At 36.6% G+C, this 144,179-nt stretch overlaps 10 protein-coding genes and 1 long non-coding RNA gene across 13 annotated transcripts in view; 5 read left to right on the top strand and 6 right to left on the bottom strand.

Moving 5' to 3' along the window:
* Window positions 1–21,313, top strand: part of LOC114251418 (facilitated trehalose transporter Tret1) — a 60,929-nt gene extending 39,616 nt beyond the window's left edge. For both annotated transcript variants that reach the window (XM_089728539.1, XM_028185669.2), the window contains 4 exons: window positions 985–1,141; window positions 14,640–15,029; window positions 19,547–19,833; window positions 19,965–21,313. In XM_089728539.1, coding sequence (XP_089584665.1) covers window positions 985–1,141; window positions 14,640–15,029; window positions 19,547–19,833; window positions 19,965–20,283 — 1,153 coding nt within the window. In that variant the 3' untranslated portion in view covers window positions 20,284–21,313. The remainder of the gene's footprint in view (window positions 1–984; window positions 1,142–14,639; window positions 15,030–19,546; window positions 19,834–19,964) is intronic.
* Window positions 21,314–23,176: 1,863 nt separating this feature from the next.
* LOC149502629 (uncharacterized) lies at window positions 23,177–28,223 on the bottom strand. The gene is made up of 4 exons (XM_089728575.1): window positions 28,199–28,223; window positions 27,821–27,861; window positions 24,789–24,924; window positions 23,177–23,358 (listed from the first exon to the last, which is right to left on the bottom strand). Exons 1-4 carry the CDS (start codon window positions 28,221–28,223, stop codon window positions 23,177–23,179), a joined length of 384 nt encoding a protein of 127 aa, XP_089584701.1.
* Window positions 28,224–32,240: 4,017 nt separating this feature from the next.
* LOC114251431 (facilitated trehalose transporter Tret1) lies at window positions 32,241–44,404 on the top strand. Its single transcript, XM_089728638.1, has 8 exons — window positions 32,241–32,497; window positions 37,303–37,442; window positions 38,042–38,266; window positions 38,645–38,801; window positions 39,281–39,498; window positions 40,846–41,017; window positions 41,388–41,674; window positions 42,848–44,404. Exons 1-8 carry the CDS (start codon window positions 32,426–32,428, stop codon window positions 43,131–43,133), a joined length of 1,557 nt encoding a protein of 518 aa, XP_089584764.1. The 5' UTR covers window positions 32,241–32,425; the 3' UTR covers window positions 43,134–44,404.
* Window positions 44,405–47,761: 3,357 nt separating this feature from the next.
* On the top strand, window positions 47,762–49,130 carry LOC149502628 (uncharacterized). The gene has a single exon (XM_089728637.1). It carries the CDS (start codon window positions 48,291–48,293, stop codon window positions 49,128–49,130), a length of 840 nt encoding a protein of 279 aa, XP_089584763.1. The 5' UTR covers window positions 47,762–48,290.
* Window positions 49,131–55,652: 6,522 nt separating this feature from the next.
* Window positions 55,653–68,573, top strand: LOC114251426 (facilitated trehalose transporter Tret1). Its single transcript, XM_028185677.2, has 8 exons — window positions 55,653–55,917; window positions 56,876–57,011; window positions 62,529–62,757; window positions 64,970–65,126; window positions 65,853–66,073; window positions 66,457–66,628; window positions 67,024–67,310; window positions 68,211–68,573. Exons 1-8 carry the CDS (start codon window positions 55,849–55,851, stop codon window positions 68,500–68,502), a joined length of 1,563 nt encoding a protein of 520 aa, XP_028041478.2. The 5' UTR covers window positions 55,653–55,848; the 3' UTR covers window positions 68,503–68,573.
* Window positions 68,574–68,918: 345 nt separating this feature from the next.
* serpin-12 (serine protease inhibitor 12) lies at window positions 68,919–77,542 on the bottom strand. 2 transcript variants are annotated; one of them, XM_028185679.2, is made up of 7 exons: window positions 77,370–77,542; window positions 75,275–75,696; window positions 74,548–74,724; window positions 73,516–73,729; window positions 71,693–71,907; window positions 70,719–70,901; window positions 68,919–69,296 (listed from the first exon to the last, which is right to left on the bottom strand). In XM_028185679.2, exons 1-7 carry the CDS (start codon window positions 77,383–77,385, stop codon window positions 69,015–69,017), a joined length of 1,509 nt encoding a protein of 502 aa, XP_028041480.2. In that variant the 5' UTR covers window positions 77,386–77,542; the 3' UTR covers window positions 68,919–69,014. The 2 variants fall into 2 exon arrangements, with proteins under 2 accessions (XP_028041480.2, XP_089584666.1); XM_089728540.1 differs by lacking the exon at window positions 77,370–77,542 and adding an exon at window positions 75,786–75,804.
* A 1,910-nt stretch (window positions 77,543–79,452) lies between these two features.
* Window positions 79,453–90,709, bottom strand: LOC114251429 (uncharacterized). Its single transcript, XM_028185680.2, has 5 exons — window positions 89,893–90,709; window positions 83,121–83,269; window positions 82,061–82,294; window positions 80,432–80,670; window positions 79,453–79,725 (listed from the first exon to the last, which is right to left on the bottom strand). The coding sequence occupies exons 1-5, from the start codon at window positions 90,542–90,544 to the stop codon at window positions 79,485–79,487; spliced, it is 1,515 nt and encodes a 504-aa protein (XP_028041481.2). The 5' UTR covers window positions 90,545–90,709; the 3' UTR covers window positions 79,453–79,484.
* A 1,201-nt stretch (window positions 90,710–91,910) lies between these two features.
* serpin-10 (serine protease inhibitor 10) lies at window positions 91,911–105,498 on the bottom strand. The gene is made up of 8 exons (XM_028185678.2): window positions 105,365–105,498; window positions 103,969–104,024; window positions 95,519–95,640; window positions 94,621–95,323; window positions 94,318–94,517; window positions 93,853–94,038; window positions 93,149–93,287; window positions 91,911–92,527 (listed from the first exon to the last, which is right to left on the bottom strand). The coding sequence occupies exons 2-8, from the start codon at window positions 103,985–103,987 to the stop codon at window positions 92,355–92,357; spliced, it is 1,542 nt and encodes a 513-aa protein (XP_028041479.2). The 5' UTR covers window positions 103,988–104,024; window positions 105,365–105,498; the 3' UTR covers window positions 91,911–92,354.
* Window positions 93,965–96,556, top strand: LOC149502627 (uncharacterized). The gene is made up of 2 exons (XR_016323288.1): window positions 93,965–94,084; window positions 96,469–96,556. It is a non-coding gene; the product is annotated as an uncharacterized LOC149502627 (long non-coding RNA).
* Window positions 105,499–112,124: 6,626 nt separating the features above from the next.
* On the bottom strand, window positions 112,125–123,976 carry LOC149502626 (serine protease inhibitor 42Dd-like). The gene is made up of 7 exons (XM_089728542.1): window positions 123,816–123,976; window positions 122,009–122,283; window positions 120,100–120,313; window positions 119,024–119,235; window positions 116,226–116,411; window positions 114,895–115,189; window positions 112,125–112,248 (listed from the first exon to the last, which is right to left on the bottom strand). The coding sequence occupies exons 1-7, from the start codon at window positions 123,835–123,837 to the stop codon at window positions 112,214–112,216; spliced, it is 1,239 nt and encodes a 412-aa protein (XP_089584668.1). The 5' UTR covers window positions 123,838–123,976; the 3' UTR covers window positions 112,125–112,213.
* A 4,313-nt stretch (window positions 123,977–128,289) lies between these two features.
* On the bottom strand, window positions 128,290–142,892 carry LOC114251422 (serine protease inhibitor 3). Its single transcript, XM_089728541.1, has 8 exons — window positions 142,615–142,892; window positions 138,403–138,638; window positions 137,686–137,868; window positions 132,697–132,910; window positions 131,828–132,039; window positions 130,182–130,361; window positions 129,310–129,460; window positions 128,290–128,495 (listed from the first exon to the last, which is right to left on the bottom strand). The coding sequence occupies exons 1-8, from the start codon at window positions 142,646–142,648 to the stop codon at window positions 128,329–128,331; spliced, it is 1,377 nt and encodes a 458-aa protein (XP_089584667.1). The 5' UTR covers window positions 142,649–142,892; the 3' UTR covers window positions 128,290–128,328.
* Window positions 142,893–144,179: the final 1,287 nt, after the last annotated feature.

The raw sequence follows: 144,179 nt of genomic DNA, 5'->3' as shown, positions 1-144,179 counted from the left end.
TCTAGCCATCTTAGTTGTAAAAATTATCTTGTCTGTAATTTAGAAACAGAATGACCATGAAATAGAAATAGCATATCAATAATTATCTAATTCCGAAGAATATTTTATTCACTTAATTTATTAACAAATGAAGTGAATAATAAAAGCTAGAAAAAAAATTGCTGGACTAATGTCATTCTTAAATTAATAATCAGAGTATTTCATTTCTCAACTGCTAATATACTACTTATGTTTTCTGCAATATAACCGATTTAGAAGATTATTAGTTCTCAAATCTATTAATCGGAGTTCAAATGAAGCACACCATTATCTTTTAGGGGTGACAGAAACTATCAATTCCCATAAATACTCTTCAGTTAGAGACAAATAGAGACCACTCTACTTACACCTAATGTTTATGCTTTTCTAGAGATCGTTTTTGCCTCATAGCATTCAGCTTTGGAATGAACTCCTCCACACGGTTCTTTTCGAACTCTTTTTTTTTATAAGATGAAAAAGTTTCCTCTCGTAGACATCAAACTAGCTGTCCTTTTGTCATTGCTGACATTAAAGAGCGGCAATCAACAATCTAACTATGTATAGGTTGTCAACTTACTGTCACAGTAAAAATATATATCACTAGCGACCCGCCCTCGCTTCGCTTCGGAAACATTAAAACACACATGAAACCAAAAAAAAAAATTAAAAAAGTAGCCTATGTTCATCAGGGACAATGTTGGCTTCTAATGGAAAAATAATTTTTCAAATCGGTCCAGTAGTTTCGGAGCTTATTCGAAACAAACAAACAAACAAATCTTTCCTCTTTATAATATTAGTATAGAAGTATAGATATAGATTTCGAAAGTATTCTCGAATACTACAATATAGGTAGAACCTATTCCTTATCATATACTGCTTTGAAAATTTTCTGAAGAATATTTTTTTTAAATACTTGGTTCTCTGAAACTTTTAGAAAACTAAAGGATTCCGTGTTGTAATTTCCAGTGAACCCTCGATCCGCGGAACTCTGACAACGCTGACCAATAGTTTCACATCGACCGGAATCTTCATAGCATTTCTTCTGGGCACAGTGTACCCGTGGCGTGAAGCAGCGCTGGTGTGTTTGATTGCACCCCTCGCTACTATGGTGCTCGTTCTATTCGTAAGTAGAAAAACAATTTTGAACAAAAAACATTACAAAATTTAAGTTACTAATTAGACAGGAATTAATCTTATTTCTTTAAGCGAGCAAATTTTGTATATAAATATATATACACATGAAACCAAAAAAATAAAATAATATTTTTTTTTTTTTTATTGCTTAGATGAGTGGACGAGCTCACAGCCCACCTGGTGTTAAGTGGTTACTGGAGCCCATAGACATCTACAACGTAAATGCGCCACCCACCTTGAGATATAAGTTCTAAGGTCTCAATTATAGTTACAACGGCTGCCCCACCCTTCAAACCGAAACGCATTACTGCTTCACGGCAGAAATAGGCAGGGTGGTGGTACCTACCCGTGCGGACTCACAAGAGGTCCTACCACCAGTAATTACGCAAATTATAATTTTGCGGGTTTCATTTTTATTACACGATGTTATTCCTTCACCGTGGAAATCAATCGTGAACATTTGTTGAGTACGTATTTCATTAGAAAAATTGGTACCCACCTGCGGGATTCGAACACCGGTGCATCGCTCAACACGAATGCACCGGACGACTTATCCGTTAGGCCACGACGACTTCATCAGGGACAATGTCGGCTTCTAATGGAAAAATAATTTTTCAAATCGGTCCAGTAGTTTCGGAGCCTATTCGAAACAAACAAACAAACAAATCTTTCCTCTTTATAATATTATTATTATTATTATAGTATAGATCAACTTAAACATAAACTTTTTTTATTGGAAGTAATTTTTTTTTTATTGCTTAGATGGATGGACGAGCTCACAGCCCTCCTGGTGTTAAGTGGTTACTGGAGCCCATGGACATCTACAACGTAAATGCGCCACCCACCTCGAGATACAAGTTCTAAGGTCTCAAGTATAGTTACAACGGCTACCCCATCCTTCGAACTGAAACGCATTGCTGCTTCACGGCGGAAATAGGCGGGGTGGTGGTACCTACCCGTGCGGACTCCCAAGAGGTCCTACCACCAGTAAAAATAACCAAAACCAAAATATAATAAATAATATAATATAATATCAATATGTAATTTGTATTTCAATATAATTTCTAAAAACAACAACTTAGTATCCTCTAGTTAAATTAAAACTACCAACATAAAAACGAAAATTGGAATCACACCCGAAAGTACCACCATCGTACCTATTTCTATAGTGGAACACTATTTAAATACCATTTACTTGTGCCCTATTTTCAGTCAGTCAGTCAGTCAGAGTCAGTGAAATATAAAACAGAACAAACAAAAAAATTAAAAAAATGATGCGAAATATTTTGAAGTGAATATTTCTTTAAACTTGCTTATGTGAAGCTTGATGAAGCGAAAATGACATACGAAATGTGACACTGAAAACAAAGTATGCTGCGAAAGAATGAGATAAAATACTTTTGAAAGTTTCACTTGTAGCGTGTGAGAGCGAAACAGATGTTTTTACAATTAAAAAAATCGATGTTGTAAAGAAACTTGATCCCGGACACACACACAGTCCTTGTAACATGCTATTATTTTTAAACATAATTATTAGCTGGCTATTTACGTTGTTGATTTATAGTATTTAGCTTAACTTATTCACAAATAAATATCTATGCATAAATAATTGCAAATATAACTATTTAACATTTTAAATTAATATCAAATTATAATAATATTTGGTCTTACACGGAAATATTCCTCGACGCGCCCTGTTTATCAAAAATAAAAAACCGCAAGCTGTTTTTGATTGTTTTGTATTTTATTTTAATAAATACAAGTATCAACAACATATTAATGTGGAATAAATAATACAAAAATAAAACCCGTTAACATTTTCAATTTTTATCGAAGATTTACGGTGATTGAATTTGATTGAACCGATCCTCGTGGAATTAGTAATATCATAGCCAAGCCGCTGCGTACCTACTCTTGATGATTATTTACAAACCTTTTATAAAGAAGGACATGTCATAACAGTCGGGAAAGATCGCTAAATCGCACATTCCAAAGGCGATTTACTAAAATTATGCCTTGAAACAAATGTACTAAGACACCGATTTCTGTTAAATCATTTATTTAATTATATTTATATATCTATCTTCTATCTATATATATATAAATGAATTGCTGTTCGTTAGTCTCGCTAAAACTCGAGAACGGCTGGACCGATTTGGCTAATTTTGGTCTTGAATTATTTGTGGAAGTCCAGAGAAGGTTTAAAATGTAGATAAATATGAAAATGCACGGAATTAAATAAAAATAATAATTATTTAACGGGAGAAATATACAGGGTGGTTGTACCTACCCGTACGGGCTCAAAGGACGCCCTATATACCTAGTCAGGTCATAAATTCTGTCACATGTTTAATGTAAAATAATTGAGACAAGTTTATTCATTATGTAACCATTCATATACCAAAATGAACTTAACAAAACATAGATTCTTGTGACACTAAAGTTTATTCAAAATTACCTCCGTGATTACATATACTGCCTTCAATCTGCGCGGCCAGTCGTCTATCGCAGAACGAACAAGGTCCATGTCAATATCGGCGGCTGCCTTAATCAAGGATGTCTTGAGTGACTCCAAATTGGGATGAGGCTTTGAGCACACCTTTTCCTCCAAGTGTTGCCATATCTTGTAATCTAACGAATTCAAATCTGGACTCCAGTCTTCGTGCCGTATGAAGTCGATTTCACGCGCTGCCAGCCAGGCTTGTGTGCTCTTCGCTCTATGAGCTGGCGCCGAATCTTGTTGGAATACCCAGTGCCTGTTATTGAACATGGTATGAGAAACAGGTTCCACAAGGTTCGTCAGGACTGTATTTTGATACACAACTGCATTCGTTTTTACACCTTTCTCACAAAAATGTACCTCTGTTAAGCCCCAATAAGAAACTCCCAACCATACCATGAGCGAGGATGGAAAATGACCTCGTTGGACACGCGGAATACGGTTGCTCGCTTCTTCACTACTGTGTGCGTACACCTTATCATTTTGTTTGTTGTAGCTCTCTTCTACGGTAAAAAAAAAATTATCCGAAAAAATAATTTCCCGATATTTTTTCCCGCGTACCGCTTCAACAAAGCGCGGCATCTCTTCAGTCTCAGGTCCATTAGACGAGCATTCAAACGATGTCCTGTTTTTCTTCGATATGCCCGAAGCCCTAAGTCTTCATTTAACACCCTTTTCACCGTGGTTCTGCTTAACCCCATCTGAAGGGCCAACAGTTTCTGCTTACGTTTGGGATTTCTTTGAATTCGCGCCTTCACAGCTTTTATCACTGCTGGAGTCCTAACAGACCGAGGGCGACCACTTCTTGACCTGTCATCTACACTAGAGTCTTCATTGTATCGTTTGATAGTACTATAAACGAATCTTTTGGTTATATTAAAATTTTTCAGTATGTTAAAAATTTGAATTGGCGCGTAACCGCAACGATGCAACGCAATAACTGCAACACGGTCTTCTTTAAGCGTCCACTCCATATTTAAAAATGAGTAAAATTCTAAAAGTATACATTTTTATTTTCATGAACAGTTCGAAATTCGAATTCAATAAACTTTTTTGTGGCCAGCATTCTAAAAGAAAAGTTTTTACTGTGTGACAATACTTATGACCTGACTAGTTATAGGTATAGTACACTAGTCTGAAATCATATTTAATAATACCAAGCTAGGAATTTTTGCGTCACGGATATTAAAAATACATATGTATATGTATGTACAAAAAAAACTATCACAACTTATACATAGCTGCTTAATTCCAGACATGACTTCGAGGTCAAGAAGGGTTGTCATGTGGAGGCTGTGCGATTTAATATATAAAAAAAATATATGACATTATTTTTCTTTTAAACAAAATACATTGCTGAAATTCTGATAGTTTATGTGTGTTACATTTAAAATGGCTTAGACAGGTCCGGACAACATTACACGCACTACGGATAGTCCTTAAGTGTATGTGCTTAAAAGGTACCAAATTAAACCAGTTCCACTGGTCATTATTATAATTTAATTGGTAATTCAAAATGATTTAAATGTGTATTTTACTAACTTCTTGCTAGTCATATTACGTCATTAGAAAAGTATTTCTGAAGTGGTATTCGCAGATTTAATTACATTAGATTCAAAATAATGGAACGCATTATATTTCCCTATTCTTTGTTTTGGCATCAATTACAGAAAAAAACACCTTTTTTTTTAACGCTGGGGAATCCATTTACGGATACCCGGTCGAGGACAGAAAACAAACAGAAAAAAACACCTAAAAACGAAATCCTAAAAACAATTGGTACTTTTTTGTGCCTAATTTAAGCTTTAGTTTATTTTAGTGGAGAAGTACTCAGCCCATTTTATGTTAAATGGAGCCACGACCCTCAACATTGACGACTATCGACGCAAGGAGAAACAGACGCCGTAACGCCAGAGTATAAAATGTCGGTACGTGGACAGAGTCGGGTCAGCCCACTGAGTTTCTCGCCGGGTCTTCTCAGTGGGTTGCGTTTCCAACCCGGTGGTAGATTCTGTGAAGCACCGCTCTTGCTAGGGCCAGTGTTAGCATAGGTAGGAAGAAAAAAAAAGTCGGGTCAGTCAGAACGAAGCGGTCCGTTTTAACTTTTATTTATTTATTGCTTAGATGGGTGGACGAGCTCACAGCCAACCTGATGCTAGGTGGTTACTGGAGCCCATAGACATCTACACCGTAAATGCGCCAACCACCTTGAGATATAAGTTCTGAGGTCTCAGTATAGTTACAACGGCTGCCCCACCCTTCAAACCGAAACGCATTACTGCTTCACGGCAGAAATAGGCGGGGTGGTCCTACCACCGGTAATTACCACAAGTATTTATTGAGAGTTACGAATCATGATGGATCTGCCGCTCAGCCATCCCTGGCGCCGTCATATACATATATTTAAATTTATTATTGACATATATATGTATCAATCTCTTGTTCCAATTCTAGAATTTAACCTAGTTTGGAGGCAGATAAAAATCATTTATCTCTTATCTATAGAGTTCTATTATATATTTCATGTGTCATGCTGTTTCATGTTTATCGAGGAACTGTGTATATTAAACGAAAGCTAGATGATAAATTACATAAATAAATAAATTATTCAGCGATACTCTTAATATTATGTATCTGATTATGGAAATTTCGAATTTAATTTGAGATATCTAAATAATTTGGTATAATTGTATTATTATTGGTAAAAAGTGGATGAGGTGAGCCGAAGACCGGGCTCAGTGGTGTGATGATGATGACGATGATGATATTATTCTACCTCATGATCACTAGTTCTGGAACTATGTCATGAAGTCTGAATGATACATACGCAGCTATTGAATATTCAAAATATAAATTTACCATATTTTAAAACAATTTAATTTTAGAACGAATATAGATAATATAAATAAATAAGAGCGATTTATGGTTATTAGTGAACGATTTAATCATAAATTCATAATAACCTATTGAGGTTCTCTTTTTGCGATTCTTAATTTGAATGCAGTAACCATTGCGTAACCAAAGGAGACGGAAAATCGTGGGCCAAAAATGTAATAACTTGGAATGTAGTCTAAAAAAATTGTCATATTTTTTTATTTAAGAATATAAAAAATCACCTCAGTCCTTTTTCTGGGACCGGAGAAAAATAAGAATGTGTTAGTTTTTGTCGGCTTAGCGGTGCTATCGATTTAATTAATCGATTACAGGATTCTAAAAAGAAAAACATTGCACTAGGCAATCAATGCAAAGTAATTAAATGAGCGATTTATACTTGTTGTATACAAATACGGTATACGGCGAATTTAATTGCCATTATATACATAAATAAAGAAAAAGTATATTATTACTTAACAAAGTAATATGATTATCGATTTCAAATCGATTTAAATCAATTGTATTTTTAATGACAGCTTTGACATTAAGCTGACATGACGCTTGTTCATAGATTATACACTTAATATTTGGCGCTTGTTGGTTTTTCCTGCTCTACTCTTTTTGTATTTTCGACGCGTTTTGAGTGTGTATCTATCTGGCTGTTTTTATTTATTTTCAACGATCACTGCTTTATTATTACGGATTCCAACCCTGCCTGCCTTTTACAACAATTGCTTCTACACTGGACACCGAAGATCGCTCACACGTTTCGACTTGAAATTGTTGAATTGGATACTGGTGAAATTATGGATCGCTGTGTGAATTGTGGGATAACAATTCCATAAGCCGTCGACCCTTGGACAGTGTTACAGTATGGTTGGATTATATTATATGGTTGGACCCTTGGACAGTATTATATTATGGTACCTACCTTAGCTGGGCTAGGTACATACCAAAATAATATTGTTCCCCCTGCACTCTTCCTGAATGACAATTTAATAATAATAGTTGAAGGTGAATACACTAGGTATACAATACGTTTTGTTTTATTTTTTCGACGCCTTTTAGGTAAATCCATACCTGATTTATATCATTTATATTCATTCATAATATGAGATTTAAAAGATTATCCAATGGATATAATAAACATTTAGGTACTAAATAAGTTATTATTCGGCTCTTTTATAGAAATTGTAACATAACCTAACTTTTACTAAATCTTTATTAACTCTGCTCTCAGATTGAGAAAACTTTTAGAATTTTCAGCAAGGTACTGATAAATCTGAATCTATTAATTCATACTAGTCTCATCACGTTACATTCGGGCCCAAAAGTGTATGTAGTCGTTTCAGTCTCCTTTTTGAATTTGAATTTATAAAAGTTTCGTTAATAAAAAGATGCAATTACATAATTTTTTTTAAAACGACACAAAAACGAGTTTGTGTACAGCGATTATATAAATATACTTAAATCATAAATATTGAATTAATTTGATGGCAAAAATAAATGTCATAGTTTTACATTGTAATTTACCATTAGAGTATCTTGTCGATTTTGGAGATACGAGGAGACTTAGAGCGAGGTATTTTTTATCGTAATACTTTGCGTAACGAATATTCATAAACACATTACTGTCTTAAAAAAGAAAAAAAAAAAATTATGAGACCGTATGAAAAAAATTGCAAGGTATCTACATGATATCGAAATAAGAACACACATCGTCTTTCCGCATTTAAAGTGTAAAATTTCCAAAAATATTCGAAATTGAGTTAATATGCGGAATCATTTGGTATCACCTGTATTTTTCTCATAAATACTGTCAAAAGAGCGTGGTTTAATTTTAGTTTTTTCTTTTTAGTTTACCTATGTTATGACTACTATTAACAAAATTAATACATAATTTTATCTTATTTTAAAAGACAAATAATGTAACTGGTAAAAAATAAAAAGTAAATGTTGCAAAGATGATTAATATTAAAAATATCACAATGACATGTTAAACCTTTAAAACACTCTCCTGTAAAATAAGTAAGTTTTGAGATTATACAGTTTTAATGCGAGAAGACGACATCCGTATGAAAGCGATTGTTGTAAAAAGATAATCCAGCCTCTGTGTCTATGATTTTTAGACTCATAATTTGATGTTTTTTGTAGTGAACGTGATAAAACTCAATTACCCGCCAAACAACACCGGGGTCAAAATACTTGCGCGACGTGGGAGGCTATCCACCTGGCCAGCTTTCTTAATAAGACCACAAGTAATTATACTTAGCATATGACATGAATATATTTTTTCTTTTATATTAAGATAGCTTTGGTACTGTTTCTTTGGGCCAGTGTTGAATTCATGCCATGCATAAATTAAAGTCTTTTAGTTTAAAACGTAACAGGTTTGGTTCTCGCCGATTTCTGGTAGATGTCAGAAAGATATTTAGGTAATAATAGACTATCTAAAAGGTTCCACGGACATAATATGTGTGGTTAAAATTTTATGATACATTGAATTTTGTCAATTTTGTACATTTTTTTTAAATTGAAGAAAACGAAATGACTTTATGCATTGAATGAATTTTTTTGGCGGAAAGAGAAAATAACAAATATTTTTTCGGCTAAAAGGACATAATTCGAGGGGTGAAAGGCCCCTATTTGGTTTAAGCGATGTTTCGCTTGATACGCGATATCTATCTTTGTAATTAAAGATGCGATTTATTTGTTATTAGCATCAACAGTTCCATGTTTTCAATTGAGCTTCAATCAAGTTGACCCCATTCAAATACTTGAAGAAGTTTTTTGTTATAAATTTTTTTTTTAATTTTAAATCTATAAATGGCTCTCCTGTAAATTTGAAAAAATGTCGCCAAACCATATTGTAAGTTAAATAACTTTTAAGCCCGTCGATAAATAAATAATCCACGATTAACGTCATTTAAAATGAGCGGGCATTAAAATTCACAATTCCCAAGTAGGTATTACGTGTAATTCAACAACAAATTCAAATCTTGGATACGACGCGAACGTTCCGTACAACTAATAAACGCTAATATTGAAATTACGGAAGCTCGTAACTTTTTATTGTGTTAGATACCTATTATAAACTAAAATAATCATAAACTATTAAAAACCATTACAAACAACAACTATAAACGAAACACGTTCGCCTTGTACACTTTTTTGTACCTTCCACGAAATTCGGAAGAGAACCTTGAACCGTAACAATTGTACCATCAAATATTTTAAACATTCATGTTGCCTTCAAAGTTCATGTCATCACGGATATCACGTAAAATTTTGCCGTCGCCGAAAATCCTTATTTAAAGTTAGACAAACATTAATATTATAACAAGACTTATGTGCGGAATGTAGTAAAACAGTGTCTGTTAGTATTACATTGACGATTGATTGTTTATTAGCACTGTATGTTGTTTAGTAATAGTTTAGACTAGATTATAAGTGATATATCATGATAGTACGTCCTCAGAAATAATTGATGCCTCGTACAGTCTGGCTGCGGAATGAACTTACCACCTCGATGTGTGCTGTGCGCTTTGACATGTGCTTCTTCAAACGATGTTTGAGGAATTTTTTTTATTGCTTTGATGGTTGGACGGGCTCACAGCCCATCTGGTGTTAGGTGATTACTGGGGCCCATAAACATCTACAACGTAAATGCGCCACCCACCTTGAGATATAAGTTCTAAGGTCTCAGTATAGTTACAACGGCTGCCCCACTCTGCAAACCGAAACGCATTACTGCTTCACGGCAGAAATAAGCAGGGTGATGGTACCTACTCGCGCGGACTCACAAGAGGTCCTACCACCAGTATAATAGATAGGCAATGGCTTGGCTGTCCCAGTGGCATTACTGCCGTCCGCTTTGCAAAGGAATAGAAAAGTATTTTGGTTCCCTATAATGAGACAAAGTTTTGAAACTCGAACCTCCTAGAAAACTTGCTTCCCCATCTTTCGTATCTTATTGGACTTCCTTAATTACTTCCCGTATTTTTTTAAACTACTGATAGTCGAGAGTAATGTGTTGTCTGTTTCTATCGTAAACCAATGATTGGTTCCGGTCTGAAGTACGAAATGACGGTTATTTTAATTCACTATACCACGAAGCATTGGCCTTAACGCTGTATCCCTTGGTACCACTTAGCATGGGCCGTATATAATAGACCTTTACCTGTTTCAACCAAAAAAAAAGGGTGCGTGTACTTATGTACGCGCGTAAGAAGTTATACTTTATTTTTATTAAATCTATTTCTTGTTTTTTTATGTAAATTTTAATCAATTTGAAAAAAAATCGATTAAAGGACATCCTCAAACACGCATATTGGACATCCCTTATCTTGACATCGTATAAATTCGGTAATTCTCGGTACGGTTCGGAAAGTTCACCTGCAGCTATATTCAGACTTGCCAAGTTACTTCGGTCGTATTGTAATGAGCGATTTAGTGGGCAACTTCATTCTGATAATTTTGTGTCACGGTGCGCGCGCATCGTGAAATTTCACTCTCATCAATTTTTCATAACGCCCCTAAAGAAGTATAACTTCAAAAACTAAATTTTATTCCGGACAACTAGTAAAACGTTCGAGTTAAAAACCAACTCATAAAATGGTAGCTTTCACGTATAAAATTGAAACCTTGAAGCCTTGAAAACAAAATTCATGATTAATTTGCAATAAAAAATATTCCATAGCTCACTACAGCCACACAACAAAGCTGTGGGCTTAATTTATGTGTCGATGTTAAAAGAAGATCAACAAAATCACTTCAACCATCACAAAGCTGGCTTCGTCTTTCGTTAAGAACCGGAATAATTAAAAAAACAAAAACCCATGTTTCTGTTAATACAAAACTATTTAAATTAAATTAGGTGAATCTGATAAACGTAAAACAGGAAAGTTTGTGACAACTTTCTCTGATTAAGTAAAGTAGCTCTGTTTTTAAGTGATGAAAGCCAAGTGAATAACATTTTTAATGAACGGTAGTGTTGACCATTTGCTAGCTACCAATTTATTTAACCTTGCTTATGTTTATTATATGTACTACACTCATTTAATGTACAAAATGAAACTTATTAATTTTCGCAAGAATACACCAGAACTTTGCTTACAGCCAGCTGTGTTGATTTGTTTATTTATTCAAATTATTCAAATTAGCTTCTAAACATATAATATACATAAATTATGTGACATATTTTGTTTTGAATATTTAGCAGTCGGACAATAATTTTCAATTTTATATTCAGATAGTTCTACTTAATTATTGACGTCCTTTTAGAAGGTTACAGAACTTCGTGATATGCGATTTTTATTTTCGTAATAAATTTTATTTACAACTAAAAAGGATATAATATTAAACAGCAAAACTATTTATTTATTTTATCTAGAAACATCCGAAATAACATTTTCATTCTCAAGTGAACATTAACACATTCACATTAGATTTCAAATTCCGCATTGTTTTCTTTCCGAAACAACCAACCTATCGTTTTTGGAACAACAGATATATAATCGGCTTTCCTTTAACCTTACTCGGTAAACACTTAATTTTTATTACTGCCAGTCGAGAACACGAAAATATTTAGCATAGATTCGTTGGCAGGTTGCGACTTGGACACGGCGAAGCATAAGCTCGTCGTCTGTCGCGTATGCGAGGAGTAACGTCGTGACCTCATCGCAAAAATAGCAGGCATCGATGCTGGGCGGCGACAAGTCGTGGAAGGCGATGCTCGACTTCTGCGGGTGCACCATCTCGCAGAAGGAGGTGGCGGGGCGCGTGAGAGAAGCACAAGCCTGCCGCCGTCGATTGGGGGCCAGGGAGTCGGATATCGCCCAAGCCCTGGCCCCCTATGTTTTTCGGGTCCCCCTCACATGTCGGTCTGGGGACCGGCGAGGGGACCTTAGAAGATGACGTACAAGCTGCTCTGCACGCGTTTTACGCAAGAGCATCCGGGTGATGGAAGGCTGGCTATCCTCGACCCACGATGGTTCAGACCCAGCGGGGTATTCCGTAGGCACAACCACTCTAACCGGCGCCATATAGGTGGGCTTCGGATAGCCTGCCGACCTAGAGGGCTGGTGGTCGTGGCGTCAACGACCGTCGGTCCGGCGTCCCGAGGGGGAGAATGATGAGAGAGATGTGCTCCGCACTAAGCACTTCAGTATCCCCCTTTGCCTTTTCATGAGCTCTGTGGCATGCGAGGTTCGGACGTGGGTTGTTGAGCGATAGGGGGTTTTAGTCAGTTCGACTCCGACATGCCCCGCCTTTCATCTCCAGTAGAGGGTGGAAGTCCGACGATTACCTCCTGACCCAAAAAAAAAACGATTCGCTAGCACGATCAACCTGATGACGTCATTATCGTATTCTTATATCAGTCTCTACTAGAAACACCTTATTTTAGTCTTTTTTTCTTTCGTTTGAGTCTCTTTTTTAGTCTTCGTTTTCGGTTCCAAACTGTTCTAATTACGTTCATAGATAGCACATAAAACCACGAGTATTTTTAAATATTCATGTAGCGACTCTCCAAATCACAGGTTGTCAGTCCATTTTGAATACACTATTATATTCTTAGCCATTAGTGACAATCCGTTTGTTAAAAAACACGTGTCATGATGAAAAAAAAACCCAGCTGATATTGAATAGTGTGAAGATAACATATTATTATGATTGTGTAGGCGTAGGCTTAATGAATGCTAATTTAATTACTAGACTATACCGGTTTGTTTTTGTGTCGGAAAAATTCAATGGCTTGCTAATGGATAAATAAAGCTATAAAACAAATTTTTGACATAATAAGTTGGCCATAACTCCGTTATAATTATTTCGAAAACTACAGTACGTTTGATGATTTATGATATTGTTAACCTAGGTAAGGATAAATTTGAATGGAATACGTATAATATCCAAGTTACTGGAGTTGGTACACGAATTTAAATTTTGCGTTCTGTTCGAAGGACTGAAGAGCCGCTAAACAAGTTAACTGAGACTCAAGGTGTGATGGCCTTAAGTATCTAAAGCGTGCTCACGAGTGGTCACGATTAGCAGTCCGTTAAGTTGCGTTTGGGCCTCAACCAATGTTAAACTAGTAAATTAAAAAAGTTTTGAAAATTTTATTGCCCTTGTAGGCAGACGAGCATACGGCCCGCCTGATGGTGAGTGGTTACCGTTATCCATGGACTTCAGCAATGCCAGAGGCAGAGCCAAGCCACTGCCCACCAAAAATACGAATCATCAATTGAGAATGAAAGTGCATTTCGTATCGAAAGTTCTTAAGAACTCTGTTAACTCGTTCGGTCACATTCCGTAAAGGTGTTTTTTTGTTTCATCCCACAGTCATAATATGTTTACTATAAATTAGTTTGAAGTTCGAATGCGTCTTATAATATCGTTCGAGTTTTGTGCCTTTAACTGTTAATTTCTTGACGTATCTTTTCGGAATGACGATGATTATAACTGTCATTAATGATGACTCTTTAAGGAGCTTCTTTATTTTAAGTCATGTTACGTGCTAAATTACTCCTCTTTGGAATTATCTATAATGTTATATGTACCTGAAATACACAAATGCAACAAGAACCGCTTACTGCGACTGTTCGTCGCACATGTATACTCTGTGTTACAATGGCGAGGTTCACGAGCAAATACCGAAAATCAAACAAAAATTAATTTCATTGTATTTTTTTTACATTGTATTTAATTGAAGGAAATACAATTTTTACATTACGATTGTTTGTTTCTATATTTGGAATTTGGAAAGACACCATTCCAACATAGCAGCGGTCGGGGAACTTTTTTAATTATTACCCCAACATATTTTTGTATAAGTTTATATTACCCCATGGCGAAGAACAAAAAAAAAAACGAAATCGTTTCCTTTTAGCATCTTTCATATTATAGCCCCCATGATAATTTGAAATTACCACGATTTTAAAGAAGTTTCACTTCAATATATGCTTTTTATTCACAAAAGTTTCATTTTTACCCCCCAAAATTTCATTTTACCCCATTTGGGGTAATTTACCCCGGTTCCCCGACCGCCGCAATACACATTAAAATTTATCATTCCAGTTTTCTTTCATTATAGACAAAAAAATAATCTTAATTTCAGGTACCGGAAACTCCGATATGGCTCCTTTCAAAGGGTCTACACAAGGAAGCACAAGAATCTCTTTGCCGTCTCCGAGGTTGGGCTAAGCCGGAAGACGTTAAGGAAGAATTCGAGCAATTAATTCAATACCATGACAAATTATATAAATGCGTTACTTGTACGAACGAGGAAGAAGACTTAGGCGTCTGTCAGCACAAGGCGGGTGGATTCTTTAAGAAGACTGCCTTTAAAATTAAGAACGTGTTTTTGGTCAAAGAAACGATACGCCCCTTTATGTTGGTCGTGGCGTATTTCTTGTTTCACACGTTGAGTGGACTGGCCCCAATCAGACCGAACATGGTTAACGTTTGCAAGGCTTTAGGAATGAAATACGACTCAAAGTCAATTGTTGTAAGTACAGAATTTTCACGTAAACCTCAACAACAATAGTTTGTCGATCTATCAATGGAAGAAAAGGCTTATCCGGTGGAAAATCTCACGTTTATATTAGATATCTGACAGCCACAATTCTTTTAATTCTCAAGGATTTTGGTTACTTTTTGTTATTCAAAAATATTTTTTTTAACTTTTTCCTATCTGAAAGGTAATTAGAAAGAATCAGACTATTTAATTGAACTGACATTTATACTTAAGGAAATAACAGAATAGAACATTCTTATTTCGGAAAAAAACTATCGAAAATCTACAAACAACAAATTCTATAAGTTTTTTATTTAATCCAGTCCTCCATAGGCGGGTCCAAAGTGCCATGACTTACCTTATATTCGGAATACAGTCATATCGCTGAGAAGAATTGACAATAAACTCAAAATTTGTACTTTTTCGACTAGGTATATATTTGTTACGATGCAGTAAAGTTACTTAAGTTCCCTAGAACTCGAAGAAACAGATCTACATTACTAGGCTATGTCGGAAAGTCTGTACAGTTTTGTTGCTGTACTATAGGGTACCATTGTAGCTCATAGAAGTCTTCACCATTTTTGATTAGTTCAACTTCTTCAACTTCTCACGTACTTCAAATTTGAAGATATACAAATAGTAAATTAAAAAAAAGGCGTGTGGCACTCGGGGATTGCCGCGGTAATAAAGCTATTGCAAAGCATTTTTTATCAACTTATGCAATTACAATTAGACAATAATAATTTAACATTAAAACAATAATAAAAATAAGACCACGCTATATTTATAAACATTAACAAAAGCAAAACATTAACTGTCCCCTTCACACTCATAAGCTAGACCGCGTGAGAGAGAGATGGGCAGACTTTTCATGAAGCTCATGCAGTGCGACGTCACGCCGCGCGCTTATTCGCAAACACTACACCAGCGCAACGTGTGAATGTGTTGAACGCGAGCTACATAGTAGGCGTAGTGGGGGTGTCAGGTTATTTTCGTTACGGAATTTATTGATTCAGTCGCCGTGCTCAAGGCCCGCGATAGAAGCTATGCAATAGAATAAATCAATGAAACTTGAGACGAATATCTACTTTATAACAATTCCGTGATGGATCTTAGAAAACCTATACATTTAAAAGATCGACTAGTATTTATTGGCACAAACATCGATTTTTAAATATTAGATAAGATAAAATATCGTTACATCTTCAATACTTGAACTGTTGACATGGTCAGGGACATCGTCGTTACGTACAATTAGAAAAAAAAAGTGTGTGTGTCCGCTCCGACGCACGACTGGAGTTTACTGGATATAAAAAATTAAACGAAACAATACGAGAAATAGTTCTATATTACGACAACACGATACACTACAGATTATTAACAAATTAACGAGACACAAAACAAACGACTAACAAATATATGAAAATACAATAATGAGAGAAACGCGCGATCAGTACGAGGCTTTGTGGCGGACTGCCGGCGCAGCAGCCCGGCGTCACCTGCGATAACGCGGCCGCGCGTTGGCTCCTGATTGGCGCGCGCACGCATCACGCAATCAGGAGCCAATCAGGCGCATAACGCATTTCGTGTGACATGCTAGTACGATTTTGATTGGCGCGCGCACGCATCACGCAATCAGGAGCCAATCAGGCGCATAACGCATTTCGTGTGACATGCTAGTACGATTTTGATTGGCGCGCGAACGCATCACGCAATCAGGAGCCAATCAGGCGCATAACGCATTTCGTGTGACATGCTAGTACGATTTTGGTCCCCATAATTTTCATACCCCGGGCCTATATATGTAAATCGATTCTAAAGGAGTAAACTCCAAAAAAAAAGTGTGTGTGTCCGCTCCGACGCACGACTGGAGTTTACTGGATATAAAAAATTAAACGAAACAATACGAGAAATAGTTCTATATTACGACAACACGATACACTACAGATTATTAACAAATTAACGAGACACAAAACAAACGACTAACAAATATATGAAAATACAATAATGAGAGAAACGCGCGATCAGTACGAGGCTTTGTGGCGGACTGCCGGCGCAGCAGCCCGGCGTCACCTGCGATAACGCGGCCGCGCGTTGGCTCCTGATTGGCGCGCGCACGCATCACGCAATCAGGAGCCAATCAGGCGCATAACGCATTTCGTGTGACATGCTAGTACGATTTTGATTGGCGCGCGCACGCATCACGCAATCAGGAGCCAATCAGGCGCATAACGCATTTCGTGTGACATGCTAGTACGATTTTGATTGGCGCGCGCACGCATCACGCAATCAGGAGCCAATCAGGCGCATAACGCATTTCGTGTGACATGCTAGTACGATTTTGATTGGCGCGCGCACGCATCACGCAATCAGGAGCCAATCAGGCGCATAACGCATTTCGTGTGACATGCTAGTACGATTTTGGTCCCCATAATTTTCATACCCCGGGCCTATATATGTAAATCGATTCTAAAGGAGTAAACTCCAATAAACTCCAAAAAAACATTTCCTAGTTTCGACATCATTCACATAGAGTTGAACACTTTAAAAATAAATGAATACAAATTCGGAACGACTTTTAACTCTTGAATGAAGTCGCGTTAAAAAAAGTGTGTGTGTCCGCTCCGACGCACGACTGGAGTTTACTGGATATAAAAAATTAAACGAAACAATACGAGAAATAGTTCTATATTACGACAACACGATACACAACAGATTATTAACAAATTAACGAGACACAAAACAAACGACTAACAAATATATGAAAATACAATAATGAGAGAAACGCGCGATCAGTACGAGGCTTTGTGGCGGACTGCCGGCGCAGCAGCCCGGCGTCACCTGCGATAACGCGGCCGCGCGTTGGCTCCTGATTGGCGCGCGCACGCATCACGCAATCAGGAGCCAATCAGGCGCATAACGCATTTCGTGTGACATGCTAGGCGCATAACGCATTTCGTGTGACATGCTAGTACGATTTTGGTCCCCATAATTTTCATACCCCGGGCCTATATATGTAAATCGATTCTAAAGGAGTAAACTCCAAAAAATAAACTGGTCGATCGCTGGCTAATGTTAATGATGTATTAGATCTTTATCGATGAGTAAGACTGTTAAGAAACTTGTCTAAATTTACTTAGATTTCTATCTAAATATTAAACAGATCGTAATAATGAAAAAAAAAAAAAGTAAAAATTTGAATAAACAATTATGTAGTAAAGTTTTTTCGAAGTTGCACTCTATATTTCTTAAAGATATGGAGTTATTTCTTTTTATCGATTTTGGGAGAAAAGAAATGAAGTATGATAAAAATCCATATGTTAGGAGAAAATTAATTTTGATCAAAATCAAGCGAATATTCAAGACGAGATTTGAGTTAAAGAGAAAGTGATACCATTCAATTCCAGATCACAAATGATCTATACTAATATTATAAAGAGGAAAGATTTGTTTGTTTGTTTGTTTCGAATAGGCTCCGAAACTACTGGACTGATTTGAAAAATTCTTTTTCCATTAGAAGCCGACATTGTCCCTGATGAACATAGGCTACTTTTTTTTATTTTTTTTTTTATTTTTTTTTTGGTTTCATGTGTGTTTTAATGTTTCCGAAGCGAAGCGAGGGCGGGTCGCTAGTATTGTAATAAAAATTATTCAATATTAACATGAGAATTGATTTGAAATTTATTCCAGTTATTTATTATTCTTTGATTAAACTGACTTAATAATATTGTATTATAGTTCAAAGAATATTGACCGATGTTCACCTTTTGAGCTATTTAATAAAACTGCTATTTATCAATCTGAATTGGTATAGTAACCTGAAATTCCAAACAAGTTCACAAAACACGTTACCGGTAAATGTTTAGATAAAAGATTACTTTTTACGATAGATACTAAATAATAAAAAAAAGAACTGTTACCAGTTATCGAAACAGGTTAAATAAGAATTGTAAATAAGATCGGATCAAACAACAGTTCGATGAATTAAACAGTTATTTCACTACCACGTGCCTGGAAGACGATAACTCACAAATTTATCTTTAATACGATCTAACTATAAAGCATGTTTCCAAATTTTTAATAAAAACTGGCTCCTTGTGGTATAGTATAGTATTTTTTACAGGTAATGTGTTTATACAAAATACTTCAGTCTCAGCTCTATAGAGTGTGTGTTTTAACGTTCTCCATAGCGTAAAAGTAACTCAAATTTGTATGCAGTTGAAAGAGCGCCCCTAGCGGCAAACGTAGGTGAATGTTCTAACTCCATACAAATTTGATTTAACTTTTACGTTATCAAGAATGTTAAAAAACTCGCGCTAAGCACACTGATCACAAGCATACCCTAAAAACTACGTAAAATCTTCCACCGGGAGGTTATTCGCCGGCGAGATCAGCTGTCTTAATTTTTTTTGTTTGGAACTCATATTGTTATTTGTATTATATGCGAGATTCAAGTACGTCTAAAGCACAAGGTAAATAAAGCAACTACAAATAATTTTACTTTACAGGTGGTAGTTGGCGCTATGTACATTTTACTGAGTCTGGTCTCAGCGTCGATAGTCAAGATCATCGGCAAAAGGAAGTTGATCCTCGGATCACTGTTATCAACAGGCTTCGCTAGTTTGGGCATTAGTATTTACGCGAAACTTCGGATACCCGCTGAAGTGTTCTCATACGAGGTCGAAACTTTCACGGATCATAAAGAATTGCTGCCTGTTATATTGTTTATGACGCTGGTATGCTTCAGCAGCCTTGGTATTCCGTGGGTGTTGCTATCCGAAGTGTTTCCATTTAGGTAAGACACTAAAACTACAACTACTGCCATCTATGATTTTACATATAAACTACATAAAAAAGAATTGTGTTTAGTTTTGAAATATCCCGAATGATGTCACTACGCTCGATTAATTTGATCCTTATTTCCAGGAGTCGTGGTGTAGCAATTGGAATGTCAGCGGCAGTTAGTTACGTAATTGTCTTCATTGCTACAAAAAGCAATTATAATCTAGAAAAGGCTTTCCACCTTAGCGGCGCTTTCGCAGTTTACGCCACATTTGCATTTATAGGAACAATTTACCTTTACTTCTTTTTACCGGAAACAGAACTGAAGAGCTTAGAAGAAATCGAAGCATTTTACAAGAGCGATAAAATCATATTTGCTGATGATTTTCTCATCAACGCTTTCAGACAGAAGAGGGATCTTAATAACGAATCCACCAAACCTATGCTAGTCACTAAAAGTTAAATAACATTTCACGTAAAGCTGTTAAAAATCATCGTTGCTCAATAAATTAATAAATTTGTAAATTTTATGGAATCGTGATTGATTAAATATGTTATGTTTTCGTAAATTGACATTAAATTCCATATATCTCGAGACTGGCATGTCTATGATAAACGCTCGAAATCAGAACCATAATGTCAAAAGTGTCACTTTGTAAACAGGCACATATCAGCTTTACCGCTGTTAAGTTTACTTTTCATTCATTCCTAATTCGAACCATTGACCTAATTGCTCTAATTATCACATAGACCAGAAGTTGTATTCGAAGATTTTAAAACGCAAGCGGTTGTTCTCCACAGCCTTACAGACATATATCTTCACACTCAATCGCTTTCGCAAAGGAAGTCTATTCGGAAATTCTATTCAATCTTTTTTTTTTTATTGCCTAGATGTGTGGACGAGCTCACAGCCCACCTGGTGTTAAATGGTTACTGGAACCCATAGACATCTACAACGTAAATGCGCCACACACCTTGAGATATAAGTTCTAAGGTCTCAGTATAGTTACAACGGCTGCCCCACCCTTCAGACCGAAACGCATTACTGCTTCACGGCAGAAATAGGCAGGGTGGTGGTACCTACCCGTGTGGACTCACAAGAGGTCCTACCACCAGTAAACCGATCCGGAAAGATTAGCTCGATCAAAAAATCGGATGTTTTGTTGCTTTGCTTTGTTTCATCCTGCCATATGCGAGGAAAAGATTGAAGACATTTTTCTTAAACTTAGCACCCGTAAAATTTGTTTTGAAAGTAATACATACTATTTTTTTTATGATTTTAGTAAAGATTGTATTTTAAAGTTTTGAGTCTTATCAAATTTGTGAGATTATTAGTTAGTCTATATTATAAGGATTACTTTTTAATACTTTAGACCTGATTTCATTTCTATTTTATTTTTGATTATATAAAATCAGCGTAAAGTAAAAAATAAATAAAATACTGTGTTAAGTTAAGTAATTGTTAAAAGTCAATAAGAAATTGTTTTCGAAAATATTGTTTTTATTCACTAGTTTCAAATTAAATATGACTAGAGGTCCCGCAGTAGTCGAAATTCGACTATAATTAATTGGAATTGTAAGTTTGTACACTACTGTGATTGTATTTTATACTTCTATAATCACAAATTTCGCCAAGACTACACTATAAAAATATTAACAAAGACAATCCATATTCTATTCTCAATTTGACAACAGACGTCAAGAACAAAAATTTGACAATAAATAGTATGCATGCGTGTTGCGTCAAATACATGGTATGTAGTGTGTGTAATGTTTTCTTTATTGATTTAATGTATTTTTTATGCATTATTTAAAAAAAATATTAGCCGTGTGCACTTCTTCTCTATATTCTGTATAAGTGTGGAAAATTTCATACTCCTCCGTCCACGCAATTTTCGTAAAAAGGGATGCAAAGTTTTTGCTTCACGTATTATTAAATATGATTACAGCTCTGTGAAATACGTCAGATCACAGTCAATAGGTCACGACAGAAATAGGCGGAGTCGTGGTACCTACCACTGCGGGCCATAAGAATCCGGTCACCAGCTTTGTGCCTCAAGAAAAACTAGCTTTTTTTATTGCCTTTGTAGGCAGACGAGCATACAACCCACCTGATGGTGAGTGGTCACCGTCGCTCATGGACGTCAGCAATGCCAAGGGTAGAGCCAAGCCGCTGCCTATCGTTTACTCTCCACAAGCCTCGTTTGAGGAAGGACATGTCATAGCGCTCGGGAAGCACCGTGGAGGGAATTCGTTCCAAAAGCCAGATGGTACAAGGCAAAAAAGATCTCTGGAAACACACTGTGGATGACCACAGTGGCTCCAAGTAGTACTCTACTCCGGTGGCCGGCGGTGCGATGGTAAAACGAGATGATGGTAACATCTCAAACAATTCCTTAGAGCACTCTCCATGAAACATACGGTACAAAATACAGAGGGAACCGAAGTCCCTCCGCAGACCCAGAGGCTTCAAACGATCCGTGATAATGCAACTCATATCTCAAGGTGGATGGCAGTATCCATCGCTGGATTTTCTCAGTGAGTCGCGTTTCCGATCCGATGGTAGATTCTGTGAAACACTGCTCTTGCTAGGGTTAGTGTTAGCAACGGCGTCAGGTTTGAGCCTCGTGAGCTCACCTACTACTTAAGGTCACGCTGAAATGGTTTCTCAAGACGATCAGCTTATGTAGGAAAAAAATCGGAACAATCATATTCGAGGGATGTAATAACTATTTAGTTTAACCGACATATCACTTGTTACGCGACATTTATCTTTGCAATTAATGGTGCGTTTTATTTGGTATCAACATCAACAATTCGATGTTTTTATTTGAATTTCAATTAAGTTTGCTTTATTTAAATAGCTGAATAGGTTTATGATATTTTTTACGAATTTTAACCTTTAAATGGCTCTCCTGGAAAGTAGCAAAAATGTCACTTAAAGCAAATGGCTTTTCACCTTCGATCATCACTATTGTTGATCGAAGCTTTTCACCCTTCGATATACGAGTATGTATTTGTCGGTCAAGCGGCAACGAAAGCCTAATGAATATCAATACTGAAATATATAAACTTCGATGTTTGATATCCTCGATATCCTCGATATTCGATACTCTCGAAGCCTTGGCTCAGTGAATTTAAACTATAATCTAGAAAATACCAAGTTTTAGCATTCAGGAATTTTCGCTTTATAACTCAATGCCTTCATATAACATTGGTTTTAAGTTAATATCAGCAAATTTATTAGGGAAGCTCTGCAGCTCAATAAAGGAGGTTAAGAAACAGATTCCAATATTCGCTAAATCACTCAACGGTTTTAAAAGCAATTTTACAAGCATTTCTTATTTATTACGTTTTTATTGTAGCACTCTATAAAAATCTCTGGTTTCACCTTTCTTTGTAGTCGACCAAGATTTCGGTCTTCCGCAATTCGGCTCACAGTCTGCTTCTCTATAATTTGGTTCGTCGTACGTTAATTTCATAATCTTTGGTTCAGATTTCGGGGGCTCGGGTTCTGTACACGGAGTGCTCTCAAAGTCTGAAACGATTTTTGTTTTTACACAGAATCTTATCTTATCTTATACCTTTAAACGAGCCATTCTTGTATATTAATAATCTTGTATATTATCACGGAAACGGCTCCAACGATTTTCATAAAATTTCGCATACAGGGGATTTCGGGGGCGATAAATCGATCTAGTTACGATTTATTTTCAGAAAATTTTGTTTTATTCGTATTTTCAATAATCAACTCTTCCCGACATCTATTGGCGAATAATAATACTATTTTTCTTAATTGAGATCAACTAGCCGCTTTAAAGACACAACAAGATGGCGTTATCAAAAAAAATGTCATCATCTAGTATAAAAAATATTACATTCGTTTCTTCAAGCAAATTAATAATAATTATGGTAATAATTTTAAACAGTAAAAAATTTAATAATAATTATGAAATAATATAATAACAAAAATAACAAAAATAATTAATGAAAAACCCAACACTGCCGTAGCAACACATTAAGTTGAAATAATTCGATTTGTAATCACTTTTCATTTATGATGAATATTTTAGCATATCACTACATATTTAAGATAATATTTAATTTATATGATAATACTATCAAGTTTCTCTTGATGCCAAATATTAATTTGAATTTAACCATGAATCGATTGCATCTCCTTTATTCGCGTAGATGTTTCTAAAACATTTTGGAGTGTTTTAAACAAAGTTGTATAGCATTTTTCTCGATGCCTTCAGCTTTAACACTAGGAGCAGGCTTAGGGACCCCGGTAACCGTACTCATCGAACTCGGTAAAGAGTTCGACGTGCAACCTAACCCATTCCTAAGCCCGCTGAGTTTCTCACAGGATCTTCTCAGCGGGTCGCGATTTCGATCCGGTAGTAGATTCATTCGCGAAGCAGGTGCTCTTGAGTTGTTAGGTCTCCTACGGAGGCGCTCGGGCAGCTGTTAGCAACTCCACCTAGCTGAGCCGTTAAACACACAAGATAATTAATTTTTTTATTTTAAATATTATTATTTTTTTAGTTTTTTTTAGGAAGAAACGATTACTGCTAAACCCATTGGTATTTCCAGTTTTATCAGGGCAGGTGAGCGAACACGGGCTCTGCCAGAAGGGGTGGGATTTGCTAACAGCATATCGAGCGCCTCCGAAGGAATCATAACAAGTCAAGAAAAAAGACTTCAGGCTGATTATAAAGTTCACTCGGAAAGCAGGATGATTCGCTGCCGAATTAGGCAGGATGGTTACATCTAACCATTCATACTGTCATCACATACCACCTGTACTCGTTAACTCCATAATGCCCTTTTATGCACAAACGTTCCTAAAGTTTTCTTTAAAATGTGTACCTACACTTAAAGTTTTGTGAGATCTCGCTGTAACGGCATACGCAAACCTCAAAAATGACTTATTTACACTCGAAAGATCTCGAGAGCAAAACTCACGGGCCCCATGATCACAGTTATACTCGTACAAGTCGCACTGGTCGAGGAAGCTTCTAGTGCAATTGTCGGCAGTAGAGCCGCATACAGGCTGGTTGTCATGAATGCACGTTGATGCCATATCGCAATAGTTTATTGGCTAAAAACGAAAATAAATCCTTAAAAAAGTTTGAAGTCGTCGTGGCTTAAAGGATAAGACGTCCGATGCATTCGTATCGAGCGATGCATCGGTGTTCGAATCCCGCAGGCGGGTACCAATTTTTTTAATGAAATACGTACTTAACAAATGTTCACGATTGACTTCCACGGTGAAGGAATAACATCGTGCAATAAAAATCAAACCCGCAAAATTATAATTTGCGTAATTACTGGTGGTAGGACCTCTTGTGAGTCTGCACGGGTAGGTAGCACCGCCCCGCCTATTTCTGCCGTGAAGCAGTAATGCGTTTCGGTTTGAAGGGTGGGGAAGCCGTTGTGACTATACTGAGACCTTAGAACTATATCTCAAGGTGTGTGGCACATTTTACGTTGTAGATGTCTATGGGCTCCAGTAACCACTTAACACCAGGTGGGTTGTGAGTTCGTCCACACATCTAAGCAATGAAAAAAAAAATACAAAAAAAAAATTGAAAATAGAATTTTTTTTCTGTAAACGACAGTCTAACTAATCCCTTCGCATTGTGTAATTACCGAAACCAATTGACATTATAATCATGCGATGTGGATCCTTGAGACATGAAATGGAATTCTGTATTGTATCTATCTAACACACATATACGACACTTGTATCTATACCTATTCAGGTCATAAATTCTCTCACATGCTTAATGTAAAATAATTGAAACAAGTTTATTCATTATGTAACCATTCATATACCAAAATGAACTTAACAAAACATAGATTCTTATGACACTAAAGTTTATTCAAAATGACCTCCGTGACTTTGAATACAGGCCTTCAATACGCGCGGCCAGTCGTCTATCGCAGCACGAACGAGGTCCATGTCAATATCGGCGGCTGCCTTAATCAAGGATGTCTTGAGTGACTCCAAATTGGGTTGAGGCTTTGAGCACACCTTTTCCTCCAAGTGTTGCCATATCTTGTAATCTAACGGATTCAAATCTGGATTGGATGAGGGCCAGTCTTCGTGCCGGATGAAGTCGATTTCACGCGCCGCCAGCCAGTCTTGTGTGCTCTTCGCTCTATGAGCTGGCGCCGAATCTTGTTGGAATACCCAGTGCCTGTTATTGAACATGGTATGAGAAATAGGTTCCACAAGGTTCGTCAGGACTGTATTTTGATACACAACTGCATTCGTTTTTACACCTTTCTCACAAAAATGTACCTCTGTTAATCCCCAATAAGAAACTCCCAACCATACCATGAGCGAGGATGGAAAATGACCTCGTTGGACACGCGGAATACGGTTGCTCGCTTCTTCACTACTGTGTGCGTACACCTTATCATTTTGTTTGTTGTAGCTCTCTTCTACGGTATAAATTTTTTCATCCGAAATAAGAATTTCCCGATATTTTTTTCCCGCGTACCGCTTCAACAAAGCGCGGCATCTCTTCAGTCTCAGGTCCATTAGACGAGCATTCAAACGATGTCCTGTTTTTCTTCGATATGCCCGAAGCCCTAAGTCTTCATTTAACACCCTTTTCACCGTGGTTCTGCTTAACCCCATCTGAAGGGCCAACAGTTTCTGCTTACGTTTGGGATGTCTTTGAATTCGCGCCTTCACAACTTTTATCACTGCTGGAGTCCTAACAGACCGAGGGCGACCACTTCTTGACCTGTCATCTACACTAGAGTCTTCATTGTATCGTTTGATGGTACGATAAACGAATCTTTTGGTTATATTCAAATTTTTCAGTATGTTAAAAATTTGAATTGGCGCGTAACCGCAACGATGCAACGCAATAACTGCAACACGGTCTTCTTTAAGCGTCCACTCCATATTTAAAAATGAGTAAAATTCTAAAAGTATACATTTTTATTTTCATGAACAGTTCGAAATTCGAATTCAATAAACTTTTTTGTGGCCAGCATTCTAAAAGAAAAGTTTTTACTGTGTGACAATACTTATGACCTGACTAGGTACTATCACAGATTTCTCACCCCCAAAACCGAAACTCATGATTGCTTTACGGTAGAAATAATCGAGATGAAACATTGAGGAAAAATAGAATTCGGTAGGTAAGTTTTTAAATTGTAATATTCCATTTTACAAAAAAATCTTCTCAGCGTTAGAGAAACTATTCTAAATTATTTACATAACTAGACTGAGTGAAATAGAAGCAGGCATCAGAAACGAGTCCGATAACCACATTTTAATTTTTTTCGAACATTTTTTTACTTAACACGGACGACGCACGTTTTTCGATGTTAATAACTTACTTATAGATACTTTATATCCGAGATTAAAATCCACAAACGTGATTATTTCAAATTTATTGACGTAATTATTACGTCAAAATTTACGTAAATTTAATTTTGATTACAGCAGACACTACTAGGAACGGGAATTACAGAACATAGTACACAGTACATTAATGTAGTTAATAATGTTTTTTTATTGCTTAGATGGGTTGACAAGCTTGTCACAGCCCACCTGGTTGTTAAGTGGTTACTGGAACCCATAGACATCTACATCGTAAATGCGCCACTCACCTTGAGATATAAGTCCTAAGGTCTCAGTTTAGTTACAACGGTTGCCTCTCCCTTCAAACCGAAAGGCATTACTGCTTCACGGCAGAAATAAGCAGGGTGGTGGTACCTACCTGAGCGGACTCACAAGAGGTCCTACCACCAGTAAATGTAATATATAATACACATGTAAGAAATTTTCCATGATTTATTTGGTGAGTCTCGTATGGAATATTCGTATCCAAAGATGAAACTAAGTCCGGGCTCGAATTCTGAATTCATATATGTATGTATGTAATCGAATTCGTATATGCTCACGAGCGACTTTAAAGATGAAGCATCACTTAATAAAGAATATGAATAACAAAGAATAAAATAATACATACATATGCTAAGTGGCTTAAAGTTCCACGTGCATGCGCCAGCACTGAAATTTTATAAGCATTGACTAAAAATAAAAGAAAACGACGTCAGTGACGATAAATTAAAGAAATAAAGAAAAATTAACACAAAAAAACAATAGAGTCAGCAGTCTTTGTGGATTGTTAAGAGGTTTCAACAACCAAGAAAACAAATTAAAAGAGTTATTGACCCCTTGCCTTCTTTAAAATGACATGTCTGTATAAGAAACTTCGTATAACTTAGGCTGGCCACATCGATGTTCATAATTAACTAATATCAAAGTTCAATGCCACTTTTTAACTGACTACGAAGGAAAATATCGGTGCACATAATCATAGCATACGGTTTTAAAAATGTCTTACCGATTGTAAAAATACAAAAATGCATAATAAATTATAACACTTGGAGTCATTTCCAATAAAAAATTTATCGAATCGATTTATGTATTATATTTTTTACGACAAATTTCTATCGTGTTGCGTAAGTAACAATTTGTTAGAAAAAAAAATTGAGCCAGCAAAATTTCAACTTAATTCTCAAGTTTCAATGTATATTTCTCCAAAATACAAACAAAACACAGAGGCAACTTGGTATGTTAACGCCTTATTTCATGGTTAACAACGCATGAACAATGACTTGGTACAAGACAAGCAATTTCTATAGCGTTCGCATTTTAATTTTATAACAGACATTGGCATACATTTTAAAATATTTCCTGCAACACTGGTCCGTCTATTCTTCTTATTAAACCGGTTTTTACCCACGTGACGCAGAACAGCTAATGGATTTTTTTATATGAAATTTGTTCTCGGTCCTATGAAACTAGCATAAACAACATGTGGCTGATCTTTAAATTTCTAGGCACGTGTTTACTACACGCCTAGATAGCAAGAACTAGGGGCTAGAAATTTAGAATTTTCGGTAGCACAAAAATGCTAGGTATACTTTTTACTATGGACTAATTATTATAGACCAGTTGATAGGCATGTAATGGTAGTTCGAAGGAGGGGTCAATTAGCACCGTCTCTTCAGATTAATATTGTCATTAATATTTTCTAAAAGTATTTTGCTTTAATATGTATCTAATTATGTTAGTGTGCATGTAACTGATAATTTGTCATACCACGCGAACGATTGAGCTAAAAATATTATGCATCTATTTTATATGTGAATCGAAGACACGTTCAATTGGTTGCTACAATGATTTAAGAATAAGTCATTGGGCCTCGTTGTGCAATGTTGGTTATACATAATATGTGTACTGTTAATCGATTATTAGTCAATCGAATAGTCGATTTACTTCAACTTTTTTTAATACGCTACGCTTAAACTGTGAAGTGGCAGCTCTGAAAAACATAACCCCTTCTCTTAGGGTATTGTCATAAAATATTAATAACGGAATCGATCGATAATAAACTTTAGCGTTCTCTGAGTTTTATACCAACAGACTGCCATGGCCAATCCGTATTTACTGGTGATAAGGTGTATTATAAAGCCTATTTCTACATTACAACCTTGCATTACAGTTGCCTAATCTTGCATTACAGCTTAAGTGGTGGAGCAGCGGTTATACAAGACAGTCGACCTAAAGTTTGAAGGTAGCTGCATTCGCGAATTGATTTTCAAATTTTACGATAACTTTTTTTTATTTTTTATGATTGAAAGATTATTGGTGGCCCGGAGGTCTTTCCAGTTTCATCAGGACAGGTCGGTGAGCAAAGCCTCAGCCAGGTGGATGGGATTAGTGAACAACTGCCCGAGCACCTCCAAGGAAGACCTAACAACTCAAGAGCACCTCATTCGAGAATGAATCTACTACCGGATCGAAATCGCGACCCGCTGAGAAGATCCGGCGAAAAACTCAGCTGCTGATGCATGGATTAAGTTGCACGTCGATGTGTCTTCAGTGGTGTGATGTGTCTTTCTTCAAACGAAGCTTGAGGAGAGTTGATAGACCGCACCTTGCCTATGCACTTAGTATAGGTATTGCTCATTTCATTTAGCAACGACGTCTTTACGTCAGATGAGCTATATGCTCGTCAATCACCTAAGCCATGTTAATAGTCTCGTCGTTTCTTACCAAAATTACTGTCTTACCTAGACATAGAAATTACCTAAATGATTCTATTAAAAAGTTTATTATTTCTTTGCACTCTGGAACACCTAAAACAGATAAATATATGCCGGTATATGAAGGCAATTGACCCAGTTACGGCTATCCTTGTATAAAGTTATCCTCCTTTAATAGTTTTCTTAAGCCTCTTCAATGATTTAATCTAATTTACGTATTTACTTATAAAACAAGTGTTTTAGTTACATTGTAAAGCATTAGGTGAAGCCAAAGTGCGTTTCGGTCACAGATATCTAGGTTGTTGTTTTAGTAAACAGCTTGATTAGGTGCTTGCTTAGTGCGAGTTTTTTAACGTTCTCGATAGCGTGAAAGTTAAATCAAATTTGTATGGAGTTGGAACGTTTGCCTACGTTTTCCGCTAGGGGCGCTGTTCCAACTGCATACAAATTTGAGTTACTTTTACGCTATCGAGAACGTTAAAAAGCTCGCAATAAGCACACTGTTCTGCGATGCCGTATCGAAAAAGCGCACGTAATTTGACAATTTGCTAACTTTCAACATTTATTATTCACTAGCGACCCGCCCTCGCTTCGCTTCGGAAACATTAAAACACACATGAAACCAAAAAAATAAAATAAAAAAAAATGAAAAAAAAGTAGCCTATGTTCATCAGGGACAATGTCGGCTTCTAATGGAAAAATAATTTTTCAAATCGGTCCAGTAGTTTCGGAGCCTATTCGAAACAAACAAACAAACAAATCTTTCCTCTTTATAATATTAGTATAGAAGTATAGATATAGATGATGACCTATGGGTAGTTAATCTATGTTGACGTTATATGTAAATGTAAAAGTTAGTATGTTTGGATAATCGTTACACAATCATGCAAAAATTGCTTTACGAATTTCGAAATTCTTTTAAAATTCGAATTTACGTGCCAACGGATTCTCAAATCAGCTGGTAGTTAATGGCCCAGAGAGTGTGACACATGCAATTCTTCATCTCGCGCCAGAGCAAAGGATTCTATTCTTCCTGAATTAAAATTTTAAGCCGAGGCCGGAAGATCTTGATTCGATTTTTGGTAAGAAAGTTTTTGTTCAAGATATTCATCGATTGGGCTCTGGGTATGTGTTTCCTGACAGCACAGGCTCGACTGAGATGAATAAATCTAATCTAAAACCGTTGAAGTACCTAAAATCTACCAAGCACGTAATAACTCTGTCCATTTGCCGTGACTTTGGTGGCCTTCGTTGCAGTAATTTAAACAATATGAATTTCAATCTTATACCTTTAAACGAGCAATTCTTGTATATATATATATAATCTGAATCTCGGAAACGGCTCCAACGATTTTTATAAAATTTAGAATACAGGGGATTTCGAGGGCGATAAATCGATCTAGCTACGATTTATTTTCAGAAAATGTTGTTTTATTCTTGTTTTCAATAATCAACTTTATCGTTAATCAAACTTTATGACTCTTCCCGATATCTATTGGCGAATAATAATATTATTTTTCATAATTGAGAGCAACTAACTGCTTTAAAGACACAATAATACTAAAGCTATTTCAGTAGATGGCGTTGTTAAGCCGCCCGAAGCCAATGAGTGTTTGGTTTAAGGTTAGACCAAGAAAATGAATTGTTTATCTATATTATTTGTGTATTTTTAATCCACGTGTTCACTTAACAATGCCTAAACGATCTTGGAATATTTCATCATTTTATCAATATGTAATTCGTATTTAAATATATTTCTTAAAAAAAAACCGAGCAAAGCTCGCATCGGTCCAGCAAAAGCCGGTCATCGTCTAATGAGTAAATATTTGGAAAATAAATTTGTTAAAATTATCACACGCTCTACAACAGCCTACACTATCTGTGTTTCTGCTTCAATCCGGATTTGCCACGTGCAAAATACGTGAGCTCAATTTAGCTAAACGATTGCCAAATTTTCAGTAAGATAAAAATTTATTTTCTTAAGAAAACAATTGAAATCTTTCGTAGGCTTCAAGTATTAAGGTGGCGGGATTCAGGTTGTTATATCAATGGGCTCCGGTAACGACTTAACACCAGGAGGGCCGTGAGCTCGTTCACCCATCTGTGCAATAAATAAATAAAAACCCTAAAATAGAAACGGCGTGGGAATTTATTTACTATTGACTAAGACAACTTGGGATAAAGATAAAAAATATAGTTTTTATCCTTTTTTAAGATTCTTTTGTGTGACGACTATAGTAAGTTACTATAAAGTAAAATTAGATGAACTCTTCAATACAACAAATGGTTTGCATTTGACAAAGTTACATTTGCGTCCGACGGCTTGGCTTTTTCATTCAAAGCGCACGTTCTGTTAAGTGAACATGTGTGATCTGAACCGACATTCAATATCATAAAATAATTTAAAAAAAATGGATCTTCAATCATTAACAAATTTTTAAACAAGTGAATTTGCTAAGTGGTATTTTATTAAAAAAGTTTTTGCGACAAAAAAAAACAACTAAGCTCGATAATTGAAGATGGTGCACAAATTTAAAATATCATCAAACGGCAATGCGCCCGTCAGCCGTTTGAAATGCGTAGCAGCACAAGTAAGGTTTTATTTTAAATTGTATAAGTTTTAAAAATCTCATTATTATGATTTCGTCATTTCGTCATTAGTATTACTGCCTGTCTTTGGTACCGCTGGTAGACATTATGTAGAACAGCTTTTAGATATTCAATTAAGATAGACTTCAGCTTATGGCTTAAACGTTTTGCCATGCGGGACAGCATCCGGTAGCATGCGGACGCCTGTGACCTGATATAACCATATAGGTACATGTGTTTAACAAAAGTGTTGTTTCGCGAGTGCTCACGTGAGTAGGTTTTTTTTTTCTTTTCTTTTCTTTTGCCTACCTAGCTGAGAGCCTTGAGAGGCTCAGCGTATTCAGCGTAACGTTAACTAGTAGGTGAGCTCACGGGGCTCAAGCCTGACGATCCTGAGTCGCATGTGATCATATGCAAACTAAAAGAAGAGTAAAACTTTCAAATTAATTCTCAACCCCAGCAAAAGTGCTAGCACGAATCTTTTATTATTTCTGAGAAGGGAGCACAATGGTTACCAGAGCCAGTAGATATGAACAACGTTAATACCGCCATTCACCTTGAGACATGAGTTTTATAGTGCAACGGCTGCCTTAGGTCTCAAACTGGAAGGCATTATTGCTTCGCGGCAGAAATAGATACGGTATTGGTACCTACTCGTGCGGGTTCACAAGATGCTGTACAACCAGTTTTGCTTGGTTATACCCATGACGTAGCTGACGTTTATAAACGACTATGACCGGTCTGCATAGAATTCGATTTTTTATAATCGACTAGCTGACCCGGCAGTCTTCGTAGTGCCTCAATCGAAAAATAAAATATCTAAAGTTTTGTATAAAATAAACTTAAAACAAACAAAAGGAATCCGTCCGACGGAGGACACATCAAAGGATAAAGAAAATTGTTTTTTTTTATTTAATTCCGAGCATTTTCATATTTATCTACCTTTTACTCTGGACTTCCATAAATAATTCAAGACCAAAATTAGCCAAATCGGTCCAGCCGTTCTCGAGTTTTAGCGAGACTAACGAACAGCAATTCATTTTTATATATATAGATTATATCGCTTCGTGACATTCTAACAAACTTCTTCTGCTTTACTATTAGCTTATTCTAATGAACTAGTGTAATTAATATTTTGATCCGTCCATGGCCTAAAAGGTAAGATACGGTGTAAAGATGCGAATATGACGCCAACCGTACGGCATTAATTTACGAAGAATAAATATATATTACTTAACTATACCTAACTATATAATATTTAACTCCTAATTACCTCGTTGCAAAAATAAGAATAATGATTGTTTTTCATGATTCACAAAAGATTTTTTGTTCGTGAACTATTTGCGTACGGTTGGCATATTCATCCAGGCATATTTGCATCTTTCGCTATATATATATATATATATATATATATATATATATATATATATATATATATATATATATATATATAATATGTACATATATATATACCTAACTCCTAATTACATAATATACATATATGTATTAGTATATTCTCTCAGGTTGAACCCGCGAGCTCACCTAACCGTCTGGGCGTAGCTGAAATAGCCTCATAGGCTACCAGCGAATAGGTAGAAAGAAAAAAAAAAAAAAGAAAAAATAATAATAATCGGACGAGACGTGAGCTTGTCAATCAATCAAGTCCAAAAAATATTTTCAAACGTCTCGCTGTAAACACAGCAACAATTGCTCTTGGTACGATCGTAAAACAACTGTGAAATTGCTGAATATTTATACTGCATATTTAGTCACGTGTGTCTGCTTATGAATATGTATTATTCTCTAAGAAAACGTGTAGGATCGTTTCCAAACTTGGTAATAAAGTAAAATATGTATTTTAAGGAGACGCTCTCAAAAATTAGAGATTGTCCGTTAGTGAATGGGCTGTTCATCGTGGGGGCTGAACTGATTCGAATTTAACTTTTTTTTTTTTATTGCCCTTGTAGGCAGACGAGCATACGGCCCACCTGATGGTGAGTGGTTACCGTCGCCCATGGACTTCAGCAATGCCAGGGGCAGAACCAAGCCGCTACCTACCGCTTAATACTCTCCACAAGCCTTACACCCGTATCTTTAGTCGTTTACACGAGCCTAACTCGACTCGACTCAACCTCCAACGCGCGTTTTGGTAAGCTTAGTCGTAAAAATAAACTCCACTCAAACGTCCTTGAATATATAGGATAGGAAATATATGTTAATGTTGTAATGGCCTGGATCTGTTCATGATTCCCGCATATTTTGATAATTTAATTTTGATAATATTTATAAAGTAAATAGTTCGAGGTTAGACATTTGAAACTCTTTATTTTATTTACCTACATAAGAGTCATATTTTGCTTACTACCTGATAAATAAAGTCATTGCGATTATAAGTTTTATTTATATAATAATAAACTGGTGGTTGTGGAAAAGCACTTCAACAACACGATGCAACCAAAATCACACAAAAGCGGCGAATAAAAATACAAAGCCGGATCCGAAATCTAAAATAATAATAGGTTAAAAAATAAATAATACACTTTCAGATTTACCGCACGCACACATTTACGAATAACTCAGCAACCAAAACATCAAACAAGTTCATCTAGTGACAAACAGACAGCGGCAGCTTGACTTTGACATTAAACAATGACCATAGACTACAGAACTCTATGGGTTTGATGCTAGCTTGATCAAATTTTCATCATTATTACCTCACTCGAGGACAGTTGAGGAATATTGTAATGGTCGACTAAAATACCAAACTCGAGTAAGTTTGGAGGGAATTCTCGAGCATCATCGGATGAGTTAAGAGTGGAGGACTATTTTACGAAACGTCTAAAGATACGGGCATTAATCTTAATACTCTTAACTACGCATCCTCTCCTCATCAGCATCCTCTTCCGCTTTGAATTTAAAACTTCTTTATCACCGTTACTATTCGAAACCCAATTTAACCGAAATTACCCTAAAAAGCGACAATAAAAAGAGATAAAAATACAACTGTACCTAGTCAGGTCATAAGTATTGTCACACAGTAAAAACTTTTCTTTTAGAATGCTGGCCACAAAAAAGTTTATTGAATTCGAATTTCGAATTGTTCATGAAAATAAAAATGTATACTTTTAGAATTTTACTCATTTTTAAATATGGAGTGGACGCTTAAAGAAGACCGTGTTGCAGTTATTGCGTTGCATCGTTGCGGTTACGCGCCAATTCAATTTTTTAACATACTAAAAAATTTGAATATAACCAAAAGATTCGTTTATCGTACCATCAAACGATACAATGAAGACTCTAGTGTAGATGACAGGTCAAGAAGTGGTCGCCCTCGGTCTGTTAGGACTCCAGCAGTGATAAAAGCTGTGAAGGCGCGAATTCAAAGAAATCCCAAACGTAAGCAGAAACTGTTGGCCCTTCAGATGGGGTTAAGCAGAACCACGGTGAAAAGGGTGTTAAATGAAGACTTAGGGCTTCGGGCATATCGAAAAAAAACAGGACATCGTTTGAATGCTCGTCTAATGGACCTGAGACTGAAGAGATGCCGCGCTTTGTTGAAGCGGTACGCGGGAAAAAAATATCGGGAAATTCTTTTTTCGGCTGAAAAAATTTTTACCGTAGAAGAGAGCTACAACAAACAAAATGATAAGGTGTACGCACACAGTAGTGAAGAAGTGAGCAACCGTATTCCGCGTGTCCAACGAGGTCATTTTCCATCCTCGCTCATGGTATGGTTGGGAGTTTCTTATTGGGGCTTAACAGAGGTACATTTTTGTGAGAAAGGTGTAAAAACGAATGCAGTTGTGTATCAAAATACAGTCCTGACGAACCTTGTGGAACCTGTTTCTCATACCATGTTCAATAACAGGCACTGGGTATTCCAACAAGATTCAGCGCCAGCTCATAGAGCGAAGAGCACACAAGACCGGCTGGCGGCGCGTGAAATCGACTTCATCCGGCACGAAGACTGGCCCTCCTCCAGTCCAGATTTGAATCCGTTAGATTACAAGATATGGCAACACTTGGAGGAAAAGGCGTGCTCAAAGCCTCATCCCAATTTGGAGTCACTCAAGACATCCTTGATTAAGGCAACCGCCGATATTGACATGGACTTCGTTCGTGCTGCGATAGACGACTGGCCGCGCAGATTGAAGGCCTGTATCCAAAATCACGGAGGTCATTTTGAATAAACTTTAGTGTCATAAGAATCTATGTTTTGTTAAGTTTATTTTGGTATATGAATGGTTACATAATGAATAAACTTGTCTCAATTATTTTACATTAAACATGTGACAGAATTTATGACCTGACTAGGTATATACATGTTTAAGCTTAAACTGTGTGGGAATGAGATTAAATATTCCGGTAGATTCTAATTCTATCATATGCAAACTGCACGTATGTTTTTAAACCTAAGCTAGAGGATGACCGGTTTTTTTTTTTGATAAATTGTTTTTTAGAAATTATATTAAAATACGAATTACGTATGTACAATTTATATTATATTATTTGTTATTTTCTTTCAATAAAAAAAAAGTTTATGTTTAAGTTGATTATAGATAAAGTTGAATATTGAAAACACGAAAATAAATCGTAGCCAGATCGATTTATCGCCCCCGAAATCCCCTGTATAACTAAATGTATACTAAATTTTATGAAAATCGTTGGAGCCGTTTCCGAAATTCAGAATAAATATATATTTATATACAAGAATTGCTCGCTTAAAGATATAAGATTACTTTCTCATTGCAAAATTTTTCGACTCGACTTTAATGTTGAAAACAAAAACAACTTTCTTATTTTGCAGCTATTGGCCAGTATGTCCGCGAATCTTCTGCTCATGGACCTCGGCATGGCTATCAGCTTTGCAACCATAGCCCTTCCTGATTTACTTAATTCGAAAGAAGGATTGTCATTCAATGACATTCAAGCGTCATGGTTCGGTAGGTATTTATTTAGAACGAGTATAGTTTATTACACTCGACCGAAAATCTTGTTTCAAGCAGATCCGAGAACGGGTTGGTCGTAAAAAGTTTGACTGAACAAAACGAATGTAGATATTTTATAGATATTTTAGTAGATATTTTAGTATTGTGACTTAGCTTGATATTGTAACCGCTACGTTTGGCATCGCTTATCTATGAAAAAAAGCAATTAGAGTCTTGGCTGAGGTCAAGCTTGGAGTATCTATCTTTTTTGCTTGGCTTGACCAAATCAAGAACTACTTCAAAATTATTTTTTATTTAAAAGTAACCAACTGACGCTTGCCTGTACGAATAAGATTTTTTTTTATTGCTTAGATGGGTGGACGAGCTCACAGCCCACCTGGTGTTAAGTGGTTAGTGGAGCCCATAGACATCTATAACGTAAATGCGCCACCCACCTTGAGATATAAGTTCTAAAATCTCAGTATAGTTACATATATACTTAATTACTGTATTAAAAGTATAGAAGTCTGTCACATGAGATGAATTATTCCAAATCTGCTCTCTACACAGCCGATTAAATTGTAATTGATTAATTGTTTGATAATAAATTTCAGGTAGTCTATCGTATTTAACTCAGCCGCTCGGTGCGATTCTCTCTGGCCCTATTGTGGATTATTTGGGCAGGAAGAAAGCTAGTATTTTTGTTAACATTCCACATTTAATTGCCTGGATTTTGGCGTACTTTTCTTGGAATTTGCCAGCTCTTTTCATTGCAAACGGCTTGCTCGGCATAGGCACTGGTCTTATGGAAGCACCAATAGCAGCTTACGTTGGAGAAGTAACGTTAGTATCTAAAACATTTTCTTTATCCAATACTATATATACTAGGTCTTGTACAAATGCCAACAATCAGCTGGTTATAATGATCACCACCGCCGTCCTATCTACAATAAAAAGTTTGAATAATTAAGTTACAGTACATATACATACAATGTTTAAAGTTATATAGCTAACAAATTTTAAATGTGATGATGATAAAAAATGACATTCAGCCAATGCGTTGTATCAATTAAATGTAGTCGTTATTTTATAGATTGCATCAATAAAGAAAATACCAATGCAGGTTTTTATAACTAGACTCATTAAAATTTATTATAAACACTGATGATTTAATGTTTAAAATTGGAGGTGAAACTAATGTTGTTTTTTTTCATTTTCCAGGGAACACTCAATACGCGGCTCGCTATGTACCGTGACGCAACTTTTCTTGGCAATTGGAATCCTCATCATGTACTTCCTCGGTACGGTGGTGAACTGGCGTAATGCTGCCCTTATTTCTGTCGGGGCTCCAATTCTGGCAATACTATTTTCGTTATTCGTAAGTATCCAAAATTGACTACAGAGGTTACTCCGAAAAAGTTTTTTTTATTGCTTAGATGGGTGGATGAGCTCACAGCTCTCCTGATGTTAAGTGGTTACTGGAGCCCGTAGACATCTACAACGTAAATGCGCCACCCACCTTGAGATATAAGTTCTAAGTTCTCAGTATAGTTACAACGGCTGCCCCGCCCTTCAAACCGAAACGCATTACTGCTTCACGGCAGAAATAGGGGGGGAGGTAGTACCTACCCGCGCGGACTCATAAGAGGTATTACCACCAGTTGCTGACAATGGCCCTAACAAGAGTAGTCATCATCATCGTCATCGTCAACCTATATAACAGTCCATTGCTTGAGATAGCCCCCTCCAATTACACGCCACTGAATACGATCCTATATCACAATAGAAGCCATGATGTCATCGAATCATGCTGTTAATAAACAATTTAAAGACTAAATTATATTAAAAACGCTCTAGGTTCCGGAGACACCAGTCTGGCTTCTGTCTCAAGGCCGAGACAAGGATGCTCTCGACTCTCTTTGCTACCTTCGTGGATGGACCACACCGGATCAGGTTAAAGAAGAGTTCGACGACCTCGTTGTCTACTCGCGGAATTTACATCAATGTGTCATTTGTATCAAAGAAGGAGAAAAGGAACAAGACTGTGATCATCACAAAATGAATATTTTTAAAAGGTAAGATTCATAAGTCTTTTCGGACTATTCAATTACAATATTATCTATACTAATATATAATAAATCTACAGTGGTTTTTACGGATGTTCCGTTATAACTACTGAACCGTGCATCAGATTGACTTGAAACTTGGTATCCATGTAGAAAATATATGTACTTAAAGGATAGGCTAGTATTTATATGAGTGTTGGACTCCCTACACCAGCTGCGGGAGCGTTAATGATGAGAATCTTTGTGGGGATGAGAAATAATGATGTTAATTTTAAATGCCCAACGAAGCGGACGGGTATAGCTAGTTTGTTATAATAATAGCACACATTTATATTAAAAATATGTAATACTTTTGAGGTACAATACAGGTCTATACGGCTATTAATCAGGAGATGCAGCACCAGTTTCCTTTACTATTACTACTACTCCTGATTATTCTTCATTCATTTGTATCGGAGAATGGTCATCTATCGGAGTGGTATCTTCGTCATATTTTGTTGCTCGATTCTCTCACTGACTTTTGTTGTCATTTTCCAATCCAAGAACTATCTTAAAGTGGATCGGTGTCAGATATCTGGACATGATTGACGTAAAGCTGCAAACTGTCATATGCGAACATCTAGGGTCGACCCAATTTATAGGTTATTCTCCATACCTATAGATATTGTTCAAAAAATTAAATTTAAATAAAATTCAGTCCAGTCCAGGATCTAAGGTATGAACATTTTATATGCTCCGATACATTCTTCCCAAGGATCAAATTATAGATTGATTTGATACGAATTAGGTTAAATACGGTTAAGAAAATGCCTAAAGATGCAAAATTTGTTTCAATACAGCATCGATGAGGAATCATGAGTCGAAGACAATAATATAGTATATGCCTAATATACTCCCCAGTAACTGTACTCGTCGAACTCGGCAAAAAGTTCGAGGCGCAACCTAACCTAAGCATAAGCCCGCTGAGTTTATTGCCGGATCTTCTGAGTGGGTCAGGATTCCGATCCGGTAGTAGATTCAGTTGGGAAGCAGCTGCCCTTGAGTTGTTAGGTCTTCTTCGGAGGCGCTCGGGTAGCTGTTAGCAAATCCCAGCTCTCCTGGCTGAGTCCGTGCTCGCCCACCTGTCCTGGTGAAACTGGAAAGGCCGCCGAGCCACCAGTAATCCTTCAATAAAAAAAAAACCTAATATCCTATCAAACCACAACCAACTATTACACCAACAACTAAATATTGCAAGCGTATTATATTTTTAAAAATAATGACAATTAATTATCCATGCTTAGTTTGGAGATAATGAAAACAATTTTTTTTAAATCGATGCTACTGCTAATTATCCAACAATAATCATTATCACAGGTCCTGGCTGAAATTCAAATACGTGATGTTGGGAAAAGCAACAATGAGACCGCTCTCTTTAGGACTGTTGTATTTTATGTTCTACGTCATGAGTGGCCTTACCCCCATCAGACCAAACATGGTAAACATATGTGGAGCCTTTGGAATGGATGCAAATGAGAAACAAATTGTGGTAAGTCATGAAGCAATTCGATTTCGTAATTCTCAAGAAACTAACGTCTAAATTGAAGTGACTTACTTCGTTTTGTCTATTCTAAATTGTTACTTTCTTGTATTACCATTACGTAATAGCTACGTAATAGTTTTTAACTATGTATATCTCGATATAGCTTCTTTGCCTCCACATTATCCCATTAGGCGGGGTTGGCACCACGAATTTTTCTATTCCATTCTCTTCTATCAGCCGTCATCTCAACACTCACTCTCGATATAAATAAAAGCATTATAGGGAAACGAAATAGATTGAATTATTACATCACTCATTTGCTTATTTTCTAATACACATTCACTGATAGTAATTCCATCTAAAAATTGTGTTTCAGCTAATGGTGGGGATTCTAACATTCGTCGCGGCCCTGTTTGTTATTGGCCTCATAAAACTCGCTGGCAAACGAAAACTTGGCATAACTGCCATGCTAGGAACGGCAATATCCTGCACTGCCCTTAGCGTTTACGCGAAAATGAATCTGTCGGATTCTGTATTTTCTTACGACACCTCCACGTTTCCAACGCAGAAGAGCAGCATACCTTTGATATTTTTGTACGCTTTGACATTGTTCACTGGCAGTAATGTATCTTGGGTATTGCTGGGTGAGATATTTCCATTCAGGTGAGAGAATAATACATAAGTATACAATATATTTGCATAATTTTTTGTCACCGTGATAAACCGAATGTAGAATAGTAGTGAAGCGTATTGAAAAAAAAAGAATGGAAAATAATTGTAAATAGACACATGCATTAACAAAAACCGAATTCAAATAGAAAAAAAAGATATTCCAAAACAAATCAATATACACTAAAAACAATAATCATCGAAATCGGTTGGCGTGATATTGAGTTCTTGAGTTATTCAACTATTTGTCATGCACTTACATGTGCAAATTTAAGACTTATATGGTTTTCTCATGGATACCGTTATCGGAACTGGACTAAATTGAAATGGGACTACACAGGAAGCGTCAGCTTTATAATAAAAAAAGAATCACCAAAATCGGTTCGAAATGGCGTGTATGTTTTAAGGCCTATAGGTACTTTTAGGTACCTCAAGCACCGGTCATCGTTCTCGTCGAACCCGTCGCTTGCGACGAAGGGCTCGACGAGCGAATTAACCCACAGACACAGCCCACTGAGTTTCTCGCCGGATCTTCTCAGTGGGTTGCATTTCCGATACGGTGATAGATTTTTGCGAAGCACCGCTTTTGCTAGCGTTAGTGTTAGCAACGTCGTCAGGTTTGAGCTCCGTAAGTTCACCTACTCGTTCGGTTACGTTTTTATTTATTTATTGCTTAGATGGGTGGACGAGCTCACAGCCCCCCTGGTGTTAAGTGTTTACTGGAGCCCATGGACATCTACAACGTAAATTCCGCCACCCACCTTGAGATATCAGTTCTAAGGTCTCAAGTATAGTTACAACGGTTGCCCCACCCTTCAATCCGATACGCATTACTGCTTCACGGCAGAAATAGGCAGCGTGGTGGTATCTATCCGCGCGGACTCACAAGAGATCCTACCACCAGTCTTAACCAGGCTGGCATAGCCTCTCAAAGCTACAAGCTTAGGTAGAAAAAAAAGGCGTATGGTGGTTATTACGGTGGTTAATATCGCCTTGATAGTACACAGAGCGTTTTAGCCCACAGCGACGTTAAGTTCTTTAAGCCGTTTATTTTCGTATACGCTTCCGAATCCCATTACACCTTATTTAATATCTACATAATATAATCCATTTTTAGTTATATTTTCTAATTAATCTCAGTTAACCGAATGATATTTTTTTGTTTAGGAGCCGTGCGACAGCTCAGGGCATTGCAGCCGCTTGGAACTACATAGTTACATTTTTTGCCTCAAAAACCCACATCGATCTTGAAATAAGTCTGCGACTGTGGGGCACCTTCGCTGTGTACGGTGCTTTTGCGTATGCGGGCACTATTTATTTGTACTTCTTTATGCCAGAAACCGAAGGGGTGCCTTTACACGAAATCGAAAATTTCTATAAAGGCGATTTAAGAACGTTTGCGGACGACCCTTTTATTCGTTTCTTTAGGAAAATATTAAATATAAAAATGTGATAATTTAAACACACTAATTGTGATACCCAATACATTCTTAAGAATCACGTATAATAATGTATTAGGGACTAATGTATGTAATGTATTAGACACGACAGATCCGCTAAAGCACAGTGGTGCCTCGACGTGGGAGTTTAATACGTTCCGTAATTCAAATTCTGTATGTATTACGTTCCGTATGTCAAATTGCTTGTATCTCAAAGCAATTTGCCCCATTGAAATTAATTGAAATGCCATTAATCCGTTACAATCCGTTACAAATCCGTTCCCGAAAAAACCACCTCAGTCGTTTTGTTAAGTGTTTTTTTGAAATAGCGAAAATGTATTTACAAGAAAAAACATTTATTAATGAAAAGGAACATTTATTTATAAATAACAAATACATATTCAAGAAAAACATAATAAAATAAAAAGTGCTAGAGTTAACTTATTCTTCATGGTGCGAGTTTTTTAACTTCTCGATCACTTGCGTAAAACGTAAAACTTAACTCAAATTTGTATGGAGTTGGAACGTTTGCCAAATTTGCCGCTAGGGGTGCTGTTCCAACACCATACAAATTTGAGTTAACTTTTACGCTATCGAGAACGTTAAAAAACTCGCACTAAGCAAACTGGCATCGTCTTCTCCTGTGCCGTCTGCTTCGAAAACGAGGGAACAAGCATACAGACCGAGGTCTAGTCTGAGGTGGGAGAAACTGTTAGACTTATGTTAGTTGGGGTCGTACGCAGCGACGTATAGTCCCCGGTACGTAACTTGGCAAGAGTCGTTAGATGCGCAGAAGTCGTTTTTTAGGTCTCTTTGGTTGTCAAGCTGGACGCGGGGAAAGACGTAGCACCGTTCCGAGCGCGCGATTGGTGAGTCAGTCGACGCTCCCCTCCCGCACCGCGTCCACGTTCCGTTCGCTCCCGGCTACACATGCGCCTACTAAGTTGTAGGATACCCTTTTTTATATTAAGTTTTTGTTAGGAGTTGTTATTATTGTGTAAATTTAGTTTTTGTTACGAGTATTATTGTTTTAAATTTGTTTGCAATGCCAGGACCAAATACCAATGACCGTATAGTAGATTCAGTCACTGAGCGTTTTATTATTTACGCCAGTGACGACAGCGACTCTTCGTTATGTCGACGATGAGGAGCCAACACCTTCCACTAGCTCAGGTGCTACCATAAATTTAATCCAAGGGGTAGCACTATTAGAAAATGATAGTGACGACGGCGACACATAATTTTTAATATTAAGTATATTTTTTAAAATAAACTTCTTAACTTTTAATTGTATTTTATTTATAACACCTAATACCTACACTTCACGAATTCCTCTCTTTTCTTTAACTTTCTTCAAAACACACAGGCTTAAAAATAAGTTATGGCAAATAAACAATAAAATAAAATTAAATTATATGCGGGCAATGAAAGTGACCATTTTTTTGTTGCAATGTGCACTATGCGCGACATTACCCCCACTACAACAAAACCTTGCCAACTTACGTGCCGCTTACTATATCTCAAATCTTGCTCTCATTTCAAAGCAAAATATCGCTCACTCAGCGTTTATTAGGGCACTCGTATATCGAGGTACCACTGTTTAATGAAACGATCACGAAATAATGTATATTCTATCAAATTCTAAAGCACATTGTCTATTTATTGTGTACCTTTGAATACAAAAGATCCAAACTTTATGACTTATGCGTAGACCAAAAGTAAATAAATAAATTTTATTTTAACAAATTCCGTCCACAGCATTTTGTAGTTTGGAGTGTGAAACTACAAGTAGTTTATTAGAACTACCATAGATGGCGCTTATACCCAATTTAATATTGACTAAATTATTTTCGTTAGTTTTTGGCACTGAAGTACTATATAGGTCAGTTTTCGGTCACTTAAATTTAGGTTCTTAAATTATTTAAAGAAACGTAACGTAATTAATAAATGTCGTTTTACATTAAGATTACAGGTTAATTTAGTGAATAGTTCCAAGCTTAATAATATGAATTGCTTATTGACAAGAATTCGTCAGGTTTGAGCCCCGTGAGCTCACCTACTAGTTAAGGTTACGCTGGAATAGCCTATCAAGGCTACCAGCTTAGGAAGGAAAAAAAAAAGAAAAGAAAAGAAAACAATTAACCTAATAACCACTAATAAATTATTTCGTTAGTGATAACAAGCAATAACTTTAAAAGAACACAATGAATAAGTAATGAAATTTAAGAGACAATGATTCGGTACACTTATAACCTAAAAAGATATAATAATATATTTATATTATGTACATAGTTGCCGCGCAAATTGGTAAAGGCGTATGCAGACATAATAAAAATATTTTTACGGCTTAACCTCGCGACGACGACTAATCGTCCTTGACAAAAACTGTAAAAGTATTTGAAACGTCTGAAGTAATTAAATAAAAACAATAAACCCGCGATTAAGCTATAAAAAGTGGTTTTAAGTAGATATATATGTACATAAATCTTAAGGACGAATTAAATTACATTAGCAGTTTCTTTTTTTTATTTCAACCAGTGAAGTTTTCCCCAAAACATATACACAACAATTTGAAACGATTAGTTTTAAATGAAAATATTTGCTTAACCATTAGATAAGTTGCAGAATAGCGTGAATGTAGGTACCTGTGGTTACTATTAAAACAATTAATAAAGCCGCACAAGCCACTTTTATTCGCGTCTAATGATTTTTATCACAATAGGTACTCAGTCAAATTCTACCCTCATAATTATTGTACTTGCATATTGAAATAATAATCATGTGATTTCATACTATTATTAATGATATATATCTATTTATTGTATGCCTTTTCTACCATAATGTATTATTAATGGTACACCGCACTGCTGTATATTTATAATTTCCAGAATTTCTGTAAATGAAACGGTCGTCTGGAAGAGATCGCTTTTATCGATAAGACCGCCTATCTATTATTGATCGAAGCCGCCTATTGTATAAATGTATCTACTTGTTGACTGTTTTTTTAATGTTGTGTTTTGGTGTGCATTAAAGTATATTCTTTCTCTCTCTAATTCTTAAAGTTCTGCAATCAATGTGGCCTTTCATAGTGGTAACCCGTATTATAAGCCTGGACGGGTAGCCACTGCCCTGACATTTTTTGCCGCGAATCGGTATTGAATTACGCTGTAAAAATTGAAACAGTATATTATGCTATACAATTGATACTTAGACCTCCTTATGGTGTGTATAATCTGAACTACGACTATTGGCTCTCATATACCTATAGAACAAACTGAGATACACCTAGTTCAGAGTTAAGGAGCACATTGCGGAAGTCAAGAGACCGGCTACACTAGTCAGTAGTTTGTCTACGATTCATGAGAATGTAGGGGAATGATACCCCGCCCCGCTTAGCTTACTATGCAGTTATTGTGCATATAGTAATGAGCAGCATAAGTTAGTCCACACTGGTGACCAGTGTGAGGTTTGTTGGGAGATGAAGGAGGAGGAGGCGTGTGCGCTGGTTGTTTGTTGCGTGTTGTCCTCCATAAACCTCATCGGTGCGGTCGTTAAAACACTACGTATAATTACATGTTTAATCGCCTCAGCGACCGCGGTGGGTCGCTGCACGTTGACCACTGACTGACTAACGTATGCTGCTCATTACTATATGCACAATAACTGCATAGTAAGCTAAGCGGGGCGGGGTATCATTCCCCTACAAGAACCTAAGAAAATAACCTTATATCTCAGTCAGAATGATAGCATTTATATTGACATTTTTATCCACTGCCGTAATTACTGCAGACAGGGGGATAGTAAACTTGTTCGTTCTTCTACGCAATAGATAGGATAAGAAGGTTAGATCGTCGGTTGTTTCCTATATAATGGTGGTAGGACCTCTTGTGAGTCCGCGCGGGTAGGTTCCACCACCCTGCCTATTTCTGCCGTGAAGCAGTAATGCGTTTCGGTTTGAAGGGTAGGGCAACCGTTGTAACTATACTTGAGACCTTAGAACTTATATCTCAAGGTTAATGGCGCATGAAGTTGTAGATGTCTATGGGCTCCAGTAACTACTTAACACCAGGTCGGCTATGAGCTCGTCCACCCATCTAAGCAATAAAAATAATAATATAGTAATAATAATAATGACCTGTTAATATTATGGCAGTACTCCATCCGCAGTATCATGATGGTCACGATGATCAGAAGATACCACATCACTATATACGAAAATTATTCGTGTTGATACACGACGTGAAACCGTGACCAAAATATTTCATTGTTCTTCGAGCCTCTGAGATAATTCACTCGTCCTGTCCAACTGTTTAGTCATAGTTGCGTAGTTAGCGGGTATCATAGACGGCATAAAAATACGAGATTACGTCTTTCAACATTTTATCAGTTAAGAAGTAGGCACACGTATCTACAAGTACTCATGACTAGTAGGAATTTACTGTATTAAAAGTTTAATATGACAGCGGAAAATTCTGCGGTCACTTTCCATTTCGCAGAGAAATAGTCATGCACAATTAAGACTTCAGGGCTCATTATGTGATGTGTGGGATTCAATAACTACTTACTAGTGATCCCCCGGTAGTCGAAATTCGACTATAATTAATTGAAATTATAAGTTTGAACACTATTATGATTCTACTGGGTAGTTCGCGGACTGTGCCACCGTTCACTTCATCGTCTGCTTTTTTAACTAAGTAATAAATAGTAGTAGCGGTTAAAGTGTGATAAAGTAGTGATAAATAAAGGAACAATACTAAGAACCACAGGAACAAATGTTTTCTTATTGAAAGAGTGCGTAAACAATACAAAATCTATAAAAATATCAAGGGACGCGCAACTGACATTTATATCCATTACTCTAAGTGTAAATGATCTAAAACTCGTTAAGTGCAGTGAAGGGGACATAAATAATCATTAAAATCGTTAAACTGTTAAATAGTGAACACAAGGATTCTATTTGATTTATTTTTTGCATTGGTGTATAACTTAACATAAATATTATTCGCATCGTCACACGAATCACCTCGTACAAAAACGTTAGCGCCACCTAGCGTGAGCAGCTGAACTCTCAAAATAAAACTCGATACACTGGAGATAACATCTGCTATAAGCAACGTAGTTCCAATACTATCCACAAGATTGTATTAGTAGTACTTTGAGGTATAAAAGTAATGGAAGAAATTAAAAATATATTAAGAAGCATGCAAGAAGAGATGAAACAACAAAAAGCGGATATGTTAGATATGAAGGAGGAAATAAAAAATACCATTATAAATAATATGAATGAAAAATTTCACAGTCTTGAATTAAAGACCGAGTTACTTGAACAACAATTAGAATGGCAGAAAAACAAAATAGATAACATGGAGAGATTGAAGAGAAAGAGAAATCTGCTCTTTTTCGGAGTCGAAGAAGGTGAAAGGTCATATCAGGATCTGTTGCAAATTGTGCTAGAAATTATAAATAAATATTTAAGCATTGAATGCAATGAAAACAGCGTTGAATTTGTAAGGCGAGTTGGAAAAAGAGGGGAAAACACGAGACCCATTGTAGTAACATTGAGCACTATGGGGTTAAAAATAAAATTACTTAAAAATAAGAAAAAACTGATATCATCACCCGTTTACATAAAAGAAGATTTCCCCCAAGATATACTAAAAAAACGCAGGGAGCTTCAGAGCGAGTTAATCAAAGAAAGAGAATCCGGAAACAGGGCAATCATAAAATATGATAGACTTGTCGTTTTAGGAACCAAAAATACACAAAAGGAAAATGTTTTACCAAGCGAGCAAATTGAACATGAGAAAAAAGATAAGAAAAGGAACTCATCAGAATCACCGGAATCATTGAGAAGTTCAAGCAGCAGCGGAAACAAAAAACAAACAACAAAAATTATTAAAAATAATAATATGACGAGCTACCTTATAAAAAAGCCGACGCTAACACTTCACGGGCTCCCCTCTCGGTCTCGGTCTTCTCCAGAACAAGAAAACAAGAAAACGACAAAATAACAATTAGCGCGAACTCCTCTCAACCTCAATCTCCCAAGACGGCTGGTCACCGCGGGAGAATCCGACCAAAACCCTCCAGAGAAAATTAAAACAAAATGCAGAAAAAACAGTCACCAGAACACTCTATATATAGCCACATACAATGTTAGAACTATGTCGACGTATTCACGACTACTGGAATTAACAGAATGCTTGAAAAATATAAACTTTGACATTATCGGTCTTTCGGAAACAAGAAAACTAGGAAACACAATCGAAGAACATGATGAGTTTATCCTCTACTACACCGGAGATACGCCCGGATTATACGGAGTGGGTTTTATTGTCAAAAAATATCTGAAAAGATATATTACAAGCTTCATAGGTCTTTCAGAAAGAGTAGCGCTGCTAAGGATGAATATCGATAGCTTAGAATTAAGCATAATTCAAGTTTACGCTCCAACAGAGGCCTCGAGCGACGAAGAATTGGAATTTTTCTACAGTACTGTTGACAAAGCCATACAACTCTCAGAAAACAATATCATAGTCATGGGTGACTTTAACGCCAAAATAGGACAAACCAATCCCAACGAAACAGTCACTGGTAACCACGGATATGGAGATAGAAACTGTAGAGGAAACAGGCTCATCGATTTTGCACATGAGAACAATTTTGCAATTATGAACACCTTTTTCAAAAAAACAAACAAACAAAGATGGACTTGGAGATCACCCAACGGGAAAATAAAAAATGAAATAGACTACATTTTAACAAACTTACACAGAAACATATATGATATTCAGGTTTTAAATATCACTTACCCTTCAGATCATAGACCAGTGAGAGCATCATTAAACATTGTCCCCAAAACAAAAAGTCGTAGGAAGTTCGGTCAATGCCCCAGATTCCAACTAAAGAACGAAGAAGAAGCGGAAACCTACAAGCAGACACTAAATAGCAACTTAATAAACCTACTAGAGGACCGGAGAGATGAGGACACCGTTCAGAATTATTATGATGATATAACAAACGCAATAAACAACAGCCTGAAAAAAGCTCACGAGGTTTCATCCAACAGAAACTCAGTTAAAAAACAAGTACTATCAGCACGCACAAAGGCGTTAATTTGCAGAAGACAAGAATTACAAAGGACAAAACCGAAATCCAGAACCATGAAAAATGAACTAAAAGCACTCTACAAACTCATAAGTAAACGTATTAATCTAGACTATAAGGTGCACCGCACAAGAATCATTGAAAAACATCTAAATACTACAAATAGTGTCAAGAAAGCATACAAAGAAATCAGAACACACAAAACATGGATTGAAGAATTGAAAGACAAAGTAAAAAATACCCAAAATAGAACAGAAATACTGAAAATAGCCACAGAATTTTACAAGGAGCTATATAGCGCACCGAATCAATGTACATATGAACTACCGGGCACAAATCAAGTAGAGACGAGAGCAGTCATAGACGAATCCGAAGTGATTAAAGGGATTAAATCACTAAAAATAGAGAAAAGTCCAGGCCCCGACAGGATCACCAACGAAACCATAAAGCTCGGATGCGCGTATCTAGCAAAACCACTAACTCGACTATTTAATCAAATACTGAACAGCTCGTATACACCTCGTCAATGGTCAGAGTCTGATATCATCTTACTGTACAAAAAAGGAGACCCTAATAATATAAGTAATTACAGACCGATAAGCTTACTACCTTCACTATATAAACTGTTCTCCTCAATAATAGAGAAAAAAATAAAAGAAAGCACAGAGAAATACCAACCCATCGAACAGGCAGGCTTCAGAAGAGGCTTTTCAACACTGGACCACATACACTCACTAGAAATGCTGATAGAAAAGTACCAAGAGTTCAACAGACCACTCTACATTGTCTTTATCGATTACCAAAAAGCATTTGATTCTCTGCTTCACTCATCTATATGGGAAGCTCTGCTCTCTCAACAAGTACCACTAGATTACATAAAAGTCCTAAAAAATATTTACGACAACAGCACTAGCAGAGTGAAGCTGGAAACTACAGGGCCACCCATACAAATAAGAAAAGGCGTACGACAGGGAGACCCACTCTCGCCGACCATCTTCATAGCGGTGCTAGAGTCCATCATTGGCAAGTTACACTGGGAAAGAGTTGGCATAAATATAAATGGATGTTACTTGAGCCATTTGAGATTTGCCGACGACATAGCCCTGCTATCAGAAAGTATTAACCAACTGCAAATAATGATAAACACTCTACATGAAGAAAGTCGTAAAGTAGGCTTGGAGATCAATCTAACAAAAACCAATATCATGACGAACCATATCGAAAGACCGATATATCTTGAAAATTCTTCTTTAGCATATGTCGGTGCTTACATTTATCTGGGTAAGCAAGTTTCATTCAACCAACAAAATAATGAATTGGAAGTAGAGAGAAGGATCAACAACACATGGAAAAAGTTCTGGAGTCTCAAAGAAATACTCAAAAGCGATATGACCATACGGATGAAAACGAAAGTCATGAACACCTGCCTACTACCCTCATTAACATACGCCTGTCAAACATGGAAATTTACCAGAAAAGTAAAAAATAAAATTATATCTTGTCAAAGGAGCATGGAAAGAAGCATCTTGAAAATTAAGAAAATCCAAAGGATCCGCCATACGACTATAAGACAGAAAACAAAAGCCATCGACGCTCTCAGCTATTCACAAAAGCTGAAATGGCGTTGGGCTGGACATGTAGCGAGGCTCAGCGACAACCGCTGGACCGCAAAGACAACATCATGGCGCGGTCCACTAGGACAGAGGAAAAGAGGTAGACCAATTACACGATGGGTAGATGACATCATAAAAGTAGCAGGTGTACAATGGCCGCGAGCGGCAGAGAATAGAGAGTACTGGTCATCTCTGGAGGAGGCCTTCACCTTTCATTGAGAGGGTTCTTGCTAACATAAATAAACCCTGACTAATTTAACCAATTAAATTAATATTTAGTACTTTTAAATGTAAAAATTATTCCAAATGTTATGTATATTATTTCTTAAAATAAGAACACAATTCAATACTTCTTATCACTCATAACATGTACATAATCAAAAAATAATAATCAAGATTCAATTAAAAATTATTTTGTTAATTATTTTGAATATTGGATAACAAATTTAAAAATGTGAATTATTTTGCATGCATATTAATAATGAAAATTTTTTTTTTGGTATGAAAAGCAAGAAATAAAAGGCTTTTTTATTTTTTATTTTTTATTTTTTTTATTTTTATTTTTATTTTTTATTTTATTTATGATTCTACTGTCTAATATTATTATTATATTTTTATAATCACAGATTTCACCAAAATTACACTTTAGACAAAAATATTAATAAAGACAAACCCAAATTAATCTATTCTCAATTTGACCACAGACTTTAAGTAATAAGAAAAGCTTGACAATAAACAAATAGTATACACGCGTGTGTGTGTCAAATACACGGTAGTGTGTGTAATGGTTTTTTTATTGATTTAATGTATCTTTTATGCATTATTTAAAAAAATATTAACATTGTACACTGCTTATCTATATTCTCTATAAGTGTGGAAAATTTCATACTCCTCCGTCCGCGCTATTTTTGTAAAAAGTGATACAAAGTTTTTGCTTCACGTATTAATATATAGATAATACGCGGTGGAGTCGTTCAGCCTTCATAGTAATTATTCAAATGTGGCAATAGTTTAACAATATATTGACACTATTGTTGGCACGGACTTTACCTTTAACGTAGTGTAGTGACACGTCTCTCGGAACTGGTAAATAAAAAACCCAATGACAAAGTGTTTACTTTTATAAATTGTAAAAGTTAATATTTACAAAACGTTATAAATTTTCAAACATAATTTTAACTGAACGAGAATAATTTTCCACAAAATGCTTAAAAGGCGATAAACAGAAAAATGTATCTACATATTCGACCTTCAGATATAGTTACCGTTGAATAAAAAGCATCACGTTTGATTTATGGTAAGACTGTACGCTGAAGGTCTTTAAGATAAATAAATTCTTGTAGTTCACGTGTGTCAATATTTGTTTGAAGTCGGAGTGGCCTAAAGGATAAGACGTCCGGTGCATTTGTGTTGAGCGATGTACCGGTGTTCGAATCTCAGGCGGGTACCAATTTTTCTAATGAAATACGTACTCAATAACTGTTCACGATTGACTTCCACGGTGAAGGAATAACATCGTGTAATAAAAATGAAACCCGCAAAATTATAATTTGCGTAATTACTGGTGGTAGGACCTCTTGTCAGTCCGCGCGGGTAGGTACCACCACCCTACCTATTTCTGCCGTGAAGCAGCAATGCGTTTCGGTTTGAAGGGTGGGGAATCCGTTGTAACTATACTTGAGATCTTAGAACTTATATCTCAAGGTGGGTAGCGCATTTACGTTGTAAATGTCTATGGGCGCCAGTAACTACTTAACACCAGGTGGGCTGTGAGCTAGTCCACCCATCTAAGCAATAAAAAAAAACGTCATGGTGATCTCCTTCTCGCTCGTGGTTTATTGAGCGATAGGAAATTTCAGTCGGACTCCGATATTGCCTGTATAGCGCCCCCAACGCGTCGACGGATCCCGCCGATGTCCGTCTGACCGAAACATTTTGTTTTTTCGTAGAGTAAAGGGTCCATTTTGACCCCAAGTTTTCTATGTGGCGCTTAAATATCGCGTTGGAAAATCCAAATGAAAACTAAATATTAACATTTAAATCACCAACAGTTTGCAGTATGAAATAGATAATCCACGAGTGAGTCAGTCACATTCTTCACAGTCTATGTAAATGTTTTACATTTTCCATTGTTCATTGTCCGATTGTGATGTGTCAGTGTTTCAGCACATCACTTGATTGTTCTCATATCAGAATCTTCTCAGAACTTAAAACTACAATACATGGCAGGCAGGGTGATGGTACCTACCCGCGCAGACTCACAAGAGGTCCTACGACCAGTAATTACGCAAATTATAATTTTGCGGGTTTCATTTTTTTTTCACGTATTTGACAGGATGTCTTGTTGGCGGTAGCCAGATCGACCACTGGCCTCTCGATCAGTGAGCAATCCGAGACCTACTTACGTACCGCCAGCGTATGTTCAGCGTATTCGCATTGTCGGTCCTATGCATTCAATTCTCACCTACTTCCCTAAGCAATCATGCTCGTTTAGCACCTGTACCAGTCAAAGGTTGGGCTGACCTAGGTCACCCAGCACCCGAAGACCTGGTTAATCACTTCAATCATTACAATCACAAACACACACAAATCTATACAAATAAATAAAATTTAAAAAAAAAACACTTTTTATTAAATGCGTACCACAGTACATATACCAAAATATTTATTTTTGTCTGTCTGTTTGTTCCGGCTAATCTCTGGAACGGCTGGACCGATTTTGACGAGACTTTTACTGATAGGTAGCTGATGATATAAGGAGTAAATTAGGTTACTTTTTTTAGACTAGCTTCGCCCCGCAGTGTCACCCGCGGTACAACCATAATCGCGGGTAACATCGCGGGACTCAGCTATCAATAATAAAATTTAATGTTTCCGAAGCGAAGCGAGGGCGGGTCGCTAGTTAATAATATAAGATCTTCATCCTTAACATTGTTTTCCAACAAAGAAATACATCAAGGGAATTATATTACAAATATTATCTAAATATTTTTCTAGTCAGTATAAAATACGAAAACTCAATTCGGTGTGATTTAAATCAACAAGCGTGGGCTATGAAACAAAACAAAAATTAATAAGAGAAAGAGTCTACATAAGACTAAGAAATAACGAATAGCACTCAGTGTGCGTATGTTTGCAAATCTAAGAAGAAAACAGTTCCAACCTATAAAATCTCATTTTAAAAAGAAAATCTATTCCTAAAGTTTTATATACCATTAAATATAAATGTATTTTTTGTATGTCGTATCACCCTTGTCAGAGCGGTCGTGGTCGTCATCCAGCATCATTGTTGTGGGCAGATGTTATGCGCCTCACGAGCAATCGCCACTTCTCGCGGTTTGTGGTGTGCCTGGTACACTTATGCAAACAGCCGCCGACCGTCCATCCATCCATATAAATGTAATCCTTCATATTTCCATGATATAATTAAAAATATAATACTTTTACGATTTAATCATGCATTTTTATTTTCATTTTGGTACTTCTGACGTTTCAAAAACTTTAAAATGTTCGATGAAATAATTTTACGTACGATCAAACCCCAAAAACAAGTTTTATAATTATGTCTACAACTCGCGTAATCTGATGAAAATATGCACCGTATTTCCCAAAGTATTCGTTTCATGCGATAACACAATTTTCAAACGCCTTTACAAACGATCTCAAATAATAAAACTAAACAAAGATAATCTCATTACCTTATTCCCATGCGAGCTTAGAACTAGTAAACGAGTGATATCAGACTAGAATACAAACAAATGCATTCATGATTTACGCTGAAAAGATATAAAAACACAACGCATCCATTTTTAATAACCGGTATTCTTTATCAACTCACTCATTTGCATCCGTTTGGTTGAAGAGAACGGCTGACTTGGAAATAAAATATGTGCACCTCCTATTTAACTTGACATAAAAAAAAAACGGTGATGGTAATACGTATAATGAAAGCGAAGATTTTTAGTGACAAACATATTACTTCATTTTGAAAGTTTCAATATTCCTCAAAATGGTGCACAAAATTCAAATTGAAGAAAAGATTCCGTCTGTGAGCAAATTTAGATCAGTCCTGTCACAGGTATTTTTTTTTTATTAAAACTATATTCACTACAGCTTAGAATGATAATAATGTCAAAAGCAGAACAGAAACTGTATTAAACATCCTTAATGAATTCAAATTAAAAAAGTCTAGTCAAAACCACCCATTGTACTCTAGTGTTAGAATTTCTCTAAAGTTATTTATTTTATTTCTTTTATCACAACGAAACAGTGAACAAGCAAGACATAAACCTCAGGTCTTAAGGTGGGTGGCGGCTGTCACGTTGTGATATACATGTATTGGCTCGGGTAACCACTTAACACCGGACGGGCCGTGAGAACAATAATAAATAATTAAAAGAAAAGTCATTAACAAAAGTATTAGTAAATTCGAGTTTTACTGTTTATTTAAACATCAGATACAGGCACTAGATCAACAGTTTTCTGAGCGTGCTGCAAACATGCAGACAGATTTTTGTCACATAAATGCCAAACATACCGAAAAGTGTGTTTTCAAAGTTATATTTAAAAAAAATTAAAAAAAACTAACAAAATACGCTTTTATAGTAAATCCAACTAAAAAATAGAAAATTAATTTTAATAAATTTGAATTAAAAATAGCGTAAGAAAAAAATATTTTATTGTAAAAAAGCGTGGGGTGCTTTTCAGGATATTATCAAAATAACCTTTCTACTCATATCTGTTCATAAAATATTTATAACTACTGATACCATGCACTACACGCTTTTTTTACAATAAAATCATTTTTTCTTACACTATTTTTAATTCAAATTTATTTTTCATTTTTTTTTAAATATTGAATTGTCATCAGTCCTTAATAAGTATACCCAATTTGGAGTTAAACCGACGTTTTGAAGGGGGTCAAAATCATGTTCAAAGATTCCGTTACATACTAACTTACATACGTCTGAAGCTAATAAAAGCGTATTAAAAAAGTCTAATTTATTGTAGTTTAAATAATCGTCGTTTATTTTCAGCTAATAGCATGTATGTCTCCAAACTTACTTCTGTTGGATCTTGGTATGGCCGTAAGCTTCCCAACCATAGCTTTACCGGCTTTGCTGAATGCCACAGAAGGATTGTCGCTGACGCAAATAGAGGCTTCATGGTTTGGTAAGTTCAAAACGTATGAAATCTATACCTTAGAAAACGAGGCTTCGTGGCGAAGATTTGTAACAGTATTGATATACTATTAATAATAATAATATTAGTAATAATAATTAATAATTAAGAACAAATCACGCACGTTCATCCTACCCCGATTTAGGATTCCGTTAGTTATGGGTACTAGAGACTGATAAACATACTTATATATGTTTATACATACACATATATAGATGATAAATACCCAGACAGAACGCTTTTTTTTGTTCCTACCTCGTTATATCGTTGGTAGCCTAAGGGGCTACTTCAACTTCACGCGGATCGGTAGGTGAGCGCACGGGCTCAATCTGAGAGAATTGCTATGACTAGCCCCAACAAGAGCAGTACTTCGCTGAATCTACTACTGGCTAGGAATCGCGACCCACTGAGAAGATCTGGCGAGAAACTCAATGGGTTGTGTCTATGGGCTAGTTCGCACGTCGAACTCTTCCTTGAAGAGTCTAAAAGCACCGAGAGTGGGTCCGGGATATCCGACAAGACATGTTTTGGGTGATGGCAGCCTTACTTTGTCCCGTCACCTGCGTCGGATATGTAGTCACCGGAACAAAGCGCAAACAAGCCTATTCATCACACGAATGTTTGTCTGATGAATGGGAATCGAACCCACGACCCTCGGCATAACCGTCTGGGCTGCTAACTACCACACCACCGAGTCCGTCAATTAGTTTGTAGCATTCACAAGTGGCTATTGGCTAGTGGCTTTGCATTATTTTTTTGTTTCTCTAATAATGTAACTTGTAAAAATAATGTAACTGGAGCCTTGAGATATAAGGTCTATTCTAATTCTAATTCTAATTCTAAGGTCTCAAGTATAGTTACAACGGCTGCCCCGCCCTTCAAAGCGAAACGCATTACTGCTTCAGGGCAGAAATAGGCAGGGTGGTGGTACCCACCCACGTGGACTCACAAGAGGTCCTACCACCAGTTTTATTGCGGCCTATTTACTTTTTGCTCTATCTGCAACGGATGCATCGTTTTGAAACCTTTGCAGTTCAGCCCACTGAGTTTCTCGCCGGATCTTCTCAGTGGGTTGCCTTTCCGATCCAGTGGTAGATTCTGAGAAGCACTGCTCTTGCTAGGGCCAGTGTTAGCAACACTCCGGTTTGAGCCCCGTGAGCTCACCTACATGTTAGGGCGAAGCTGAAATAGCCTCTCAAGGCTGTCGCATAGGTATGATCACAAAAAATTGCAGTTTATTAATAGCGCATCAATGATAGTCTTTCTCTTTTTCCCCAGTATCAATGCCAATTGCTCATTTTGTATACCCATTGCACCCCACGCTTTTTTACAATAAAATAATTTTTCCTTACACTATTTTTAATTGAAATTTATTAAAATTTATTTTCTATTTTTTAGTTGGATTTTCTATAAAAGCGTATTTTTTTAGTCTTTTTAAACTATTATTTATTTAGCTTTACTCGTTATTGAAAAAAATAAGACACTGGAAAACATTATTTGATAGTGTAGTTTAGTCTTAATACAATCTTGTAAAGCTCCGATAACTCATTATAAATAAGACCGTTAAACTTACTTTAATGTACATGAGCTAAATACATAATTCGACGCTTGAAAGGCTAACGTGACTAAGCGACAATAGCTGCTTTGTACATAAATGATAGGCAATAACCACATTCGATGCGCAAAAAATATATATTTCTAGGTCTATTAAAATCATTTCAATCGTACAGCTAGATTCGTTAAAATAGAATTTTTTTCAGGTATTTCAACTTTAAATTAGTCTACTGTAAAGTTTACGCATTGTCGCTTAGTCACGTTTGCCTTTCAAGCGTCGATGTAGATATATTGTTAAATGCGATGCGTATTTTAAAAACATTCATGGCTTAATCGATATGGGCAATTATTGGTTTCAAATGAGATATTAATTATTTTCATTAGATACAGTAATATTGTATTTTTTTTGCGGTAAGCTACGTTATAGCTCAGATAACACAAAGAACGCGTCATCTACTGACTAAATTGCGCCTAATGGGAAGCGGTACGCAAAAACATCTACGTCGAGTGACCATATCGAAGGGAAAGGTTTTTTTTTATTGCCCTTGTAGGCAGACGAGCATACGGCCCACCTGATGGTGAGTGGTTACCGTCGCCCATGGACTTCAGCAATGCCAGGGCCAGAGCCAAGCCGCTGCCTACCGAAAATTGTTATTATTATTATTATTGGTTATTTGTTTTAAGCGACTTTTTTGCAACATTACCGGAGTACGAGTTAAAGTGTAGATTTTCGAAAAATATCATAACAAGAAACTTATAATAACAAGAGTATCGTCATAACAAGAAACTTCGTCAGCTATTTGAAGTACTTAATTAAAGTTCAATTAAAAATATCGAACTGTTAATACTCTTATTTTTTTTTTCCTACCTAAGCTGATGGTCTTGAGAGACCATATCAGCGTCACCGGTGTAGGTGAAGTCACGGGGCTCAAACCTGACGTTATTGCTAACACGAACCCTTTTTTTTAACGCTGTGGAATCCATTTACTGATACCCGGTCGAGGGGGGTAAGAGACCGGGTTATTTTGGACTCCGGCGCCTCCAGAGAAGAACAGGGAGAAGAAGAAGACAGGGGTCCTCCTCTTCTCCCAATTCCTGCCGGGAGACTACGCTTTGAGAAAGGCGCGCGAGGCACTGCACGGCGTCAGCCACGCAAGAGCTACCCCGCAAAATCGACTACCGACTAAACCCCATCGAGCCCCCACTCCGACTCCACGAAACCCACGGTACCGCACAGTGCGCGCCGAAGGCTCGCCGTCGCCGGTACCCATTCTGATAATAGGACGGCACTCCATCCCCGGGAAAATCCCGCAGGACGTCGTCTCGGAGACACACTGTGAGCGGTGCACAGGAGCCACCTTGCGCCGCCTCACCACCGGACCGACAGCCGAGTACCGGACACCCCCGCACCCGGCACCCGATAGCCCCTACGGGAGATGAACGAGAGCTTCGCGCCCGTGCCGCCCACTCCGCCTTCTTCGCTGAGAAGCTGAAGAAGGATCCCACTCCCTTTCGCGCTCCTCAGCTAACACGAACCCTAGCAAAAGTCGTGCTTTGCAGAATCTACCACCGGATCGGAAACGCGACCCACTGATCAGATCCAGCGAGAAACTCACTGGCCTGTGTCTGTGGGTTAATTTACTCGCCGAGCCCTTCGTCGCAAGCGACGGATTCGATGAGAAAGATGACCGGTTTTGATACTAATACTAAATAAAACACACCTTTAATTAATAAATAAATGTCGCGTATTAAGCGGAATGTCGCTTTTCACTCCTCTATATAGCTTAAGAAATATCCTAAACCTTCAGTTTCTTAGTATGAATCTATGAAACTTAAAATCCTATGATATTAGAAGACGTAGTTACAGATGCGTTTTAGAATTAAGTTTCACCTTGTTGCTCGTATGAGTTACGAGCCTAAACGAACACTAAGTATATTGTAGCGTTATTATTCATTCTACAGAACTAGCCAGGATCTAATGTAAAGAATTTACGAAGAATTTTCATCTTTATTCATTCATTTCTGCACTTTAATTATTTACATAAATTCTCCCAGGTTGAGCCCGTAAGCTAACCCCATCCGCGAGAACCTGTAATAACCCCTTATGCTATCAGCGAATAAGTAAAGAAAAATTAAGTGCCATAATATAACGTATGAGTCGACTATTATCAAAGGCGGCAATCTGACTTTTGGACAATGATTGGTAAATCAGAAAAACGAATTATTGACTTTGTATTCCATTGGCAGTCACAAAACTCTTCGGAACGACATCTTAGATAAATAACAGGTTAACTATTAACCTTTATTTAATGCAGGTTTTGAACCGTATTCTTTGAAGGAGACGATTATATTCAAATAAATCTGTATTGACATATCAATAAAAATTTTTTGTCCAAATGTACAGATTGCCGCCTTTGATAATAGACGACTCGTATATAACTACAAATATAAAATAAGTTACAATAATTATACTAAATAGCTCCTTTAAGAAGTTTAAGTAAAGTTAGTTAAATAAACAATTTCATATCTCTTCTGGTGAATTTATGTATGTATTTTTTTTCTGTCACTAAAGCAATAAATTGAAATCTTGTCAATAACAACAACACGTTAGAATTACTTTTAAAACTGGTTAGACGACCTTACTAGTGTCAAGTGGTCACTGGACTTCATAGACATCAGCAACCACCGTGAGACATTAGTTCGAAGTCTTAGTTCTATATTACAACGGATGTTCCAACCAACACCGGAACGCATTACTGCTTCGCGGCAAAAATAAACGGGAGGGTGGCGCTTACCCGTACGAGCTCACAAGAGGGTGTCTACCACCAGTAATGATTGAGCCTGCAGTCATATTTTGGGTTATCACTGAGTCTCCATCAAAACCAGTTCAATATACACTGCAACCTTAATATAACGAACCTCAATATAACGACGTCCTCGATTTAACAAATTCTTTTGTTATCCTCTTGAATTTTCCATAAGAGTCAATGTAAAATATACCTTTACATTGCGAAGATTTCTTGCGAACAACTTCTTTATAACAAATTTTCAAAAAATATATATGTAAATACAGCTAATTCTAACGAATTTTGTCAACCCAAAACCTTTATCAATATGACCCTTAATCCTTAATTGACAGGCTTAAGAAAAATTGTTACCTACCTAATTGTTTTTAAATAGAAAAACATTACGGTAATTTGATAAAAATGTGTTATCATTTATTAGTAGAACAACGCTATAACAAGATGAGTACGTAATGTTGGGGTAAATAAAACAATTTTTTTTACCTCTTTATAACAAATGGTAGACCAACCTAATCTTAATATAACAAACCTCAGTTTACCGAATTACTTGATATAACGAATATTTACTTGTTCCGATTTGTTATATTGAAGTTGCATTGTATTTCATCATTTGTTTTGGCGTAAGAACCGGTTGTGACGTGACGATCCGGTCAATGTGACGTAAGGAATGAGATTCCTCAAATTCAGTAAATGGCAGTGAAAGTTTCTTCGACGATTTTCTAGAAAGATTTCTTTCAAAACTGTGAACTGTTGAGTAGTAATATGGACTCGCGCGTACTTATCTTAGAAAAAGAGGGTATCGTAGACTGGTGTCACAAATTCGCACACAATTCAGTTAAGCCAATGTGCTTACATAATAAAACGTATTACTATGTAACTAGGTTTAATTCGGAATAGAAACCAACTATCATATAGTAATTCAATCTTCTAAGATTAGATACGTCGTTCATCATTCTCGTGTGAAGTGTTCACGCGTATGCGTATCTCATTTTCTTATAATTTCTTCTAGTTATTAGTATCGCATTAGAAATATTGCCATTTATAACAATAATTTTATCCTCCTCCGTCCGTATGCAATATTTTTCAGTAACAAATAATTAATACATCTAAAATGAAATAGATTTTACAAACCCGTTATTTTCTTTTTCAGGTAGCATTTCATATCTTGCTCAACCTTTTGGGGCTCTGCTATCTGGTCCACTTGTAGACTACTTTGGAAGGAAAAAAGCAAACTTTTTGGTTAATATACCTCATTTAATAGCTTGGATCTTGATGTATTTTGCCTGGAATGTACCGATTTTATTTATAGCAAATACTCTGTTAGGGATTGGAACCGGGATAATGGAAGCACCAATAAATTCTTATGTTGGGGAAATTAGGTAAGCAATCAAATACCCATTTGAAATTATAATTATACATAAAAAAGTATAAGTAACCGAAATGAAAATTACCGTTGGGCCTATTCTGAGAAAAGGCTTATACGCTATAGTGAGTCCGACTTTAGTTTGCAAATTGTGAAGTTGCTTTGTTAATATAATTCAGTTTGCGGCTAGGGGCGCTGTTCCAACTGCATACAAATTTGAGTTAACTTTTACGCTATCGAGAACGTTAACAAACTCGCACTAAGCACACTGAACACATGTTGAGCACCTGTTTTTTTTTAATTTGTGGCTATTTGTGGAATTGAATCATCATTCGATATGAATACACCTGGGGTCTTGACCTTTAGGCCATGGATATTTCACCTTATTTGCGCTCTATAATTTAACCCAAAAGGATAGTTTAGACCTCATCTTACTTAGTTCTACTTACATATTGCTATTATATGTAGTAATGATACTTTAGATATTGAGTGTTCCACCTCATACCTTAGATTCTTTAAAAACATATGATCAAAAACTTTTGAAGATATGTCTTATTTAAAGTATTGTTACGCGCTAGGGCTGGGGATAAATTAAAACTTCGACCGAAACATTAATTAAAACTTAATTTAATTATTAAGATTCATCAGGTACTTGTATCGCAATTCACTTCTTTCGCTTCATCGCTTCAGGTGATCCGTTTGCTATTTTGCTTCTAATAGAACTGATTACTAACTGCTTGTCGACGACACTACATGTTTGCAATTTTCCAGAACTTTTCCGATAGTATTAGTAGTTTCCATATTCATTTTCGCTATATGACAACAGATGGCGTTACTTGTAGCACCATAACACTTCTCGAACACTCCCGATAATACTAGTTGTTTTGATAAGTATTTGAGCTATAGCTTCTGCTAAGTATTTGATGACAGATCTCGTACCGGCATAACATTATTATTATGTTTTTTATTTCTTAAAGTCTAAATGCAAAGTGCTCAGCTAATTAAAATAGTTATCATTTTTATAATACAAAATCCTCTAATCCTTTATTGTTTCTTGAAATTTCATCACAAATGATATCAAAACTATTCAGGTCAATGTCAATAAAATATCTTCGTATTATTATATTTACCTGATTTCTTATCTTGAACTGTCGAAACTACAAGTGCTATACATTAAAATACTATACGTAAACTACTTTTGCACTTGTCGATTTATCAATTTAATTTTGTATTCCAAAAATTATTTAATCGGTATGCAGAAAAAAATTACTTAAAACGGCTCTTATCAACATTTATTTTCCTTTGGAATCTAAATTTTATTGAATATCAAATATTTTTATATTAGCTTTGCTATGCTCCAAATTAGACCCCCACCATAAAATATCCGTCTATTATTCAATTTAGATATTTTGACATACATAAGTTAGGTAAGAAGAAACTAAAAGACATGAAATGAATAAATGATTATTTAACTGTCGAATTCACAATCCGCACTATTTAAATTACTAGATTGGCAGACATGATCTCGGAATCCCACCACCTTACATTGCGGCTCTATCACCTTTTAAACTGGAATTTAAAATAGCTTCGCGACAAAAATATGCTGGATTGTGTTACTCTTACACATATCGCACAATACTATCAGTAAAATCTGGGAAATTCTCTGTCAAATAGTGACATCAATAGCAAAAAGGTTTTACATCTAACATTAAGGAAAATATATATGATGTTATACATTACTTTAACCGACTTCAAAAAAGGAGGAGGTTCTCAGTTTGACTTTTTTTTATAAATATTAGTTCCCCAAATTTTTTCTAGATTCTAGAAATCTTTTCCCAGATTCGGATTATTCTTTTTTTATTTAAAATCTGATGCTTCTAATGTTTTTCCATTTCAATATTATCAAGATCATTTTGAATTATCCGTAATAATTCATATAATAATATGGGTGTATGTATGTATAATTATTATACATATTATACTATCATACTAATTATCATATTATATAGTTTATTTTATTGAAGTCGGTTTTCTTTTTTGTTGTTTTGTATTAATCATAATTAATCATTTGTCAGTTTAATCATCATCATGTTAATTATAATTAATTAATCATAATCGTACTAATTAATTTTGTATTTCGTTTCGTAATCAAAAAACGATACAACTATGCCAGAGTCTTTTTAAACAACTACATCCATTAAACGCAAATCTTCATTTAAAATTTTCAGTGAACCCACGATGCGTGGAGCCCTATGCACCGTCACCCAAATATTCACGTCCATAGGAATATTGGTAATGTATTTTCTGGGAACAATAGTAGATTGGCGACAAGCGGCAATAATATGTCTAGGAGTACCACTTCTTTCCATGCTATTAGTTTTACTTGTAAGTATTATACATATTTATTAATTGTTATTTAAATATAGTCTTGCGATTTCTATTTGGGATTCAAATATAGAACATATGTTCAAGAGACGGAATACTACTGTTAAAATAAATAAACCTTTTTTTTCTGTTTCTTTTGACCAAATCAAGGTAACAATAAAGTAAACTACAACATTGCTAATAAAGATACTGTAGTATGCAAATAATTCTCTAAATCTTAGTCTCGAATACAGTAACAGTAAAAGTTTAATAGTCTTCTTAAGGATTACGGTTTATGACAATGATGTACATTTTTGGAAGACATTATAAATCGCCTTAAATATGCGTAGAGATACACAAGTGCCATCCAATGATAATTTTCATTTTAACGAAATATGAATAGAAGAATCTTTTTGGTATATGAAAATCTAAATTTTCCTGTGAATGCGTTTAATAGTAAAGTGGAAATAATAGAACCAAAAACGGATTAAATAAAAGAAACAAACAAATGATGAAATATAAAAGGTCCACTATAAATTGGACACATAATCCAAGGAAGGTGGGTTAAAGTAGGTAAAGCAAGCAGCCGGTTGTAAAACTCATGCCAAATTCCTATGATGCATGATAAAGAGGATATGTGGCGTCGACCCTACATAATGGGGATAAAGGGAAAGAAGAAGACTTATAATTTAAATGCTGACTTGACTCACAATATTGCGTAATAAAGATACTAGTTTAATTTTTAAGGTACCCGAAACTCCTGTCTGGCTACTGTTCAAAGGGCGAGAAAAAGAAGCATTAAAATCTTTGTGCTACCTTCGAGGGTGGACAACTGTTGACAATGTAAAGGACGAATATGATAAATTAGCAGTTTACGCGAAGAGTTTGCAAAACTGCGAAATCTGTCTAGCCACTGATGACGTTAAAAATGAGCAATGTGACCACGTTCGAATGAATCCAATAAAAAGGTATGCACTTAAAATATAAAATCTTCCAAAGAAAACATATTGTATTTAAAACGCCAAACTAAATACACATTCTCAATATTTTTGTAGAAATTTCAACCTGTTTGCACTTTTTTTTTTTATTGCTTAGATTGCTGTACGTGCTCACAGTCCACCTGGTGTTAAGTGGTTACTAGAGCCCATAGACATCTACGACGTAAATGCACCACCCACCTTGAGATATAAGTTCTAAGGTCTCAGTATAGTTACAACGGCTGCCCCACCCTTCAAACCGAAATGCATTACTGCTTCACATCAGAAATAGGTGGGGTGGTGATACTTACCCGTGCGGACTCACAAGAGGTCCTACCACCAGTAAACCAGTTTAATATTGACTTTATTTTTAGATACATCTTAAAAATCAAATGCGTAATGTTTTGCAAAGAGACTCTAAGGCCATTAACATTGGTAATTCTATATTTTATGTTCTACACTATGAGTGGACTCATACCTATTAGACCTAATATGGTCAATGTATGTGGAGCCTTCGGGATGGTGGACAATGGAAAGAAGATAGTGGTAAGATATTACATACAAGTTAAAAAGTTATTTCATTTAATATATAGAGGTCGGAATATTTCAAGGTTTTATTACTATTTCGACAAAATGCAACATCACTTCCTCCTATTGAAGATTTGAAGATTTTGACGTAACACTTAACCCATAGCATCGACCCGTTGAGTTTCTAGCTGGAATGTTTTAGCGGGTTGCGAACCCCATGTGGTGTTAAGATGAAAGCAGCAATTCTTGAGCTGCTAGGCTTTTTTCGGAGGCGCTCAGGCATTTGTTAGGAAACCTTCTCCTCCAGCTTAGTTCTTGAATTCACCCACCAGTCCAGGCTAAGTAAAATTCCGGACTAATCGCAATTCTTCCATACCAGAATAAGTATTAAATTAAATCTGTTTTACCCACAGCTAATGATCGGTGTTATAACTGTAATCATGGGCGTCATAGTCATCGGTATCATCAAGATGACCGGTAAACGAAAATTGATTATACTAGCGCTTCTCGGCACTGGTATTTCCAGTACTGGACTAAGTATATACGCAAGATTACACGTGCCTGATTCGGTGTCTTCATACGATCCTGCCACATTTCCTGTAGAAAAAAGCTACATACCTCAGGCGCTATTGTATTCCTTGGCGGTGTTTACTGGGCTCTGTATACCTTGGGTGCTGCTTGGAGAAATGTTCCCTTTTAAGTACGTTAATCACCTGATATTTTATATAAATTTAATTCTTGATTTTGTTTTACTTTTTTCAAATCATAAAATAAATGAGCAAATAAGTAGGAATGTTTTAGTGAAAATGATGATAATTACATATTTTCTCACTCCTGCTAGAGAAAGAATGAAGTCGTCGTGGCCTAAAAGATAAGACGTCCGGTGCATTCGTGTTGAGCGATGTACCTGTGTTCGAATCCCAGGCGGGTACCAATTTTTCTAATGAATTACGTACTCAATAAATGTTCACGATTGACTTCCATGGTGAAGGAATAACATCGTATAATAAAAGTGAAACCCGCAAAATTATAATTTGCGTAATTACTGGTGGTAGGACCTCTTGTGAATCCGCGCGGGTAGATACCACCGCCCTGCCTATTTCTGCCGTGAAGCAGTAATGCGTTTCGGTTTGAAGGGTGGGGCAGCCGTTGTAACTATACTGAGATCTTAGAACTTATATCTCAAGGTGGGGGGCGCATTTACGTTGTAGATGTCCATGGGCTCCAGTAACCACTTAACACCAGGTGGGCTGTGAGCTCGTCCACACCTCTAAGATATAAAAAAAAGACTATTTTTATCTGGTCGTACAAGTAAATAGTACTATCCTACCTAATTCTGCCTCGAATGCATGCTCGAAGGCATGCTCGTTGCTATATGTATTAACTCCGTTAGCCTCTTAGCACCAAATGTTTATTTACTTATGTAATATGAAATGATAAATAAAAAAATACGCTTTTATAGAAAATCCAACAAAAAAATAAAATATAAATTTGAATTAAAAATAGTGTAAGGAAATACGATTTTATGGTAAAAAAGCATGGTCACATTTCCTTTCATAAGTAAACAATCGAAAGAAAGATATGAACTTATACATTCCAGGAGTCGTGCCTCAGCTCAAGGATTCGCTGCTGCCTGGAGTTACGTGGTGACGTTCTTGGGATCAAAAACGTTAATCGATTTGGAGAATTCGCTTAAACTGTGGGGAACTTTTGCCGTTTACGCAGTTTTCGCATTTGTTGGCACAATATATTTATATTTCTTCATGCCTGAAACTGAAGGGAAGACGCTTCAAGACATCGAAGATTATTATAAAGGAGAATTGAGAATATTCGCGAACGATCCTTTCATAAATTACTTTAAGAGATTCAAGAGAAAACAGTCTGTCTCTTAGACCTGCATTTATATACTTAGTCTAACATATTATTTAACTTAATCGTATTAATAATAAAAAGTTTTAATAAGCCTTTTTGTTTAATCTATCGAATATTCACTGCATCAAATTATAATGTGTTTAAGGCAAACCTATTTCTAAGACAAACTATTTCACCGAACATGGAGTGATATATAACTTTTTTGAAATATACATTTCAATGTGAGAAAAAGACGATTTAAATTAAAATTGTGAATTCTTCTTCTTTACTATATCGTATAACGAAAGCGCATCCTTATTTTGACAAACTTTGTAAGATCACTTTTCATGGCGATTAAATCGGCAATGTACCTCCCAAAAATATTTGAAGTTGACCTACCTTCTATTCCATTTCCTAACTTAAATTATAAATTATTGGAGAAAATAAAATAGTAAAATTACATCAAAATTAGTATAAAAAGCTTTATTCGTATTTAAATACATTGTATTTACATCAAGATGGTAATTTATCTTCAATAGACTATCAATCATGGTTATTCTGTGGGGTCTTCAATTTTAGCCATAAACAGAGGTAAGCTTAGAGCAGTGTCCCATAGTACGGCTAAGAAGGGTCTGTTCGCTTTAAAGACTACTGCAGGATCATCGAAAGACAACGCTACAACACCGAAAGATGTTGCAGCCGCTGCAGAACCCCCCTTTTCATCAATGGATAGTACTGCCGAATGCACAGCGGACGAAACTTGCGGAGAAAACTCTCTAAAGGTTCCTAAGCCGAATAGCTCTGCGCGATTACTAAACATGTTTGATATTCCCATCTGAAAATAAAAAAAACTCTATATAAATGTGAATACACGCGTAGTTCGTTTCCAAATGATTCTTGTCCACCTGATGGTTGTCTGGAAGAGATCGCTCTTAGCGATAAGACCGCCAATTGTACTTTTTTTGTTTTTCATGTATCGCACTATTTATTTGTTTTTTGGTGTACAATAAAGAATACTCTCTCTCTCTCTCAATACACGCGAAAATATGGTAGAAGCCTTTATTACTAATCGAACCCGTAAAAATTATAATCTTCGTAATTACGTAGGGTAGGGTAGGTGGTAGGGCGTGGTTGTGAGCTCGCATGAGTAGGTACCACTCCCTATATGTCTCCACCGTGAAGCAGTACTGCGTTTCAGATTGAAGAATGGGGCAGCTGTTGTACTATATAACTGAGACTTAAAACTCAATCTCAAGATGGGTGGGGCCGGTTACGTTGTTGATGTCTATGGGCCCTCGTGTGTCAGAGAGGAGGAGGCGGGTAGAGGAGGCTTTTACCCGAAGGGGTCCGTACAGAAATAATGTAAATAATATTCAACAATAAATTAATATAAGAAACTAACTTTTAAATCCATTAATGTATGTTCAGTTTTTTTTATTGCTTAAATGGGTGGACGAGCTCACAGCCCACCTGGTGTTAAGTGGTTACTGGAGCCAATAGACATCTACAACGTAAATGCGCCATCCACCTTGAGATATAAGTTCTAAGATCTCAGCTTAAACAGTGCAACGGCTGCCCCGCCCTTCAAACCGAAACACATTACTGCTTCACGGCAGAAATAGGCGGGTTGGTGGTACCAACCCGTGCGGACTCACAAGAGGTCCTACCACCAGTATATTGTAATTGTAACTAAGTATTAATTATTTTTGCATGGAATAAAGAAAACTTTATTATTATTAATATTATTATGGGCCCTGGTAAGCACCGGGTGAGCCTCGTCACCACCAGGAGCTCGTCCACTTGTCCAGTCTAGTTTAGTCTTTAATACCTCTTTTAGTACTACTTAGAGCTAATATCGACTTTAATGTTCATTTTCTTATAGGTGACCGACGACTAAAATGTTATTCTTTTGAATAATTTACTAATCTACTATCTTGAAGTATGGCTGGCTTGTTTTTCCGACTTGGGTTTTCATTTTTATAACAAGAGGATTTCAGATATTGAATAGAAGAATATTGAATATTGAATACAGATATTGAATTGAAAAGAAAAGAAGCAGATATTGAATAGCCTTTAATGAAAAATTAAAACAATCAAAGAAAATTGAAAGAAAATTCGGAAATAACAAAATGAAAATAAAATATTTAGAGATTAACCCGTAAAAATAGCATTAAGGAATATGTATGTCTCACGAATATCGAAGCAAATACAAAAAAAACAGGCATTAATAAAGTATCACAACAAATGATCAACTCACCCTATTGAATACCGGCACTAAATCAGTATCCCCCTTTACTGTAAATTTAGGCAATTCCAGTTCAACGTCCATTGCTGTGAAGTTTTGGTAAGCGATAAGTTGTTCCGCTGTTAATCTAGAAATCAGTGTGTCGATGTCAGACTGTTCATGCGGTAAAACAACCAAAAGCGAATATTGGTCTTTCTGAAATTTCAAATAGACATAATAAGTCAATATAAATAAATCAAGTAGCCTTCGCGGGAAGGCTGGCAGATGCGAAACATTGATATTATGTATTTTGTAAGCATAAAACGATAGTTTACGAGAGGAAATTAATTTGGCATAATGAAAAATAAAATAAAAATATTAAAAAAACAGACCACACTCGATGTTGAAAACCCAACAAAATGGTATAAAACCTTTTTTATTGTTGTCGTTGTGGTTTTTGACATTACATTTGAATTTGAATTAGAATTTTGGAATGTCATAGTTTTGTAATTCTCTTTTCATCCGTGCTATTGTACGCGATTTATAAAATTTCTAAAATATAAAAATTTTATACGTGCAATCCTCGCGAGTTTATTTAACAAGTTCCTTGCCATAATATTATTACATAAATTGGTCCGTTACGGCCGAAGAAAAAGGAATTCTATAAAGATAGTAAACACGCCGAGGCGAAGCCGGCGAGCAATATTGAAAGAGCGAAAACCTAATAAATAAATAAATTATATCGGCAAGCCAGGAAGCAATGATAGATAGATTCCTATCAGCCAATATTCGTGTGCTCCGCTTTAGAAAAATTTTATACAATATTAAATGTAGATCGAGAAATAAGATCTACATAGTTTTATAATTAAGATAATTAATTCTCATTGTGGTTCCTCGGGGCTCCGAAAACCGCTTGTTATCTAGTATGCGGCGAGCGATTCTGTGCCACTAAATAAAATACATAATTATGAATATAACACAATAAATTATCTAAAAAAAAATATTACTTCGAACGGCAAGGAGACAACTTTCGCGTTGGTGATGGGATCCAAGCCCGTTCTGAAGTAGCGTCTCGTTCTCATGAATGGTGCCGTTTTCTGTATTCCACCCTTTAAAAGGAATGGTTGCGGTACAGTTGATTCCGTTCTAAACGGGATCTGCCATAATCCTTTAAAGTAAACCACGTTGACGAGAACCAGCTGCGAGCTCTGGCTAATGGCATCTGAAAACATGGGAAAGCAAATAATTTTACGAATATTTGTATATTCATCATTTCTCTATAATATTAAAAGCGTTTGTGCCTTCGTTTCTTAGATCATATTTGTGCGCTCACACGTTCCTTCCTAACCCAATTTAACTGGCGGTATGCGACTCCGTTCAATAAATAGGTGTACTTTACGTATTTAGAGACATTCACACTGCAACGTGGAAAATTAGAGCTATAGTCTATAACGGATGGCAATCTATAGTAATATACTTAGTCTGGCCATAAATACTGTTTGTTACAATTAAAAATAAACAAAATATTACATTTGAATTTGGAATCTGTCATTTTTATATGATTGATCATTGGGTTTTCTCATTTTGGCACCAATATATTGTACAATATTTTGCGATATTAAAATGGAGTGGGGTGATAAAGAGAACCGAATCGCTGTGATTGCATTACACAATGTAGGTATGGAGCCAAATGCAATTTTTAAAACTATCCATACGCTTGGTATTCGTAAAATGTTTATGTACCTGGCTTTTAATAGGTGCAATGAGACCTCTGCTTGTGACAGAAAAAGATCTGGCCGTCCACGTAGTGTTCGTACGAAAAAGGTGGTCAAAGCAGTAAAGGAAAGAATTCGAAGAAATCCTGTCCGAAAGCAAAAGATTTTATCTCGGGAGATGAAGATAGCACCTAGAACCATGTCGCGTATTTTAAAAGATCACTTAGGATTTGCAGCCTATAAAAGACGTACTGGTCATTTCTTAACTGATAATTTAAAAGAGAATAGGGTGGTAAAATCGAAACAACTACTGAAGCGGTACGCAAAGGGAGATCATAGAAAAATTTTGTTTACGGATGAGAATTTTTTTACAATTGAGCAACATTTTAACAATCAAAATGACCGTATTTATGCTCAAAGCTCTAAGGAAGCTTCCCAATTAGTCGACAGAGTGCAACGTGGGCACTATCCGACTTCAGTGATGGTTTGGAGGGTATTAGCTATGAAGGAGTGACTAAGCCATACGTTTGTGAAAAAGGTATCAAAATATCGGCACAAGTGTATCAAGATACCATTCTTGAGAAGGCAGTGAAGCCCCTTAACAACATCATGTTCAATAATCAAGAATGGTCCTTCCAGGAAGACTCGGCGCCAGGTCATAAAGCTCGGTCTACGCAGTCTTGGTTGGAAACGAACGTTTCGGACTTTATCAGAGCTGAAGACTGGCCGTCGTCTAGTCCCGATCTTAATCCGTTGGATTATGATTTATGGTCAGTTTTAGAGAGTACGGCTTGCTCTAAACGCCATGATAATTTGGAGTCCCTAAAACAATCCGTACGATTGGCAGTGAAATTTTTTCCCATGGAAAGAGTGCGTGCTTCTATTGATAACTGGCCTCAACGTTTAAAGGACTGTATTGCAGCCAATGGAGACCACTTCGAATAAGCTTTTTATACTTTAAATTGTTTTATATTTATGTATTAAACTAACACACTGTAAAAGTAATGTTATTTGCAATACAATTTTCTTTTTCCTTTGTAACAGTATTTATGGCCAGACTAAGTAGGTACATACAATAAACAGTAACAGTAACGGTTTTTTTTTCATTTCCTTACCTTGTGATAATAAATTTTCTATTTTACCATTCGTCATTGCGCCTACCCAGTTATTGATGCTCTGTATGGCCACATCGGGTCTTCCAAAATTCATGAGCGTTACATCACTTCCGAAATCGCTTTTTGCAATTCTCTCAAAATCACGATTGAGGTTGAACGTTTCGGCCACAAATATGTTATTCAACGTTTTAAGTATATTCTGAGATTTACGTTTCTGTAAATCATATTATAAAAATTACGTAAACATATTATATGTTACGGAGTATAAAAACTGTTTTTTTTTGCTTAGATGTGTGGACGAGCTGGGCTGTGTCACCTGGTGTTAAGTGGTTACTGGAGCCCATAGAGATCTACAACGTAAATGCCACCATCCATCTTGAGATATAAGTTCTAAGGTCTCAAGTATAATTACAACGGCTGTCCCACCCTTCAAACCGAAAAACAATACTGTTTCACGGCAGAAATAGGCAGGGTGGTGGTTTAAAACTAAAACAATACCCATAAATAGTAGATGGAACCGACAATTAACTGAAGGAAATTACAGATTTCCAAGCTAATCGGTCATCTTGTTCTTCTTCTTCGTAGTTTTCTCATTACCGAGGATCGCAATCACACGTATTTAAGTATTTCCATGAAAGTCGGTCTGCTGCGAGATAAATCGCCTGTTGAATGCTGCCCCTAACTGTCCTCCTTATAGTATCCGACCATTCACTTGGTTTCTTACCTTTGGCTAACCGCCACTTAACCAAGAATGAGAAGCTTATGACTATGCCTTAGAGACTGCAAGATCTTTTTTTTTGATGTCTCAAAGTCAATGAAAATGGTGTTCAAAAATACATACACACGTTAATACACATTCAAACGTTATATACAAACAAAAATACACACATACGAAGCTAATAAAAGCGTGTCAAAAGAAATAATAACCTTGAACAACTCCTATTTTGTTACTCCCTTTGCCCATATTAACAATATTCTCACTTGCTATTCCTATCTAACTCATAGGGGGGAAAAGGTTAAAATGGAACTCACTTGTACGTTTTCCATGACATTCCTAAATACATCTGAAGTCTTTAATGGTGCTAGTTGCAAAGCTGCACTGATCTGATCCAAAGTGGATCCTGTAGCGCCTTGTTGAAGAAGAGCCAATAATGTCGTGATGGAGAATGGAGATACCACCATGTTACCTGGCTGACTGCTTGTTATTTGCTGAAAATAGCAATTAGCAATAGTGATTATAAAGTAATTCATACATTACTTAGAAATAGTTTTAAGACTAACCATTTTTACTATTTAGTGGATCGTATTAAAAGAAAAAAATCCATGGGCCTACGAGTAAGAAGTCCAATGTACTCCGGGATTTTACTACTAATTTACCGGGATTAAATTGAGCAAGTAATTTTTAGAGACACATTTACATTACATTTATTCAAGAAAGTCCCGAAATGATGATGTACTGTTATTTGTGTGCTAAATGCAGTAAAAATTCAATTTTAGAATTTTTAATAATATCACCTAATATTATCACGATCTTGGCCATTTTTAAAACGAAGTTACTGGAACGACCATTTTTAGAATTTCGACCTCTTATCTCAATGTAGGTGGTGTTATTCGTGTTATGGCGTCTATCGACTCCATTAATCGATTAATTAAGAGCAGCCATCTTTCTTTTTTAAATTCAAAATCATCTAATCGAATCCAATCGTATAAACTTTAATTTGCCCTGCTCTAACTTTGATTTAAACAAAAAGATGTTTACCTTAAATATATTTATTCCAAAATGTGTTATAGCATAATCGACACTATCGATCTCGGGTCGTGTTACTTGCGTTTGAAAAAACGTATCTGTCATCTTTTTAGCTGGTGTGCCGGACTTTTGAGGAACGATTTTGATGGTTTCTTGGTTATAAGTTTGTATTGACGGTTGAATTATAGCATTGTTTGCATAAGGACTATATTGCGGAGCTCCGAAATTGGGGTTAATAATCGGTATTTTTGTTCCAATCGTCAATCCATTTAAATTAGATAATTCCTTTTGGATATTAATAGAGCCACTAGGTCGGTTGTCGTCAAAATAAATTTGATCTGAATTGATTGTGGGATCGTATTTGGGATATTGATTCTGTGTCCGGAAGCTGCTTTGTGAATCCGCGCTTAACACGAAACAGCATACAGTGAGACCTGAAATTTTCAACATGTTGAAAAACCTTATTAAAGCTCACAAAACACCCCGAATAATCAAAAGTTGATTCAAAGTAAATAGTAGTTACGCTGTAGTTAAGTCGTGATCCTCCTTGCGTCGATAATCTTCAATGCTGAAGGTCGTGACCTCATGAGATTTTCTTGGGAAAATACACATGGTGGGATTCTGCATTCTTTTACGGCAGTGCTTTTGGAAGAAATTTATTTCTTCGAAGTGCTAAGTCGTGATATAGACCATAAATGTAGGATTAAAAAATGAATACAGTTATCAGTGGCTGGAGCCCTAAAACTGCCTTTAAATCATGGCTTATTACTATTCTGAATACTGCATAGTAGTACCTATTCCTTCTTTATAATAAACACAGAAAAACAAGAAGTACCAAATATCGAGAGATAATAATTATACATTCAAAGAAGACGAGAAAAACCTAAACACTAAAGTATCAAAAACAGTCAAAATAGAAAGAGCTAACCGTGGCGCATCATAAAATCCGGAGAGACCGCCTCCGTCACAAATGATTATCTTTATTAATTATGAAAAAGGTACCGCATGTGAAAAAGTTTCATTCGTCACTAATAAAATACGAGATTGTTAACTAAAAATTGTATAATAATACTAAATGAAATATTGAAGTTACAACAGGGCACAACACTTGCTGCTCCAATCTCACTAATTGCACGCATCCAATAGAATTAGCGGTAGGCAGCGGCTTGGCTCTGCCCCTGGCATTGCTGAAGTCCATGGGCGACGGTAACCACTCACCATCAGGTGGGCCGTATGCCCGTCTGCCTACAAAGGCAATAAAAAAAAAAAAAAAAAAAAGAATCTAATAGAGAAAAAGCAAGAGATAGAATTAAAGAAGAAGGGAGAGAATTTGGAATGAAAAGGGCTTAGTGGTTTTTTTCTGTGCGTGACGATAATTACAAGTCAACTCCTACCGTAAACTGCGCGACGTTTCGCACCGAAAGACGTTTTGAGAAAATCGCGCTTACTACTCTACTCTTTACACTCATTGTAAGATAATACAAATCAGCTGATGCGTGGAGTCATCGACCTCGTAAAACGCGGGTAACGTTCGTCAACTGCATTCGCTTTCCATTACTATTTCATGAAGTATGAACTTCCTAAAATAACAAGTTTTTTTATAGCTTAGATAGGTGGACGTGTTCACAGCCCACCTGGTGTTAAGTGGTTACTGGAGCCCATTGACATCTACAACGTAAATGCGCCACCCACGGTGAGATATAAGTTCTAAGGTCTCAGTATAGTTACAACGGCTGCCCCACCCTTCAAACCGAAACGCATTACTGCTTCATGACAGAAATAGGCAGGGTGGTGGTACCTACCCGTACGAACTCACAAGAGGTCCTACCACCAGTAATTACACAAATTGTAATTTTGCGGATTTGATTTTTTTTTAATTGAAACCAAAACTAAGATTATAAGTAATTATGTTTTTATTGTGTTTATTGACTTTTTTATGTTTTACTAATTGGTTTGGCAACCTTAATTAAAACTACTAACTCTATGTCCTTCATTTTTTTAAGTAAAAACTCACATTCAGTGCAAACACCCAATGACTTTTATACATTTTGCATAACAAATTGACGCAAAACTCACATGTAACCACGCAAGAATTGAAAATACTCACTAATAAACACTTTCATGATGAAATTTACACTTGTTTTATTCACACTGGTGTTTTTTTTCTTTTGCTTCTTCAAATTTCACTTTAAATTCTACAAAATCAATATAAATATCAAGTTGACATGTGAAGTAATACGTTTTAACATCACTCAGTCTGTCGGGCGAATGACTCAAGCCATCTCAAGCAATTTGCCAGTCTGAGAGGAAAAAGATAATACTATAGGCTCACAAACAGTACCGTAGTACAACCAAATTGAAGCTTTTTGTCTGGCACATATGACTCATTTTAGTGTGAAGAGCTTGTTCCAACTATTTCGAATCGTAAATAGCATTGGTTTTTCCTATGCTGGGACCACGGGAACTGGTTTACTTAATTTTACTCAATGATTGAGTAAAAATTAGGATGCACTTCCATGAGAGACAATAGCATAAGATTTTATAAGTCTTTCACGCAAAACAATAATTTAAAAAAATTGACCATAAATGACGGAAATTGAGGGTGGGCGAATGATTTCTTATACCTACCCTATATTTCTTAAACCTAATACCGTATATCCAGTTTGTTGTTAATGTCAATATTTATTGCTATGATATTGATTAATATATTTGTTTTTAAAATGAATTAAATTAATATCATATCAAATGTCTCTTGATAACAACTGTAGCGTTCACGGAGATCAGTCGAGCTGTAAACAAACCAGATCGTACAGTTCAAATGATTATCTTTAATTCATTAAAATATTATAAAATTTACATTTTTTTTTCTTCATTGCTTACATATCTCCTATCTCGTTATACAGAATACAACAAAGCGAAGATTGCTCTGTCTTAATCTAAGCGGAAAAGAATCTTCGCAATCCAGTTATGCCGACGATTAACCCACCTTGATACTTGATATCTATGTTTTAATTGTAATTACGCAAATTATATTTTTTGCAGGATTAATTTTTATTACGAGAATAAATATGTATAAAAGTCTGGTCTGACTGTTATTAGCAATTTTACTAGCAAATCAAAGAATTATGTATAATTTTTTTTTACATTGCACCTTCTTCGTATAGTATGAGAGATAAGTAATACATTATATTATAACTAGCTGACCTAGGCAGACTTCGTAGTGCCTCAGCCTATAAATAAAAGACCTAAACTTTTGTACGAGTATAAAGTAAACTTAAAACAAACAAAAGGACGTCGTCCCACGTCGGACTTGGGACAGATCAAAAGAAAAACTATTTTGTTATTTTTATTTAATTCCGAGCATTTTCATATTTATAAGCAGTAATGCGTTTCGATTTGAAGGGTGGGGCAGCCGTTGTAACTATAATTGAGACCTTAGAACTTTATCTCAAGACGTGTTCCGCATTTACGTTGTAGACGTCTATGGGCTCCAGTAACCACTTAACACCAGGTGGGCTGTGAGCTCGTCCACTCATCTAAGCAATAAAAAATAATAATATATATATACCTTTTAAGCCTTGTCCACAAATAATTCAAGACCAAAATTAGCCAAATCGGTCCTGCCGTTCTCGAGTTTTAGCGAGAATAACGAACAGCAATTCATTTTTATATATATAGATGAAGATGATGTGCCAGTGCAGCTATGATCTAGGTAACAAGCGGGAAATAACCTATGGAGAATTCTCAAAGATAACCATTTCCCTGCTTTTGTTATCTCTGGGATTTTTTTTTATCGTGATCTAATGGCGCGTGGTGGGAGTCATTGTGGCCTATGAGTTAAGACGGCTGGTGCATTCTTATCGGGCGATGCAACTGTGCCGGTATTCAAATTTGTAGGCAGGTACCAATTTTTCTAATGAAATACTTACTTGATAAATGTTCACGAATAACTACGCTGGAGGAATAGCTTGTGAGTCCGCACTGGTAGGTACCACCACCTGGCGTATTTCTACCGTGAAACAGTAATGCGTGTCGGTTTGAAAGGTGAGGCCATTGCATTGTAAAAACTGACACTTGGAACTCATATCTCAAGATGGACGGCGGCATTAACGTTGTTAATATCAATGGGCTAGTTACCCCTTAGCCCTCATCCGCCCACCCGCATTAGCAAAATGAAATGAAACAAATGATTAAAAACGCATTTTTATTCTTATTACAATTCCTAGTTATTATACAGGCTAGTTAAAAATGTTGACTGGTCCTTGCTTATAACTCTAGTATCGATGACAGCGAGATCGTTGGCAGCATTGATGATCCTCTGTGCTATGTAGTTCGGAGGTATACCGTAGTGGTCAAAGGGCGCTTTGTATTCATAAATCGGAGCCGCAATCGTACGTACAGCCCTGCGGAGTATGGAGCACACGTAGCTCATGTTCGTAGTTTTCTTCTCTGCTGATTTGTATCTGAAAAGGATGAAGAAAGCAAGGAAAAATTTAGGGCGAAATATGTACAGAACCTATTGTTATTCATTTAATCAATTTTCGTATACACGAGATGTTGTCATAGAAAATAGCTGACATATTTTTATAAATCATAAGGTTCACTGACTGAAATCCAGTCCATCAAGAATCAATTGTATACAGCTCATCTTGAGATGAGGTCGAAATCTCTATAGCATTACTTTGAATCAGAAATAGCTAGGATGGTGCAATCTGCCCGTATGGAGTTACTATATGTTCAACTTATAGTTTCACAAATTAAAGTAGATAATAAAGAAAAGTTTTTCGAAATTGATATTGTCGATGAAGATGAAACACATTTTGATTTTCTAGGAGCAAAAAATTCTAGCTTAGATGGGTGGACGAGCTCCCGGCCCACCTGGTGCTAAGTGGTAACCGGAGCCCATAGACATCTACAACGTAAATGCCGCCACCCACCTCGAGACATGAGTTGTAAGGCTCAGTTTCAACAGTACAACGGCTGTCTGCTTCACGCCAGATATAGGCGGGGTGTTAGTACCTACCCGTGTAGACTTCTAAGACGTCCTCCCACCAGTAAAATTTGCGCAGAGTCACGTCGCGCACAGATCAGTTTATGAGCTGTCATACGACATGCACCACTCGTTTGGCTATTCTACCTAAAATCAATACTAAAAAAAATTCCACTTACACAGGACACATCGCCAGTCGCATCATCAGATCCCGTTTTCTTAGCAACAGCAGAGCATTTCTAACTGAAGCTGCCGCTATAGCTGATGGATACTCTTCGCATAGCGCTTTGTCTACCATTAGTCCTGACATGCATAAAAAGGTAGCTGCAACTTCAATCTCTCCGGGATGGTTATTGTCACACCACCATGATAAATAAGTTATGAATTCCTGTGGGACCACTGGTTGGGTTGGAAACTTCTGTAATGGAATCAAATGTTAACCGGGGTGCAGTAGCTGAAACAAAGCAACTGTGACTCTAAAAGTTTTTTTTTAAGCTATTGCATAGATTTTATCGCGGGCTTTGAGCGCGGCGACTGAATCAAGAAATTCCGTAACGAAAATAACCTGACACCCCAATTACGCCTACTATGTAACTCGCGTTCAACACATTCACACGTTGCGCTTGTGTAGTGTTTGTGAATAAGCGCGTGGCGTGACGTCACACCGCATGCCCATCATGAAAAGTCTGCCCGTCTCTCTCTCGCGCGGTCTAGCTTATGAGTGTGAAGGGGACAGTTAATGCTTTGCTTTTATTAATGTTTAATATAGCGTGCTCTTGTTTTATTATTGTTTTAATATTAAATTATCATTGTCTAATTATATTGTCTAATTATAATTGCATAAGTTGATAATAAATGCTATGCAATAGCTTTACCGCGGCAGTTCCCGAGTGCCACACTTTTTTTTTTTGTAATGATATCGAGATCACGCTTCAGTTGGTGCTAAGTGATCAATGGAATGCATAGAGATCATAATCGTGAATTCCACTCGCAAGAAAGGGGCATTGTATTGTATCACAGCTGTGCTACTTCAAATCAGAACGCATAACTGTTTTCCGACAGAAATATACAAGATAGTGGTGGATAACTGGTCTTGCTTACTGGTCGTGCCTTCATCCAAAAAAATATTCCGTGACATGCTAGGTATATATTTGCTGAGAAATTTTGATGCCTTTGATTTGACAAAAACCATAATATAATATTTTAACCCTGGCAAAATCTTATGACTAGATGCAATAACATTTTGCATTTTACCCGTAAACCCATGCTTACTTTGATTAAAAGAATAAATTATATTTATAGATACAGAAAATTTTAAATTCATATTAAAAAGAGGCCTCTAAATTTTGATTCAAAACATGTAGGTATAATATGTTACATCGGAACACAAACGGCCTGTTTACAATCATACAGTTTTATTAAAAGAAAAAACCAAATTTTTGTAACACGCAAATAAATCAAACGATTATTTAAATAATAATATAACGAATACAAAACGTAACATGAAACATTTTAAGTGGCCTATTAAATACTTATTTTCTATCATAAAATCTCAATATAATTCTTAGAGATTGGATATTCATAATTTAATCATTTTTAATTAGGTAATCATTTTAAACGGTAACCTTTGTACCATTTGTCTACATATTATTAGAATGACATTCCTTTTTAAGATCTCAAATCAAGAAAATTACGTAAAATCTACTTCGTATCCATAATAATATGAACTATGGCAAAAAGTAGCTCCACCGGGTTTCGAATCGCGATTCCTATTAGTAGTAGATTCATTCATACTTTAAATCACTTACAAGTTTCTGCAGAACAACTTTCTCGGCGGCCATCAATCTGCTCGCTGAAAATGCGTGATTAGCGCAATTCACTAATCTCGTCGCAGTGAGCACTGGTCCGTGCAGCTTTTGCGCTATCCAATAACAAGCTGCCGCAACGAGCTGTAGCTTGTCCAGCTGAACTTGACTGGTGCCTAAGATCGAATCGAGGTACCAACAGGCAGTGTGAATGATAGCTGGATTCCCGTCAGATCCCTGGATCAAGTAACGTTTATTTCTTTTAATACGCTTTTATTAGCTTCAGACGTATGTATGTTTGTAAAGATATATTTGAACATGATTATGACCTCCTTCAAAACGTCGGATTAACTCGAAATTTGGTATACTTATTAACTAACAATGCATTTTGATCTGACAGATAGCCGTCCACACACACAAATCCACAAAAAATAATTATATTTAGGCTAGACTTTTAGTTAGATAAGTTATTAAGCTAATATTACTCGAAGCTAAGATAGCTTGTCTAAAGCTAAGCTACCCATCGGTTTTAGGTTATTTAAATTAAATATATATTAATTAAAGTTGTTAATAAAGATTAATTCAATTGATGAGAAGATAACATAGTTTCTTTCAATAAACACACCACAACAACAAAGAAAGTCGGTGCTCCAATCAAATTTATGTATTAATGACTCTCGCAACATCCAGTCAAAAAAATGCGCTCAGAAGATATACGTATACATATATACTGGTATCTGCTGATTTAAGATATGTATTTACGTCTATAAAAAGTCTTATATAATATGCATAAACAAAAATGAAAGTGTGCTAGTGATGAATTACTCTTAAAAAAAACACAATTATTATTAGCCTTATAGAAACAGTTTGGTCCGTTCAAATATTTCCTCCTTTTTTTATTGCTCTTGTAGGCAGACGAGCAAATGGCCCATCTGATGTTAAGGGGCTACCTCACGGACATTGGCAATGCCAGAGGCGCTGCTAACCGCTGTCTAAAAAGCCTCCACCCTCCTCCCTAGATAATGACACCAGAGTAAAACATATGAAGTCTGTATGTACTTACATTAACTTTGATTAGCCAGTTGATCACGCAAGCTCGTGTAATACTAGACGTTCGAGGTACCTCCAATGGCTTCGTTTCAGCACATATTAAATAGTTGAACATATCGGTCGTATAGTCCCGGGTCATACATTTCATGTAGCATTTCTTCACTGGAATTAGACGAAAAAAAAAAAATCAAACATTTATGTCGCGATTCTTTATTTATTGACTAGACTATATGAACGAGTCATAGCCCACCGGGTGACCAGTGGTTACTTCTTGATGTTATTCTTTCATCGTAGAAGTCATACGCACTTGAGTGACCAAAGTGTTTCGATAAAAAAATGGTACCACCCGATTCTTCTTCTTCCTATTCGTACACACTAGACAGAGTGGTCGTGGTCATGCATCAGTCGGATCCTGCGATACCGATGCTCTCGCGATGCGACGCCATGTGGCACGATGTTTCGCAGAGTGAGAATAATCATTTATGTTGGAGTGAGTCACAGATTTTATGAGGTCGGTCCATCGTGTTGGAGATCGTCCGCAAGATCTTTTGCCCTAGACTTTCCCTTGCACTCCCACTCGATACGCCTATCTTTTAGGCCATGATAACTTCAAATTATTTTGTAAATATGATTATTAAAAAATATCATCGCCGTACTAAGATATCCAAATAAATAATACATCATTTACAAATATTATTCTGTTAACTATATAAATATTTAATGAGCACCATTAAAAATCATTCTCGCTCACGACTCGGTCGTGCGCGGACGTGCTTTCCGATCCGTGGCCCGCTTGCGAGCTGCGTCTCTGAACTCACAGCTGTGCTCGACAGTGTAGTGACCGTGAATACATCGTGCGTACAATTCAGTAGTGCGGACGTGCCGATCCGTTGGTCGCTTGCGATCTGCGTATCGAGGTCCATTTTTGTGCGCTAAAGTTTTGTAACCGCGAACCCACCCTTACCAACTGCCTTTTTCAAGGCAAAACCAATCGCTACGTTCAGGCTTCCTGTGGCACTCACAGGCTAGCGATTTCCTAACCCTTCCCAAAAAAACAGTCTTTTTCAAGACTAGACCCCCGCTCGCGATTCTGCCTGCTGTAGCACTATACAGCCCGAGCGGGTTCCTTTCCTTTTCCCCGCCGATTGCCGTTTTCACGGCATAGGCATTCCCCCCCCCTGCTCCTTGCTGTCCTGCAGCACAGGGGGGTTACAAATCCTATCCGGGGCCTCGCCTTTCGGCGAGTTCAACAAAAGTCCCGGGGCCGCCCCCCCCGGGCAAGAAGACCGAAGAAATGGAGCAAGAAGATATTAGGGATATTGTCGGGTTCCTCCGGGATAGGTACCCGTCAATTAGGGCCGAGTACTTAGAGTATAGGGCCGCCCGTGGCAATCCCTCCCCCCCGCGTCCGTCGCCGCGTATTTCAAACGTGCCTCGGAGGCACGCCGCGCGCCCCCCGCCGCCGCGTTAAGTTCGAGCGCACGTTCCGACGATGCGACTCAAGAAGCGCCTAGCGCTACCCCCACCCCCGCGCCCGCGTCGACTACGTCATCGCGCGTCTCGTCCGTCGCGACCTCGATCGTTTCGAGTTCAGGCTCCGATACCGAATCGGAGATGGATTTCGAATCCGCGTCAAGCCCTCAGCCTGGAACTTCGGATGGGTTCCAAACCGTAACGCGCGGTAAAAAGCGTACTCGCGCCGTGGAGTCCCGGAGCTCCACGACGAAGCAGACTAAATCCGCGACCGCCTCCCGCCCGCAGGTAGTCGTGACACCGGAGTCGGACTCCGCTCGCCGTGTAACCCCACCGCCGCGTCCCAAACCCGCGCCCGCTCCTAAAGTAGCTGCCCCGCCCCCGCTGATTCTCCAGGAAAAAACTGCGTGGAACCGCGTTTCCCAGGCCCTTCAGGCAAATAAAATTAATTATACCCATGCGCGTAACGTCGCGCATGGGATTCAGATAAAGGTCGCAACGCCGGGCGACCATAGGGCCCTCTCTTCATACCTCCGAAAGGAGAACATAGGTTTTCACACCTATGCTCTTCAGGAGGACCGCGAGCTCCGCGTAGTAATACGCGGAGTCCCCAAGGAGTTAGACATCGACTACGTTAAGGAGGATCTGATCGCTCAGTCACTCCCTATAGTTAGTGTGCATCGGATGCACAGTGGGCGGGGCAAGCAGCCCTATAATATGATTCTTGTCGCGTTGGAGCCAACCCCGGAGGCCAAAAAGAAAATTTCATGCCTCTCGAAAGTTTGCGGCTTATCCGGGGTCTCCATCGAAGCCCCCCATAAACGTGGCACTCCCGGGCAGTGCTACAGATGCCAGCTATATGGCCACTCGGCGCGTAATTGCCACGCGCGTCCCCGCTGCGTGAAGTGCCTCGGCGATCACGCTACGTTAGATTGCGTTAGAGATAGGGAAACCGCGACCGAACCACCAAGTTGTGTCCTATGCCTTAAGCAAGGGCACCCCGCGAACTACCGTGGATGTCCTAGGGCTCCGCGCAAGCGTTCAACCCTCCCAGCTCCGCGAACCGTCGGCCCAAAGACTTCGGCACCCTCAGTGCCGAAACCTGCCTTCGTGCCGGCTGCAGTTCCCACGGTTTCAGCGTGGAAAAAGCCGCTGCCGTATACGAAGGCGGGAACGCAAACCGCACCCCCGCCCCCGCTCGCGACACGCCCCGCGCCCGCGTTCCGCCCCCCGCAACCCTCTGCCGTCAACGACTTCGCGCTCGTGCGCGACTTCGTCACCGCTGTTAACTTCGACCGTCTGCGATCGTTCGCAGACGCGATACGTAGGTCGGTAACCCCCGAACAGAGACTCGCGGCCGCGTTCGATCACATGGACGTATACGAGTCCGTGTCCCGCACTTTATAAAAATCTTTACCGGTAATCAATGGCGCAAAAAGGTAGAGAAAAACCGTATTCCCTTACGTTAGCATTCTACAATGCTAACGGACTCGCGCGGCAACGCGATCAAATTTTCGAATTCCTCCGCGATAATCTTGTAGATATTCTATTAGTGCAGGAAACCTGTCTGAAGCCCTCGCGTCGCGACCCGAAAGTCGCGAATTACGTCATGGTTAGGAATGACAGACTCACCGCCTCCAAAGGCGGGACTGCCATTTACTATAGGCGGGCCCTGCACGTTGTCCCTCTCGATACTCCCTCGCTCTCACATATCGAGGCGTCAGTGTGCCGTATCTCGCTGACGGGACACCAGCCGATCGTCATCGCATCCGTTTATCTCCCCCCGGACAAGCCCCTTCTGAGCAGTGACATCGAGTCACTGTTCGGCATGGGAGACTCCGTCATCCTGGCAGGCGATTTAAATTGCCACCACACTAGGTGGAACTGCCATCGTACTAACGTTAACGGTAGGCGTCTCGACGCGTTTATAGACGACCTCACCTTTGAAATAGTCGGTCCCCCAACTCCAACATGTTATCCGTATAACATCGCGCTCCGTCCGAGCACTATAGACCTGGCATTGCTTAGGAACGTAACTCTGCGCTTGCGTTCCATCGAAGCAATGTCAGAGCTCGACTCAGACCACCGACCTGTCGTTATGCAGCTCGGTCGCCCCCACAACCCAGTCACTGTTACGAGGACCATGGTGGATTGGAATAAGCTGGGCACGTGCCTAGCCGACACCGCTCCGCCAATCCTCCCTTACGGCCCGGATTCGAATCTATCCCCCGAGGACACCGTCGAATCCATAAACATCATTACCGATCACATATCTTCCGCGATCATTAGATCTTCTAAAGAAGTCGATGTGGAGGACAGCTTCCACCGCATCAGACTGTCCCCCGATCTTAGGAATCTCTTAAGAGTTAGGAACGCGGCAATCCGGGCCTACGATCGTCTTCCCACGCATTCAAACCGGATTCGGATGCGTCGTCTACAACGCGAAGTCCACTCCCGCTTAAGCGACGCGCGTAACGATAATTGGCATAGTTATTTAGAACAACTCGCGCCCTCCCACCAAGCATACTGGCGACTAGCTAGGACTCTCAAATCCGAAACTACCGCTACTATGCCTCCCCTCGTACGCCCTTCAGGCCAACCACCGGCATTCGATGACGATGACAAGGCTGAGCTGCTGGCCGATGCACTGCAAGAGCAGTGCACCACCAGCACTCAACACGCGGACCCCGTACACACCGAGTTAGTCGACAGGGAGGTCGAGCGCAGAGCTTCCCTGCCGCCCTCGGACGCGTTACCCCCCATTACCACTGACGAAGTTAGAGACGCGATCCACAACCTACAACCTAGGAAGGCACCCGGCTCCGACGGCATCCACAACCGCGCGCTAAAATTTTTGCCAGTCCAACTGATAACAATGTTGGCTACAATTTTAAATGCCGCTATGACGCACTGCATCTTTCCCGCGGTGTGGAAAGAAGCGGACGTTATCGGTATACATAAGCCGGGCAAACCGACAAACGAAACTTCTAGTTACCGTCCGATTAGTCTCCTCTCGACGATAGGAAAAATTTACGAACGGCTCCTTAGGAAACGCCTCTGGGATTTTGTTACCGCGAACAAAATTCTCATTGACGAACAGTTCGGATTCCGCTCAAAACACTCGTGCGTACAACAAGTGCACCGCCTCACGGAGCACATTCTGATAGGACTAAATAGGCGTAAACAAATCCCGACCGGCGCCCTCTTCTTCGACATCGCGAAGGCGTTCGACAAAGTCTGGCACAACGGTTTAATTTATAAACTGTACAACATGGGAGTGCCAGACAGACTCGTGCTCATCATACGAGACTTCTTGTCGAACCGTTCGTTTCGATATCGAGTAGAGGGAACTCGTTCTCGTCCCCGTCAACTGACCGCCGGAGTCCCGCAAGGCTCCGCGCTCTCCCCGTTATTATTTAGTTTGTATATCAATGATATACCCCGGTCTCCGGAGACCCATCTAGCGCTCTTCGCCGATGACACGGCTATCTACTACTCGTGTAGGAAGATGTCGCTGCTTCATCGGCGACTCCAGATCGCAGTAGCCACCCTGGGACAGTGGTTCCGGAAGTGGCGAATAGACATCAACCCCACGAAAAGCGCAGCGGTGCTCTTCAAAAGGGGTCGCCCTCCGAACATCACTTCGAGCATCCCACTCCGTAGTAGGCGCGCAAACACCTCCGCCGTTAGTCCCATCACTCTCTTTGGCCAGCCCATTCCGTGGGTCTCGAAGGTCAAATATCTAGGCGTCACCCTCGACAGAGGGATGACATTCCGTCCCCATATAAAAACGGTACGCGACCGCGCCGCGTTTATTCTAGGACGACTCTATCCAATGCTTTGTAGTCGAAGCAAACTGTCCCTCCGTAATAAGGTAACTCTCTACAAAACTTGTATACGCCCCGTCATGACGTATGCAAGCGTAGTGTTCGCTCACGCAGCCCGCACCAACTTGAAATCCCTTCAGGTTATTCAATCACGATTCTGCAGGATAGCCGTCGGAGCGCCTTGGTTCCTTAGGAATGTGGATCTCCACGACGACCTGGAGCTCGACTCCCTTAGTAAGTATCTACAGTCGGCATCGCTGCGCCATTTTGAGAAGGCGGCACGACATGAGAACCCTCTCATCGTAGCCGCTGGAAATTACATACCCGACCCAGTAGACCGAATGGTAAACCGTCGACGTCGCCCAAAGCACGTCATTACGGATCCTCCTGATCCATTAACGGTGCTTTTAGGCACCACAAGCACCGGTCACCGTCCTCGTCGAACCCGTCGCTTGCGACGAAGGGTTCGACGAGTGAACTAACCCATAGACACAGCCCACTGAGTTTCTCGCCGGATCTTCTCAGTGGGTCGCGTTTCCGATCCGGTGGTAGATTCTGCGAAGCACTGCTCTTGCTAGGGTCAGTGTTAGCAACTCTCCGGTTGAGCCCCGCGAGCTCACCTACTAACGTTAGGGCGAAGCTGAAATAGCCTCTCAAGGCTATCAGCATAGGTAGGAAAAAAAAAAAAAAAAAAAACATTAAAAATCGAAAACAAGTTCCGGGGGATAAGGCCACGAACAAAAATTTGATTACTTTAAGACATCGTTTTATAAGTAGTATAATAAAATGTATATTTCAAATCAGATATCACTTACCGTTCGTGCAAAAATGATAATTTTCAAAATAAAAGATAAACCATTGTCGGTGTTAACTAACCTTCTAAATCATAAAAAATATTCACAAATTTACCTTAGAACCGACGCTTCGTATCCTATCCATCTCTAAAACTAAATTGATTGAATAATGTTAAGTTGGAACATACATACATTACACTAACGTAAACTTGATTGACTATTATAATCTATCGACATCTTCATTGCACGCTATTGGATAAATTTAAGTTATTCCGTCATCGCTGTTTTTATGTTAAAAGACGCCATAAACTCGAAGTTCAATATTCTTAATTGTAAAATTAGTAACCGGAGACATGGCTATACAATGTAACCAATAAAATGATTAATAAAATTGTTTTAATCAACACCAACATTCAAACTTTATATAAATCGGCGATATTGTGGGAGTTGAATACTCTCAGTCAATAAATAGTTTCGTGGTATGGTATTCTTGAAAATAGTTCAATAGAAAACATATATGAATATCTATGAATAGATAGTTCCACATACCATCTTCTGTTAAATGAGTACTAATCGATTTTATAGTTTATAATTAATAACCTTATAATTAATAATACCTAAATAATAGATGAATAGTACCTAATAAAATCATAATCTATGATTGTAAATATACGAATATGAGGCATCTTACGGTAGTCGGGTGTCTGTAATTTTTCTTGCAAACGCTCGTTAAAATGTAGTCTTCTCTTGACTCTTTCTTCTGCTTTTCTCTCTTGTTTTTCCATCGGAGAGAGACCTTGCAACTCCCTGCTATGTGGTCTCTTCAGGCTTCTTTTTATATTTCGAACACCACCAGCCTCCAGAGTCGAAGACTTCACTACTGGTGTAATAGCCATTCTAGCATCTCCTAAACAATTCTTAGTTCTATTCTCAACAAAATACCTCAATTCTTTTAAATTTTCATTATCATTCTCCTCGTCACTTACGGAAATTACACTGTTATTTCTCTCGTCTTTAAATATATTGTAGTTCCAATCCAAATCGTCATTTCCTTGTCTCGTTGTTACATGCTTCGAATCAAAATTGATCGGTGATTTCGGTTTATTAGGTGCGATTTTGCCGCGGCTGTGTCCAGGTACCATAGGATTAAAGGACTTACTTTGATTGCTCTGACCAGGCATGGATTGTGAGTTAATCGTCTTCAAGGGCTGTCTGCTATTTTCGAATGCTTTAAAATTTATCTCTTTTAGTAGATGTCTCGGTAATGCCGGCAATGGCTCCATCGGTAATGGAATTCTTGTTTGAGGTATAAAACGATTTTCGTTCTCTTTATTCGCCTCCATCTTGATCGCAACACGCAAACTTTCAATAATGAATTTTAGATTTAGTTACCTTTAATTGGCATTTAGTGAATTTACTTATTTTGCTATACACGAATCACGACCAGCGTGACCGCCGCAGCCAACTTTTCTGTGGTAACAGAAAACTACCCTCTCTAGAGTTTTCTCAAATATAGTAGTGTCATATTTTACGCCGGAATTGGAGATGTTCCAATTTACGAATTAGATTATTAAATTGTACAGAAAAATAACTAAGTACTCCTTTACAGCATGGCTTGTTAAATAACGAATTCAATGTTTGGTACGCTATTGAAATATCGCCTAAAAAACTCTTAATTATGAATATAGATAATATTCAATGAGTTTTCATTAATGTTTTTTTATTGCTTACCTAAGCAATAAAAAAATATTAACACCAGGTGGACCATGAGCTAGTCTACCCAGTTGGGTAGTGTTAAGTGGTTACCGGAGCCCATAGACATCTACAACGTAAATGTCACTCACTCACTCGTCACTCACCTTGAGATATGATTTCTAAAGTCTTCGTTTTTACGGTACAATGGTTGCCCTTTAAATGAAAATGCATTATTGTTTCACAGTAGAAATAGGCAGGGTGATGGTACCCAGCGTAGTAGACTTGTTAGGATAGTTCTTCTTCATAGCCCTATCCGATTATGTAGGGTCAGCGTAGCCTGTACTCTTTTTCCATTCAGGCCTATCATACATCATCATCATCTTCATCATCGGTAGGCAGCGGCTTGGCTCTGCCCCTGGCATTGCTGAAGTCCATGGGCGACGGTAACCACTCACCATCAGGTGGGCCGTATGCTCGTCTGCCTACAAGGCCAATAAAAAAAAAAAAAAAAATCTTCATCATCTACACTCACACAATTCTCTAGCACATCCCTATTTCCTATCGAATTCATTCAAGTCTTATTAGGAGGGCCTGCCTTCCTTATATTACTGTCTACTTTCATAATCCACTTGTAAGTTTTGTTAGCCTAAAATAATTATCTCTCAGACTGACGGAGCCGTGGTACGTGGGCACTCTTATTTATTTGTTGTACTTTTTTCTTGTACTGCAGTTTATATAGTACATTAAAATTTACTCGAGGCTACTTAGTTTACCTTGTGAGGTAGAGTGCTCTCAAAGGACGCAAGTCGATCACCTGCTTAAATTACAGAATCACAAACTATGAACTTGCAAAACGATAAGTATGTATTTGTGGTGAACATAGCCAATTAAGTAATAAAAATAATCATCATCATCATCGACAATATAATTAAAAATTCTCTGGTCAGAGTCACTATGTTTTCGTAAAAACAATGCAAATTGGAATGTAATAATAAAAATAACGCAATAGCCACATTATTAGACAAACAATTTATTTTCAATCAATATCTTAAATCTACAATTTATATCTATCACAAACACGCACGAATAAATAAACTTACACTAACTTAAAACTAGTCTATGTACTTTTTCGTTATCAAATGCGTCTGGATTTTTATTTAATTTAATTTAAAAAAGTAAAGTAAAAATTGTATATAAAAAAGGTGGGCATAGAATTCGCAATATTCATGGAAGTCGTGTTCAAACAGAATTACATTTGCAGCTTATTTTAAATAAGGCGTTTTTTGATGCAACTATTTTATGTATTCAGTAACAAAACTAATGAACAACAAAATGAGCTCGCAACAATCAAAGCAAATATTTTTTTAGCTGGAAACAGTCTACATCAAAAATAGCTAATACATGGAATTAAAAAAAAAATTAAATGAGATTCAGTTCAGTATTACTAAATTTGAGAAATCAAAAATCAAAAGGCTTAGGTTTTTCTGGGTCAACGACTTTTCCAGCGACAACCACTAGATTATCTAAAGTATCCATGATGAAGAAAACGAATGGATGGTCGACACTAAATTTGGTGGCCGGTTTCTCCGATAGCGGCAAATTCTTCGACAATGGCATGTTAACGTTGGCAGCTGAAAAACAAATATTTTCAAACGATTATCTTTTTATTATAAAGAACACATAATAAACTGATCGTGAGTAATAAAAATACTATTTGAAGATATAATCAAAGAAACAACAAAATTCTATTTAAAAAAACTGACTTCAAGAATAAAAAATTCTAAGAAAAGATACATTAAAAATGAGAATCTTATCAATGTAGTTGAAGTCAATTAAAAATGCATTAAGTTTAAACCAAATATTACTAGTCAGATCTTAAATTGATCAGGTCAGATAAAATTTAGACCAGATGAGAACCACCAACACTCGACTAAAGAGAATCGCCTAGAAAAAAATCTAAGAAAAATATCTAAACCAATTAAAAATACAGCCAAATTGAGAATCTCCTTCTTTTATTTGAAGTTGATTAAAAATTATATGCCTTTACAAAGATTTCTATTATTACTGTACTTCATTGGAGGGTTAGCTTAAAGTCCAAAATTAATTTAACAGAGACCAATAACAGACCTTGAAACATGAATTCGAACTCTGAATTCTTTTACAAAACTACCTTCAAATTGGAACACATGACTTCTATTTATTAAGAGAGTGCTTATGAAATTTGCGGACTACTTTGCCGGTTTATTACATACCTGACATCTCTGAGGCTACGGAATCTGAATTGTCAACGCGAACGGACACGTGCTGAGCCATCTCTTCAACGAACAGACCTCCGTCGGAAGAAACTCCAGATAAATCTGCCTCGTGTGTGAAGATCTTACTGACGCCGAACTGTGAAATTAGTAATCGATTATGAATTACAAAATTATTGAGTTATCCTTATACTGTTATCGATTAAGGTATGTATTCACTAACATAATAAAATTGCACACGGCATTTGGGGTAGCTCCCGTTTTAGTAGAGAGCATGTGCAGAGCAATACTAACATTTAACGTAACACTAAACGTATTTGAACATCTGATCGAAGTCTCAAGTACATTGGAGTAAAGGTTATCCAAATCTTTATTCAGAACGACGAGCTCAAAATGTTTGGACTCAAAATTCGCCTGACCACACATACTTCAGGTAGGAAGTAGAGAATATGTTGGATATTGTCAAACTTCAATACACGATCTTAGTAAAGCAAGAGAAAAAAAATTTAGTCTGATCTCTTACGGGTCCTCGAACGATGCCTTCTTGATGATTATCCAAATTTCAATTAGAGAAGGTTATTCAAGATCCTTCAGTATTAGTAAAATTTGTTATAGTAAAATATTTAAGTAAAAATAATAATTTAAGTAAAATATTTAAGCTATTTATTTAGCTAGTAAGCTAACTAGCATTAAAATTTTCTTACCTTAACCAATGAAACAATAGGTTTGGTGGTAGTTTCGACATAGAACGTGGGCATGGACAGCAGAAGTTCCTCTTTCTTCATGCTATCTTCGATGTCTTGCAGCGTTACGGAAGGAAGATCAGCAATAAGGCGAGTTAGACCATCACGAGACCTCGGGACGAGAATCAGGAGAGCGTAACGACCACCCTTATGCAAAAATAAGCAATTTAAAAATATGCAGCTAGGTTGTGCAGTATGTATTATTATAATCTAATTCATAATAAACGGCTTATGGTAGGTACCAACTGGTATTTGTTAAAACAACATTTAATCCAATTCTAACTTATACGAATGTTAATGAGCGCTTTCACTATCTCGAAAGATTTTAAATAACATTTTGACTAACTCCTTATAACGGACTTAAAAAAATCCTATATAGCTAATTATGTATGTATTGTTATTATTTATTTATTATTTGTTACTCACATCATAAGGAAGACAAATGGCTTGGCTGTCGAGACTTGAGATGAAAGCGGTATTGAAAGAGCCTGTGGCTTTCATCATTTGAACGGATTTTTTCTCCGAGCTAGATTTATAAAAGAGGCCAGGCTCAACAACATCGAATGGTTTCTTCCACGATCCACGGAAGTACATGCCGTTGAAGATGATCATAACGGAACTAGACTCTGAAATATAACCGAAATTAGTATTTTGTTACTACGAAACTTTTTTCAAATATTTACAGTTGTTATCCAACAAAGGACGCTAATACTTAAATTAAACACTTACTATTCGCACTAGACTTCTTGCTGACGCTGTTGACAGAAAGACCTGATGATATATCGTGATTTGGTTTATTTACATTTAAGCTCCTAGCATGATTCCTAGCTTCTACAGCAATCATCGTTTCCTCTTCATCTGTATAGTCCTCTTTTTTGGGATACGTTTTGACTAACTTAATCTTCTCTTTGATATTCTTTGCTGGTTTGTATTCAATTTGAGTAACATCTACCTTTTCTGGGGTATCGACAAAAGCGAATGATATTAATTTCTCGTTTGGTTCCGTTTTAATTGACATATCCTCATTAGGCTCACTGGGTTCGTCAGTCTTCTCCGGTACGCGAATAGCTTCTTCGTCGTCATCGTCGTCTGAATGTACATCAGATTCTGGATTGTATTTTTCAACTGATCTAACATCTGTTAGATAATATTCTTCCAAAATCTTTCTGTATTCATCGTTGACTGTATAATTTTTGTAAACATAGAAGAAGTTCTTGAGCTCCGGTTGATTGTATGCGTAAGTGTTTACATTTTTGAGCCTCTCCATGATGTATTGGTATGTTTTTCTTGTCAAAGCTGGGTCTTGGGGCAGATGAAGTGCATTATATAATTGTTCTCTGGTCTCCCCTTTCGCACCTTCGGCTAAGATGGCTAAAATAGCAGAGTATCCGAGAGGAGAAAACGCGATGTTTTCATTGTCATCAATGTAACCCTGAAACGAATATTCACAAATCTGTCTCATTCTTGAATGTTATTTTTAGCATTTTGTTTTTTAAGTATATTTATATATTTTTTTAATATTTGAGAAAGCTGGTGTTGTTTTCAATTGACTTTATCAAACGTTATCAAAAATAGTTTTACAATTTGCGATATAAGCGAGGAGATGAGAGAAAGATGATTTTGTAACCTGTAATATAGATGTAGATAGTTCACTGGATGCATCTCCAACAAAGCTGGTGTCTCTGGGTTGGTCGGAACGTCCCTCGCGAACCCATCGTGCATTGGCAAGGGCCACTGCTAGGCACACAACTGTAATAAAATGAAGCGGCATGAAGAATACTAATATCTGTAACTTACTATTGTATAATCTAGATATGATATCCTAATTTTGGTAGTCTACTTAGAAATCGTAAACATGATTCGAAAATACCTTACAATATAATCGGATGTTCATAAACTGCCTAGTAACAACAATAATAACGAACCTTAGTAGGAATGCAAAATGTGAATTCAAATTATATAGATATTGGTCCTAAGAATAAATAAAAACGAAACATTGTAGTCAGTAAAACCAGCTTAGCAAAAATGAACTACTAAAAATTGAAGGAAAAGATAAAGCTTTAGTGATTGTCCTCAAAAACAAAATCTAAAATTAGATCACAACAAAGTCACCTCGAATAATTCAGTCTAAAATCCTAACCAAAATTGATGATTAAAAAATTTGTATACGTTTCAAAATTTTCCAATGAACTTCGACAACCTATGAAAACCTCGTTAGGATACAAACTGCATTAGAGTATTTCGGGTAATCCTTAAAAGAGAAAGAACGAATGAAGAAGAGGTGTAAATCACAGGCATGTGCCGCTGTTGCTATCCTCAATAATAATAGCACCTATTTGTTACTCAGACTCGCAAGCTACATAAAGTTCCAACAACAACTGTAGAAAGTTTCAACTTAATCCCATAAGCGACGCATGAACGCATATAACAAATAAAAGTTGTGCGATAATGCTGTGTATTGTTGTAACTCTTGATTTATGAAATTCAAGTCAATTCGGCATGCTATCAGCGCCTGTTGACAATGTAAATACAGGATGTCGTATATTGATGAAAGTAGAAAGACTTGTTTACTTTTAGGTACAACTTTCACGAATATTCATGATAAAGAATTGATATTAAATCGGCTTTCACTTGAAACGGCTAATGGAAACTACCAAAAAACACATTATATAGAATAGTACCAGTTTTTAAACATTCATGTTAATCAACTGATATGAGCGAATGCCACTGCCCTTATCCTTAAACGTTATTTAATGCAGTCGTTGAAACGTAGCCCTTTGAACAATATTTGTTGCATTGGAGTATAAATAGTTATCCAAAAGTCAAAACGGTGATGGATGGGACATGTAGCCAGGATGCACTCGGAGAAGTGGACAAAAATCGCCAACTTATAGACGGACCCAAGTGGCGAGAGAAAAATTCGCAGACCTTTGCATGTATAGTATTGGACCAATTTGGCGAAACACAGAAATGAATATCCAGAATCTTAACGTGAGAAGGGTCCAAACCAAATTATTTTTTCTTAATGTGAAATTTATTGCTTATTTTTTTGTTGTAATTCTTTTGGTTTCAGAATAAATAAGAATAAATAAAAAAATAAATGGAAAAAAGACGGGACAATATTTTATTCATTTTTAAATAGCTACAACGAATCAAACATCATACATTCCTCGAACATACAAACGGAACAAAAAATACGACACCTTTTCGAATTGACTGGAATGTTAATTCGTTCCGTAGTTTTATTTTTATATTCGTGCTAAAATTGACGTGAAACTGTGCACATTGACGGGTAATTACTGTAATTAAATGCAGCAATATTCTACAGCCAGTCACGGTCCGGAGATATTATTGCAAGTGTAACGGAACTCATCCCGGAGACGACGCGACGTGTGGTTAGAAATTTTCTAGTACTGTTTTGCGACCACGTAATCTTTAAAACTGTTTTATGACGTATTTATTATGATGTAAATGTTTGATGACGTCATCGAGCTTATTCCCATCGTTTGATATCAAGGAAGCCTCTGGGGATTTATAAGGAAAATACCCTGTAAGTAATTGTAGTCAAGCAATTACGTCGAATTTCAACACTGGGTAGATACCGATTTTACTAATAATATGCTGACATGAGTGCGTTTTATTACATTAAATGGACCTACGTGCTCACAGCCCGCATAAACTTCAAAGTAAGTGGTTACCGAAAGCCATAAACATCATGATTACGAATATAGATACATATATAAACGAGCTCTTTGTAGAAATGTAGGACGTTATGTCAGTTCTGCAGGCTGGGTACTACCGCCATTTTACCTTATTCTTATACGAATTTGTGGGTCTAGATCAACCTTCTCGTCGAATACGACGGAGAGTTCAACGAACAATCTAGCCCAAAGACACACGCAACTGAATTTGTCGCCAGATTTTCACAGTGGTGAATTAAACGAAGCACTGCTCTTGCTAGGGTCAGCTTTAGCAAATTCTCTCAGGTTGAGCTTGTGAGCTCAACGAGGAAAAAAAGAAAAAAAACGTGGGACCATTGAGTGAGACAGTCGTAGAACTTTGCCTTATCCCAAGATAGTATTTAATTTATGAGCTGTGGTGTCAACTTGACATTAGGTATATGGAGTTCAAAACACCTTACACCTTAATACCCTTTAGGATAATACATTTTAATATGTATTATTACTTAGTGATTTTAAATCGCATTTTATTTTACATCATTCATAGCTTCGTGATCATGTCATGATCATTAGGTATATTATCCACAATAAAACCTTCATATTCACGTTCAAATCTTATATCACTGGTGATCGGTAATAAATATATTTTATTACTTCACGGTACACTGAGACTTATAGCGTACAATAAGCTTGTAACGAGATGCGGAAATTCCTCAGTGGGGCAAGGAGATGTTTACGATAAACACGTTCTTGACATGTTCAACTATATCTCAAGATGTAATTATACGACTACACCATCATTTGTATCTATATATAACGTAAATACAAACAATTTATTTTTAAAATAAACATAAGAAATTTACGTAAACGGCCATATTTAAATTTGACCGCAACGGAGGAGTATGTTGTTAAAGTTGAAGTTTTTTTTTCAGATATACTTATATATTGTTTAATTGCAAATTTATTTAATCTGTAGAATATTTAAAAACTATGCCGTGTGCATTAAATTTTTTACGTACAGCCTAACGGTCCTCTGTGTGGCGCTTAACTAGGCAACAAACATGCCTTTAAAATCACAGCTATACTTACTGCACGAAGAAGCCGACTTCAAGATAAAACATGTTCTTAAGAAACTTTGATAACGGTGTCTTTAGTTTTTGCTCTAAAACTCCAATTTCATTTACGATAAACAAGAAACAAAGTAAGCATAATGCTACAAACACAGGTATGGCATTATATACATTTAAAATGGGTATAGTATATTGTAAGTAATAGTATATTGCATATAATATTGTATGTAATTAATAGTAAATAGTATATTGTAATCTGAATAGAATGACTGTATACTGATGAATAATACTCGTAATTATTTTGGATTTTAGGGGCTTAGCGAATAATTTCACGGCACTCGAATCCTTTGCCTTATATACTTGATAAGTTGTTCTAGCATTAAAATCGTACAGTTTTTAACTTCATATTTTACACGAGAGAAAAGTCAAGCTCAGACGATGCACGGTGAATGCACTTTGCTGACCTTAAACTATTGTGCACACGAATACAGCAGATAATAGACAGTACGATAATGCATGTAGCTGATATTTTTGATAATAAACATATTAGGTACCAATTTGTAAGTGCCAGTTTGATGCAATGAATTGTATTATCGGCTTTAGTTTTATCATAAATTGTTAGAACTGAAAAATAATAATAAACTTCTTCCAATTTTTTATTTATTTTGTTGATCATTCATTTGTTTCCGGAACTATATTGACAAAGTCTTGTGAAGTTTTATTAAGGGAAACCTGTTCGGTATATTTCTGCCTCAAACAAATCAAATCTCATCTTTCCTTCTTGGCCTTCTTCAATAGAGAGAGACAATTTAGCAAGTTTTAATTTTTCTTTTAGTAATATACTATTTTAATAAATTAACGCATTAAATAGATTATGCATGTTTACATGTTATTATTGATGTTTTTCAATATTATTAAATATTAATATACTTTCATAATTATTTTTTAACTAAGTCTTAATTGTTAATTATTTCTTTCTAAAATAGCTTGTTTTTTATGTGTTTTCCTTCAACGTTATCAGAAATATCCAGTGCTGTCTAAAAAAAAAACTTGAACCTAACACTCGAAATATCCCAATGTCCCGCGTGTTAAACCTTATTAAACCGATTATAGATACAGTTATTGTATGAAAGTTTATATTACAACGACATTTTTTATTTAATTTATCAGATATAACCTAAAGCTCTTTGAATACAGGCATTTTTAGAAAATTCCAAGTTTACCTTCGACTGCTGTGATAAAAAAGACAATTTACATGCAACAAAAAATGCATCTATTTAGTATCAGGATATTGGCATTCCGATCACGCTTACCCGTTCTCGGTAAATCGAAGGAACATAACAATAATAATACACCTTTGTAGTTTATTTCTCAAAACGAAACGGATACTGTCAAGGCTTGTGAGAATTTTAATTAAATTTATTTAAAAGATATACGTAAACAAGCATTATTAGTCTTATTTCGTTTCTTATGATCCTCAAACTTGTTTAGGTTGAACGAGGAAGATGGTTTTTTTTTTTTGAGAATTCGATATGAAGAATTTGATATTTTGATGATCTTTTTTAACAGTAAATAACCTAATTTTCTTTTTTGTTTTACTTAAGTGGTCTCGATCTAGAATAGCATGTATTTCTTCTCGTAGGTGCCGTAGTCTGTGATTAAGGGATTCTTAGGGTCTTATTGTCTAGTCGAGGGTCAATAAACAATAGATAAATAAAAAGTTTTTCTATGATTAGAATTCGGTTAGAGTTTGGTTCATTGGAGACAGCGTTCTCTGACCAACGCACTGAGACCGTTAACAAGACTCCTTTTTTTGTAGGATGGAATCTAGCTGGATAGCTGTTCGAACTTTTCGGCTTTGTTCTGGTGGGCGAGCACGGAGATAGTCAGAAGAGATGGGGTTTACTAACAGCTATCCGAATACCTGTCAGAACAAAGGTAGCTGTTTACCGAATTCATCTACCCCCGGATCGTAATCGCGACCCGCTGAGAAGTTTCAGCAGAAACACCACGAACCGATGCTGTGAGCTAAGTTTTGGTGATGACGATTGTACAATGCTTATTGGCTAGTCTAGGGTCAATGAACGATAGATAAATAAAAGTTTTTCAATGATTAGAGTTCGGTTAGATTAATTTGGGACTCATTCAGTAGAAACAGTTTAATGAAAATTAAAATTATCTTTCATACACAATCGATCTGTGTATGTTAATACATCTGACCAAAACATCTAAATATTTTATATCGTAAATACAACCTGTTTATTAGGATAAAAACAAATAAGATTCACCCACCGACTGGTTCATAGAGCTTTGTTTACTTTGATGGGTACAGAATATTAATTATCGTGAAGCCATTATGAAATACGAAATATGATGTGGCTTAACACGATTTACTACTAATGCTCTAGCACATGATCACTTTTTTTTTTTTTTATTGCTTAGATTTGTGGACGAGCTCACAGCCCACCTGGTGTTAAGTGGTTACTGGAGCCCATAGACATATACAGCGTAAATGCGCCACACACCTTGAGATATAAGTTCTAAGGTCTCAGTATAGTTACAACGGCTGCCCCACCCTTCAAACCGAAACGCATTACTGCTTCACGGCAGAAATAGGAAGGGTGGTGGTACCTACCCGTGCGGACTCCCAAGAGGTCCTACCACCAGTAATTACGCAAATTATAATTTTGCGGGTTTGATTTTTATTACACGATGTTATTTCCTTCACCGTGGAAATCAATCGTGAACATTTGTTAAGTACGTATTTCATCAGAAAAATTGGTACCCGCCTGCGGGATTCGAACACCGGTGCATCGCTAGATACGAATGCACCGCACGTCTTATCCTTTAGGCCACGACGACTTCAAAACTTCACGGCAGAATTAGACAGCATGCTAACTAGATATTCAACCTATATGAATGAATCACATGTTGTGATCTCTATAGTAGTACAATTATTTATACTAGTGGTCCCCCGGCAATCGAAATTCGACTATAATTACTTGAAATTATAAGTTTGTACACTAATATGATTCTATTGTCTGAGACTATTTTTATACGTCTATAATTACAGATTTCGCCAAGACTACACTTTAGATAAATATTAATAAAGACAAACAATATTTAATCTATTCTCAGTTTGACCACAGACTTATAAACAATAAGAAAAGCTTGACAATAAACAAATAGTATGCATGCGTGTGTGTGTCAAATACTATAATAGTTTTTTTATTGATTTAATGTATTTTTTTATGCATAGTTTAAAAAAAATATTATACATTCTGCACTCCTTCTCTATACTCTCTATAAGTGTGGGAAATTTCGTACCTACTCCTCCGTACGCGCAATTTTCGTAAAAAGTGGTACAAAGTTTTTGCTTCACGTATTAATATATAGATAGTCTGATCCAGTACTATAAAAAAGAAAGAAGAAACCATAGAATGATTGGAAATTAAATATATATATATTAGCTTTAACAAGTGGCTTCATACGCCCTACAAAGTTACACTGTTCGAGAAGACTCCTCCTTTCTGAAAGAAAGTTATCACCCTAACCTTTTCTGTGACAGTGTGTGTCCAAAATTTCATGATAATCGCTTGATGGCGTAACAAACAAGCAAACTCACTTACATTTACAATCGTATAACATTTAAATATTGAAGGTGTACCAGTAACTACATAATACAATCTTGAAATTTATCTGCATAAAAATTACCCACTAAATAACATTATCGTGATAAATATGGTGACAAAAGTTATAAGTATTTTTAGATATTAAAATTCGCATGTTGTGCACAGCGTAGTATAAATATATTAATAATATCACCAATTATTTCGTTTTTACCACAATTGTATCCTTAATCGGTCAACACATCCTAGCTACATTCCATTATATGCACGAAAAAAAAACAAAAAAAAAACATTATATCGTCAATTTCGATAATCGAAACTATGACTGAGTTAAATCATCATTTAAAGATAAGTTATTCAAATTTTTTTATTAAAACTTTGGCAATAATTTGAAGTATATTTGTTCAATTATATCATTTATCATTGTCGTGTACCGAGCGCAGAGTATGACCTCACATAGTGTCATCTTAACTAATACACACAAATAGGAGTAGCTTACAACACAAGGACTTCTTGTCTATTCAAATTTTATTCTTAGAACTTATATGGTATAATATGTTTTTTTTTTTATTGCTTAGATGGGTGGACGAGCTCACAGCCCACCTGATTTTAAGTGGTTACTGGAGCCCATAGACATCCACAACGTAAATGCGCCACCCACCTTGAGATATAAGTTCTAAGGTCTCAAGTTTAGTTACAACGGCTGCCCCACCCTTCAAACCGAAACGCATTACTGCTTCACGGCAGAAATAGGTAGGGTGGTGGTACCCACCCGCGCGGACTCACAAGAGGTCCTACCATATGTATTTACTAATCAACGTTTTATTATCAAACTATTTATCCTTTATATATGTACTATTGTATTGAATTCAGAATACACTACTTAATACCTAAACAATCTTAAGTTGGTATTATTTAAAAAACTGGTTCGCACACAGTGAAGGGTTCCGTAGTTGGAAGGAACGTTCACGCGAAATAGATCAATTACGAATTCAATGACAAAAAGCGTGTAATCGAAATCGTACTAGATTTTAGAAATAGCTTCGACATATTTTAGAATCAATCACACATCTGATTGTGAAGTATTCAAAACGCTGTAACTATTGAAATGAAAATCACTGAGTTTCTCACCGGATCTTTTCAGTGGGTCGCGTTTCCGATCCGGTGGTAGACTCTGCGAAGCACTGCTCTTGCTAGGGCCAGTGTTAGCAACACACCCAGTTTGAGCCCCGTGAGCTCACCTACACGTCAAGAAGCTGATATAGCATCTTAAGGCTTCAGCATTAGAAGAAAAAAAAATCCCTTATCCTTCGTTATGGGTCGACGCAACATATCCCCTTTAACATGCATCATAGGAATTTGGCATGAGTTTTACAACCGGCTGCTTGCTTTACTAGGTTAAAGTAAAGCAAGCAGCCGGTTGTAAAACCTTCCTTGGATTAATGTTAGCAACGTCGTCAGGTTTGAGGCCCGAAAGCTCCAATCTAGAATAAGCACTCGAGGTTACTAGAAAAGGTAGGAGAGAGAAAAGAAAAGCACGGGCTCAACCATCTCGAAATTTGCAAGGTTAGAGAGGTGTTGATCATCGAGAATTGTAAACTTTAAATTGCGGGTTAAAGATGCTTAAAGTACTAAAACGACAAGTATTTTCGTAAGAAATAATATAAATGTATTGTGTAAAAATATAAATGTACATACCCACAAACAATTGGCGCATTTTTCTTTACAATCTCCTTCTTTTTTTACGTGAAGTGCTATAAGAAAAATTAGAACAGTTTTATTAAAAAAAACTCATAAATATGGTGAAAAGATATTTATCCCAAGAAAATGACTATTGTTACAGTGATGTTTTTTGAAAAACTGATTTATGTAAACACATTCCTATTCTGTTTTTGCGAAAAAGGCAACTGTCGTAGAAGTTTTAGTCAAATCACACGCCTATTTCTGCCGTAAAGCAGTAATGTGTTTCGGCTTGAAGGGTAGAGCAGCCGTTGTAACTATACTGAGACCTTAGAAATTGTATCTCAAGGTGGGTGGCGCATTAACGTTGTAAATGTCTATGGGTACCAGTAACCACTTAACACCAGGTGGACTGTGAGCTCGTCCAACCATCTAAGCAATAAAAAAAATCAACGTGTTGACTGGTTATTTTAATAAATAATCAAGGCAAATTGTTCGGGAATTATAAAATAAGAAACGTTTTTACGTTTTGTACAATGACGTCAACGTTCAAAAATTTGATACAAATTGTAAAACAATACACGCATTGCGGGAAAGATAAAGAGATAAGATAAGTGTCCTCTCAGTACCGATACAACTTGAAAAGCTTACATTTTTATTTAAACTCTATTCATATCTTCAATGCATGTATTGATTTTTATTCTATTTCATATTCATATTTTTTAAGTAAGCATGACATCAGTCGATATTCTGATTATACATAAAATTGTATTTAAAAAATGACAATCCGGATAAAAATCAAAAATCACATGTCTTAATTGAAATTTTAAATTGAAAAGCCATAGTGAATTCAAAATTAAAAATACCAAGAAAACGATCATAGATTTATTCATTAACCGTAAAAGAATATGGTGATTTAACAGAATTATGTCAACGACCTTGAACTTTTGCCCAATATACATAATAATATAATTGTGACAGGACTGTTAATGGGTGATAAATTCTAATATCTGCTAATTTATGTGTGACATGGAGCCATCGAGGCGGATTAATAAAATTGCTTTAACAGTCCACTTTAAAACGGATAAATTAATCTGCTCTGATAATCCGAATGAAATATGTCTATTTAAATTGTTGTTGATTTAAAAAAATATTCCACAATCCAATAAACATTCCATACGATCGGTTAGATATTTGTAGGTTGTTATTTGTTGGTTCTAGAATTCTAATGCACAAATGGTCCGTTTTGCAAAGTTTCTTCAGATAGTATTTTCTTTGAAATGTATTTGTTGTGTTTGTAAAATATGTTTACTTATTTCACGGTCAAATAAAAAAATAAAAATAAAAATCACTTTCAATGAAATTAAAAAAACTGACCTACATTCATGAAATGTCAACGACCGAGTGAACTCACCTGGAATACTGGCCACTTTAATATTTCTAATTAAAAACTATTTTTCTTGAGTTCTAATGCGCATGGGATGCGTCCGCGCATGCGCACCGCTCGATAGGCAATGACGTCCACGGAAAGTGTCCCACTATGTTTATATGTAGACGTCGTACAGTTATGTTTGAAGAAGCTACTGTGCGCATAGAAGTGGCATGCGCTAGAACATATTCCCAAGTGCAGTATAAACACTAATTGTGCGTCAATTTGATTCCATTTCGAGCAGTTCGAGCTATCGATCGTGAACTTAAACCAAGATTCTATTTCTTAAATCTATTTCTTACTAGCTGACCCGGCAGACTCCGTAGTGCCTCAATCGATAAACAAAACACCTAAACTTTTGTAAAAAATTAACTTACAATAAACAAAACATCAAAGGAGAAACAAAATTGTAATTTTTATATTTTAATTCCGAACATTTTCATATTAATCTACCTTTTAAACCTTCTCGGGACTTCCTCGAATAATTCAAGACCAAAATTAACCGAATCGGTCCAGCCGTTCTCGAGTTTTAGCGAGACTAACGAACGGCAACTCATTTTTATATACATATATAGATTTCAAGATTTTTTTTCTTCTTTCTTACATGTGTGAACGAGCTCGCAGCCTATCTGGTGTGTAGTCATTACTGGAGACCACAGAAAGCGTAATGTTAATACCACCACCGCCGCAAGCCTCAATAGTATTGTATATATCCAATTTGTCCCATCCTACAAAAGAGGACGCAGGACTTCTAGGGAGAAGGAGGAGATTGGTGATGACTTACAATACCCCCTAACATCAGTAAAAAGACAGAAAAATAATATGGCACAATACGATTTAATAGAAAATCTTCATAATTGATAATACGCCTTTATTTTAAAAATTAAAAAACAAACAGACAAACTTACATTTGATAGTATTGTAAGTTGTCTTAACATAAAATTGTAATAGCTCTCTCATTACTCAGGAATATATCTGCTATCGATGTGTGTTTGAAAAACACAAGTCCAATAAGATACTTAAAATAATTGTTAAAAAAAATTATACAAAACATAGTCTATATCTACATTTTCATAGTTCTACGTTATCGAGCACGCGAAATCAATAAACACAATGCAAAAGAAACGGCCATTCGTAGAAAGGTTAGCAAAATTAAACGATGCGAAGCGTATCAATATATCTATCGTGATTTATATCGAGACCAGTTATAAATTGTGGATATGTTGTTTAATTAAGAAACTGGAATGCCATTAAAGAAACTAATACCAGTCAGTAAGCACATCCTTGTTTCGGTGGCGCCTCATCATCACTACATAGTATAAAACAAAGTCGCTTTCTCTGTCCCTATATCTGACTGTCCCTATGTATGCTTAAATCTTTAAAACTACGCAACGGATTTTGATGCGGTTTTTTTTAATAGATAGAGTGATTGAAGAGGAAGGTTTATATGTATAATAACATCCATTAAATAGTGGAGAAATCACTACATAGTATAAAACAAAGTCGCTTTCTCTGTCCCTATATCTGTCTGTCTGTCCCTATGTATGCTTAAATCTTTAAAACTACGCAACGGATTTTGATGCGGTTTTTTTTAATAGATAGAGTGATTGAAGAGGAAGGTTTATATGTATAATAACATCCATTAAGTAGTGGAGAAATCACTACATAGTATAAAACAAAGTCGCTTTCTCTGTCCCTATATCTGTCTGTCTGTCCCTATGTATGCTTAAATCTTTAAAACTACGCAACGGATTTTGATGCGGTTTTTTTTAATAGATAGAGTGATTGAAGAGGAAGGTTTATATGTATAATAACATCCATTAAATAGTGGAGAAATCAATAACAAATTACAGTTGCCGAAGCGAAGCGAGGGCGGGTCGCTAGTACTTTATAAATCTCTAAATCAGTTTTACTGGCAATATTGCTCGCTTCTTTACCTGTCAATACAAAATGAACAATAAAATATCCCAATATTACCTTAATATACTACTCAACATACAATCATTTCTTCCAAAAGACAAACCAATTCAGGTACATTTTTGTCTAACATTTGTAAATACTTAATAAATTGAAAGGAATTATCTAGTACAAACAGTATACCTACTTTAAACTTCTATTTCACAAGCAAACAATTTGATGCATTCCTTGCTCTAATTTGCCATTCTAATCTGAATATAATCCACAGTAATAGCTGTGGGACTTTAAGCTTCGTGATAAAGCTTGCATGCAACAAGATTGAAGACAACAAGCTACCAATCTCGAAGCATCAAAATCGCAGTCCTTGATACTTTAAATTCAAGGGTAACAGCTTCAAAAACAAGATCTCAGTAATTTCGTACGAAAACAATCCAAAGAAGAGGGCTTGACCAAATCAAGAACTGTTTCAAAATTATTTTTTATTTAAAAGTAACCAACTGACGTTTGCCTGCACGAATAAGTGTCCTTAGATGAATTTGATATTTAATAGTAACAGCTAGTGTAGTTAATAGTAACAGTAATAGTAATAGAAGCAGTAATGCGTTTCGGTTTGATGGGTGGGGCAGCCGTTGTAACTATACTGAGACCTTAGAACTTATATCTCAAGGTGTGTGGCGCATTTACGCTGTAGATGTCTATGGGCTCCAGTAACCACTTAACACCAGGTGGGCTGTGAAGTCGTCCACACATCTAAGCAATAAAAATAAATAGCTACCTTCTAAAATTTCTAAATGTTAATCCATTTATTTGCTTACCGTAACCAACTTTAACAAAAGGATACTACAAAACAGAGAAATAATCGCTTCTAAAAACGTTATTTATAATACTCAGTCAACGATCGTTAGCGCGAATTCAAGTGCCGTGAACTGCCTTTACAGTTTTCTATCATTTTATACACTCGTTAACATTTGCAAATAAAAAGAGCGTGAATAAGTATATTATGCGAATGGAACTGGCACAATTTAACCGACGCCATTTTAAAACTGTCTTTCGCTCGCCTGACCATGACTCCAACATAATTAAATTTCTTAAAAATCGTTCCTCGTTGAATTATCACAAAAAGATAAACACCCATTGTTATCTGCAACCTGTTTTGTTGCGTTCCTTTGGTTTATTCTTGGAAACACCAATTTAGTTGTGACTATGTTACATCAACACGTTCAGTTTAAGTGCGTGCTTAGTCCGAGTTTTTTAACGTTCTCGATAGCGTAAAAGTTAACTCATATTTGTATGGAGTGGGATCGTTTGCCTACGTTTGCCGCTAGGGGCGCTGTTCCAACTGCATACAAAATTGGCCTAAGGGGCTATTCTAACAAGGCACAGACGTGCAACGAGCTCAACCTGGAAGAATTTTCTAACACTGGCCCTAGCAAGAGCAGTGCTTTGCAGAGTCTACCACCGGATCGGAATCGAGACCCATTGAGAAGATCCGGTGAGAAACTCGGTGGACTGGGTCAAGGGAATAGTTGACTTGCTGAGCTGCTCGTTGCCAAGGTAGTAGATGAGCTCACAGAGCTCAACAGGGATCCGTAATGACGTGTTTAGGGCGACGTCGACTGTTTACCATTCGTTCCACCGGATCGGGTATGTAATTACTGGCGGCTACGACAAGAGCGTTTTCATATCGTGCCGCCTACCTCTATCTGCCTGTATTTGTTTGTATTTCGGTGTGGATAATCCTTTAATTCAATGTTCAGATGGGTGAACAAGCTCACGGCCCACCTGATATTAAGGTTACCGGAACTCATAAGCGTTAGAAAATCCCGTCATCCCCCTAGAGGCATGAGTTCTATATTTCATGTTTATAGCACACCCGCTGCTCCGTCCTTCAAACGAGAACTCATTACTGTTTCGCGGCACAAATAAACGTGCCGACGACGAAGCCACAAACCGATAAACACTATACTTTACAATCGTTTATTAAACCGGCGTTTATAAATTTAGTTAGTATGTAAATTTAACAAAAAAAAAAACGGTTGTGAAAGTAGTTCCATAAATTACTAAATCCGTTCTAGACAAATAAAACATAAATTCTCCAAGCGACAAGATCTACTCTTATTTTATTAATAGATTAATTTCTAAAATATTACGGGTGTCGTTGAATTGTTTTTGTTGCTTAGACCGTGGGCTGTATTTTGGTGCTAACTTAAATAAAAACTAGATTCAGAGCGAAGGATTTTTATTTTTTGATGTACGACACATGCACGTACCACCAGATTTTTTTTTCTAACTACAACTAACTGTGTTGCCATACTTATTAGGGTGTTCCCACATTTAAAAACAGTCATTTTATGTTTAGGATTGCCCTAAACATTTGTAACATATAGGGAAGAAAATTGAAATTAGTGAAATCCATACATAACATCAATGAGAATGTTCACCTTTAGAGATAAGACCGTAGTCTCAACTACATTTGAATAACTGCTATATCAATCAGATTGCGTAATAAAGAAAACTCAAAACATGATGACACCGATAATGACATCATATCTCACGTAACTTAGTTTGACTACACACCGCAATTAGTGAAGGTACCACCACCCTGCCCATTTCTGCCGTGAAGCAGTAATGCGTTTCGGCTTGTAGGGTGGTGCAGCCGTTTTAACTATACTTAAGACCTTAGAACTTATATCTCAAGGTGGGTGACGCATTTACGTTGTAGATGTCTATCGGCTCCAATAACCGCTTAACACCAGGTGGGCTGTGAGCTCGTCCACCCACCTAAGGAATAAAAAAAAAAAAAAAATAAAAAATAAAAAATTTAAGTAATTTTGTATCAAGATGTACTCCTTAAATCTGGAAATCTAAGTTAACGATCGGAAATTATGTCTAAGCTATCAATTGGAAATCGGAAACAGCGGATAACAATAATAGTTATTTGAATGGGGCTCATTAAAAAGTTTCTCTTTTCACTTCGTTCCTCTTAGCAATAGAACAGGATTTTCTCGCTTCCTTGCAATCTAGACCAGTTGGCGAGTTAAAAACGTACACCGTAACATAAATCCAGATACATACGTAATTATTAAATTATTTGCCTGGTATCCGATACAAGTATCGAAATAAACTTTCAATATATGAGATTGATCGTTTACAGCTACTTTATTCTTTTTTAATAGTGCATATTTTTTAAAACAGTCCGTAAAGAGTCTAACCCAGTCGAAATGTGTGATACTTTCCAAAATGGATCATTAGCAGTTTTAAAAAGTTCATTTATCTTGAACCCGAAATATAACTGAAAGCTGACACACTGCGAGTTCCATGATGAAGAAGATGTTAATTTTTGTTCTGCTATTTTTTTATTTACTTATTGCTTAGGTGGGTGGACGAGCTCACGGCCCGTCTGACGTTAAGTGGTTACAGTACTAAATAACCTTTAGCTTACTGGCAGTAGACAGGAAAAACACTATACTGTAACTATACTTGAGACCTTAGAACTTATACCTCAAGGTGGGTGGCGCATTTACGTTGTGGATGTCCATGGGCTCCAGTAAACACTTAACACCAAGTGGGCTGTGAGCTCGTCCACCCATCTAAACAAAAACAAAAAAAAATTCAAATCCTGCACTGTTTTTTTTAAAATACTAAAGTTTATCTACCTTACGAACAAACGAGGTTTTGATAGATAATTTTTTTTATTTTTCAAAAAGCCAAGACAAAATTGAGTGCGAGGTAGTGCGCTTTTGGCCTTAGAGTAAACATGCTCATGGCTGCAGTAGTCAAGTCACAAACCACTAGACCAACACGACAATCAAAGTTACCAATCAACATACAATCTGACATGAGATCTTCTTTCTCTAAATCTAGTTCATATTTTCACAACTAGTCTAAAACACGATTTTATTATTATTATTTAAACGGGTGAATTATCTTATTGAGTGATTAGAGCCCAGCGACACCACTACGTGAATGCGGTTACCTACTTTGAGACATGTAGTCGAAGTCTCATTGAAAAATGGCTATTATAAACTAGAACAAATAACTGATTCACGGTAGGAATAGGCAGGATGGTGAGGCCTACTCGTGCGGGATTACAACACGCCTTACGCCAACACACGGCTCAACGCAGAGTTATTTCGAAACCAACCCAATATTTATCTAATGAACAACTGCAGAAACAATGGCCTAGATCGTTAATTTTCATACAAAATAAAGAACAACATTGTAAATTAAGATAAGAAACCTATTTGGGTCGCCTAAGATGACACCTAATTGTAAAAGTTATTACTCTAATTGGTACTGACGTATATCCACCACCCCGTTTCTTCCCGTGGATGTCGTAATGATAACCTTGGTGTCTATACGCGAATTCATTCATAAAATAAACCTGGTTTTGTAAATCAAAGGACTGATAATATATTCGGTAATTCATAAGATAATACAGAGACGCGAACCAAGTCACCTATACAATATAGGTGTGTGACTTCGAACCCACATCTCATATGTGCGCGTGTGTTCTTCTAGGCTGTATCTATAGCCAGCACCAGCAAGAACTATCTTGCCTATTCTGTGCGCATCATCATCATAGTCGGTTATTCTTGGCAGAGCATTCGTGGTCATGTGGAAGAATCCTTGTTTAAGCCTCATTATCTCGACCTCATGTATTAGAACGGTGATGTCGATGGATTCCGATGACCTCATAACACCAGATGGGCTATAACCTCATCATGACACTTACTTTGAAATATCCTGAATAATCTGGAAGCTTAAAAGAAGATCGCGCAAAGAAAAGAAGATTGTTGTGTCAAAAAAAAAATGAAAACGCAGTAGGTAGGTATATAGCAATTCTATATTAAAATATTTTTGTACATTTCACAGTGATGATTTCAATATAATTCCATATGTACCTATTTCACTGGTTCAAAAGATTCCAAAAAATGGTCGTGATGTTTTAACTGAAACAAAAGAAAACCATTAACAAATAATAATTAACTTAGTTTTCTTCTTGTGTTTATCCTAAAGTATGTGGAGTCGACGCAAAGTATCCCATTATTGCCATGTTAATAAATTCAGTATATGAACTAAAATGACGAAATCTTTTAAACACCTTTCTAATTGACAACAGCTTCTATTTAAAATTAGAAATCACGTAATCTATGTAATTACGTAATGTCATTATTTTTTTTTTAAATTAAATTAAAAATATTCTTATAAACATAGATGCCGTATCTAACTCATTTTATACATATTATTTTGCGCTCACTGGTCGAAATTCCAGACCGTAATCAATGACGTCTCAATATTTAGCTTCAGTAAATCTATATCTAATATATAAAATTCTCGTGTCACAGTTTTCGTTGCCATACTCCTCCGAAACGGCTTGACCGATTTTGATGAAATTTTTTGTGCTTATCCGGTATCTATGAGAATCGGCCAACATCTATTTTTCATCCCCCTAAATGTTAGGGGTAGTCCACCCCTAAATTTTATTTTTTATTTTTTGGACAAAATTTTTAATTTCTATTTTTTTATGATACTACATACAAAAATACATACAATCCTCAATATTCACCCCTCTACGATCAACCCCTATTTTTTATTGGTTAATTATAAACTTTAATTTTTTTGGCAAGATTTTCATTTTTATTTTGTCATGAATTAAAATAAAAAATCTGATGTTACTCTCAATTTTTCATCCCTCTATGATCAACCCCTATTTTTTATTTGTTAATTATAAACTTTAATTTTTTCGGCAAGTTTTTTATTTTGTTTTGTCATGACTTAAAATAAAAAAAATCATATTACTCTAAATTTTCACTCTTATACGATCAACCCCTATTTTTCCATTCCGATTAATATTTTTTTTATTCTATGCACAGATCCGTAATAAGGTTGCAAGATGGCAATCAAATATTATAATTGTAGTACGATAAATTCTTATTCAGAGTTTATAATATCAAGTTCCTTTAATTATGATTTTTTTTAAATTGTATTTGATCTCCCGCCCTCGGCGGTCGACTACTGATCAACTATCAATCGATCAGCTATCCCCGCCAGGTATCACCACTCATCCAGCAAACATCACGTAGCAGGGATGAGGACGAAGCCGGTCTCCTGTCTTACGTACTCACTATACATCATAGATTATACACCTAATATATTTGAGAGCTATACAATACTATACATTTTTCAGCCATGTTTTTTTGGTTTTATTTGTGTATCAATAGTATGTTCAGTAGGTCTGAGAATCGGCTACTATCTGTTTTTCATACCCCTAAGTGAATTTTTTTGGATATTTTTTTTTGTTTATAATGAGGTATTATGTGGTTAAAGGAGGTTTTTTTTTCTACAGTAGAATTTCCCTAGAAACTTATTTAAGGCAACACAACGTTTGCCGGGTCAGCTAGTATTTATATAAAAATGAATTGCTGTTCGTCAGTCTCGCTAAAACTCGAGAACGGCTGGACTGGTAGATAAATATGAAAATGCTCGGAATTAAATAAAAATAACAATATTGTTTTCCCTTTGATGTGTCCCCCGTCGGACGGATTCCTTTTGTTTGTTTTAAGTTTATTTTATACAAAAGCTTATAGTATTTTATTTATCGATTAAGGCACTACGAAATCTGCCGGGTCAGCTAGTACTATATAAAAGAAAATCGTGTTAGTTACACTATTTATAACTCAAGAACGGTTGAAATGATTTGGCTGAAAATTGGTGGGGACGTAGCTTAGGATCAGGAGAAGGACATAGGATACTTTTTATCGCGTATCTGTGGGATGTGACATAAAATGTGGTATAACAAAACGCAACAGATATGGAATAACAAAACGCAACTGACAGCTAAACGTAATGTAGTTTATGGCTAATTATAGTAGAATTTTGAAGTTGACCGGTTGATGTGTTTGTTTCGAGTTTCTATTAGCTTATTGTGCCGAAATGGGTAATCATTAAGAAAGCCATGCCGCGACCAACACGATCAAATCTTTCCCGACGAAACCGTAATGCAACTAGGATTCGAAACTTTGCGAGTGAAAGGACTGAAGAAGAACAAGAAAATATAATAATAATAACTAAAATACATGGCCAATAAAGAATCATTAAAATACTTGCTTTTTTAATTTACATTAATTATCCAAATAAAAAATTTACCTTGATCAAAAGTCTGCCCATTTATTAAGGCGGAACAAAGTTCGCTAGTTTATTATATTTTCGCCTTTGTTAGTAAAAAAATTGTTTTCAAAATTTGAAATAACTGTCTCTATTGTTTTTTACGGATAGCACAAAAATTCACGCATTCTCATCAACTAAGAAAATAAAAGACTTTTTTCTCCCCGGGATCTGAGAATCGAATAATTTGTCTCGCGTGCCAGGGACTAAAAGCGAACTTTTCATCCCGGTTGAAAAAAAATTAGTAACTATAAGCACCTAGGGAGAAAAGTAGAACATCCACCCGTGATTGTCACAGCAACGATTGTCACGACAACAATTCACCGGCGCGAATGTCCTACTTTTCTCCCTCGGTACGTAATATACTTACTATTAATAAATAGAAGACAAACTGCTTCATATTTGCCTAGATTAAGTTTAAACTTTCATACCTCGATAGTTTATGGGCTTCTCAACATATTCTGTGGGCTCGTCAATCTTCCCTTCAAATAACACCAAGCCAAGCTTATTGTCTCTTATGAAGAAAACGAAGGGCCGATCGACCCTTAGTTCTACGCCATCATTAATGAGCGGCACAACCATGGCTGCGGACGCCGCGGCAGCTACAGTCCCCTGCTCATCCACTGACATGTGTACTTTGTGATATAGGTTGCTAACATACGGAGTTGTGCCTTCAAAGATGCCGGAGAGGTTTGCCGACGGTGAGAAAAGGGCGTTGATGCGCATCTGGTATTGAAAATTAAAAAAAATACATTTATGATTTGCTTTTTTTTATTGCTTAGATGGGTGGACGAGCTCACAGCCCACCTGGTGTTAAGTGGTTACTGGAGCCCATAGACATCTACAACCTAAATGCGCCATCCACCTTGAGATCTAAGTTCTAAGGTCTCAAGTATAGTTACAACGGCTGTCCTACCCTTCAAACCGAAACGCATTACTATGCGTTACTATGCATTACTATGCTATTCACGGCAAAAATAGGCAGGGTGGTGGTACCTACCTGCCTGGACTCACAAGAGGTCCTACTACCAGTAAATTGCTACGTCTTAATTAGTCTACGTCTGCCAGTCGTCCGGATTTTTTTTATTTATTGCCCTTTTAGGCAGACGAGCATACAGCCCACCTAATGGTGAGTGCTTACATGAACATCAGCGACGCCAAGAGTAGAGCCAAGCCGCTGCCTACCGTTATATTTATGTTCAGAGTCAGTTATTACAGATGTCATGTTGTGTGATAACCCTTAAGCATAAAAATAAACTCTAGTAGGTACCGGTACATTACTGGTGGCCCGCTGGCCTTTCCAGTTTCACCAGAACAGGTGGGTGAGCACGGGCTCAGCAAGGAGGGTGAGATTTGCTAACAGCTACCCGAGCGCCTCCGAAAGTTTTATGAATGCATCTACTACTCAAAAACCTACATAAAAAATATAGGTGATATTAAATTCAGCAGGCTTGTTCTTTTGTCTGGCAAAAAAAACACTGATTTTGTTGCATGACCTTTTTCTTAATAATATGTAATAATATTAACTTCAACTTTATCGATAATTTTGATATTTTCTTTAAATCACCAGTTCATATTTTATTATTCTGTCGGTAAGATCGAAAAATATAATTCATATTTCATCATTTTATCAATATGTAATTCGTATTTAAATATAATATCTAAAAAACACAATTTATCAACAACAAAAAAATTACCGAACAAAGCTCGGTCATTATCTAGTATTAATTAAAATTCAAAAATACGAGTACATGATACTCACACTTTTCAAAGCTTGTATTATGTCTTCATTGTAGTCCACTGTGAATTTGGGCAGGGACAACTGAACTTCGGTTGATTCAAGAAGATCGGATATTTGAGGTAGACTCATGAATGGCAGATCTCTGATGAGGGCGGCACAGCCATCGCGTTCTATTGGCACCAAAAGGATCATAGAGTAACGCTTACCCTGAGAAAAATAATTAATAACTTAAAATTTTGATGTATTGTGCTAATTTACTTTTTTATTCTAGTCTATTCTATCGACCCACAGACATCCACTGCTGGATATGCATAGGCCACCGCCAAACCTTGCCACAATCATCGGTCCTGAGCTGCTAGCATCCAGCATACCTTAAAATTATTTAATTTACTCTGATCTGAATCTCACAAACCTCAACGCTTTCTCGACAAAAGAATATTAACGTTTAATTAAAAAATTACCTCGCAAAATTTATAAACTTGCTTAATTACTGGTGAAGTAAAGGCTGTAAGTACTGCGAATTTTTGCTACGAAGCAAACATGCGTTCCACCTTGGGGGGTCGAATAGCCGTTTTTGAACCTAATTTTCCAATGGTATCTAAGAGTTACAGTAAACACTTATTTCATAAAAGATTTGAGAACATGCCATGTTGCCGACAAGATGGGTAAAATTGCACACGAGACGGCCTAATTTTATTTTATTTTATTTCATTGATTAGTTTGAAATAGGTTTATGCATCTCTTAATGAAATCTTTATTTATGATACGATTAACATTTAACGATTCAAGGCAAAACCGAAGGAGTTACGATCTATCTATCAACATATCATCATACTATGTTATCAACAGAGACGACTAATAAAAAATAGCAAAAAAACCATGATTACATTCAATCCGTCCGAACATTCCAACAGAAATAAATGGAACGAATTCTTATATTATACGTATAAATACTACTAGTAATATCATTATAGTATAAATATTAATAATAATATCATCATAGTATAAATATTAATAGTAATATCATCATCTAGATGATGACCGAGCTTTGCTCGTTTTTTTTATTTTTTATAACGCCATCTTGTTGTGTCTTTAAAGCAGTAAAAATAGTATTATTATTCGCCAATAGATGTCGGTAAGAGTCATAAAGTTGATTATTGATAAAGTTGATTATTGAAAACACGAAAAAAACAACATTTTCTGAAAATAAATCGTAGCTAAATTCGATTTATCGCCCCCAAAATGCCCTGTATACTAAATTTTATAAAAATCGTTGGAGCCGTTTCCGAGATTCAGATTATATATATATACAAGAATTGCTCGTTTAAGGGTATAAGATTTTAATGCGTATCCGACATTTGTACCATGACATTATGTATAAGGTGTGAGCTTTGATTGAGAAACCTGATCGTAATTCCCAAGTGCGTCATCGCGCGCGTCAACACGTCGCTAAAATAAAAGAAATACATTCTGCTATTGAAAGTCGACGAACGTGTCAGACATCGCTACGTTAGTTCTGGTTAGTTCAATGCTTTGACAACAGCAATAGACAAATTGATAGTATCGACTCGTGCATCACAAAATGTCGTCATCTATGTATGTAATGATATTAAGGATTGGAGTATTTTGTGTAGAGCTTATCCGTACTTAAAATGTTTCACAATATACTTAGGGCCGGTCATCATAGAGGTACTTCGGAAACGTGAGAAGAATAACGCCACATCTGACTTTTTATTAAGATTCAACAAACTTGGACTGTTTCCTTGTCTGTCGGAGTAACCCAATAAAAAATAAAAGCTCAATGCAAATTTGTGAATTACTAAACAGTTGTGGTGGGAAAGTTTTGATTGTATCGCAAGAAAATGCGAGCACGTACTTATCTATACCTATATATTACGAGTAATACGTGAAGCAAAAATTTTGTACCCCTTTTTACAAAAATTGCGCGGACGGAGGAGTATGAAATTTCCACACTTTTAGAGAATATAGAGAAAGAGTGCCGAATTTTTTTTTTTTTTAATTATACTTAAAAAATACATTAAATCAATAAAAAAAATATATTACACACACATCCCTATATTTGACACACACACGCACGCATACTATTTGTTTATTGTCAAACTTTTCTTATTTCTTATAGTCTGTGGTGAAATTGAGAATAGATTAATATTGTTTGTCTCTATTAATATTTGCGTAAAGTGTAGTCTTGGCAAAATCTGTGATTATAAAAGTATAATAGTCTTTGACAATAGAACCTTAATAATGGTTAAACGTAAAATTTCAATTAATTATAGTCGAATTTGCTACTGCGGGACCACTAGTATGTATTACCAAAGACCTTATCCACTGGAATGATTCAGTTTGTATGTATATATTATATATGTATGTTCAATTTTAGACATTTGATACCTTTGAAAAAAAATGTATGGTTTCGTGGGACACCGGATAGGAACGAAGTTCCTTATTATAAAAATATTAATTTTAAGTTCTATTCGAGGTGTAAAGAAAATAAAACTGGAGGTTTCGCAACAACCCACGGCTATTCGGTAACGAGCGAACTTATTGCGGTACACTTCATTCACGGTTGTTTGCATAAGAGTTAGTGTATTGCGCAAACGAACGCTCTGAGATCGTGGTCAATGAATGATAAAAAAATATTTTATGTTTTGTACGTTATTGCAAAGTTAAGTCATACACTGTGTACATTATTAATAAAAATCTTACGTTACGGACGTTTTTTTCCCGGTTAGGGTACCCCTCCGCATCGTCCCTTATGGAACTTCGTTCCAAAAACGTAGTAACAATACTTAAGTGCCTACCGCATACGGCAGCTCCACGGCATGTGCCCTCAAGTTATCCACATAAGCGTATTGTATATCTGTTTGAAGTTCCATCATGGCCACATTATGGCAAACTCCCTTGTTGTAGAAGCAAGCCGGGCGTGTAAACTTAGGATTGAAGGCTTGCATCCAAGAACCCTTGAAGTACAGGGCATTTGTCACAATCATTTCTGTCAAAGCGTTGACTTGCGCTGGAAAGTAAAGAAAAAAAATATTACAATACAAATACAAAAATATTAAAGTTACCATTGTATTATTATAGTATGCGTGAAGCGTATTTTAACCCAATTTTATACGCGTTATGATCTAGGAATTGATTTTTAAGAACCGTATGAACATCAAATTTATTCGTAGTTATAGGGTTATATAATCGATTTACCGGACACACTAAGCACAGTTTCAAATTCAGGTACATATCGACGCTTGAAAGGCAAACGTGACTAAGCGACAATAACTGCTTTGTACGTAAATGATAGGCAATAACCGTATTCGATGCGCAAAAAATATATATATATTTCTAGGTCTATTAAAATCATTTCAATCCTACAGCTACTAGCTAGATTCTACTGCAGCTAGTTTCGTTACAATAAATTTTGTTTTCAGGTATTTCAACTTTAAATTAGTCTACTGTAAAGTTCACGCATTGTCGCTTAGTCACGTTTGCCTGTCAAGCGTCGATATATTTATCAACTAGCGACCCGCCGCGAAACATTAAAACAAACATGAAACAGAAAAAAAAAAAAAAAAAAGAAAAAAAAGAGTAGCCTATGTTCATCAGGGACAATGTTGGCTTCTAATGGAAAAAGAATTTTTCAAATCGGTCCAGTAGTTTTGGAGCCTATTCGAAACAAACAAACAAACAAATCTTTCCTCTTTATAATATTAGTATAGATATAGATATAGATGAAACAACGTGCATTTGGAATCTTAAATCAAAAAACAGATAAACGAATTTAATATAAACTGAGCCAGGTACAATGTCTATATTTTTATTTAAAAGTGTTTTTAAATAAAGTCTAAATTATATAATTTAATTTAAAGTAAATGGCACAAACCTTGATCTACAATAGAAGGGATGAGTCCTTTGGTTTTTCCGTTAACCCAGGCGTTTATTTGCTGTGCTACGACTCCGTTATTACCAAAGTTCACTGGGACAGCTTCCGAGAAATACACATACCGCAGATTTGTCTCGTAATCTTTCTTGAGTCTTAATTTATTGGAAACGAATATTGCATTGGCGTTTTCTAAAACGGTTTCTGTTGAATTTGACTGAAAAGTAAGTTTTTAATTAGAAATAATTACAAAAAAAATATTTTATTATTATTATATATTTTATTTTGTTATTATTTTTATTTTTCGTGCAAATTTTAGCATTTTATAAATTTTAAAATGAAAATCTCAAGTTGATGAAAATTAATGTATCCCTGATTTTGGCTTGGCCGGAATGGTATAGTACACTCGGCTCACCAATGGTTCGAACAGCGTACAACGTGTTAATATCTTATGTACCCACTAAGATTTTGTGAAAAAAATCTAATCGGATTATGTAACAATCAAACTCAAACGATGGTTTCCAGAATATTCTCTTGTCGCCGTTAGTCTGTTTGTAGTGGGCAAGCATTTAAGCATTGAACACATTACGATTAGAAAATTGTTTTTTTTTTATTCCCCTTGTAGGCAGACGAGCATATGTTCCACCTGATGGTGAGTGGTTACCGTCGCCCATAGACTTCAGCAATGCCAGGTGCAGAGCCAAGCCGCTGCCTACCGCTTAATACTCTCCACAAGCCTCGTTTGAAGAAGGACATGTCATAGCGCTCGGGAAGGAGCTCATTCCATAGCCGGATGGTACGTGGCAAAAAATACCTCTGAAAACGCACTGTGGATGACCGCAGTGGCTCCAGGTAGTATGAATGAAATCTACTCCAGTGGCGGGCGCTGCGATGGTAAAAACGAGATGACGGTATCATCTCAAAAAATTCCTCAGAGCACTCCCCATGGAACATACGGTACAAAATACAGAGGAAACCGAAATCCCTCCGCGCAGACCCAGATGTTCCAAACGATCCGTGAGAATGGGATTATCGATAATCCGAACGGCCCTCTTCTGTATGGAGTCAAATGGAAGAAGCTGGTATTTGGGAGCCCCTGTCCAGAGATGGGAGCAGTACTCCACGCGAGGCCAGACTTGTGCTTTATAAAGCAAAAGTCTTTGTCCAGGCGTGAACTACCGCTTCGCTCTGTTGAGAACTCCCAGCATTTTGGACGCCAACTTGGCTTTGCCTTCCAAATTACTCCGAAACTGGACATTGCTCGAAATGTCGACCCCACGTATCCCGATCCTCTGGGAAGGTTGCTGGAATACTCCTTGGAATTGCGGCGCCTTGACAAAGGGGTTCTTCTTCGCAGTGAACACGCAAACTTGCGACTTTGACGGGTTGAATTGAACCAAGTTCAATTCACCCCATTTGGAGACTCGCCGCAGAGATTGTTATTCTATTTGAACTCGCGACGAAAATGGGATCCGTAGATATAACTATATTTTTGATGAAAGCACTTTTTAAAGGATGTCTTCATCTCATGTAAATTTGTCTTATTAATTCGAATGTTTACAAGATTACGTCAGCCGAACGCACCTAGTGTAGTCAGAGAAAATGTTACAAAATTTTATCCAAACAATTAAGTTTAAAAACATTTTTATGATAGATCAGACTTAGTTTCAATATAACTCAGTAATTTAGGTACCTCTTCGCATTTGTATTAAAAGCGGTAAGTAGCGCTATTAAAGAGGTTGCTGTGTTGGCTACCTACATTTTTGTGACATTTTCAGGTTTCTGAAGTCCCACGTACATTACGTTCCAGTTTTAAACAATTGCTCCCATTTGACAGCCTACTAGGAATGCGTGGAAGTTGTAAACAATCTCTTCGGACCTCCGCGTTTTATAGTTAATAAGATATACGTACATGTAGAGCCTTCAAATAGAGATTCAATTGCTCCCTTAAATCGTCTTTCACTGACGAAAGTCTCAAAGCACTTCTTATTTCGTCTGCCGTCTCCCCCGTAGCTCCTTCCAGCAACATGGCCAGCGTAGATTTTATACTTGCCGGCGATACCATCACATTGCCATGTTTATTCTCAGCCGAGTACTTCAGCAAATCAATATCAAAGAAGTTCAATCGGGAGTACAATGCTCGTGTATCAAGACAATCCAACGTCTGAAGGCTGGCGAAAGCTACGACTGAAACAAATTATTATGAAAAAAACGTTTAGGAAATATAATAATGTATGTTTGATTAAAATCAATTATAATTTTAATTAATTTAGGTATCGTTGACAAATATGTTCTGCATTAGATTTGCAAATATACAGAACAGTATTTTGGCGAAATGCCTCGTGTACTATATAGTATTCGATCGTCAGAACTGATTGTATGTTTTCCTGATGGTAGGACCTCTTGTGAGTCCGCGCGGGTAGGTACCACCACCCCACCTATTTCTGCCGTGAAGCAGTAATGCGTTTCGGTTTGAAGGGTGGGGCAACCGTTGTAACTATACTGAGACCTTAGAACTTATATCTCAAGTTGGGTGGCGCATTTACGCTGTAGATGTCTATGGGCTCTAGTAACCACTTAACACCAGGAGGGCTGTGAGCTCGTCCACCCATCTAAGCAATAAAAAATATATATAAAAAATGGTAAGTAATTGCCCGACACGCAGTGTGCGTGTATAGTAAGCGTTTGTTTTTGTTATGGAGCCGATGCGGAATCATTAATACTACGGCTATAATGAAAACCTATTTCCAAAATTAGCCCCCGCTTGCTACTTCATTGAACAAAACATGGGTAGAACCTTCGCAACGTAGCCTACCAAAACAAGGAAGAGATCAAAAAACAATAAAAAATAAATAATGCACCAACGAGTACACACAGCGTTTACAATTAACATAGATTATAATAAATATTACATAGATTATCATAATTGAAAATAATTGAGCAATTAGTGGAAGTCGTACATAATTAAAACGGGCACTTTATTACGCAAAAGGAACCATTCTTACAAAGGTTTTTTTGTTTGAACTTTTTATCGTGAACGTGTCAAGGCGAGGTTTGTAAAACTAGTTTTGTATTAAACAAACTCGCTTCAACATTGGTTCCAATGTTGGAATCGAAAATAAGGAAAATCTCACAAGCTCAACACAATGGTCATTCAAAACTCCTTAGTCGTATATTAAGTATTGTTTAACTCAAATGGCAACAATTTACCAACCAAATTCAATTCATTAATTCAATGTTTGAGTTTTTGTGGTGTAGTATTTTTAAAGACTTGGTTCCTCTTCATGTGAAAATGAGCTGACGGCTCTTCTTGTATTAAGTTGTTATCCGGGACCAGGAGGGCATAGGCATAGAGTTTTTTTTTTCTAAACATCTAATTTGCAGGTCAAGGATATCAAATAATAAATTAAGTTTAAAAAAATCTGCATTTTTCCGATTCTATTCTTAATTCTAATTCTCTTAAACGTAATTTAACCCCCCATTGTCATTTGTCATTGTCCTATTAGATTATGAATGAAAATTCAATCATTGTGTAAATCAACTTATCACAAATTTGCGAAAACATTTTATTACTTTAACTGTATAAATAAATGGCGAAAAAGATTGAATCTTATTATTATTAATCCGGATAATTGGATATGAAAAACTCGATTTCGAGACGGTTTCCGCAAAACCTGAATATAGTTGTTATTAACATTGACTAAAACAAAATAACTTACCAAAACATATTAACACACGCATGATTGAGCACTTATGTTTAATTATTTTCCGAAATCATTTGTTTATATGTATTTTCTGGGAGGATAAAACAGCTCACGCTGTATATACTGCCTCCATTGACTGCTATATTACGACTGCGAGTGGTGAGAATTTATACGCTTTGTAAAAAATAATACGTCATTACCTTACTTAGGTGAACGACCAATCAACATATAGTTGCTTAATAATTAGACGTGACATCACATATGTACCTACATAGATCGAACAGAAACCAGTTCTTCAAATGTCAAGATATTTTTAGGTTATTGTTTTTATCAGATTTTTTTGACAACGTGCAGAAAGATTTGGCACATCGAATACTAAAATAAATGCGACTGACTTTTTTCCTACTTAATTACAAGTAGCCTTGAGGGGGCTATTTTAGTTTTCGGACTGGTCGGCGAGGTCACGAGGCTCTCAGCCTGAGAGACATTGCTAATATCCGCCCTAGCAGGAACAGTCCTTCGCTGAATCTACAGCCGGATCAGAATCGCCACCTAAGATGACCTGTGTGCTTAGTGCGAATTTCTTAACGTTCTCGATGGCGTAAAAGTTAACCGAATTTTGTATGTAGTTGGAACAGCGCTCCTAGCGGCAAACGTAGGTAAACGATCCCACTCCATACAAATATGAGCTAACTTTTACGCTATCGAGAACGTTAAAAAACTCGCACTAAGCACATAGACGAGAAATTCAGTGGGTTGTGTCTGTGCGGTAAAGTTACATGTCGAACTCTTCATCACATTCAACGAGTACGGCGAGAACAATGACCGGTGAGCGACTTATCTATTATACTGTATTTGGAGATGACAAAAAAAAATCATAATCTATACAAATAAATAAAATTGGAGTGTCTATTTGTAATAATAAAATAACCACTTTTAACTAAATGTGCAAGTATGTATACCCAGTACATATACCAAAATAATTTTTTTTCTGTCTGTTCCGGCTAATCTCTGGAAAGGCTGGACCGATTTTAGACTTTAACTGATAGGTAGCTGATGATGTAAAGAGTAACATAGGCTACTTTTTTTAGACTAGCTTCGCCCTGCGGCGTCACCCGCATTACGACAATAACCGCGGGTAACATCTCGAAACTCCGCTAGTTGGTAACTATGATTTTATTTAGCCCAGCAATGCGTTTACGTTCCTTGAAAGCTGAAAGGAGTCTTCTTACGAGACTATCATTTAAAATACCTAATACAAACTATACTAAACTATATCTTTAAGTCCATACAAAAAAACATTTTTGAAAATGTTAGCATGATTATCATTTTAAATCCTAACTGTAAATGGACATTAAATTTGATTTAGAACATTTTTAAAAACTCGTTTTCTTAAACTTTTATCCGTGTTGAATTTTAAATTTGATTTGTAAATTAAATTCTTGATGAGTCAGAGGCTTGAAATTTTGAATACAAACATAGCATAGAATCGGACGAAAGGGTTGAACTAATTTGTATTTTTTGTTTGTCTAATTCAATAAAATAATTATGCTAAATATGGACTAATAAATATTATTCGTTACGCACCGTGAAGTAACTTTTGTCATCTCTAGATTATTATTAAATTTGATTCCTTTTTTCTTCTTGGCTGTTGTTCTGTGATTTTTAAATTTATGTTTATATTTGTCTAAATGTGGTGGTTAATAAAATCTGCAACGAGCATGTGCGTGGAAGCCTCGGTGTACGGCACATCGTCGACCAGATGCAGGAGAGTAGGCTGAGATGGTATGGTCACGTAAAAAGGAAGCCACCTGACTACGTCGGAAATTTGGCACTACTGCTCGACCTCCCCGGTGGGAGACCTAGAGGTAAACCCAAGACAAGGTAGAAGAATGTAGCGCTGAAGGACAAAAGGGAATGCAAAGTTGCTGACGAGAATGTTGAAGACAGAGCAAAGTGGAGGAGTAAAGTGAAGAAAGCTGACCCCACCACCATGTGGAATAAATAGCTGGGAAGAGAGAGACAGTTTATTTTTGTTTAAAATCGAAGTAAAATGTACTTAAGTTTGCTACAAACAAATTCTTAGTTTCTTAAGAGGAAGACTTTACAAAAAAAAAATTATTTATTTATTTTATTGCTTAGATGGGTGGACGAGCTCACAGCCCACCTGGTGTTAAGTGGTTACTGGAGCCCATAGACATCCACAACGCAAATGCGCCACCCACCTTGAGATATAAGTTCTAAGGTCTCAGTATAGTTACAACGGCTACCCCACCCTTCAAACCGAAACGCATCACTGCTTCATGGCAGAAATAGGCGGGGTGGTGGCACCCACCCGTGCGGACTCACAAGAGGTCCTACCACCAGTTCACAAGAGGTCCTACCACCAGTTCACAAGAGGTCCCACCACCAGTAAAATAAGAAAAAGGCACTAATTCGATGTGAATGAACGAAACGAAGTCAGACTACCCCTGAAATTGTAGTTATCTTAATAAATTTAACGCTTTAAGGAACAGTTAGCTTTAATTAGAATTAGTAATTAGCGCAGTCGGAAGGTAGGAGTGACGTCTAAACTTATTACTGAAAACATGACCGCCACGATCATACTGCCAAAAGTGTGACGACGAAAAACAAAAAGTTACTGTTAAATTAATCATCCACTCTACTGACTGTTGAGTTGATGTTGACTGTTGACTGTTCTTGTAATAGTCTTTACTAAGATAGAACAGCTAATGATGTTTCACAAGCTAATTTTGTGCCTTCCCCCACTCTTTTAACGACGGCAAGACCATATTTGCTTAGAGTATAGATGTAGGCAAATAAAGATTAAATCTCAGACAGGACTAAATCATTTTTCGGGTATTGCCCTCCCTTATCGGAGATCGACAACCATATATACTTTGAATACTTACATAAGAACAGAGAGCGGTTTCTCTCGTTGTATCACTGGGATACACTTTTCAGTCAAAATATTGTTACACCGGTAAGAGTGACGCCATCTATCGCCGAATAGCCGAACTAATATCGAAAGATCATGTAGCATCTAGAACGCTCGAAAAGTACAACGCCATCTATTGTCAGATAGCGGAAACACACAATTCTAGACTTTTGTGAAATATTCTCGATAATTCTAGGGATGTGGTATCGGCTATAAAAGCAATGCAGAGATGGTACGCAGTCAGTTAGTAATCGGAACTACTCCAAGCGAAAGAAGCGAATTGAGAATTTTAAAGTGTTTGTGACATTTTCTAAGTACTAATAGAGTGTTAATTTGTAATTCGGTAGAATTTTTTCCGAACCCCAGCGCATAACAATATACAACATATACATAGACTCTCCTCTCGACCTGAATTTTCCCTTCAATAAGAAGTTACAACTTGTACAAGCTCATTTTTATCGTCGCACAATATGACTAAATCAGTTAATCTTAGCACTATATTAATGTTCAGAACTCCCAAATTATTGTGTGCTGCTTGTTTTTTATACAATCCTTCTATAAGTCTCCAAGGATTCGATCACAAATACCACGAAGTATCTATGTTTCAGAAGACTCTTGCACAACTCTGCACATGATTTAAAGACTATGATCACGTATATCATCAACCAAAGAAAATTATAGTTTTAAACAAATTAAAAATAATTATAATCAAAAACCCCGTAAGCAATCGATAAACAACTGCTTTGTGACAGTTCCAATGTTTTCATTGATAACACTGGAAGCTAAAATAAGTTGACAAAAAAGTTGACGTACCTAATGAAATGTCAGAAACATTGAAAAAATGTTTTATTTCTAATCCAAATACCCTACTTATAGTAGTTTCATAAAACAAATATTTGTGTTAAATGATTATCTTTGTATTATTCATTATCAAGATTAACATGTAATAAATTGATTATTTTCTATTTAACCGCATTTTCATCTATAGTTACGAAAACTTTAAGAATGTAAACTTTACTTGAATTAGGCGAAAATGAATTAATTACAAAAACAACTTAGTTCGAAACATGAAAAAAAAAGATTCTAAAATATTAAGAATTTTATTGACAGTCAAAAACCCATAAACAATTGAAATAATGACATCATCATCGGGTTAAACTCAATATCTAATAAATCACTTCGGGTTAAACTCAATAGGTCATTTGAGCATCTGATGAGATTTCATTTAAATACAATGACGCGTAATATTATATTTCCGATGATCTTGCAGCTATCGTCAAGCGATATGAATGATGGTATGCAATATATTATAGACACAAATGCATGTGTTTCTTTGTGATCAATGGAGTCGGGCATCTTATCCGATTATGTTGAAACTTTGTGCTATTATTACTGGAAATTAAGAGGTGTTTGGCTTAATACCATCAGCATACAACAGGCGGCGCTGGTACTTGTAAATTTTGTGTTCGAAGCAATTGTTTTTCTGTCTGTTCCAATGTCTTAGCTGCCTGAAGACTGATTTGAAAAGCCATAAGAAATTAAAATTACAACTTCTGCATTAAGTAACAAAGTATTTTTTATTAAACAATTCTATAGTACTTTATAATCCCCATCGACTATCGAAGGATCGGAGACTCTTCCCGTAAAAAGCAATTGTTTCGTGTACTCGTCTTGTATGAAGAACAGGAACGGCTTATTAACCACCACTTCATAGTCGTTTTCGTCGTCCTCGCCGAACTTGTTCACTATTCCTATTTCTGTGCGAAATTCAAAAATACAAATTAGTACTTGTTAGACTGGAAGCTCTTCTATCTATAGTTAAAGGCTTGTAACAGCAAAACTCAAGGAGGATGAGGTTTTCACCCTAAAGCGGCGGATTTCAGGTAACCGGTAGGCAGCGGCTTGACTCTGCCCCTGGCATTGCTGAAGTCCATGGGCGACGATAACCACCCACCATCAGGTGGGCCGTATACTCGTCTGCCTACTAGGGCAATAAAAAAAAATAAAAAAAGGTGAACAATGTCAGACAATAAGACTAAATATAAATTGTAATTGTAACCATGAACCCCAGCGAAAAAACAAGCTTTACCACCTTTTTTTTTGCTACCTATTCTAGTAGTCTCGACAGGTTATACTAGATTCGCAGAATGAGTGGGTGAGCTCACGGGGCTCTAACCTGAAAACGGCTTTACCACGTTGGGCCATTAATCAATCGCACGGCTTATTCGACCGATAGAACAGTGCAACTGAGACCTTTCGATCAGTGTGCTCAGTGCCAGTTTTTTAACGTTCTCGATAGCGTAAAAGTTAACCTAATTTTGTATGCAGTTGGAACAGCGCCCCTAGCCGCAAACGTAGGCAAACGATCCCACTCCATACAAATATGAGCTAACTTTTACGCTATCGAGAACGTTAAAAAACTCGCACTAAGCATACAGACGTCTCAAAGCGGGCAGCAAATTAATTGTGCAGTATTATTATCCACGAACGATGGTGACCGCTCACTAATAAGAAGGCTGTAGACTCTTGAGCAACTTCAACTGAATTAAAAAACAGTGCGTCGAATAGTACCTGTAGCAGAATGAGCGATACTGCCAATTTCGTTGACCTCTATACCAGACTTTTGCACGATCTTGGACACCCTTAGTCTTTGATGAAGAAGTTGTCCTCGGGCTAAACCAGGAAACGACGCGGTTTCCTCAAAAGCTTGTCTGATGCCCAACTGAAATTAATTATAAATCAATACTGTGTTCCTTACGTGTACCAAGAAAGAGAATTTATTTAAATGCTTTGAAATTATATTTCTTTTCGCGTGCCTGTGAAAAATATCAATTTATGACCAAGCTACACGAGGTGATGGTACACTTAACTAATTTCATTGTTAAAGACTGTTCATGATTTGAGGTAACATATATATAGGTATTACGTAAATATAAAGTAATTTATTAATAAATAAATAAATTGTTTTAATGTTGGTAAATAATTCAATTACGTCAAAGAAGTGTAAATTCTTCTTCTTCTTTATTTTTTGGCTCTGGCACGGTTTGTGCATTAGATAGTGTAAATTCTTACGTGACTGAATAAACACACTGTAGGACTCCAATTCCACCCACGTGGAGACAAAATAAAAGTTTCAATCATTAAGACCGTTGTGAGCCCGTACGGATAGGTACCACGACCATCCGGCCTGTTGCTAGCGCGACATAATAGCCGGCCTAGGCTGTCAGACCGAATTCATGTGGGTGACGATATCCATGAGCTCAAGGGGTTAAGTATCTGCTTACCAACAAAAAGGGACACGTGGCAGACAATATAACTACGCTAGTATACTTATAAAATATTTTCTTTGAATTATACAAGTTTAAAAAATAATTAGCAACAAAATCAGATCAGACAAATTACCTATTAATATCATCAACAACTTATTCATAACAAACACTTACTTCTTTCAAAACTGACTCAAGTTTTGATGTGTAATCGAATTGGAATTTCGGCATGGTAACATCAACCGTTCTCTCTTGTAAATTATTCATTTCTAGATGAAGATCGCTCAGACCGTTCATAATACGGGACAAGCCGGTCAACGAATTCGGTACTATTATAAACATGGCGAATTTGTTACCCTGAAACGAAACACACAAGCTGGTCACATTATGTAACTAACCTATACTTACTTGTACTTGCACTTGTACGTGTACTTGTACTTATACTTGTACTTGTACTTGTACTTGTACTTGTACTTGTACTTGTACTTGTACTTGTACTTGTACTTGTACTTGTACTTGTACTTGTACTTGTACTTGTACTTGTACTTGTACTTGTACTTGTACTTGTACTTGTACTTGTACTTATACTTATATATTTATACTATATATCTATATGTCATGTGTGTTCGAGCTCACAGCTCATCTTGTTTGTTATAAGTCTGGTATTGCATCATTCACTTCCATCACTGTAATTCTTGCGTAGCTAGACACTCCACACCGACAACTGTGTGCTTAGTGCGAGTTTTTTACTGTTCTCGATAGCATAAAAGCTAACTCAAATTTGTATGCAGTTGGAACAGTGTCCGTGGCGGCAAACGTAGGCAAACGTTCCAACTCCATACAAATTTGAGTTAACTTTTACTCTATCGAGAACGTTAAAAAACTCGCACGAATGACACAACAAATTGTTATGAGAATTTACTAGAAAAACGTTTTTTTACCTAATTCTAATAACTAAAACGTTTGAAACTGACAGTTGAAATTAATTGGGGCAAGTTTTATTTATTTATTGCTTAGATGAGTGGACGAGCTCACAGCCCACCACTGGAGCCCATAGACATCCACAACGTAAATGCGCCACCCACCTCGAGATATAAGTTCTAAGGTCTCAGTATGGTTACAACGGCTGCCCCACCCTTCAAACCGAAACGCATTACTGCTTCACGGCAGAAATAGGCAGGGTGGTGGTACGAACCCGCGCGGACTCACAAGAGGTCCTACCACCAGTAATTACGCAAATATAATTTTGCGGGTTTCATTTTTATTACACGATGTTATTCCTTCACCGTGGAAATCAATCGTGAACATTTGTTGAGTACGTATCTCATCAGAAAAATTGGTACCCGCCTGAGATTCGAACGCCGGTGCATCGCTCAACACGAATGCACCGGACGTCTTATCCGTTAGGCCACGACGGCTCTGCGTTACCGGGAGCGCTGTTACAATTGAACGGCGTGATCTATCGGCAATGGCAACCTAACTAACGTTATGCACCTTGCGATGCATTTTAGGTACATCAAGAATATATAAAAGAACGATGCTAGATCGAAAGTATCGGTTGAAGAACACGAGGGAAATCTAAATAATCCTGCAACTAAATTAGAAGAGTAGAGGGATCTTAATGATATTATTTCGATTATTAAGAATTGTAGGGTATAGAGCAAATACCACGGCTCTACCTACTTCTGCTACAAAACCATGCAGTTTGGAAGGTGGGACAGCAGTCATTGATAAATTATACTACGACCTCATGACCCAGTTGGGGTAATGGGGTTCACTTTATATGTACTTCTCAAATAAAGGCATGTTATTTAAACCTTTACCCTGTAAGGCATTCTCAGGATTTTTGCGTCGAAATTTGCTGACTCCGTGAAATAGAACTTTTCTTTGATGTTCATAAACAAAACTGGTTTCTGAAGGTCCGGTGTGACGAAGAAAGGTGCAGATTTGGTGGCATTTGTAGGAAATTGATGTCGCCAAGAGCCCTTGAAGTATAAAGCGTTGAGGATTATCGCAACAACTCCAGATACGTCATCTAAAACAATAAAACAAATATATCAGAAAATCGTAATTGTTTTTATTTTTATTTTTTATTACTTAGATGGGTGGACGAGCTCACAGCCCACGTGGTGTTAAGTGGTTACTGGAGCTCATAGACATCCACGACGTAAATGCGCCACCCACCTTGAGATATAAGTTTTAAGGTCTCAGGTATAGTTACAACGGCTGCCCCACCCTTCAAACCGAAACGCATTACTGCTTCACGGCAGAAATAGGTGGGGTGGTGGTACCCACCCGCGCGGACTCACAAGAGGTCCTACCACCAGTAATTACGCAAATTATAATTTAGCGGGTTTCATTTTTATTACACGATGTTATTCCTTCACCGTGGAAGTCAATCGTGAACATTTGTTGAGTACGTATTTCATTAGAAAAATTGGTACCCGCCTGCGGGATTCGAACACCGGTGCATCGCTTCAACACGAATGCACCGGACGTCTTATCCGTTAGGCCACGACGACCACGAACAGTTTGTATATGAAATGTCCGTGACACCGATAATTTATAATCCTTTTTTCCTTAAGCTCATTGCCCATCTGGTGTTCAGAGATTACCGGAACCCATAAACATGTAAACCTTAAGATATAAGTTCTAAGGTTTCAGTTTTTACATTACAACCATTCTCACTTACCATCATCGACTAAATCGGGTATTTTCCCGTGAGTTATGTTAGAGACCCAGGCGTTGATCTGTTTAGACGCTTCGGGTGGATTGTAAAAATCAATGCCTCTGATTTCCGTTTTGTAGAACTCCTCGGCGATCGCAGCGAATCTCTGTCTCGGCAAAACATAGTCCCCTATGTAAATTCTGCTGCCGAGATTCAAGACGTATTCTGGATTTTGTTTCTGAATGAAATAAAAAGAATAAATAATTTAAACTCTAACTTTCATTTAAAGAATCTCATCCCTACGAGTTTATTTATTGGGGATATAATGAATCTCAATTAAAATGAATGCAAATATAATCAATTGGTTTGGAAGCAGGGCTTATTCTAAGCTCGCACGATTATTTACCACCATCCTGCTTATATCTACGGCGAATCAGTTACGTCAGAAGACAAGACTGGTTTAACCACCTGCGTGTTCGATAATAGAAATGACAGCTTCATCAAACATACGGGCTCCGATTATCACGTGGCCGTGAGATCATTCACCCCTCAACTAAACTAGTAAACTAGACAATGACCGAGCTTTGATCGGTTTTTTTTATAACGCCATCTTGTTGTGTCTTTAAAGCGGTTAGTTGCCCTCAATTAAGAAAAATAGTATTATTATTCGCCAATAGATGTCGGGAAAAGTTGATTATTGAAAACACGAATAAAACAACATTTTCTGAAAATAAATCGTAGCTAGATCGATTTATCGCCCCCGAAATCCCCTGTATACTAAATTTTATGAAAATCGTTGGAGCCGTTTCCGAGATCCAGATTATAACTAGTCAGGTCTTAAGTATTGTCACACAGTAAAAACTTTTCTTTTAGAATGCTGGCCACAAAAAAGTTTATTGAATTCGAATTTCGAATTGTTCATGAAAATAAAAATGTATACTTTTAGAATTTTACTCATTTTTAAATATGGAGTGGACGCTTAAAGAAGACCGTGTTGCAGTTATTGCGTTGCATCGTTGCGGCGTTACGCGCCAATTCTAATTTTTAACATACTGAAAAATTTGAATATAACCAAAAGATTCGTTTATCGTACCATCGTACCAAACGATACAATGAAGACTCTAGTGTAGGTGACAGGTCAAGAAGTGGTCGCCCTCGGTCTGTTAGGACTCCAGCAGTGATAAAAGCTGTGAAGGCGCGAATTCAAAGAAATCCCAAACGTAAGCAGAAACTGTTGGCCCTTCAGATGGGGTTAAGCAGAACCACGGTGAAAAGGGTGTTAAATGAAGACTTAGGGCTTCGGGCATATCGAAGAAAAACAGGACATCGTTTGAATGCTCGTCTAATGGACCTGAGACTGAAGAGATGCCGCGCTTTGTTGAAGCGGTACGCGGGAAAAAAATATCGGGAAATTCTTTTTTCGGATGAAAAAATTTTTACCGTAGAAGAGAACTACAACAAACAAAATGATAAGGTGTACGCACACAGTAGTGAAGAAGCGAGCAACCACATTCCGCGTGTCCAACGAGGTCATTTTCCATCCTCGCTCATGGTATGGTTGGGAGTTTCTTATTGGGGCTTAACAGAGGTACATTTTTATAAGAAAGGTGTAAAAACGAATGCAGTTGTGTATCAAAATACAGTCCTGACGAACCTTTTGGAACCTGTTTCTCATACCATGTTCAATAACAGGCACTGGGTATTCCAACAAGATTCGGCGCCAGCTCATAGAGCGAAGAGCACACAAGACTGGCTGGCGGCGCGTGAAATCGACTTCATCCGGCACGAAGACTGGCCCTCCTCCAGTCCAGATTTGAATCCGTTAGATTACAAGATATGGCAACACTTGGAGGAAAAGGCGTGCTCAAAGCCTCATCCCAATTTGGAGTCACTCAAGACATCCTTGATTAAGGCAGCCGCCGATATTGATATGGACCTCGTTCGTGCTGCGATAGACGACTGGCCGCGCAGATTGAAGGCCTGTATTCAAAATCACGGAGGTCATTTTGAATAAACTTTAGTGTCATAAGAATCTATGTTTTGTTAAGTTCATTTTGGTATATGAACGGTTACATAATGAATAAACTTGTTTCAATTATTTTACATTAAACATGTGACAGAATTTATGACCTGACTAGGTATATATTAATATACAAGAATTGCTCGCTTAAAGGTATAAGATAATTAATACGAATAACTTCCAAATTTACTAATTTCGCTAATTCCGTTTTTATTGCATGATATTTTATAATTGTGTACGTTTATTGACTTTGAAAATTTATAAAATGTCTGCACGATTTCAATCCCGAGATAATTGATTTGAGTATACGAGGAATTAAAATGCTCGCAAGGCCAAGAACGCTACAAAAAGTCGAAGTGTGCAACAAAAAATCAAGTTATCAAGTTATCGAATCAAATTAGACGTCGTAAAATCAGTGAATATCAATCAATACTAGGAATGGATCAACGCAGAAGATCTTATATTGTTAGATAGTGGCATTTTGTGAACAGAGATGGGCTCCGAACAGATTCCCTTCTTTATTTCATGTGAAAGTCGTGTTTTTCGATCAACTTTTAATTAACACCACAATTGAAGCAATAGCAGCTTTATTTTTGCAGCGGTTTATACGGTTATGATTCTTTTCATTTCTTCGTCTTGTTAGCGGTAATTATATTAACTAGAGGTTCCGCAGTAGTCGAAATTCGACTATAATTAATTGGAATTGTAAGTTTGTGCACTATTATGATTGTATTTTATACTTCTATAATCACAAATTTTGCCAAGATTAAACTATAACAAAGACAAAAAATAATTAATCTATTCTCAATTTGACAACAGACGTCAAGAACAAAAGTTTGACAATAAATAGTATGCATGCGTGTGTGCGTCAAATACATGGTATGTAGTGTGTGTAATGTTTTCTTTATTGATTTAATGTACCTTTTATGCATTATTTTAAAAAACTATTAGCATTGAGCACTTCTTCTCTATATTCTCTATAAGTGTGGAAAATGTCATACTTCTCCGTCCGCGCAATTTTCGTAAAAAGGGATACAAAGTTTTTGTTTCACGTATTAATATATAGATGTCACAGATTATTTCCCTACCAAAATATCGTGCGTTCCGGATCACGCATCATAAAAATGTGCGTTCTTAAACGCCACAAGAGCTTTATTCAAATATCTTAAGAAAACACAATTGTGACAATTTTAGACCACGGCTAGAACGATTTCCGACGAATTTCTGGTCGGTATGTCCTTTAAACAAAAATGGCGTAGGACTTCTTTCTCTTAATTTAAGATTGCCTTATGTTCAAATACCAGGCGAAGAAAGAAACGCAAAAAGAATATCAAACTATCTAACGAAACAAGTACTTAACGACATTGTTAGGTAGTTTAAAAAACCCAATTGCTTCCATGACGTTGAATATGAAATAGACCGCAAGTCAAACAAGAATACACATAATATGTACCTACCTATATTGTAAAACGAATAATTATAGCTAAGATTTCTCATAGCCTCACAAATCATTCATTTCCTTATTTAAATTACGTATGTCGTTTCGCATTTGGTTATACAGTAAACCCAAGATTGTTTGTTCGTGCACTTACAATAGTCTGACTCAAACAAGATAAGATTTTGTGGTCAGTCAATTTCGTACTCATGACTAAATGGGAACTGTGTTATTTATTTTCTGATCGTATTATATATGCCTCGCGAATTCATCCACGTCGGCTATTCGATTTATGCTATATATATAGCATATATATATATAGCATATATATGCTATATATATACATATATAACTTTCCCGCTCATAAACTCTCTCTTAACAAAAATTGTCGATAAATTGCTTCGTTACGCTACATTATGTTTCGCAATTATAAAATTAATAAATACAATGAATTTTACGGTATTACTTTTTACGATCGTATAAATACGTATATCAGTGATTTGCTACGGATAAATGCATAAAATGATGTTAATTTGTTTGCATTACCAATAATACTGTTGAGCCACCATAAAGATCCCAGAAGTGTATTTACTAATAGTTGCAATAGGCAGGCTGTTAAGAATCTTATGTATGATATTGTTTAAAAGACGAAAATAGTAGATTTTTTTTTATTGCTTAGATGGGTGGACGAGCTCACAGCCCATCTGATGTTAAGTGATTACTGGAGCCCATGGACATCTACAATGTAAATGCGCCACCCACCTTGAGATATAAGTTCTAAGATCTCAGTATAGTTACAACGGCTGCCCCACCCTTCAAACCGAAACGCATCACTGCTTCACGGCAGAAATAAGCAGGTCGGTGGTACCTACCCGCGCGGACTCACAAGCGGTCCTACCACCAGTAAAAATGCTGTACCAACTACGTAATCATGACGCAAATCATGGATATTTCAAATAAGTGACAACTGTCACACCCGTGACCAACACGTGAAAGTGGTTAAAGGATCGCTAGCTTAATCATGATGCCTTGATACAAAGCGTAGGGCTGCTACTATTTTTAAGTACTTAAATACTTTAGATATCGACAAGATAAAATTCTGCGATACGTGCAAGACCTTGTAAGAAAATTATAGATTTATTAGTTTATATACAGCGGCTCAGGTGGTATTATTAGCTCGAACCAAGCTTTACCGTCATAGTCTATTAGTAAACGTGAAACAGTATTGGATTCTATCATTCCAATACCAATTAATAATAATGATCTGCCGTTTTATTTTGGCAGGCGAGTAACCTTCATAAGCCTTAAAGTAATAACACATTTATATATATGTGTATGTGTCAAATAAATGGTAGTGTGTGTAATGTTTATTAATTTAATGTATTATTAATGCATAATTTTATTACCATTAAATATTACCAAAAAAAAAATTACCATTCTACACTCCTTCTCTATATTCTCTATAAGCGTTGAAAAATTTCACACACTTCCGTCCGCGCAATTTTCGTAAAAAGGACTACAAAGTTTTTGCTTCACGTATTAATATATAGATACAAACCTTAAGAGAATCAATAATTGTACTGAATTTTATTCGAACTTCTCTTCTGTCCAGAGCAAAGCCGAGCACCGACGACAGTTCCAATTTCGTATTACCTGTGGCCGCCTCTGTGAGTATAGCCAATGCCAACTTTAGACCCAGAGGGGAGATCAAGAAGTTATCACCCGAGACTGCAGCTACACGCTACGCAGAAAAAAAAATTTAAATTTAAAAATTATTTCAGTCGAAATTGCCTGTCGTAAATACAAGTAATTTGTCACATTTCTTATCGATCAGCTCAGCTAAAAAAATACGATCTCTTATATTTCTATCGGATAATTTTCAACGCATTTTGATGTCCTATTGTTGATTTCTTTTCTATCTTCTTTGGACATTTTAAAATAACATGTGCGCTATTTTATACTAAGACATTAGAAAATCGTAGTGGTGACATACAGCAAAATTTTCGTTTACATTTGATAAATAATGTAGTTAGATTGAATTTTGATCCTAATAAACAAAGGCGTCTCTAGACATAAACTAGAATAGGTAGAATAGGTACAAATATAGCACATTCATTGAGAGTGCCGAGAGCCATGTGCAACGCACCATAGGTAAGGCCGCTTCTGCTATAAATCTTCAGAACAGAATAGGCACTGTAAGCCATATAATTACCCAATCAACCTTCGATGGATGGCAAGCAAATGTTCGTAATGATACGAGCAACAAAACACATACCTTAGTCAGGGTCCAATCGAATTTATCAAAATTCGCAGCAGATGGATGGAATTCATCTAAATCCCAGTAATCAGGATCCACAAGAGTTTCATTGTACGGAGTTACTGCGACTACCTGTCGATAGGTCTCGGTAGCTACGGCCCCAATTGGACTGTACGTGCTGCCGTAACCGAACACATCTCTTAGGGTGTTCGGATCTATGTTCGCTGTAGCAGATGAACATAGTAGAATTTGAGCTGAAAACAAAATTGAATTTGTACAAGAATAAGAAGAAGAAATAAAAGAAAAGGATATAGAAACTATCCATATTTATGTGTGAAAATAAATAAGAATTTTAAATTTGTGGTTTTTTTTTTTTATCAGCTCTAGCGAGTAAATTTAATTTACAAATGAGTAGCTTTGTTTACAATTAGCTATAGTCACAGTGGTGTGGGTTTCACTAGTGACTTATAAGTTGAGGAAAATTGTTATTTGCTTAGTCGTGGAATATGTATCATTAAATTGGCCTTTGTCCTAAAAAATCATGGGGATAACAAACGATCCTATTAATCATATTGATAATCACGCTTCTACCTAATTACTTAAATATCCTATTAATGATTTACTCGATTGATTTGCCAATCCAAAGTGTGTAATTCCCAAGGCAGATTGACGTCAAGCAAGCGGACTTTGTTTTGTTGTAACCAAAACTGTAAGTCAATTCGCACTACAATATATTTTCCGACCCGGATACATAATACAACAGGCGACTACTTCACATCATATTTCAATGCTTTTTTAACTCAGAATTTAATTTCTCGAATTGAATTAATTCAGAACACTTTTATTTCAGGTTTGAAGTAGCATTTGATCTATTTCATGATTATTGCAAGATTCTTGCCCTTTTGTTATTTCGTTATTCATTAAATATGCCTCAAGATGTACAAAGTAACAAACGTAAATCCCATTTCTATCGCATAATCCAACTATTACATACAGTTGTCTTGTTGACATTTTTGTAGTGTCAATTTTAGATTTCTAAGATTTTAGATTAACGTGTAAGACGAAAATTCAATTAAAGTTTCAATTATGTTAACAAATTAATAAAATCTATTAATATGAAACCTCGAATCAAGAAATTAAATTAAAATGCAAGCACGATATCAAACCGCAAATCCACATTCGAATCAAAGGTCAAAGATTAAACAAAGATCGATGTACCTTCAAATATCTAACTGATCATAATATTATTAATATTCATGTAATAAATTTAGAATGAGACAGATGTTATTGCACATCAAAACGTAATGAACATTGAAAATCAGTTAACAGGCAAGTACAATTGGTACAATAGGTGGTCATGTAGACAACCGTTTTCATCTTGAGACATTCTGAAAAATATACGGCAAGTATGTTGCGATTTTGAACAATATGTATAGTGATCAAAATAAACAGAACCTTTCAGCGCAATAATAAACAATAAAGAAAAATAAATACATATTATACTCGTATGTACCATCATCAGTCTGTACTCCACTGCTAGATGTAGGCTTAATTCCATAGTCCGCCACAATGAACGGTCCATATGTGTAATATTAAACTACTAACTTTACCGTTATTGTACTTAACGAGTTACAGTTTAATGAAATATTTGAGAAATTCAAACTAACATTTCACCGGACCTCCGTCCATTGATTGTACATTCACATTTGTTTTATTTACCTCGATATAATCATTATTATAGCGTGAATACAATGCCTTTGTGACTTCTACATAATATCTAAAATTTAGCGGTAGTTGTATGCGGTATGCGTCGTACGGTTTGCAATTGTTTGCTCGAAAGTGTAGGTAGGTACCCACATAGTACGGATATCTGCTGCAAAGCAGTAATGCTTTCTGCTTTGAGTCTTGACTAAAGCCATCGAATAGCTCAAAGAGTCATTAAGCTAAAGTGGCAGTGTCCCAAGTGGAAACCGTGCAGTGGGATACGTGACGTGGGGCGTTCCCTGGCTAGATGGTGCAATGACCTCTGAAGGATGGTCGGCTAGAGTTGGATGAGGAGAGCCGAAGACCAGGCTCAGTGGTATGGATTGAAAGAGGGCTATATCCAGCAGTGGGCGACTGTGGCCTGATGATGATGATGAGACTTCAATCTAATATCTGAGAATGAGTGGCGATATTCATATTGCCGTGTCTCTGGGCTCCGTTGGCCACTTCGTACCTAGTGCGCCGTAAACTCACACATCCAAACACTCACACATTTAATCAATAAAATAATGCTGTCTTTTAATTTCGGCATTTGGTATATTACTTAAATCTGTAGTATAATTTCTCTAAACGTGCTTTTGCTAAACGTATTTCAAGTATGCCTTATAGCTTGCACCTTTCGTGAATTCGAATAATGTGTATACATTTTTGATGATTATAATATAGCAATGATATTTAATAAGTATAATAATAAGTCTGCTAATAATATACACTGTTGAATCAATAGTCTTTATACATGTTTATAATTAGTCCTGTATTAATAATAATTGAAAACTTATATTTTTTGTCAGAATATATGATTTTAAACACACTGTCAAACGAAATATATTTGTAATGATATGATGTAGAATTATGTTTAGTATTCACATAATATACATAATACACATATTTTTATTCATAGTTGACCTTTTGGTCGTCCGAGATAACCTATCGATCGTAAGTAAATGTGTATTATCAAATATATTAAGTTTCAAATATATTTAATCTAAATACAATGACACAGCAACTCCGTCAAATATAATTAAATAATCAAATATGGCGAGATTATGTTTACTTTAACCCTAATATCAATAACGTTCTAAATTATTGGGAAATTCGTAAAAATAAAACATTGTTATTTTATGTACGTGAATTATATACCTAGTTATTAATTGATTCACTTTATATTGATTTATGATATTTTATAACACGTTAGGTATGCTTTGATTGAGGTACTAATTGTGAGATTAAGTTAGAATTTCGAAAGCAAACTCTTACGACGTAAATATTAAGAAAAATGTATGTATATAAATGCCGTCTGGCCTATGAGCGCACAGATTAAAGACTTAAAAACAATGCAATAAAGCCACTTGATTTGAAACCAAAATCAAATCGCTTTACTTGTTTAGTATTTATTGAACCTACTGCAATCCGAATTCGATTTTTTTTCTTTTTTTCTTTTTTATTGTTTAGATGGGTGAACGAGCTCACACCCCACCTGGTGTTAAGTGGTTACTGGAGCCCATAGACATCTACAAATATAAATGCGCCACCCACCTTGAGATATCGTTTTAAGGTCTCGAGTATAGTTACAATGGCTGCCCTACCCTTCAAGCCGAAAGGCATTATTGCTTCACGCCAGAAATAGGCAGGGTGGTGGTACCCACCCGCGTGGACTAACCAGAGGTCCTACCACCAGTAATTACGCAAATTATAATTTTGCGGATTTGATTTTTATTACACGATTTTATTCCTTCGCCATGGAAGTCAATCGTGAACATTTGTTGAGTACGTATTTCATTAGAAAAATTGGTACTCGCCTGGGATTCGAACACCGGTGCATAACTCAAAATGAATGCACCGGACGTCTTATCCTTTAGGCCACGACGACTTCGATTCTAAGTAGGAGTAAAAATCTTTATGAAAGATATTTAAGATTCAGCCTCCTAGTTTGTTTTTATCACTTTATTGTGTTTCCCTCGCTCATGACACAAAAGAGACTCCTAGAAATACGCTGAATCCTTTATACTAGAAATGCAGCACGTTTATTTATTTTTATACTTACTATTAAGCACCTAAGGGTAATTCGTGTGAATAATTTTGCATAGATGTTTTAACAAATCTCTTAATCTAATTAGATCTAAGTTGATGTTTAGTACGAATTGTGACGTTAAATCTATTCATAAAATATTTTATTATTGACAAATACATACATTTAAGACATTATTTATGAGAAATAATAAATGGATTGTATACATTAGCCTATACTGACGTTTTGAATATTTTAAAGTTTTAGTGTTCAAGGGCGACTAATTTAATAATGAAATGTGTAAACAAGATTGTGTTCACGCATCAAAATCATCATATCTGCCATTCGATAGAATAGTATGATTTACAAAATGTAGATAATTCAGTAATAAATATTCCTGGCCTAATATATACATCCCATTAATTATTCATACAATACAAACAGAATTAAAAACTTACCAGCAAAAAATGTGATGTACACTATAGAAATCATCGCGGCTTCTCACAAACGGCCAGGAAAAACCAGAAAGCAAAAAAAAACGCAGCTCAAGGCAATGTTATGATTGTGGTCTTGTTAAAAATGAATTTTCGTTAATTTAATTTATCGATGGTAAGATTTGATTAGAATTGATCCATTACACTGAATAATTGCCACGAATTTATTTGCCTATTTCATGATTGCGAAACATGACACGTTCAACACGATTCGCTTGTGAAGTCTGACTAAACAAGTAAACATTGACCACACTTATACATGGAAGGTTGCGGCCATTACAACCGGTTTATCAGTTAATAGAATGCCTATTCGTCGTTCTACAATTAACTACTCCTTAGTTTTTGACGTCACCGCTACGGCATTTGATGGATTTGGTTCTTTGAGCCTCCCAAAGACATTGACGTCATTGGGAACAGGACTATTATTTTTAATAACCAACCTTATAACAATATATTTAATACATAATTATAGAAGTTATAGAAAATGAAATCTATATTAGCTAATATTTTAAATAATAAAACTTTATTCTTCAGTATTCATATTTGAAGATTGTTTTCTTTTAGCAAAAGCGTCGTTAAGATTTTCTTTCTCAAAAATGAATGGACAGCTTAATTTTCTTCATTCTGCCGATTGAAATATCGTACACTTCTACTACAAATAGGCTTCTCCTAATTAAATAACGTGTAAAATTAAATTATTTCATTAATTCCACTTAAGTATAGTTCTCGTGGAACACACATAGAAAGTTTCCGTAATCTGGATAAGCATTCAACAAAATTTGTTTTAGCGAATATCAATAAAACAAATTTCATTCATTGATTCTTTCTTGATTGAGTTTTGATCTCTTCTGTTCAAATTTTTCGCTTCGCTCTTCAAAAGTTAAGTTATTTATAAAACAGTATGACACCTTATCTCATGTAATCACCGTCCAAAAACTATATGAAGGAATTGTTGTCCAATAGGTAACGCAAGATACTACTACTTCCTTAACATAAACATAAAATCAAAATTAATTCACAAGGCTACACATGAATACGTGTCATTTTATGATTGACTAATATGTGTTCAATTTGTCTAATGAAACGTGTCTACTCAACACAGCTTCACGAATGACTTCCGCTTTAATAAAAATCAAAGCCGTTTGTGTAATTACTGATCGCAGGGCGTCTTGTTAATCCACACGGGCAGGTTAAAGGCTACAGTGAAAGTTAACTATACTCCTGAGTACTCTCAAACACCGGTCACCACCCTTGTTGAACTCGTCGATTACGACGAAGAGTTTGATGAGCGAACTAGCCCGTATCGGGTCGCGATTCCGATCCGGTGGTAGGTTCTGCGAAGCACTGCTCTTGCTAAGGCTAGTGTTAGGAAATTCTCTCAGGTTGAGCCCGGGAGCTCGCCTATCTGTCCGGCCGTAACTGGAATAGGCTATCAGCGAATAGATAGGAAAAAAAAACTTCTGAGTTAGCAGCAGCAGCATCAAAACAAGATTGGTCAATCTGCATCAATTTGGCAGTTGTAAAAAAAC

The sequence above is a fragment of the Bombyx mandarina genome, chromosome 07, assembly GCF_030267445.1.
Source record: "Bombyx mandarina strain Sakado chromosome 07, ASM3026744v2".
In the NCBI taxonomy this organism is placed as follows: domain Eukaryota; kingdom Metazoa; phylum Arthropoda; class Insecta; order Lepidoptera; family Bombycidae; genus Bombyx; species Bombyx mandarina.
This window is presented reverse-complemented; position numbering and strand designations above follow the sequence as displayed.

Excerpts from the sequence above, each read along its gene's own strand:
- LOC149502626 (XM_089728542.1), bottom strand. The coding sequence starts at position 123,837 with ATGCGTGTGTTAATATGTTTTG. Across the intron at positions 122,284-123,815 it reads GCGTGTGTTAATATGTTTTG|TCGTAGCTTTCGCCAGCCTT; the intron begins GTAAGTTATTTT and ends AATTTGTTTCAG. Across the intron at positions 115,190-116,225 it reads TAATACAAGCTTTGAAAAGT|ATGCGCATCAACGCCCTTTT; the intron begins GTGAGTATCATG and ends TTTCAATACCAG.
- LOC149502628 (XM_089728637.1), top strand. The coding sequence starts at position 48,291 with ATGGAAGAAATTAAAAATATATTAAGAAGCATGCAAGAAGAGATGAAA.
- LOC114251431 (XM_089728638.1), top strand. The coding sequence starts at position 32,426 with ATGGTGCACAAATTTAAAATATCATCAAACGGCAATGCGCCCGTCAGC. Across the intron at positions 37,443-38,041 it reads CAAGCGTCATGGTTCGGTAG|TCTATCGTATTTAACTCAGC; the intron begins GTATTTATTTAG and ends AATTTCAGGTAG. Across the intron at positions 38,267-38,644 it reads GCTTACGTTGGAGAAGTAAC|GGAACACTCAATACGCGGCT; the intron begins GTTAGTATCTAA and ends TTCATTTTCCAG.
- LOC114251426 (XM_028185677.2), top strand. The coding sequence starts at position 55,849 with ATGGTGCACAAAATTCAAATTGAAGAAAAGATTCCGTCTGTGAGCAAA. Across the intron at positions 66,629-67,023 it reads ACAATGGAAAGAAGATAGTG|CTAATGATCGGTGTTATAAC; the intron begins GTAAGATATTAC and ends TTTTACCCACAG. Across the intron at positions 67,311-68,210 it reads GGAGAAATGTTCCCTTTTAA|GAGTCGTGCCTCAGCTCAAG; the intron begins GTACGTTAATCA and ends TATACATTCCAG.
- LOC114251429 (XM_028185680.2), bottom strand. The coding sequence starts at position 90,544 with ATGGAGGCGAATAAAGAGAACGAAAATCGTTTTATACCTCAAACAAGA. Across the intron at positions 82,295-83,120 it reads ACTGGCTAATCAAAGTTAAT|GGATCTGACGGGAATCCAGC; the intron begins GTAAGTACATAC and ends TACTTGATCCAG. Across the intron at positions 80,671-82,060 it reads AAGTTGTTCTGCAGAAACTT|AAGTTTCCAACCCAACCAGT; the intron begins GTAAGTGATTTA and ends ATTCCATTACAG.
- serpin-12 (XM_028185679.2), bottom strand. Across the intron at positions 73,730-74,547 it reads ATGTCATGGAAAACGTACAA|AAACGTAAATCTCAGAATAT; the intron begins GTGAGTTCCATT and ends TATGATTTACAG. Across the intron at positions 70,902-71,692 it reads TTGTCTCCTTGCCGTTCGAA|AAAGACCAATATTCGCTTTT; the intron begins GTAATATTTTTT and ends TTGAAATTTCAG.
- LOC114251422 (XM_089728541.1), bottom strand. The coding sequence starts at position 142,648 with ATGATTTCTATAGTGTACATCACATTTTTTGCTG. Across the intron at positions 138,639-142,614 it reads GTACATCACATTTTTTGCTG|CTCAAATTCTACTATGTTCA; the intron begins GTAAGTTTTTAA and ends TTTTGTTTTCAG. Across the intron at positions 130,362-131,827 it reads TCCTGAGAATGCCTTACAGG|GGTAACAAATTCGCCATGTT; the intron begins GTAAAGGTTTAA and ends GTTTCGTTTCAG.
- serpin-10 (XM_028185678.2), bottom strand. Across the intron at positions 93,288-93,852 it reads CTATTGTTTCATTGGTTAAG|TTCGGCGTCAGTAAGATCTT; the intron begins GTAAGAAAATTT and ends CTAATTTCACAG. Across the intron at positions 92,528-93,148 it reads CGTAGCCTCAGAGATGTCAG|CTGCCAACGTTAACATGCCA; the intron begins GTATGTAATAAA and ends TTTGTTTTTCAG.
- LOC149502629 (XM_089728575.1), bottom strand. The coding sequence starts at position 28,223 with ATGCATTTTTGTATTTTTACAATCG. Across the intron at positions 27,862-28,198 it reads TTTTTGTATTTTTACAATCG|TGCTGGCGCATGCACGTGGA; the intron begins GTAAGACATTTT and ends ATAAAATTTCAG. Across the intron at positions 23,359-24,788 it reads TAACTGTGATCATGGGGCCC|ACTTTGAGAGCACTCCGTGT; the intron begins GTGAGTTTTGCT and ends AAATCGTTTCAG.